The 140,284-nt window shown below is 39.6% G+C and overlaps 9 protein-coding genes, 3 long non-coding RNA genes and 2 pseudogenes across 24 annotated transcripts; 2 read left to right on the top strand and 12 right to left on the bottom strand.

Moving 5' to 3' along the window:
* Positions 1-994: 994 nt before the first annotated feature.
* LOC115754283 (rust resistance kinase Lr10-like) lies at positions 995-88,634 on the bottom strand. 3 transcript variants are annotated; one of them, XM_030693264.2, is made up of 4 exons: positions 88,627-88,634; positions 83,646-83,651; positions 2,279-2,324; positions 995-2,204 (listed from the first exon to the last, which is right to left on the bottom strand). In XM_030693264.2, exon 4 carries the CDS (start codon positions 2,170-2,172, stop codon positions 1,036-1,038), a length of 1,137 nt encoding a protein of 378 aa, XP_030549124.1. In that variant the 5' UTR covers positions 2,173-2,204; positions 2,279-2,324; positions 83,646-83,651; positions 88,627-88,634; the 3' UTR covers positions 995-1,035. The 3 variants fall into 3 exon arrangements, with proteins under 3 accessions (XP_030549124.1, XP_048138756.1, XP_048138757.1); XM_048282799.1 differs by lacking the exons at positions 2,279-2,324; positions 83,646-83,651; positions 88,627-88,634 and adding exons at positions 36,388-36,441; positions 37,102-37,924; XM_048282800.1 differs by lacking the exons at positions 995-2,204; positions 2,279-2,324; positions 83,646-83,651; positions 88,627-88,634 and adding exons at positions 35,102-36,314; positions 36,388-36,441; positions 37,102-37,924.
* LOC125316030 lies at positions 42,210-44,294 on the bottom strand (annotated as a pseudogene).
* LOC115730722 (rust resistance kinase Lr10-like) lies at positions 52,469-54,410 on the bottom strand. The gene is made up of 3 exons (XM_030661328.1): positions 54,261-54,410; positions 53,666-53,725; positions 52,469-53,535 (listed from the first exon to the last, which is right to left on the bottom strand). Exons 1-3 carry the CDS (start codon positions 54,376-54,378, stop codon positions 52,469-52,471), a joined length of 1,245 nt encoding a protein of 414 aa, XP_030517188.1. The 5' UTR covers positions 54,379-54,410.
* Positions 60,852-68,778, bottom strand: LOC115754296 (rust resistance kinase Lr10-like). Of its 2 annotated transcripts, none has more exons than XM_048282805.1 (2): positions 68,765-68,778; positions 60,852-62,024 (listed from the first exon to the last, which is right to left on the bottom strand). In XM_048282805.1, the coding sequence occupies exon 2, from the start codon at positions 61,994-61,996 to the stop codon at positions 60,929-60,931; it is 1,068 nt and encodes a 355-aa protein (XP_048138762.1). In that variant the 5' UTR covers positions 61,997-62,024; positions 68,765-68,778; the 3' UTR covers positions 60,852-60,928. The 2 variants fall into 2 exon arrangements, with proteins under 2 accessions (XP_048138762.1, XP_030549136.2); XM_030693276.2 differs by lacking the exon at positions 68,765-68,778 and adding an exon at positions 62,153-62,186 and having other exon boundaries at positions 60,852-62,082.
* On the bottom strand, positions 62,671-63,579 carry LOC125316028. The gene has a single exon (XM_048282806.1). It carries the CDS (start codon positions 63,487-63,489, stop codon positions 62,671-62,673), a length of 819 nt encoding a protein of 272 aa, XP_048138763.1. The 5' UTR covers positions 63,490-63,579.
* On the top strand, positions 67,342-73,481 carry LOC125316032. Its single transcript, XR_007199337.1, has 3 exons — positions 67,342-67,441; positions 71,597-71,598; positions 73,356-73,481. It is a non-coding gene; the product is annotated as an uncharacterized LOC125316032 (long non-coding RNA).
* LOC125316029 (rust resistance kinase Lr10-like) lies at positions 73,573-74,844 on the bottom strand. Its single transcript, XM_048282807.1, has one exon. It carries the CDS (start codon positions 74,346-74,348, stop codon positions 73,593-73,595), a length of 756 nt encoding a protein of 251 aa, XP_048138764.1. The 5' UTR covers positions 74,349-74,844; the 3' UTR covers positions 73,573-73,592.
* Positions 87,335-88,605, bottom strand: LOC115754295 (annotated as a pseudogene).
* Positions 88,635-89,265: 631 nt separating the features above from the next.
* On the bottom strand, positions 89,266-90,095 carry LOC115754284. Its single transcript, XM_030693265.2, has one exon. It carries the CDS (start codon positions 90,076-90,078, stop codon positions 89,266-89,268), a length of 813 nt encoding a protein of 270 aa, XP_030549125.1. The 5' UTR covers positions 90,079-90,095.
* Positions 90,096-94,001: 3,906 nt separating this feature from the next.
* Positions 94,002-98,026, bottom strand: LOC115754297 (zinc finger protein CONSTANS-LIKE 1-like). Its single transcript, XM_030693277.2, has 4 exons — positions 97,691-98,026; positions 95,452-95,964; positions 94,885-95,031; positions 94,002-94,439 (listed from the first exon to the last, which is right to left on the bottom strand). Exons 1-4 carry the CDS (start codon positions 97,793-97,795, stop codon positions 94,347-94,349), a joined length of 858 nt encoding a protein of 285 aa, XP_030549137.1. The 5' UTR covers positions 97,796-98,026; the 3' UTR covers positions 94,002-94,346.
* Positions 98,027-112,853: 14,827 nt separating this feature from the next.
* Positions 112,854-117,172, bottom strand: LOC115754273 (wax ester synthase/diacylglycerol acyltransferase 11-like). The gene is made up of 7 exons (XM_030693243.2): positions 116,305-117,172; positions 115,212-115,787; positions 114,698-114,764; positions 114,502-114,614; positions 113,841-114,050; positions 113,527-113,664; positions 112,854-113,387 (listed from the first exon to the last, which is right to left on the bottom strand). The coding sequence occupies exons 1-7, from the start codon at positions 116,563-116,565 to the stop codon at positions 113,214-113,216; spliced, it is 1,539 nt and encodes a 512-aa protein (XP_030549103.1). The 5' UTR covers positions 116,566-117,172; the 3' UTR covers positions 112,854-113,213.
* A 3,032-nt stretch (positions 117,173-120,204) lies between these two features.
* Positions 120,205-121,890, bottom strand: LOC115754285. Of its 2 annotated transcripts, XR_007199292.1 has the most exons (4): positions 121,754-121,890; positions 121,268-121,358; positions 121,021-121,118; positions 120,205-120,713 (listed from the first exon to the last, which is right to left on the bottom strand). It is a non-coding gene; the product is annotated as an uncharacterized LOC115754285 (long non-coding RNA). The 2 variants fall into 2 exon arrangements; XR_007199291.1 differs by lacking the exon at positions 120,205-120,713 and having other exon boundaries at positions 120,843-121,118.
* Positions 121,891-122,975: 1,085 nt separating this feature from the next.
* LOC115754276 lies at positions 122,976-124,379 on the bottom strand. 3 transcript variants are annotated; one of them, XR_007199290.1, is made up of 4 exons: positions 123,913-124,379; positions 123,785-123,826; positions 123,167-123,544; positions 122,976-123,086 (listed from the first exon to the last, which is right to left on the bottom strand). It is a non-coding gene; the product is annotated as an uncharacterized LOC115754276 (long non-coding RNA). The 3 variants fall into 3 exon arrangements; XR_007199288.1 differs by having other exon boundaries at positions 122,976-123,092; XR_007199289.1 differs by having other exon boundaries at positions 122,976-123,118.
* A 30-nt stretch (positions 124,380-124,409) lies between these two features.
* LOC115754274 (protein YELLOW LEAF 1, choloroplastic-like) lies at positions 124,410-129,554 on the top strand. 7 transcript variants are annotated; one of them, XM_048282541.1, is made up of 6 exons: positions 124,410-124,628; positions 125,971-126,047; positions 127,141-127,358; positions 127,989-128,064; positions 128,453-128,670; positions 129,328-129,554. In XM_048282541.1, the coding sequence occupies exons 2-5, from the start codon at positions 125,996-125,998 to the stop codon at positions 128,650-128,652; spliced, it is 546 nt and encodes a 181-aa protein (XP_048138498.1). In that variant the 5' UTR covers positions 124,410-124,628; positions 125,971-125,995; the 3' UTR covers positions 128,653-128,670; positions 129,328-129,554. The 7 variants fall into 7 exon arrangements, with proteins under 7 accessions (XP_048138498.1, XP_048138499.1, XP_030549108.1 ...); XM_048282542.1 differs by lacking the exon at positions 129,328-129,554 and adding an exon at positions 128,775-128,852; XM_030693248.2 differs by lacking the exon at positions 129,328-129,554 and having other exon boundaries at positions 124,411-124,632; positions 128,453-128,852.
* Positions 129,555-140,284: the final 10,730 nt, after the last annotated feature.

Here is a 140,284-nt window from a genome sequence, read left to right on the forward strand (position 1 = left end):
CGAAGCCAATCCAGACCATACAATCCTGGAATGCAATTGCACACCACGGAATTTGATTGGATGCAAGATCCAACCAATAGCTTCCTTTGGACAACCCCAACTGAGTACATCTCGTCATCATCAAAGTCCACTCAACCACATTCCACACGGCATTTCGTCGAACAACTTACGAGCTGAAACCAAATCAGCACTAACCTTTGCAGACGTGTCAATTGATGCACACCCAACACCCACATCGGAATCAAGATAGCGGTTTTGATTATAACCCTGAAACCCTATCATCAATTGATGCATTCTTCGTAACCGAACAAGCCCTGGGGGGGAAAAGAAACCATCTTCAAACATACGAACGAAAGTATCGACTGCTTTAAATGCGATGTGTTATTGGCATAGCAACAGATCATGGAACTCCAAGAAACCAAATCCCCTTTAGGACTCATGTCCCTAAAAGTCCTATCCGCCTCAGCCCAGTCGTTGGATTTTGAGTAGGGACTGATGCGCGAGTTGAGAATTCACCGAGTCGGCTTCAAGCGGGGATCGAGCAAGCACGCAATTGACGCACCTCCTGAGCGCGAACTTCGCAAGAGCGAATGCACGACTTGAGGAGGAGAGAGAAGGCAAGGAGGTCGGGATGGGACCCGTCACGGGACATGAGAGGTCGAGGTGAGAGATCACTCAGCCAAGGTGGCCGACATCAAGGTGGGTGATCAGGCGGCGGTCGAGGGGCGAGGGTGAGAGGTTTTGGCGGGAAGGGGAGAGCTTGATATTGGACGTTGGAGAGAGAGGGGAGAGAGAGAGAGAGAGAGAGAGAGAGAGAGAGAGAGAGAGAGAGCCGTTGCTCCATAGAAGTCGAGCTTGGTCGGCCATATTAGGAAACAAGGAATGTAAACAGAGAGGCGTATGAGGCAATTCTTCTGCAAAACACAGGATGTAATAAACGCTAAAATCATACATGTTCGCAAATTACATGGTTGGTGATGCTTCTACGGGAACTACTTTTATTTTGGATTCATTCGAACATGGAGAAGAGAAGAATCATACAATGGACTCGGTCGTAATTTCATTGCCATTCTGAAATTGGTACCCTTCACAAATTGTTGGAGCACTCGATGTGGTGGGGAATGATTCAAGTTCTATTTCAGTGTCCACGTCATCAACTGGCTTCTCGGATGGATACAGAAGCGGTTTTGGAGGCAGTTGCAGATTATCAATATCACCTTCAAGCATGTTTATGACCCTCCTCATCGATGGCCGGTCATCAGGGATTAACTGTATGCACCAGAGGGCAACTATTACCATCTTCCTCGTTATCTCCTTTTCCCCTTGTGCTTCTTCAATTTCCACCTCGTTCTCTTTGCTAAATTGATCATATACCCACAAAGGGAAATAAATTTGACTTGAATGTTCTGCATATGCATTTATATTTTTCCTTCTACCAGCCATTTCCATCAGCATCATCCCAAAACTATAAACATCAGCTTTATATGAAACACCACCAATGTCCTTGTAGAATAGCTCAGGAGCCATGTATCCCAAGGTACCTCTTGCAACGGTCAACGACACTATGCTACGGTCCACGGGGTAAAGTCTTGCAAGCCCGAAATCAGAAACTTTCGGAGTGAAATTTTCATCTAGAAGAATATTGTGAGGCTTGATGTCAAAATGTAGTATTTGCATGTCACACCCCCGATGCAAGTATTCAATTCCCTTCGCCACCCCAAGAGTGATCTCATATATTTTCTTGTGATCCAGAAACTTATCACCATCCTCGGTGAAAATGTGCTTATCTAAAGATCCATTTGGCATGAAATCATACACGAGTGCTTGTTTCGAGTCTTCAAAGCAAAAACCTGTGAGCTGCACCACATTAAAATGGTGAACTCTCCCAATAGTACCCACTTCACTAATGAAATCTTGGCCATGGCCCTTGGACTTTTTCAAAATTTTGACAGCCACTTCGTTGCCGCTTCTGAGCGTTCCTTTATACACAGAACCATAACCCCCTTCACCTAGCTTGTGCTTAAAGTTTCTGGTGATTTTCTTAATATTCGAGTAAGAGTACCTTATGGGCAAAAAGTTGTTATGAGCTTGCAAGAATTCCTCGATGTTATGGTCCATTGCTAAGTGCCTTCTTCTGTACTTGTAGATCAGAAATATCGCAACAAACGGCATCCCGATAACGAACTTCACTACACAGAAAAGCACTGAAAAAATTTTTGATAGGTTAGAGTAAAATTTTTTTTCATAATTATTGTACGAATAAATAATTGCGGCTTACCTAATAGTACTGTAATATCCCAAGCTGTCCAAAAGGCAATATCATCTTGGACACCTGTGGAAGAAAGGAATCAATAATGTGAAAAAGAAATTGAAGGAAAAGGATTTTGGAATGCAAAACTCACGAGGAAACAGAGAAGTAGCAAGCTACTCTGTCCAAAAGAATATGAGAAGTGTGCTGCGTGCATTTGTAAATAGATGGATATTAGATATTTCTTTCATATTCCAGTTTCGAAGAGAAAGTAGCAAGTGAAAGAGTATACAGAAATTATGGTAAAATTTGATTGCAAATCGATGCTTACCACCCAAATAGTACCGGGATCCGCAAACCTGACCACCCAAGGCGCTAATTGCCAAACGACGGGAACCAAAGTATCTATATAAAGGAAAGCGGTAATAGAGATCAATGTAGCAAAAGAAAGTTGTCTTCGCTATAGGATCATGATAACCACCATAGTCGAAAAGAAATCCATCGGCCATGATGTTATGGATACGCTCGTAGTTGTAGGAGCTGCTATTAATCTGCTCGTCACCCCCAAAGTTATATGACACCCACGTCCAATACTGAATGGTGCAAAAATCCCGGATATATGATGCTTTCGGATTGACTAAAGCATACGAGTTCCAATTTGATGACGTGTTGGAAGAGTACGGCCCCTTCACGCATGGACCGGTAGCGATGTAGACTGGAGAGTCAACCGGCTTTGAGCAATTCACAATGACCAATGTACTTACGTTAAAAGCAGTGCTATTGAACCCATCATACCCCAACACTGAATGACGGGGGAGAGACGAGCGGTTATCCCTTTGCAGTCCGTCATCAACGAATCTGATTCGGTGGTTGGAATAATCGATAGACTTTACATAGTATCGACCACCAAACCAATATTCAATAGTGCGATTATCTTCACAAGCTAGCTCCAAATTCGAGATACCACATCCTTTCGGATCACTTTTCAGTCGAAATGGGTCACTTATATTGCGAATGTCACCACAGGATGAAGGGAAGCACCGTCGTCTACTCTCGACGCCGCAAGTCATCATTAGAAATAGAGCGAGAATGAGGAGCAATACTTGACAGATATTCATGGAGGCGAGAGCATAAACCATGCCTCCGTCCATCTTCGGGCGAAGAGGAACTGGTAAAGAATTGCTGGGTATGTTTGGAGGAGGCGCAATAGAAAAAGATTGAGAAAAAAAGGTTGGACGATCCTTGTTTGATTGGAGACTGAGAGTCGTTTGGTCTTTATAGAGTAGCCCAAGTCAATCGAGGGAACAAGTGGAATGCAAAGTCAACAAATCAAAGAGGAGGACTCAAACCGAGGAGGTTTCGTCGTTAGAGGAATGGCCGGTGGCCGAGGACTCAACCTACACATACTCAGTGCAAATGTTGGCCATTCGTTTCCATCTTCTTTCTTCACCGCCGGGGTCAAAGGTAAAATTGTTGCATAGTTTTGAGGCAAAACATCAAAAATAAAAACTAGTGATGTCTCTCTTGATCCCCACTTCTGTTGAACTCTGATACATAACCTAAATCAATTTGTTGAGATAAGTGCATTGAAAGTCCTAAAATAAATCACAAAAGTGTAATTAAGTCCTAAAACTTACCAAAAAGTACAATTAAGTCGTAAAACTGGTCAAATTGGTGCAATTGAGTCCCGCCATTAATTCCGTCCAACTAGATTAATTGAAATTGCGGATGTGGCTTTTTGTATTGTTATTTTCTCTACCTATGGGGCCATAACGTGGCTAAAACGACGTTGTTTTGGATCAAATGTGATTTTCAATACAAATTTTGTTTAAATTAATTCAGAAAACAATCTAAATTAAACAAAAAGAGGGGGTATGAAACCCTCGGGTGGGCTGATTTGGACTAAAATAATCTTATTTTAACTTCATGTTTTATGTTTTAGCCACGCCACTGCCGTGTTGGATAGAGAAAATAATAGTTAAAAGAAAATTCTCCATTAGCATTTTCATTAGTCATATTCGATGGAGTTAATAGAAAGACTCGATTGCGCCAATTTAATTACACTTTTTGTAAGTGTTAGTACTAAATTACACTTTCGTAATAAATTTTAGGACTTTTAGTGCGAACAAAAAGTAAAAGTTATGGACAAAAACTTTGGGTTGTTTGTTAAAATAAGATTTGTTTGCGGTGTAAGGTTGATTAAGTTACTAAGTAAGAAGACTCGTTCTAGGGTGGCCTCTTTATTAAAGTGAACTTTGCGCGAAAAGAGATAGCGACGGTCTTAAGATATTGGCCGACAAAGAGAGGATCAGACGGGAGAGAGAGTTGAGGTATCCATGGTCAAAATGCAAAAGAGTGTTAAAAAAGTAAGGGGGGCAAAAAAGGAAGAATCTAAAGACTTGCTTTTCCGAAAGCCAACGAGAATCATGCTTTCCCGCGTTGGAATTGAAATAGTTGCAAGACTTTTGACGTGTCTTATGTTGAGCTAAGAAAAGTATTGCCAGAATCACATTAGCGCGTCTTCCGTGACACTTTACGTACAAAATACATTTTGTAAATTGAACAGAAAAATAAGTCTAATCTATGTTCCTATAAGCTCGTAACCCAAGTATTTCCATGACCGGACGAGATATTTTCTCATTTTCTAAAGATATTTACTCAATTCTAAATGATCCACTCTGACAAACTTTTTTAGATTTTATTGTATGAAACTGTACTAATATACTGACCCTTTGCCTAAATGATAGTTGGAGCATAAGTATATTGACCTTTTGAGTCTTGGGCATCTCTTTCATACTTTGAGGCATGGCGCCTCAAGAGATACATCTATTTCACATGTGATAAAGTGCGTTCATTCTCGTGAGCTTTATATTGATTTACCGACAATTAAGAGATGTTTATCACAATTTATGGGTGTTTATCGCTAGATATATTTTATAATTTTTTAATACTTTCATAAAGAAATATGAATTTTTTATATTTTTTCTATTTTTTCTTTTTTGGTTTCAAGGCTGGCGGCCTCTGCTGTTGCCAGATCCGGCCACCCACGACCGTCGCCTGGCCATGGCAAGGGCCGCGACGCCCTCACTAGTGGCCGCGAGGGCTTTGCGGCCCTTCCCGGGGCTTGGCTAGGGTCGCCGGCCCTCGTCGGCTCTCGCCTAGGGGTCGGCGACCCCCGCCGAACCTAATTCGGCGAGGCCGTCGGCCTTGAAGCCAAAAAAGGAAAAAAAAATCCAACTTTTTTTTATAAAATTTCTATAAAATAATTTTTTCAGATTAGCGTCGGTTGTGTCACGTAGGACGGTCGGCGTCCACGTCAATAATTTTTGGTGAATAGGACTGAATCGGCAAACATAAAAGATTTAGAACCGAATCGGTAAGCATAAAAGATTTAAGACTGAATTGGCAAAAGTGTGAAAGGTGTAAAATTTTTTTGATAATTTTCCCTCCACATTTATATCTACTGAAAAGAACAAAATCGGAGGCTCTCTCTGACAAGCAAAATAAATTGTTGCTCCATTTAACTTTTTAACTTCAAGGACTTGCTAGCACTGGCAAAGAACATGCAATTCCGTGAAGCACGTGATGACGCGAATAATTTTCGATATCCTTTGATTCGGCAGCACCACAACAAATAGAGGAGTGGGACATCACCTAAACATGAATTGTAATCGTTCTTTTCCAAAGACCGTGCGTGACCGAAAAAGCAAAATGGAAATTGTTGTATCTGGATTTGCAATTGGACCACGCGACCACGCGTGAAGAGGACAGAAGTCATCACGTACGACCATAATTGCAAGGAATCGTTTAACATCAAATATCAAATAGAAACCACTCGGAAGGTTAACTTTTAATTATTGTTATTGAAATTTGCGCAAAACAGAGAGTTTCAAAGTAAGAAAGCAAGCAGAATTCGGCAGATTTGCTTTTTGGAAGCCCACGAGAATCATGCTTTCTCCCTTTTAGATTTAATTACTTTCAGGACTTTTTGTCGTGTCTTAGGTGGCCCTTGCTTTTGAGCTAAGACAAGGATGTAACATTGATAAAACTACCATTAGCGCGTCCTCCACAACACTCGTTAAGAATATTGACAATAGCGACTATAACTTTTGTACATAACACATGCTGCAAATTGAATAGAAAAAAAGGACTTATATGCGTTCGTACCAGCACGCAACCGAGATATGACCTTAATCAAATGGGATTTTTTTCTCTCATTCTGGAGAGATAATTAATAAATCCTAACTGATTGATTATGAGAAATTTTTATTATTGTCCATAGACTAGATATTGGAGACTTTGGAGTCAATAAAGTTATCTGTTTAATGAGCTACATATAAAGCGCATCTTGGAAATTTACACCCATGGAAAATGCAAAAGTTTCTTCCACTCTCTTGCCGTGATTGTTGATTCCACATCCCGTCAAGTGAATAAAGATAATCACTTCCTTCTGATACGCAATCTTTCTTGTTCGTCTTTTCCCTCCTCCCTTCTTCTTCTCCATCTTCTTTCTTCGCCCCACGAGTCACGACCACGAGAAAATTGATGCATAGTCTTGAGAAAAAAGATCAAGAACAAAACGCAGACAATGCAGGATCACCAAACCTATAGTAGTACTAAAGGAATGTAGTGGAATGAAGCCTCATGCCAAGAATATCAATGTCCAATACGAAAAGTTTGCATAACTCAACGATCGTTGCGATCTCGCAGACCATATGAAAGCCCCATCAATTTTTTCCGAAAAGAGTGGTCAATTCCGTCCAAAGTAAATCTATTGCAAGAAAACAAAAATATGTTGTGATTGGGGAATAAAAAGTAGAATTTCGGCGAGCCAAATGCTGAGTGACTTCTGAAGGCAATAACCACAAATGAAAACTACTTGCGGACCGAATGTCTTGCGAGGAAAGCGGAGTGGTTCATACCGGAGTCAAAGAGGAAATCGCAAGTATATGGACCTACACATACGTCCCATCTAGTGTCCAAGCTTAGGAAGGGTTACAGTATGGACCACCCATGTACATGGATTTCTTAATGAGCTAGATAGTATATCAAATCTTAGTCAAGTTATGAGTAATCCACAGTAATTTATAAATCAAAAAACATTTTTTTTAATCAGACAGCGGAGATGAAAAAGTTTATCAAGTTAAACTAATAAAACATGGCCTAATATAAGAAGAAACAAAGAAACTTCATAGAATTACTCCTCAATAATTTCACGTTAACTTTAAAACGGAACATGAGTTCTTTCAAATATAGGCTTCATAGAATCGTTTCGTCTAGGATCTTCTTCCTTTTTTTTGGTAAGGAGGATCTTCTTCCTTTTCATGTTGATAAAAGCTGTTTCTCACATAGATAGATGTGTCTACTTTGTAAAATGTGTATATGACTATTTTCTTCGAAAATGAATTCATAAGTCGATGATTTCGAGAAATAACATGCCGTTAAGAGGACATTAAGTAGCAAGATCACATGTTGTCTTTAGCATTTTAATTGACATTACCCTAAATAGCGTAATGAGGGAGGGCAAATTCTCTATGTCCATCACCTGCCCCCACGGTTTTTGTTCTTGCTCTCTTGTCAATTTGTTTATCCTCGCGAAGGAGGATGCAAGAGAGTGATGTAAGCCATGATTAAAACGTTAGAACAACATCCAAGATCACCATAATTAGAATTGCAAAATACCATAACAGATTAAAAGAGTTTACACACCTGATTTGATATACATTGCTCTTGATGCGGAAAAACGGCGATCCAATATTCAAGAGCTTCTTCTCTATTACCATTGGTATCACTGGTTTCAATGAGATTGCGCCTCACGTATTTCGTTTTGTGACGGCTCCTTATGTGAGGTTATTTGTGCATTAGGGTTAAAGGAGGGACTTGAGCTCTATTTAAAGAGTTTTTAGCCAGACCCTCTCATCACGAACCATGCTCAACTCAACCTGCACTATCCAGCCCATAGTAGACTAGTTAAGAATCTTTGTATCTTGTTTTTATCATACTAATCCCGTAAAATGGTAATTACAATATTAATTAATGTACCCTCACGAAAAAACTATATATGAAGTACAATAACACAACAATAACCTAAGAGCTAGAAGATGACGAAATGTAATCACTGTGGCAAGCTAAACTAGCTCAACTCCCTCCCAAACATAATATCAATCGGCATACAAATGTAAGACAATGCAATTATTTTTTGCAATATGCCTTGCATCGAGTTTTATCAGCCTTTTGAGCTGCCTTTTCTGTCGAAAGAGATAGCTTATATCGGGGATCAAGACAAAAGTGAGGCACAAGTAATTATTCTTTGTATCGCAGCTAGTCTCTAGTAAAAATACATTCTACATTAGCGTAAAACATGGTATATAAAATTTGCACCAGGAAAACTAATCAAATCTATACTATTTGATATGATGTAATGAAATTTTTAATTAGTGATGCGATGGAGACATAATAACTAATAAGGGAATGCCTGATGGTGATAGGAACGAAAGGAGTTGGAGTCGTCGGTCATCTAAATGTCCAAGTCAACCAATAAACCAAAGTCAAGCGAATAGAACTTGAAATACGTGTGGACCAGCTAAGTTATATTTTATTGGTGGGAATTACGTAGAAATTGCTGCACTTGCGGTCAAGCTAACAGAAGATGGTGGCGGATTCATTTATGGACGGCTTTCCCGACAATAGGCAGGAAACTTCTCTCAACCGCGTCCAGAGTTGACGTATTATTGCGAGTTGATTTCTCTGTCGGAATCAATTTTAGTGTCGCAAAAATCAACAACTTGAATATTGTTCCCAAAATGGAACTAAAATCCTTCCTTTTAAGTGAGGCGTCCAAACCACTGGGAGATTGACCTAGTGGCCATCTTTCCAAATGCGAAAAGAAAAGTGTGAGGTTCGAATCCCCTCTAAGGTGAATTCTCCTCTCTTGGATCAGGGGGAGTGGGGTGGGACGCAACCTGCACATGACATATTGTGCACACAGTGTGACTGAGGTATCCAATATCAATTATACAAATATTGCAAACTGGTCTTACTAAACCTACCATTACTAATTATTAAGATGTATTGCCCATCCAAATAAATAACCTATCGTGATCGACACTATTGGGCTGATTCCATTAAGCCCGCTATAATTTCATGATTATCTTAGTCAACCCCCAAAAATTTAAAATTGTTTTACTCAGCATCCTATACTTCCGTTGAGAGTGGATGTTGTCGAGATGGTGGGAAAGAGAGAGACTCATTACTCAATGCAAACATTAACGTGAAGAAAAATTTACCTCGTTATAACAAGGAGATTCACTCGAAAGGGAAATTGAATGAATGCCATACAACACTCATTGTCATTAAACAAATATGGCAGTGAGAAGTTTACTAGAAAACACTAGTGCTATATGAGAATTATGTAAAAGCTTCATGGATTAGATAGTGAATGATGATATACGTTGATAGTACTATTTTTTTCATTTGGCATTTCACTTCTACAATAGGGGAATATTCACACAATACATGATTTCGTGAACTCATTATCATGCTCAAACCGGTAACTGTTGGAAACTATCAAAGAACTTGACGAAGATGAGACGGTTTTAAGTTCTATGTCGGTGTCAACATTGTCAAACGGCGTCTCCATTGGATACAGAAGCGGTTTTGGAGGCAGTTGTAGTTTATCCGGACCTCCTTCAAGCATATCTAGGACTCTGTTCATTGATGGCCTGTAGTTAGGGCTCAATTGTATACACCATAGTGCAACAATTATCATCTTCCTCGTGATTTCTCTTTCCTCTTCTATGACGTCATCCATTTCAACCTCCTTTTCTTTGTCAAGTTGATCATAAACCCACAATGGGAAGTAAATTTGGCTTGAACGTTTTGCATGTGCATCTATATTTCTCCTTCTACCGGCCATTTCCATCAACAACATCCCAAAACTATAAACATTAGCTTTATAAGAAAGACCACCAATGTCCTTATAGAACAACTTAGGTGCCATATACCCCAAGGTTCCTCTTGCCGCAGTCAATGATACTATGCTGTGACCGGCAGGATAAAGTCTTGCAAGTCCAAAGTCCGAAACTTTTAGAGTAAAACTTCGGTCTAGGAGAATGTTGTGAGGCTTGATGTCAAAGTGTAGAATTTGCATGTCGCAACCCCGATGAAGATGCTCTATTCCTCTACCAATGCAAAGAGAGATCTCATACATCTTCTTATAATCAAGAGAATTATCACCATCCTTATAAGAAATGTGCTTATCCAAAGATCCATTCGGCATGAAATCATAGACAAGAGCTTGTTTGGAGTAATCGAAACAAAAACCAACAAGTTGCACCACATTAACATGGTGGATCCTTCCAATTGTGCCCACTTCATTTATGAAGTCTTGGCCATCAAATTTCGATTTGTTCGGAATCTTATTCACAACTTCATTGCCACTTCTAAGTTTTCCTTTGTATACAGAACCATATCCCCCTTCACCTAACTTGTGTTTGAAATTATTTGTGATCTCCTTGATATCCGAGAAAGAGAACCTTATGGGAAAAAAGTTATTGTGAGCTCGTAGGAATTCTTCGATGTTTGTGGTGACCGCTTGGTGCCTCTTCATCCACTTGTTGATCAGTAGTATCAACACAAATGGAGTGCCGAATATAAATTTTGCTGCCAAGAAGTGGCCTGCGCAAAAATTTGGTCGTTGATTATTGTGTTGTTAGTATTTTTTAACACATGCCATTTTTTTTTCTCATAGTGCTGGTTGAGATCTTCGTAAGTGTGCGGAGAGAGGGACTAGTCATACCCAAGACAAAGGCGAGATTCGTAGATGCAGTTAGCACAACATTGACTGTGATCATCCATGTAGAATTAGCTGTAGAAAGCAAGAGAATTCGTTCAAGATGACTGGAAATGATAAATGAGAACTACCGACGAATGAAGGAAGAATTAAATCTATCGTTTTAGTAGTAATAGTTCACGCTAAGCTATAACCCAAGTCAAAGATGTATTCCTACAATCACTGCACAAGTGTAAAAGACACTTGTATTCGTCGGAAGTTGCAAGTGAAGTCTAGAATAAACTTATTTCACCGTGAAATCCATGTTATCGTGGCCTGATGATCTTTTCTCTCGAAGAAACATGATTTCACTTTTGTTCCCCTAGATGTATGCAATTTATTCACCCACATAACAGTAGCAACCATGCAAGCGACACGAGCTACTATCGATGTAAAACAAATATCAAAGGGATAGTGTCCAATCCATGAAAGCTCCATGGTTGTAAAACAAACATAAGCAATGCACGTCGAATATGCTAGAAATGGTACTGACTTCTTTTACTTTAAGTAACGTGGCAATTTTTGTGTTGGAACCATTTGAGACGTGCCACATCCCTCAATGGGTAAACTTTCATAAGATCCTTAGTAAAGCTAGCATTTAGAAAAAAAGAGGATGAAGAAGAAGAAGAAAGAAATGAAAAAAAAGCGTAAGTCGCTTACGGGAGTGATAGTGATGGCACTCCTTTCCGTATCTGAAACCTAAGAAGCAAAGTTTATGTCTTCTCTCAAACGACAAGGGGCCCGAATAGTAGAGAGTGAATCCTTCGGCCATCATGTTGTGGATGTCCTTGTACGATAATCTCACACGATAATATTGATCCCTTTGGCTTTCCCACCCATGCATATCGTTCGATGCGAATGCCATCATGGTTATAGTGCAAGAATCCTTGATGTCTGATGCTTTTAATCCATCAAACTTGTGAAGAGCGTATGAGTACGCCTTCATTTGGGAATAATTAGGAGGCGTGCCCGGCAGAGTATGCACGCTTGATACACAGTTTGGTATCAACATACAAAATAGAAGCAACGGGGCGTGAGCACTTCACAAAGGCCACTGGGCTTCCGGAACTAAGATAGTAGAGACCATTTCCACTTAAGTTGGATCTCGCCAAAGAGTAACGAGGGAGGGACCAGCATTTACTCTTTTGCAGACCATTGTCAACCACCGTGATCTGGCCGTAGAAATCTTTGTCAGAAGATCGATCATAATAGATCGACTTCACATAATATCGGCCAGTATGCATATATAGAACGGTGCGGTTATTTTGACAAGCTAGCTCATTCGTAGAGAGGCCGCAACCTTTTGGGTTGCCTTTAAATCGAAAGGGAAAACTTTTGTTACGGACCTCGCCGCAAGATAAAGCATCGCACAAGTGATTCCTTTTCACACCGCATCTCGTCCCTAATAGTAAAACAGGCAATACCAGCAGAAATGCATGGTACATCAGCATGGAGCGCAGAAAGTTAATCATTTCTCCTACGTTCGATGCAAGAATTGAAGTTTTAGCTTGGTAATTTTGGTGAATGACTCCATAAGGGGATGGATTCACAGAGAAATGATCGAAAAAATCAGTTGGGGTGTCATTTGTCATTGAGATGTCCATGTCAACAACTAACACATAATAGTCAAGTCCACAAATGTACATCGCGTGGAATAATTCATGGGTAGCTTTCACATGAATTAGGAAAGAAACTTCGCTGCATTCTTTCTCATTAGGCTCCGTTTATTTCACGAAAAATGAGTAATTCAAAAAATATTTTCCTAAAAATGATCGCATGTATCACTTGAAATAATTTATTAATAAAAAATATTGACATTACAAGAAATAATTTGTGTCTGAACATTTGCGTGGACGATAGAAATGGTTTCCATTCATTTGTATTTATCAATGATATAAGTGGTCATTTTGTTTTTAGAAAATACTTTTCAAAACTCCCATATTTCGTGAAATAAATGGGCCTTAATCTCTACTTTTCTTTCGATGTGTCCACGTGACTGTCGGGTTCACATCCCATCCACAAAGAAATCCATATCTCTCTCTCTCTCTCTCTCTCTCTCTCTCTCTCTCTCTCTCTCTCTCTCCATCACTTCCTTCATTCTTCCTAGTTTCTTCTTCATTCTTTCCTCCTCCCTTCTTCTCCATCTTCTTTCTTCACCATTCCACGGTCATGGCAAAACTGATGTATAGTTTTGAGGAAGAAGATCAAAAATGAAAACTGGAAAGACCAATGGCACAAGGTACATAGGCTTGGAATGGAGACGAAAACTCATGTCCCTCTCTCGGCCTGTGAGCAATGGAAATTAGGGGCATCATATGTGGTGGAGGATCAATGAGGGTATGTTCAACTGATAGAACACAATCAATCAAAGTCGAGAATGTCACGGGAGTAACGAGTAGGACCCAACATCATCGCCCTTTCTTTCTGGCAAGAAAACATCGTAATTTGTTTGTTCTCTGAGAAGGAGGATGCAGGGGAGCACAACCATATAAAAGAGGTACAATAACACTACATTAATAAAGAGCTAGAAAAAGCCAATCTAGAAAGTAGTCACTGTCGAGCTAAACTAGCCCAAGTCCCTCCCAACATAAGTACTAGATTGTGGGGACATATAACAAATACACAAAGCTTTTTTCGATCAAACTATGCATGGTACTCTAAGCATTATCGCTATCTCCAAAAGGAAAGGTAGCAGAAATTATGTGAGCGCTTGATGAAGTTGAGAATGTTGCTAGTTCCATCTCGGCTTTGTCATTGCTGACTGGCTCATCCTGTGGGTAAATAAGTGGTTTTGGAGGCATTTGAAGTTTACCAATATCTCCTTCAAGCATTTCTAGGACTTTTCTCATTGGAGGCCGATGCTCAGGATTTAATTGTATACACCAAAGTGCGACTATTATCATCTTTTTTATCACCATCCTTTCCTCTTCTACTACTTCTTCTTCCATTTCAACACTTTCTCCTTCACTGACTTGGTCATACACCCACAAGGGAAAATAAATTTGGCTTGAGCATTCGGCATTTGCATTTATGTTCTTCCTTCTACCTGCCATTTCCATGAGCAACATCCCGAAGCTATAGACGTCCGCTTTATAAGATACACCGCCTATGTTTTTGTAGAACAACTCGGGCGCCATATATCCCAAGGTTCCTCTTGCAGTGATCAATGAGACTATGCTATGATCGGTAGGATAAAGTCTCGCCAGTCCAAAGTCAGAGACTTTCGGAGTGAAATGCTGGTCTAAAAGAATGTTGTGAGGCTTTATATCAAAGTGTAGTATTTGCATGTCGCACCCTCGATGTAGATATTCAATCCCCCTGGCCACCCCAAGAGCGATCTCATATATTTTCCTATAATCGAGAAACTTATCACTTTCATCGGTGAAAATGTGCTTATCCAAAGATCCATTTGACATGAGATCGTAGACGAGAGCTTGTTTCGAGCCTTCGTAACAAAAACCGACAAGTTGTACTATATTAACATGGTGAATTCTTCCAATAGTGGCCACTTCACTGATAAAATCTTGGCCATCGGCCTTGGACTGCTTCAAAATCTTGATGGCCACTTCGTTGCCGCTTCGGAGTGTTCCTTTGTACACAGAACCATACCCTCCTTCACCCAGCTTATGCTTAAAATTCCTAGTGATCTTCTTGATATGAGAGTAAGAGTACCTTATGGGTGAAAAGTTGTTATGAGCTTGCAAAAATTCTTCAATGTTCTTGTCCATTGCTAAGTGCCTTCTTTTGCACTTGCAGATTAGAAATATCACAACGCACGGCATCCCGATTACGAATTTCGCTGTACTGAAATACACTGAGGAAAACTTTGATAGGTTAGAATTGAGTATTTCTGTTAATTACTATAAAAACTAATCATTGCGGCTCACCTAGTAGATATATAAAATTCGAAGCTGTCCCCATGGCAATCTCATCTAGGACACCTGTGGAAGGGACGACTGATGTCAAAAGGAATCGAAGGAAAAGTAGCATGGAAAACAAAACTCGCGAGGAAACAGAGTAGTAGCACTAGCAATAGCAAGCTACTTTGTACAAGCTGACTTTGTGTTCAAAAGAATGGAAATAATAGCCTATACAAGAAACTCCTTTTGCTTTGCTAGCAAACCGCGAAATATAGGGAAACAGTGATTTTCATTTTAAATAAGAATTTCTTCATTCTATTGATATATGACTTCAATTTTTTAAAGAATTTGTTAACGAGCGTCCCTTGAATTAGTGGAAAGGAATGATAATCTAGGCCCGGTAAACGTGCAACCGATGATGCATCTGTGTGGGGTGACTTCTACCGTCACTTCCTATATTGTTTTTCGGAATTCTACAACTCCTATAATTTGGTTTTAATATGTAAGACGAAGCTCTAAAAAAACTTTCAAATGCACAAATATTGACGTATATTAACATGTAAATTTTGCATTAATTTTCTTCAGTTTTTACTATTCTTTTTCATTTTCCAGTTTTGAAAAAGAAAGTAGCATACGAAAGAGTGTATAGAATCATGCCATATTGCAGTAAAATTTCATTTCCAACCGATGCTTACCTCCGTCGTACTCGTATGAGTTGGAACAAACTGTCCCGTAATAGATGTTGAAGACATCAAAAGAGCAAAAGAAAGTTGTCTTCCATGTATAACGATTAAAGTAGAGAACAAATCCATCCGCCATGATTTTATGGATTTGCTTGTAGTTGTAAGAGCTACTATTGATCTGCTCATAAGGGCCAAAATCAGGTGATAGTGATACCCCCGTCCACCAGCTAATGGTGCAAAAATCCCTAACATCCGATGCTGTGGGATCGACCAAAGCATACAAGTTCCAATACGATGAGGTGTTCGAAGAGTACAAGCCCTCAACGCATGAACTGGCAGCGATGTAGAACGGAGAATTAACCGGCTCTGAGCAGTTCACGATGACCACTACACGATCTCTGAGCATGTAGTACGGATTGTTTGGATCGGAACTATTTTGGAAGTTATATAGGGCCTCTAAGTGACGGGGTAAGCAATTATCCTTTTGTAGCCGGTCGTCGACCAATGTGATGTGGTTGGAGGAATAGTTGATAGACCGTACCTGGAATCGACCACCGTGGAAGTATAGAACGGTGTGATTATCTTCACAAGTCAGCTCGTTCTTCAAGTTACCGCATCCCCTCGGATCACTTTTCAGTCGAAACGGGTGGCTTATATTGCGGATGTCACCACAGGATGAAGGGACGCACCGTTGGTTACTCGGCCTGGCATTGCTAGTCATCGCTTGCAGTAGAGCAAGAATGAGTAGCAGCACCTGATAGATATTCATGGAGCTGAGAGCACTGATCATGTTTCTGTTCGTCTTTAGGAGAAGAGAAATTGATAAAGAATTGCTTGGTGTGAGCGTGTGTGTGGAGTAGGCACAATATAAAAGGATTGAAAGGGGTGGAATGGATGGTCCTGATTTGATTGGAGACTTTGGAGTCGCCTTGTACTGTAGAAAATCCCAAGTCAGTCAACGTAACAAATGCATGAAGTCCAGAAAATTGAAACATCAGTGGGTCTAAGACGTTTACAACCATAGAAAATTCAAAACATCTTCACATGGTCTTTGTTTGTCCTCTTCTCTCCACGTGATTGTGGGGTCCACATCGCATATTTTCTTCTTCCTTTTTTTTTCGCTTCTCCCTTCTTCTTCATCATCTTCTTTCTTCGCCGCACGAGTCCCGGTAATGGGCAAACCACCAGCACCGGCCGCGCATCCGCCACACTTAGCCACGCTGGCAACACGGCTTTGCCGACCTAGCTCGCCACCTGTTGCGAATTGAAAACTAACGGGACTTGTAATTTAAGTCCAATGCCAAAAAAAAAAAAAAAAGTTTACATGATTGGATCCGAATATTCGTATTTACTAAAAGAGAAGAGCTAATCCTCAAGCAATCTTTTATAATTGCTAAGATAACTCATAAAGATAAAATCCACTGGCATCTTAATAATAATGATTTGTGGAAGATAGTATCCTATCTGTTAATGTTGATACTTCCATCCATGCCATGCATGCATTGCACGAAATTGAACTAACAACACCCAATAGGCTTTTCGGAAATACAAAAAGGATTTGGATACAGTTGGGATTTACCTCATCCTATGTCAGAAAGTTTCAGTTTATAAGGACAAAAATGTCCAAAAAGTCTCAAATATATTGTACTTTTATCAATTCATTCATAAATATTTCAAATTGAGTCATAACCCATTTTATATTTTGTCAATTGAGTCCGTCAGGTTATATAAAAGCCAGCCGTCCTTCACGTGAGTTCTGATGTAGATAATTTTTAATAATCATTTAATATTTTTCTTCTTTGTTAACAACTTAATGTGAGGGATGAATAAGCAATTTCGAAGAGATTTGTAGTTTATCGATATCTCCCATCAATCATTTCTCAGGCTCTGTTCATGGAAGGTTGACGGTCAAGATCCCAGCGTCCATGCTCCAAATTGCAGCTCCTGTCATCTTCCTCGGGGTTTCCGTTTCCTCACCAATTTTATCCCGTCATTGACCTGGTCAAAGGCCACAACTGGAAACGAATTTGGCTCGAACCTTCTAAAATTGCATTTAGGTTATCATTCTTCCTGCCATTTTCATTAGCAACGTGGCAAAATCGTGGACGTTGGCTTTATAAGAGACACCACCAATACTCTCGAAGAGCAACTCACGGGTCGTAGATTGAAAAGTTTCTCAAGCTGCAGCCAAGTACGGTGTCGTGATTCGAGAGTTTAAGTTTTGCAGGTCCAAAGTCGGACGCTTTTGGAGTATAATTCTCTGTCTGGATGAATATTTTGTGAGGTTTAATATCAAAAATTAGAATTTCAATGTCGAATTAGTGAAATAAAGTTTTTATTTGACTTGGGCAAGGTTGGTGTTGATCTTGGATCGTCATGGGCCAAGCTTGCACAAATTTCATTTTGCGCCAGTCTGATCGATTTTCTGTTCTCTTTAATTTCCCATTTTCGCTTTGCAAATGCTAAGATTATTCGCTTCAAGCAAAATTGCACTTTTGCAACCCAACGTCAAACACGAGGATGTCGCCATATTTTTTTTTTTTTTTTTGGGGTCAGAAACTCGCTTTTCATTGATTAATTAAGAAAAGGATAACATAGAGTTTGTGCTTCTAAACACAAAAGATTTCAAAGAGGAACGGGTGGATTCAAAATCCAGTTCGATGGAAGGGCTTTCCTTCCAAATATTCCACAATACGCCTATGATGAGATCTGGAGAAGGTGAGTCAGCTCTGTTTCGCATATTTTCTAATATCCACTCTTCAATTCTTGAGATTCCTTGTTTGGGCATCCGAATTCTGAGCCGAGGATCTGACCATACAGATTCTCACGAGTAGGTAAGCTATTTTGACGCGCGCTCCATGCGAAAAATCTGATTTTTGGTATGGTTCTGAGATTCCATATCGCTTTCCATAAGGGTTGAGGCGGATGGTAGGAGGAGGAGGCGTGATTGTTGTTCTGGTGAGAAATTGTTGGCTGCATATTGTTGTAGGCATCCTTTACTGAGTACCGACCTACTTTGTTTCCTGTCCATACTAGTGTGTCCTCCTTAGGAATCAAGCTCAGTGGGGATACCCATTATTTCCTCGGCCAAGGGCTCCCCAAACAACGAAGTTACTTTCTGTTCATCCCATTGTTGTTCTCCCTGCACAAATAATTCTGCCACAACTTGGGGGTCGCCTTGATTAGCCGGTCCGCCAATTAATACCTGAGTCAGCCATCTATCTTCTCGAATTTTGATAGTTTTTCCATTACCAACGGCCCGTCTTACTTCTGGATAGATAGTGTCCCTTCCCATCAGCAAACTTTGCCAGCCCCACGAAGGTTGTGGGCTTCTATTTGCATTCTAGAAATTTCCCCTAGGCAAGTAAATTCCTTTAAATATTTGACTCCACAAGGCTGAAGGGGACTCTATTAATCTCCAGGCCTGCTTACCCAACATAGCCTTGTTGAAAGCGATAAGGTCTCTGAATCCAAGTCCTCCCTCCATTTTTCTCAACTTGAGTACCTCCCATTTTTTCCAATGTATGCCCGCCTTCGATTCTTTTTGTTTCCACTAAAAGGAAGCTATCCTTTGTTCTATTGCTTTACATATGGAAATCGGGATCTTGAATATAGACATGGCGTATTGGGGTAGTGCTTGCACAACAGTTTTTATCAGTATTTCCTTCCTGGCCCTGGACATAAGCTTCTATTTCCAACTTTCCAGCTTTATATTTACTCTAGCTAATATCCAAGCAAACATATCTTTTTTCGATTTGCCACAATCCAATGGAATGCCTAGATACTTCCCTGTTTTGTCAAGTATTGGTACCCTCAGCTCCTCCGCCATATTCCTTTTCAAGTCTGGTGGACAGCCACTACTGAAAAAGATTCCCGACTTATTCAAGTTGATGGCTTGTCCCATCGTGAAGCAATATTGATTTAATACCCCTGCTAAATTTTGGCATTTGCTAATTTTTCCATCCAGGAAGAAAATGGCGTCATCGGCGAATAGCAAAAGTGAGAGAGTAGGACAAAACCTATTCAACTTGATTCCCTTGATGCTACCATCTCCTATAGCTTTGTTCATGAGATGAGATAGAGCGTTGGCCATTAAGATGAAAAGATAGGGAGAGAGGGGATCATCTTGTCTAATGCCTCGAGTAGGTTGGAAGTATTGTAGGTGTTCCCCATTGTATTTCACACTGAAGGTGGCTGACGAAATGCATTTCATAACCAGAGCTACCCATTTCTTGCTAAATCCCATCTTAAGCAAATAAGCTCCCAAAAAGTCCCATTCCACCCAGTCGTGTGCCTTTTGCATATCAAGTTTCAGTATTGCCTGGAATTTTCTCTTTCGTTTCCTAACTCTCAACTGATGGAGTACCTCCTGGACTATCAATATGTTATCCTGTATTTGCCATCCACTAACAAAGGCACTTTGTTCCGTTGCAGTGAGTTCTGGCAACCAGGGTTTCAATCGATTTTCCATCACTTTTGAAATTATCTTGTAGCTAACATTGCAAAGACTGATTGGTCTATACTAGCTCAATTCTTTTGCGTTAGGAACTTTTGGAATTAGCGAAATTTGAGTCATGTTAAGCTTCGGGTTGAGTGTACCTGAGTCAAAGAAGCTCTTGACCATATGAAACACATTGAGCTGGATAGTCTCCCAGTGGTGGTGATAGAATTGGCCATTAAAGACGATCCGGACCCGGGGCTTTAGTCGGGGCTATTTGAAAAACAGCCTTTCTCGCTTCTTCCAACGTTATTGGTGCTACCAATTCTTCATTCATTGTTGCCCTAACAGTACTTGGACATTGGTCTAACACAGGTTGGAAATTCCTTGTCCCCTTAGTTGTATACAACCATTGATAGAATTCAGTTATGTGTTGTTTCAGCTCATTGTCCAACCAGCACCAATTCTGTTCATCCACCCTTAACATAGAAATGCTATTCTTCTGCCTTCTTTGAACCGTAGTAGCATGAAAGAATTTGGTGTTTCTATCTCCCCATTTCAGCCAGTTGACTCAAGAGCGCAAACCCCAGTACATCTCTTCCTGTCTCCATAAACTTTCAATTTTCTCCAACACAGCCTGAATGTCCTTTTAACTGAATCGCCTGCAGCCCTGTTTGGGAGTTCCGTTAGTTGTGTTTTTAGTGCTTCTATTTGACGGTATGCATTCGAGAATTTCCTTCGGCTCCAATTCTTTAATGGCTTAGCCACCCTGTCCACTCTACCCGCCACTTCCCCTTGCTGTAAATTCTGGGTACTCCGAGCTTTGGTTACAATCTCATCATATTCCTCATTTTCTAACCAGAAAGATTCAAATCTAAACTCTTTTTTCTGTGACTTGTGGTTTGGGAATAGTGAAACTAGGATTGGACTATGATCGGATCCAATGGCTGGTAGTGCATAAGCTTCTACATTAGAAAAAAGAATCCTCCACTCGAAATTGCTGAGTACCCTGTCTAGTCGTATTTTCACAAGTTCATTCCCATCTCTATTGCTCAACCATGTATAGGCACATTCTTTGCTCTCAATATTCATGAGTGAACAGTCATACAAAAAATCTCGAAAAGCTGCAAGCCTATACTGATCCACATCCCTTCTCCCCACCTTCTCCCAAGAATATAATATCTCATTGAAATCGCCCAAACACACCCAAGGCTGGTTGTTAACGGAATGAATGTTCTTGAGCTGCTGCCATAGTTGTAATCTCTCCCGAAAATTTGTTGATGCATGTAAGAAGGTGATTCTCATCTTCCTCCCACTCCTCGGCTGTTTGCAAACAATATCAATATACTCAGCTGTACTCGTCTCAATACTAAGCGAAGCCTCATCATTCCACAAAAGTGCCCCCAAAAACATTTCCCACTGGATTTACTGTCAACAGGTTCTGAAAGTTAAGACGCTTTCTAATTCGATCCACCGCTGCCTCTTTATTTTTGGTCTCCTTTAGAAATACCATAATGGGCCTTTCTTGAGTCACAATGACTCTCAATGCCTGAATTGTCAAGGGTGTGCCCAACCCTTGACAATTCCAACTTAAAAGCTTCATTTCGTGCCCGGTGGCTTATTTTGGCTAGCCACCATATCCCAATCAAGTCCGTCTTCCGCCATTTGATTGGGTTATCGAAGAGTGGCACTTCATCGAGAGGGTTAGAGGTGGTGCCCTTAGTCTCAAGTGAATTTAGCTTCTCCTTTTTTCTAGAAGTTGCTGAAATCTTCTGCCTATTTAACATCTTCTCATGTGACTCATCAGGAATTCGTGCCAGACTTGGCTCCCCTAGGAGTACAGGGGTTGAGGCAAGAATGGTAATCACACTGCTAATAAAACGCCAAAATCTCCAACAGCTATATACCAGGCAATAGAACAAACACTTGGTGTGCACTCACTCGGCATTCGAAAGGAGCCACTCGGTCACCGGCATCACCGACCACGTACAAGTCGCAACTAAGGAGCATCGCCTTCACTGAAACACAATCGGCAGAGATAGACGACGTGAACGGAACAGATAGTCCTCGTTGCAGTGGCGAGGGAGTTGGCACCTTGCATGAAAAATGGATGAAGAATGGAGGAAATACGTGAAGTTGATGAAATGGAGGAGAGAGCTCCAACAAAGTGGAGCAGTGGACCCCCACTGGGGGAGAGGAGAACTCCCAATGTGGAGATGTAAGCTCTCACGAAGGAGAGAGCGAATTCAAAATCCATAACCGTATGGCCATTATTTCTATAGATGAATTCGATCATGCGCATTATATGACTATTTGCACACACTAGCTCAATTCTTGAGTCACCACAGCCTTTCGGATCACTTTCCATTTGCAAGGGAAAGCTTATGTTCTGAATCTCGCAACAAGATGACACAGGGCAGGATCATCCGTGTATCCGTCCCTCGTAGCACAACAAAAAAGACCAATACATTAGATAGAGGTGTGGAATTGAGGGGAAAATCATGTCCCTCTCAGCCCGTGGGCAATTGAAATTTGGGGCCCGATATGTGGCGAAGGATCAACAAGGATCGAATGTACATTTAATATTGGCGAATGAGAGAGATCTTGAATACCAAGACTTGGGGTCGTCTATTGAAAAGCCCGCTGTCAACTGATTAAAACGAAACCAATCATGTCGAGAACGTTAGAGGAGTAGCGAGGAGGACCCAACATCATCACCATTTCTATATGGCAACAACGCATCACAATTGACAATCCATATATTTAGCCGCCCTACGACGTCATTTCATGTTTTTGGAGAGCTCTTATTAGATAAGTACGTTATCCCAATATTTTCTTGCATCGTTAATACGTTTTGTTTTTCTAAGATGACGCCAAAGCCACCTTAAGAAACAATGCAGACCTCGAATCGAATTGAATCGTGTAAATCAAGAATTGGTTGGATGCTGATATTTAAGGATTGCGAAAGTTCCAATGCGAAGGAAAGAAGAGATATCAAGAAATTGAAAGAATTGTCGACTCTATTCTATTGGTGTATAAGAAAATTCTCTATTACACGTTAGCAAAAAAAGTTGTGAAGTTTTATGGTTCTCTCACTGCCTTTAGGGGAGAATCATAGAACGTGTTCAAAAGTCTGACATATTAGAAGACTTTTCAAATCACCAAAAGACAAAACAAAGTTGTCCTATATAGATTTAGGTTCACTAGGAAAGGAGAATAGTCTTAATGACTCTTTTGGTTATAATTAGATAAAATTACAAAATTTATTTTTAACCTAGAACTTTTTCAATAAAGTATATAATTAATTAAGGTTGGCTTCATCCATATTTAGATTTTTTTTTAGATGAAAAGATACACCTAAAGAACATATATTTTGCGTGCGAGGAGTATAAGTATATATGCTGTCAATTAAAAGTTGCAATTTCTTACATGAAAAATAGTATCAGGAAAGAGATAATACAATAGAGTTGCCTATACATATGGATATTTTCTTTGGAAAACAAATGTAAAAGTCGATATCGAAAGTCCTTGATATCGAGTAATCACACACCGGTAGAACCACGTTCGGTTACTATTAATTGGCATTACTCCTAAATCAGGTACTTAGGGACGAAAATTATCAATCTCCGTCCCTTCCCCACCGTTTTATCCATGCTCTCTTACCAATTTGTTTATCCTTTCGAAGGAGGATGCAAAAGAGAAAAACTAAATGAAATTCAATGACACGACATCATCATAAGCTAGAAGAGGACAATCTCGAAAGTAATCACCGTCAAGCTAAACAAGCCCGAGTCCCTCCCAACATAATACTAGATTGTTGGGAAATATAACAAAAAAGACAAGGCTTTTCCAATTAAACTGTGCTTGATTCTCTAAACATTGTTGGTATCTGGAAAAGGAAAACTAGTGGAGATCATCTCGGCGCTCGATGAAGTTGAGAGTTTTTCTAGTTCCATCTCGAATTTGTCGTTGTTGACTGGCTCATCCCGTGGGTAAATAAGTGGTTTTGGAGGCATTTGAAGTTTACTAATGTCTCCTTCAAGCATTTCTAGGACTTTACTCATTGAAGGTCGATGGTCGGGGTTTAATTGAATACACCAAAGTGTAACTATTAGCATCTTTTTCATCACCTTCCTTTCCTCTTATGCAACTTCCTCCAATTCAACACTTTCTCCTTCGTTGACTTGTTCATAAGCCCACAGGGGAAAATAAATTTGGCTTGAGTGTTCCGCATTTGCATTTATATTCTTCCTTCTACCTGCCATTTCCATGAGCAACATCCCGAAGCTATAGACATCCGCTTTACAAGATACGCCGCCAATGTTTTATATAACAACTCAAGTGCCATATATCCTAAGGTTCCTCTTGCAACATTCAATGATACTGTGCCATGACCAGCAGGATAAAGTCTCGTGAGTCCAAAGCCAGAAACTTTCGAAGTGAAATTCTTGTCTAAAAGAGCGTTGTGAGGTGTTGCGGAAAACGCCAAGGGATGCACAAATTCAAGAGCGAAACAGCTAAGGATGGAAGTAAAATAAGAACGCATGAGACACAATACGTGGAAAATCCAAAACGGGAAAAATCACGAGGAGAAAGGGGGGTTTCACTATCTTCAATACCGTATACAAGTGTACAATCAAAGATCCAAAGATCCGATAAGAAGAAGTGAAAAACAAAGAGTTTCGGGGCAGAAGTAAATGGCTTTGAGGCAGAAGTAAAAACAAGCGTTATAATATGCTATTTGAGATATCTTTTTTATAGCCCCATCTAAGAAACCCTAAAACAAAGTGAATGGTCCAAAATAACCTTATCACTAATTTAAAAGTCAAAAATATAACAAATCTCCACCTTGGCTTCAAATTTTCAGAAGTACGTTTTACCAAACGTCACAAAACCTCTCTCCCTCACCATCAAGAGTGACCACACAAGGCCACTCGGGGAACGATGGAATCGACAACGCACACCCCTAAGCCTACGTGAGCGTACTCGATGTACGAAACAAGGGATGAATGCCACCAACTCCGCCTAAGTAACTCAAACACCGAGAACGCCAACTAAGTCCAAACAATGCTTGAACTTAGTCAAAGGAATTGGTTTGGTCAATATATCTGCCGGATTATCTGTTGTAGGTACTTTCTTTATTGTAACTGTACCCTTAGCAACCTCATAACGCACAAAAAGATAACGAATGTCGATGTGTTTTGTTCTCTAATGATACATCTTGTTCTTGGTCAACTGGATTGCACTTTGGTTATCGCAAAAGATAACAGAGGCTTCCTCCCGCATTATCCCAAGTTATGTAACTAAACGCTTCAACCAAAGAGCTTGCTTTGCTGCTTCTGTTGCTGCCATGTACTCTGCTTCGGTAGTAGATAAATCAACCGTATCCCGCAAAGTTGCTCTCCAACTAACCACAGAGCCACCAAGCGTAAAAACATAACCCGTCAAAAATCTCCTTTTATCGAGATCACCTACATAGTTAGAATCAACGAAGCAAATGTGTATCATGTTTCAAACGAAAAGACGGCTCAATAGGAGAGACCGAACCCCTCGGCCATCATGTTGTGGAGCTCCTTGTATGACAAATTCACAGGATAATACCGATCCCCTTCCCAACTGTGGATGAATGCCATCATGGTTATAGTGCAAGATTTCTTGATGGCTGATGCTCTTGGGTAGGGTAAGCCATAATAAGACCCAAGAAGAGTGTACGAGTACGCCTTCGTTTGCGAAAATTTGGGAGGCATGTCGGCAGGGTGTGCTCCCTCGATAGATGGTTTGGTATCAACATACGAAGAAGAAGCAACGGGCTGTGAGCACTTCACAAAGACCACTAAGTTGTAGGGAGAAGAATGGTAAGGAGTATCACCAAAGTTGGAGCTTGCCAATGAATAACGAGGGAGGGACGAGCAATTACTTTTTTGCAGACCATCGTCAACCACCGTTATGTTGCCTTCAAAGTTATCTTTGTTAACATAGTAACGGTATTTGATAGACTTCACATAATATCGGCCGCTATTGAGATATAGAACTGTGCGGTTATTTTGACAAGTTAGCTCGTACATAGCGAGGCCACAGCCTTTTGGGTCACCTTTCAATCGAAAGAGAAAGCTTATGTTACGGACCTCACCGCAAGATGAAGCAATGTACAAGTGATTCTTCTTTGCACTGCAACTCGTCCCTAGTAATAAAACATGCAATACGAGCAGAAATGCACGATACATCGATATGGAGCAGGGAGAATTAGTCATCTCTCCACTGTTTGATACAAGAATTGAAGTATTAACTTGGCAATTGTGGTGGAGGGCCGGAGGCTCAATAAAGGGATGGGTTATATGATTGACAAAAGAAGTTTTGGGTGGTGGGTGGGTGGGTGTCATCTGTCACTGAATTGTCCATTTCAACGACTAACGCAAAAGTCAAGTCAAGAAATATAAATCGTGAGGACTAAATTATGGATAGCTTTCACATTGATTGGGAAGGAAACTTCTCTGGAGCCACTAAAGTTGATACATTTGGCAAATTGGTTCTCTTAAGGAATCAGCTTTAGTAAGGAAAAATGAAGCATCTCTGTTGGTGTCGTCTTTTGAGAAGCCCAAGTCAAGCAAGGACATCGAAGATGAGAATGTTTTCAGATCTATTTGATTCTCAAAATCATCAATTGGTGTCTCAATCGGGTACAAAAGCGGCTTTGGAGGCAATTGTACTTTATCTGCACCCCTTGTAGCATATGGACGGTGAATCATTAGGGTTCAATTGAATACACCAAGGAGCAACAAGTATCATCTTCATGTTGTCTCTCCATCCTCTTCTGCTACATCCACCGTTTCAACTGTAAGAAAGTCCAATCCAAAAACTTAAAATATTATAATAAAGAGCATATAAGACTCGTTGTTAGGCGATGTGGGACACAACAACATCAACGTCAACTTCCTTTTATTTATAGAGTTTGTCATAAAACCATAAAAAAAAAAAAGAGTAAATTTTGCCCTGAATTTGAATTTAGATTTCTCACTCTACCGGCCACTTGCATCAACCACATTTCAAAACTATAAGCATCAACAACCAATGTTCTTATAAAATACTTCGGTTGTCATATCTCATAGGTTCCTCTTACTGCAGTCAATAACACAACGCCATGATCAATGGGATATAGTTTTGCAAGCCAAAGTGAGAACTTATGGAGTGAAATTTTGATATAGAAGAATGTTGTGAGGCTTGATGTCAAAGCGTAAATTTCGCTTATTGCATCCTCTATTTAGAGACTCTATTTCTAATCACGAGAAGAGAGAATCTCATAATTTTTTCAGCCAAATGAAAAAATATTCATGACTTATAAAATCTTACACAAGATCTTGTTTGGAGTGATCGGAGCAAAAACCAACAAGACGCACCACATTTACTTGTGGATCTTTCCTAGCCATTTCACATTTGAAATCTTGGCCGTAACTTCACTGGCACTTCTAAGTTATTTCTCTATATGCAAAGTCATATCCTCCTTGACTTAGCTTGTGTTTGAAATTTTTTGTTGTCGTTTGAATATCCGAGTAAGAGTATTTTATTCGCAAAAAGTTGTTATGACCTTATGGAAACTCTGAGAGCTAATATTGTTGCGCTGCGATGAGCTGCAAAGCGTATTCCAAATAAATTAACATATATAAAATATCTGTTTAATTGAATGTATTGTTGCATGTTTCGCAGCCCATCCCGTAGAAACACGTGTAGAAAGCAAGGAACTGATTTCGTTAAAGCATGGCTTTACCGAATTGGTTAGAATTCGCATAGAACGATCCAAGGAGAATACGTTCTCCAAACACCAAGAATAGTAAGAAAGGACTAAACAAATCAATCGTCGAGAAGGAGCTAGTTGAATTGCGGTGGAGCTCCAATCACTATCGATTCTAATACCGATTGTCAGGAGTGCCTAACCAGTAGAGGTGTTAAATGAGTGAGTCGAGTCGAGTTTGAGTTAGATCGAATATGGTCTGACCCACATTGACCCATTTAACTTGTTTTGACCCATTTTCATGTAATACAAATTATATTATCCATATCCGACTCGACCTAATCCAAACCCGACCCATACCCGACCTATATAATTTAAATAATTATATAATTAATCACATCATGAAATATTTGTTTCCTAAACCAGACCCATCGTGGCCCGCCCACCACCGCCACTCATCCATCGCCTCCATCGCCCGGCCCCCGCCGCTGCTACCCGACCAGACGTACGTAGACGGTGAACAAATCCTTCACTGACTCATCAGCGTAAAATGATCGTGGAGATTGGATTTCACAAGCACCACAAAATCAATCACGCACACCCCATCCCCTCGTCATGAACGAATTCATGTTGACTGGCGGTTGCGGCAAACTTTCATGCAGTCTCGATTCCAATCACGAACGGAAAGAGCCAGTTGATTCCAATCACAAAAGCAAAAAGCGTGCGTTGACCACAAGTATTCCAGTTCATAAGTCTAGACGAACACGACAACGATCAACATCAAGTCGAAAACAACAATAAACTCCCGACACAACTGCATAAATGCAAAATCATAGCAAAGAAGAGCACCACCAGTGTCGCCAAATCGAGCAGCAACTACGAAGATCAAAGGGAGACCGAACTTACAGTGAACATTGACCAATTATCGATGGCTTGGATATATCAATTACTTCACACCACACTACTTTTTCGAACGTGGGACTTTTCTAACACCACTTCTATGTGCATCTCAACAATGAGTAGATTTCAAGTTAGAAATTTTACAAAACCTTGTTTCTTGATTTGTAAAAGAAATAATGAATAGTACGACTCAACAATAAATTCATACAAATTCATCAATAAATTACGTTTCTAAATTGAGAGGTTCAAGTCCTTTTAATTTATTTGAATCTTAGGCTCCATTTGTTTCACAAAAAATAAGACATTTCTGGAAATATTTTTCAAAAAGTCATTTTCACGGAATGAAAATATTTTCCAATGTTCTGCTAAAGCTTGAAAGTGAATAGGAAAATTTCGCTGTTTGGTATGGAAAATCAAATTTTTCTAGAGAAAATTTACAATTTTTTATTTTCGATTTCCTTTTTTTTTCCTTCCTCTACTGGTCGTCCATCACAGTGACAGTTGGCGATTGGCCACAAACAATGGAGGAGCTTGCCCAAGGCCGGTGAGGTCGAGCCTTATCGGCCTCGGGCAAGATCGAACGAGGTGAAGCCTCGCCCATGGTCGGCGATCGGAGGAAGAAGGAAAAAAAAAATAAAAAAAAAAGAGCAAAGAGAAAAGAGGAGGAAAAATAATTTCATATTTTCAAAAAGAAAAAGATCATTTTCTCCATTTTTGAAGGTATATATTTTATTGATGAAAATTATTTTTTGACTAGTTTATTTTTTATGAACCGAACGTTAGGAAATTCGAAAAAAAAATTCTTGAAATTTGATGAAAAAATCGAAGATTTGGCTTTGGTAATTGTGGCAGAAAAGATCAGTTGGGCCTCATCTGTCTCATTGACATGTCCAAGTCAACAAGTCAGACAAAGTCAAGTCAAGAATACCAAATTACGTGGGACCAACTAAGGGTCTGCATCAGCGGAAATTATGCAGGAATTGGTGTACCCGCAGTCAAGCTTAGCATAACACGGTGGTGGATTAATTTATGGACATATTTCGCATTGATTACGAAGGCAATTTCTCCGCAGTTTCAGAACTCGATTATTGCACGTATAAATTACACGGTATTAGTCTTGTCTAACCTTGTCATTAACTCATCATTTTTTTTTTCTATCAACGAGCATCTTAATAACTTAATGCACTAATTTTTTTTAGTGGTAATTATGTAGAAATTGTTGTACTTGCAATCAAGCTAACATAAGACTGTGGCGGATTAATTCATCAATGGCTTTCACAACAATAGGATGGAAACTTCTCTGCCGTTTCTAGATTTGACGTATTATGGCAAATTGATTCTCTCTCGAAATCAATTTTAAGGTCGCAAAAATTAATTCATTTGAAATTGAACCAAGATCTTTTGGGCTTTCTAGTGTAACAGTCTTAGGACGATTACGGGAATAACAATACATTGTGAGCCACAAATTCTTAAAAAGTATACCCCACAATTTTTTTAAATTATTTGTTATTCTTTTGTGGCTCAAAACAAGTTAATCTAGTAATTATGCTTTTCTAGAATATTGTTCTTACCACTAGCGGCCATTAGGAATTGTTAAAATGTGTCGCACATTCAAATAAATCACCTATCGTGATCAACACTATTGGGCTGATTCCATTCACCCTAAACCGAATCAAAATCCTTTTAAGTGAGGCATCGGGATAGTGTATTTTATTTCAGGCCAATATTCTGTTTATGAAAATAATTATATTCTATTCCATTATCCTCGATTTCTTGTGTCCGTTGTATGTGTACATGAAGATCGATTTCTTGTGTCCATTGTATGCGTATAGAAAGATTCCAAACTTGTCCTTCCAGTTTCAGTTTGGGACAGATTGGACGAGTTAAATCATGACTGTTTTCGAAATTGCTGCTAAGGACTAAGTTGAAATGGTAGATCTTCAAGCAGTTCCTGATTCATGGTGAGATGCAGAAGGAAGAAGTAACGGAGGGGAAAGAAGGGGAGGAAAAAATCTGAAAGGTGGGCCCAATTTGGACACGTGGCAATCAATGAGTGGAGTGTTATTTTGCCTCCATGGCATATCTAACTCACCCAATATTTTCTCCCACGTCCACACAAGGAAACTTGAAGGAGGAGGCAGAGAAGTGCTATAAAAAGGAGGAGAACGCAGAGACAGAGGGCAGGAGAGAGTTCGGAGGGCAACAGACAAGGGGCCTTTTGATGGTTGGTTCTTGAGAGCAAAAAGAAAGAAAAAGTCCTTCAATCGGGAGACAAGGCAGAACCGAGAGAGAGCGCTTTGGGGCTTCTTCGGTCGCCAAGAAAAGAAGAGCAGGAGAGCCAAAGAGAGAGTTCAGTTCGGGAGGAGAGACCAGAGAGAGCTCCTGGTCAGACAAGGCGCAGGGGCCTCGGACAACTGAACCGCCTTGAGGCGGTCGCCGCCATCGCAGCCCGAGGAGACGGTCTCGGGGTGGGCGACGACGGCGACGTGACCAACTTGGAAGATAGCAGCTGCGGAGGACGACCAAGAGAGCTCGATTCCGGAGCTCGTTGATGTCAGAGCGACCTCAAAGAGAGAGAGACCAGCCGGTCCCCGATCAGCGTCCGGCGACGTTCGTTCCTCCTGGTCCGCCGAGTCATCTGACTACCACCCATCCGGGATCAGCCTTTTTTGACCTTGCCGCCCCATGCATCTCGAGGCCGCGTGACGATGGGAGGATCAGTAGTCCTCGCCTCTAATCCGAGTCGAGCTAGTCCAGCAAGGTAGTTTGGGATGAGATGGCGCCATCATGGAGACGGCCTGACCTGTTCGGCGTCGGAATCATTACTGCGGTCAGCGTTGGGGTTGGTGGCTGTAGTTGGCGTCCGTGATGGCCGTTGGTGGTCGACGTTGGCAGTCGGCATCACTGCAGGTGCTCGCGTGACGTCTTTGCGGAGGTGGTGTTGTTCGTGTTACTCCGGTGGAGGCCGTTGACGGTGGCCGGTGATCGAGAATGGTCCCAGCAGTGTCGCTTGGCCCGGAAGAAGACGGAGGCACCCTCAGGTCAGGCCGGCACCAGCGGGAGCTTCATCCATTGAGTCTGCACGCGCGGTGCCTCGTTGACAGGGGACGTCGCGAGGTAGAAGGTGAACAGTAGAGGAGCTGGGTTTGGTCTCTTAAGCTTGGGTTAGTGGGCCTGTGTTAGTATAAATGTAGAGTTTGGGCCGAACGAAGGCCAGGTATGGGTTTGGTCTCCTTGTTGGACCTCTCCTGCTTATTGCCTCTTGAGTTCGGACTGGGCTTGTGTTTCAAGCCCAGTCCGAGCGTGGAACCCTGCCGTGGGCTTGAAGGCCCAGTCCGTGGAGGCCTGGGTTCTGTCTCATCCGGGTCGGGTCGGAGAACCCGACCCGGACCCGGTCCCTTTTAATTTAAAAAATTATTATAAAAAAGTAATAAATAATAAAATAATAAAAAATAGAAAAAAAATTCGAAAATTAAAAAAATTGCAAAAAAATCAGAAAATTTTCAGAAAATTAGAAAATTGTTTTTCATGATCTTTTTACTCCTAATGTGAATTTTAAGCCTTAAATTAGCGTTGATTGAAGATCGATGTCCAATCTAGTCCGATATTGTTGTAATTCGACCTTCGAGTCGGAGTTGTTTGTTTAAATATCGCCGTCATAGATTTGTTCTGCATGTGCTTATCCTGATCTTTATTTGGCATATTTACCTGATTGAGTATTTATTATAACACTGTCTTTTGAAAAATTGCATGTTAATCGCTTTTCCTATCTATTAGGTTAAGGATAAATAGGTAATTGCACGAAATGACAGAAAAACATTAGGCATGACCATTTAGTACTGGTTAGATACCTGATAAGTTTAAAATGATATGCAGAATATATAGTCACCTTAGGGAATATCGATCGGTTATGGACCGAAAGGGCGTTAATTATCTAGTTAGCATAAACAAGTCACCGAATCTAGGAGTTCTGATTATGTGGGAATGGAGATAACACTCCCATGTCTCGATTGATTTCTAGCCGACCCCAATAGGCTAGTGGCGACTCTTAATAGCATTTTAATTTGCTAATCGGTAAAAAGAAATCCAAAGTCATGTGAGGTAGGACTTGGGAGAGTCCAAGCCATTGACCGTTGGTAATACCTCTAAACCCGTCGGACCCTCGGAGGAGCCCGAAGGCGGGTCGCGTCATATACGCTTGAGGGATTATGTGATGAATGATGATGCTGGTGTTTCGCTACTTTTATTTTAAATTTCAGTTCTACGAGAGGAAAGTTCTCGCAGTAAGTGATAAGCTCGTTATAATATTCCAATAAATATCTAGGAACAATTACCAAAAAAAGTTATAAACATATTACAATTGTGTTAATTCAGTCATAATTTTCTTTTTGTTTTTTGCCAATTGAGTCCTAAACCTTTTGTCATTGTGTCAATTCGGTTCATTTGACCGACCAGGTCTGCGAAGACAATTTTTATTAAGATTTCAACATTTTTAAAAAATTTCAATTGTTCTTTTCTATCTTTTCTTTGTTAGGGCCGGCGGGAGGCCGCCGACCACTAGGCGAGGGTTCGCGAGCCTCATGAGGGTCGTGAGCCCTCCCTTGCAGCTTAGAAAAGAAATTTTCCATCAACCAAACCTACTTCTGATCTTTATTGGCGTTCAAGCCTAAACCACCAAAATAGGCGTAGTCACACCACCCAGAGGAAAATAACGTGTTCTCTAGTTTCACACTCATTTTAGAAGGGAAAAAGAAAAAAGAAAATAAACAAAGAAATCAGAAGAAAAAAAGTTCGAAAAAAATAATATACATCGGCGTCGGTTATGCCACATAGAATGTCCAATGTCTACGTTAGTAATTTCGAGCCAAAATTGACCGGATGCACTCAATTGACAAAATATGAAAAAGTTTATGATTCAATTGACAAAATTTAAAAATTTGAGATTGAATTAGTAAAAATGCAACAGGTTTAAGGTTATTTGGATAATTTTTCCCAACTACACACCATCTTACATCTAACTCAACAGAGTAATAAGAGATTCGAAAACAAAGCTCGTAGAGGCACGGAAACTTTTGTGAGTCGACTAGAGGATTTTGGCATTGTAGGCTTTTTTCATTTTTCTTTAATGATCGCAACATGGGTGCTAAAACTTATAAAGATAATGTATTTGAAATCCTAAAATTTTCCGTTTTGTCCATTTAAGTCCCGAGACTCGCCACAAGCATTCTCTTTAATCCTCCCATTAGCACTTTAGGTTATAGTGGATGTACAATTTAAGATTTACTTTTTCATTAATAGGCACGAATGATTGGAAAAAGAAAGCAAAAAACTATGTGTTATTTTTTTTTTTTGGTAAGGTAAGTATGTATATAACTTTTCAAGGCACCAAGTACAAAGAGAGGCCGAACACCAAAACCTCACACCCAACTATACACAGAGGGTGTTGTAGTGGGTGCAAAGGTGTAGCAGCCAACAAAATACAACCAGAATTAGGATAGGACCGAATGGCCAACAATACCGACCAACAGCAACGTATCAAAACGGCTAAACAACAGCCAAAGTAGAAAAGAAGCTTAAGAACAAAAGTCAGCCATTGAAGATGGGAGGTGACAGCCCCCGGTTTATTTGGACACGCCTATTACAAGGGAGATCGAGGACACAATCAAATGAGAGACTCTTGTCTCTTACCGACTTATCAAGGTGCTTGATGATCGCCGGGACAAAAAGAATTTTTTCTCCGAAAAGAATATTATTTCTCTCGATCCGGATGATATGGCAAAGTGCACCAAGAGAGAATCTAACAATAAAACTATGTGTTATTTCAGCCTCTTAGAGCTGACAAAATTGTGAAAGGACACAAGTACATTAAATTTGCAAGTTTCAAGACTTAAATGCACAAAATAAAAGTTTTAAAATTCAAGTGTATTATGGCGACAAGTTTTAAAACTTGTCCCGTAATTTGCCCATTTTCTTTTCATAGTTTAGATTAGGTCTAACTTAACCTCGAAGAACATATGATAGACCCTTCAATATTTTCTCAGAAAATTGATCAATTTTCTGTCAGAGTAAATCTAGCACAAGAAAATGAAAATATGTTGCGGTTGGGGTGTAAAGTAACTACTTGCAAACTGAGTGTCATGCGAGGAAAGATGACTGATTCACACCAAAGTCAAAAAGAAAACTCTCAAGCATAGAGAAGGCAGTGTACGCTGAACTGGATTAGCTAGAATTCACATAAGCGGAACATAATAGCGTATGCTTCCCAAAGAATGTCCGAGCTTAAGAAGGGTTACAACACGAAGGAAGATGTAAGAAAGTGAAAAAATATATGAAGTACAATAACACAACACTAACCTAAGAGCTAGACCAAGACAAAATGTAATCACTTGATAAGCTAAACTGGCTTACCTCCCTCCCAAATATAATACTATATTTTGGGGAACAAACCTTTTCCAATCAAACTGTGCATGGTCCTCTAAACATCATTGCTATCTCCAAATGGGAAACTAGCGGAAATTATGGGAGCGCTTGATGAAGTCGAGAATGTTTCTAATTCCATCTCAGCTTTGTCATCATCAACTAGCTCATTTGGTGGGTAAAAAAGCGGTTTTGGAGGCATTTGAATATTACCAATATCTCCTTCAAGCATTTCTAAGACTTTGTTCATCGGGGGCCGATGGTCGGGGATCAATTGTATACACCAAAGTGCAACCATTATCATCTTTTTCCTCAACTTCCTTTCCTCTTCCACAGCCTCTTCCATTTCAATACTTTCTCCTTCATTGACTTTGTCATACACCCACATTGGAAAATAAATTTGGCTCGAGTGTTCCGCATTTGCATTTACATTTTTCCTTCTACCTGCCATTTCCATGAGCAACATCCCGAAGCTATAGACATCCGCTTTATAAGATACACCACCGATGTTTTTGTAGAACAACTCGGGCGCCATATATCCCAAAGTTCCTCTTGCAGCAAGAAGAGAGACTATGCTATGATCAGTGGGGTAAAGTTTCGCGAGTCCAAAATCAGAAACTTTCGGAGTGAAATTCTTGTCTAAAAGAATGTTGTGCGGTTTAATATCAAAGTGTAGTATTTGCATGTCACACCCCCGATGCAAGTATTCAATCCCATTCGCCACCCCAAGAGCGATCTCATATATTTTCTTGTAATCCAGAAACTTATCACCATCCTCGGTGAAAATGTGCTTATCTAAAGATCCATTTGACATGAAATCATACACGAGTGCTTGTTTTGAGCCTTCAAAGCAAAAACCAGTGAGCTGCACCACATTAAAATGGTGAATTCTCCCAATAGTAGCCACTTCACCGATGAAATCTTGGCCATACGTCTTGGACTTCTTCAAAATTTTGATAGCCACTTCGTTGCCGCTTCTGAGCGTTCCTTTGTACACAGAACCATAACCCCCTTCACCTAGCTTGTGCTTAAAGTTTCTGGTGATTTTCTTAATATTCGAGTAAGAGTACCTTATGGGCAAAAAGTTGTTATGAGCTTGCAAGAATTCTTCGATGTTATGGTCCATTGCTAAGTGCCTTCTTCTGTACTTGTAGATTAGAAATATCGCGACAAACGGCATCCCAATAATGAACTTCGCTACACATAAAAGCACTGAAGAAAATTCTGAGAGGTTAGAGATAAAAAAAAATCATAATTATTGCAGGAATAAATAATTGCGGGGTACCTAATAGTATTGTAATATCCCAAGCTGTCCAAAAGGCAATATCGTCTAGGACACCTGTGGAAGGAAGGAATCAATAATGTGAAAAAGAAATTGAAGGAAAAGGATTTTGGAATGCAAAACTCACGAGGAAACAGAGAAGTAGCAGGCTACTCAGTCCAAAAGAATATGAGAAGTGTGATGCGTGCATTTGCAAATAGATGGAAGGAATAAGCTTCAAAGGAAAGAAGGAATGATTTGATATAAGAAACTCATTTTGCATGATTAGCGGTCAACAAATCTAGAGAAACGGTGCTTTTTATTTTTAATGAAAATAATTTTGCTCATCCTATCAACACGTGGATACAATCTTTCAAGGATTGGTAACGAGTGTGTCTTGGATTATTAGTTATGTGACTAATTAAAGAACTAATTAAGAAAATAAAAAAAATGTAAAATCTATGCCAACAAAAAAACTAGTCATGTGGTTGGCCGCACAAGAATCATCTTTTTTTTTTTTCTTTTTACAGTGGGAGATTTAGTCCTTTTGTGGAAAAAAAAAAAGAATAATCTAGACACATGTATACATTGACGTACACTATCATCTATATTTTGACATCATTTTCTTGGATATTAGATATTTCTTTCATTTTCCAGTTTTGAAGAGAAAGTAGCAAGTGAAAGAGTGTCCAGAATCATGCAAAATTACGGTGAAATTTGATGCCATTCGATGCTTACCACCATAATAGAAGTTGGGTCCGCAAACCTGACCTCTGGAGTAGCTATTTGCCAAGCGACGGGAAAGAAAGTATCTACATAAATGAAAGCGGTAATAGAGATCAATGTAGAAAAAGAAAGTTGTCTTCGTCATAGTATAATCATAACCATAGTGGAGAACAAATCCATCGGCCATGATGTTATGGATACGCTCGTAGTTGTAGGAGCTTCTATTAATCTGCTCTTCACCCCCAAAATTATGTGACACCCACGTCCAATACTGAATGGTGCAAAAATCCAGGATATATGATGCTTTCGGATTGACTAAAGCGTACAAGTTCCAATTCGATGACGTGTTGGAAGAGTACGGCCCCTTCACGCATGGACTGGTAGCAATATAGACTGGAGAATCAACCGGCTTTGAGCAATTCACAATGACCAATGTACTTACGTTAAAAGCAGTGCTATTGAACCCATCATACCCCAACACCGAACGATGGGGGAGAGACGAGCGATTATCCCTTTGCAGTCCGTCATCGACGAATTTCACTAGGTGGTTGGAATAATCGATAGATTGCATATAGTATCGGTCGGCCTCAACATATTGAACAAGACGATTATCTTCACAAGCCAACTCAAAATTTGAGATACCACATCTTTTCGGGTCACTCTTCAGTCGAAACGGGAAGCTTATATTGCGAATGTCACCACAGGATGAAGGGAAGCACTGCCGACTACTCTCGACTCCGGAAGTCATGGCTACAAATAGAGCAAGAATGAGGAGCAACACTCGATGAATATTCATGGAGGCGAGAGCATTAATCATGCCTCCGTCTGTCTTTGGGCGAAGAGAAACTGGCAAAGAATTGCTGGGTATGTTTGGAGGAGGTGCAATGGAAAAAGATTGAGAAAAAAAGATTGGACGATCCTTGTTTGAATGGAGACTGAGAGTCGCCTGGTCTTATAGAGAAGCGCAAGTCAATCGAGGGAACAAATGGAATGCAAAGTCAAGAAATCAAAGAGGAGGACCCAAACCGAGGAGGTTTCGTCATTAGAGGAATGGCCGGTGGCCATTCCTATTAGAGACCCCTTTAATCACCTACACATACTCAATGCAAATGTTGGCCATTCCTTTCCATCTTCTTTCTTCACCTGACGTGGATATTTTTTTTATTATAATTTTTTAATACTTTCATAAAGAAATATGATTTTTTTTAATTTTTTTTATATTTTTTCTTTTCTGGTTTCAAGGTTGACAACCCCTACTGTTGCCAGATCTAGCCACCCATGGCCCTCGCCTGGCCATTGTGAGGGCCGTGATGCCCTCACTAGCGGCCATGAGGGCTTCGCAACCCTTCCCGGGGCTCGGCTAGGGTTGCCGGCCCTCGTTAGCTCTCGCCTAGGGGTCAACGACCCATGTCGAACCTAATTCGGCAAATTTGGCGGGACCGTAGGCCTTGAAGCCAAAAAAGGAAAAAAAATTGTCCGGATCGGCGTCGGTTGTGCCACGTAGGACGGTCGGCGTCTACGTCAATGATTTTTGGTGAATGGGACTGAATCGGCAAACATAAAAGGTTTAGGACTGAATTGGAAAAAATGTGAAAGGTTTATAAATTTTTTGATAATTTTGCCTCCACATTTATATCTACCAAAAAGAACAAAATCGGAGGCTCTCTCTCACAAGCAAACGGAATTGTTGCTCCATCTGACTTTTCAACTTCAAGAACTTGCTAGCACTAGCAAAGAACATGCAATTCCGTGACGCACGTGATGACGTGAATAATTTTCGACGTCCTTTGATTCGGCAGCACCACAACAAATAGAGGAGTGGGACATCACCTAAACATGAATCGTAATCGTTCTTTTCAAAGCCCGTGCGTGACCGAAAAAGCACAATGAAAATTGGAGTCTCTGGATTTCCAATTGGACCACGTGGCCACGCGCGATGAGGATATCGAGAAATGATGAGGACAGAAGTCATCACGTGCGTCCATAATTGCAAGGGAATCGTTGAACATCAAATATCAAATACGAACCACTCGATGCACAAAACGAAAATTTTATTACTCAAGTCCAATCGGGTATATAGAGAAGCCCAAGTCAATCAACGGGACAAATGGATGCAAAGTCAAGAAATTAAAGATACGGGGGATATCTGAAGGGATGCATACTGTTAGAATTGTTGAAGCAAAAAAGCAACCCCAAATTAATGGCCATTTTTTTTAATTTTTTTTCTTTTCTTTCTTTTTTTCCCTCCTCCATGGCGCTAGTTAAGAATGCTGCCAATAGAGACAATAACTTTTGTACTTAATGCGTCCTCCATTGTCAAACAACTAACACAAAGTCAAGTCAAGAAATGTAACACGAAGTCTTGTTTCCAACATTTGACAAGTCAGCCATTGTAAAAGCGCGACTCAAAGTCGGGTCGAGGGATCGAAAGTCGGAAATGGCGTGCCATTCCACAGTCCCATGCTTGAAATTTTGCAAAACTTGCGGAAATTCAGGTAGCTACCCATCGACGAAAGCGACGACAGTAAGAGTGCCCTTGAAGTTTGAAAAAATTACATCTATGCCTTTGAATAAAACAGCCACGAGGAATTCTACTGGAAAGCGCCAGTGTTACTACGGAAAATGACGTGCAAGTTCAAGGGATTATGTGGTGAATGACGATGCTGATATTTTCACTACTTGTATTTTGCATTTCGTTTCTACAAGAGGAAAGATCTCTGCAGTAAGTTATAAAATACTCCAACAGATATCTGGGAAAAATTATCAAAAAAATCCTAAACTTATTCCAAGCGTACCAATTTAATCCTAAAAAATTAAAATATAATTAAAAATTGTCCACATCTATGTCAATCGTGCCACGTAAGATTGTCAACGTCCTTGTCGGCGATTTCCGCCCAAAAGCGTCTAGATCGACTCAATTGACAAAATGTTAAAATGTTTATGACTCAATTGGCAATATTAAAAAATTTGTGACTGAATTGGTAAAAGTGCAATAAATTTAAGACTATTTGGACAAATTTTCCCAACTAAATACCATGTCACATCTAACTCAACAGAGTAAAAAAATAAGAAATCCAAAAACAAAGCTCGTGGAGGCACGAGAACTTTTGTGAGTGAGCTAGTGGGTTTTATCATTTTAGTGTTTTTTTTTTTTTTTGCTCTTTTTCATTTAACAATCACAACATGGGTCCTGAAACTTATAAAGGTAAAGTATTTGAAATCCTAAATTTTTTCGTTTTGTCCATTTAACTCCTGAAACTTGGCACAATCAGTCTCTTTAATCCTTCCATTAGCTCTGTTAGGATATAGTGGACGTACAATTTAAGATGTACTTGTGTCCTTTCACAATTTTGTCAGTTCTAACTTCTAAGAGGCTGAAATAACACACAGTTTTTTGTCTTATTAATTTGCAAGTTCAAGACTTAAATGCACAAAATAAGAGTTTTAAAATTCAAGTGCATTATGGTGACAAGTTTTGGAATTTGCCCCGTAATTTTCCCATTTTCTTTTCATATTTTAGATTAGAGCTAACTTAACCTTGAAGAACATATGATAGCCCCTCCAATATTTTCTCAGAAAATTGATCAATTTCCAGTCAAAGTAAATCTAGTGCAAGAAAATGAAATTTGTTGTGTTTGGGGTGTAAAAAGATTAATTTCGGCGAGCCCTACAATAACTACAGATAAAAACTACTTGCGAACCGAGTGTCATGCAAGGAAAGATGACTGATTCACACCGGAGTCAAAAAGGAAACTCTCAAGTATAGATAAGGTAGCGTACGCTTAACTGGATTAGCTATAATTCACATAGGCAAAAGATAATATAAGAAGAAACAAAGAAGGCTTCAACTATTTTCTTGTCAATAATTTCATGCTAACTTTAAAAAGGAATATGACTTCTTTCAAATATTGACTTTGTAGAATTGTTTCATCTATGATCTCCTTCCTTTCCACTTTTATGAAAGTAATTTCTCGCATAGATGGATGTGTCTACTTTGTAAAACGTATGCATATATATTTTCTCTGAAAATGAAATCATAAATCATTGATTTCGAGAAATAATATGCCGGTAGTAGCACATTAAGTAGACAAGCAGGTTATTATTAGCTTTTTAATTAGCATAACCCTAAATAGCGTAATGAGGGAGGAAAATTCTTTATGTCCTTCACCTGCCCCCACCGTTTTTGTCCTTCCTGTTTTATCAATCTTTTTATACTATTGAAGGAGGATGTAAGAAAGTGAAACCATATATGAAGTACAATAAGAGAACAGTAACCTAAGAGCTAGACCAAGACGAAATGTAATCACTCGACAAGCTAAACTAGCTCACCTCCCTCTCAAACATAATACTATATTGTGGGGAACAAACCTTTTCCAATCAAACTGTGCATGATCCTCTAAACATCATTGCTATCTCCAAATGGGAAACTAGCAAAAATTATGGGAGCGCTTGATGAAGTCGAGAATTGTAACAGCCTGGGCCCCACGCGCTTCCGCTGCGCCACTTTGCAAGATATTGTCCGCTTTGGACACACAGTCCTCACGGTTTTATTCTTCCGAGCGTCGCCAATACAACGCCCGGAAAACGGGTCTTGCAAGTTAAGAGGGCCCATTGCCATATAAACAAGCCCAAGACTCCCCTCCTAAGCAATGTGGGACAAGGGGATGTCACAAGAATGTTTCTAATTCCATCTCGGCTTTGTCATCGTCAACTAGCTCATCTAGTGGGGGAAAAAAGTGATTTTGGAGGCATTTGAATATTACCAAAATCTCTTTCAAGCATTTCTAAGACTTTGTTTATTGGGGGCCGAAGGTTAGGGATCAGTTGTATACACCAAAGTGCAATCATTATCATCTTTTTCATCAACTCCCTTTCCTCTTCGACAACTTCTTCCATTTCAATACTTCCTCCTTCATTGACTTTGTCGTACACCCACATCGGAAAATAAATTTGGCTCGAGTGTTCCGCATTTGCATTTACATTTTTCCTTCTACATTCCATTTCTATAAGCAACATCCTGAAGCTATAGACATCCTCTTTATATGATACACCACCGATGTTTTTGTAGAACAACTCGGGCACCATATATCCCAAAGTTCCTCTTGCAGTAGTAACAGAGACTATGCTATGATCAGTGAGGTAAAGTTTCGCGAGTCCAAAATCAGAAACTTTTGGAGTGAAATTCTTGTTTAAAAGAATGTTGTGCAGTTTGATATCAAAGTGTGGTATTTGCATGTCACACCCCCGATGTAAGTATTCAATCGCCTTCGCCACCCCAAGAGCGATCTCATATATTTTCTTGTAATCTAGAAACTTATCACCATCCTCGGTGAAAATGTGCTTATCTAAAGATCCATTTGACATGAAGTCATACACGAGTGCTTGTTTCGAGCCTTTAAAGCAAAAACTAGTAGCTGCACCACATTAAAATGGTGAATTCTCCCAATAGTAGCCACTTCACTAATGAAATCTTGGCCATGGGCTTTGGACTTCTTCAAAATTTTGACAGCCACTTTGTTGCTGCTTCTGAGCATTCCTTTGTACATAGAACCATACTCCCCTTCACCTAGCTTGTGCTTAAAGTTTTTGGTGATTTTCTTAATATTTGAGTAAGAGTACCTTATGGGCAAAAAGTTGTTATGAGCTTGCAAAAATTCTTCGATGTTCTGGTCGATTGCTAAGTGCCTTCTTCTATATTTGTAGATCAGAAATATCGCGACAAACGGCATCCCGATAACGAACTTTGCTACACAGAAAAGCACTGAAGAAAATTTTGATAGGTTAGAGATAAAAAAAAAATTCATAATTATTGCGGGGTACCTAATAGTATTGTAATATCCCAAGCTGTCCAAAAGGCAATATCGTCTAGGACACTTGTGGAAGGAAGGAATAAATAATGTGAAAAAGAAATTGAAGGAAAAGGATTTTGGAATGGAAAACTCACGAGGAAACAGAGAAGTAGCAGGCTACTCTGTCCAAAAGAATATGAGAAGTGTGATGCGTGCATTTGCAAATAGATGGAAGGAATAAGCGTCAAAGGAAAGAAGGAATGATTTTATATAAGAAACTCATTTTGCATGATTGGCGGTCAACAAATCTAGAGAAACGGTGTGTTTTATTTTAATGAAAATAATTTTTTTCATCCTATCGACACGTGGATACATTCTTTCAAGGATTGTTAACGAGTGTCTCTTGGATTATTAGTTAAGTGACTAATTAAAGAACTAATTAAGAAAATAAAAAAATGTAAAATCTATGCCAACAAAAAATTATGGTGATAGTTCATTACCAATCGATGCTTACCACCAAAATAGTACTTGGATCCGCAAACCTGACTTCCCGAGTAGCTCATTACCAAGCGACGGGAACGAAAGTATCTATTGAAATGAAAGCGGAAATAGAGATCAAAGTAGCAAAAGAAAGTTGTCTTCCATGTACCATTACCAAAACCAAAGTGGATAACAAATCCATCGGCCATGATGTTATGGATACGCTCGTAGTTGTAGGAGCTGCTATAATCTGCTCTTTACTCCCAAAATTATATGACACCCACGTCCAACACTGAATGGTGCAAAAATCCCGGATATATGATGCTTTTGGATTGACTAAAGCGTACAAGTTCCAATTCGATGATGTGTTGGAAGAGTATGGCCCCTTCACGCATGGACTGGTAGTTATATAGAATGGAGAATCGACCGGCTTTGAGCAATTCACAATGACCAATGTACGAACATTATAGACAGTGCTATTGAACTTATATCCCAGCATTGAAAGACTGGGGAGAGACGAGCAGTTATCCCTTTGCAATCCGTCGTCAACGAATTTGATTTGATAGTTGGGATAATCGATAGATTGCTCATAGTATCGGTCGGCCTCATCATATTGAGCAATGCGATTATCTTCACAAGCCAGCTCAAAATTTGAGATACCACATCCTTTCGGATCACTTTTCAGTCAAAATGGGTTGCTTATATTGTGAATGTCACCATAGGATGAAGGGAAGCACCTCCGTCTACTCTTGACGCCGCAAGTCATCGCTACAAATGGAGCAAGAATGAGGAGCAACACTCGACGGATATTCATGGAGGCGAGAGCATTAAGCATGCCTCTGTTTGACTTTGGGCGAAGAGAAATTGGTAAAGAATTGCTGGGTATGTTTGGAGGAGGCGCAATAGAAAAAGATTGAGAAAAAAAGATTGGACGATCCTTGTTTGATCATTATAATATGTGATTGGTTAGGTGGACGAATATAGTGGTTCTCCAAAAGGCCCTACGATTGTTCTACGATAAATTTTTTCACGCCTCAAAATCTGCCAGGCCTCACATTCCTTAACAACCCATCAGCCTTTTTTTTTTTTTTCAAATTAAAGAACTTGATATAATGATTTTACAACACCGAGGTTAGCAAAAACCTTTGATTACCCAAACATTTTAAAATAAAGATAAAAAAAGTCAGTGAAAACTTGTTGTCAAAGGAAGAGACCGCGTTTGATACGATATGGGGAGAGATGCGATGATTTTGTTGTGTATTGGCAGGTATTTTTTCAGATTTAACTATGAAATTTGGAACATCCGATCTTTGAGACTTAACGGCAGCACATGAGACAGTCAAATTGTTGTATAGTTTTGAGGCAAAACATCAAAAATAAAAACTAGTGATGTCTCTCTTGATCCCCACTTCTATTGAACTCTGGTACATACCCTAAATCAATTTCTTGAGATAAATACATTCAAAGTCCTAAAATAAATTACGAAAGTATAATTGAGTTCTAAAACTTATAAAAAGTACAATTAAGTCCTAAACCTTCTCAAATTAGTGGAATGAACTCCTGCTATTAACTCCCTCCAACTAGATTAATGGAAATTGCTGACGTGATGTCACGACCCGAACCCCGCGAGCCATCGACATCCCACCTGGCCATGACTGTGTACAGCTCTCCAGGATCCAAAAGGCCAACAAAAACAACACGTGCGGAAGCAGAAACAACTCTTCGTACAGAAACCAATAACAATACGATAACTTGGGATGGTAAAAACAAACTTATGTACATATATATATATATATATATATATATAAAATTGTTACCGCTCTCAAACCTAGGGCTTCGGAGGCCACCGTACAAGCCTGTGACCACCTATAACAAAAAGATTACGTGGTCGAAGCCCACTACACTTCCAAAAGAAAATACTCTACAAAAGTCAAGAGGCCAACTATCCTAGGCCTCATCCCCGTCTTTAGCTACTATCTCATCCTTAAGCTGCCAACTGGTCCTCGTCCACTTCCGATGGTTGTTCCGCATCCGATGGCTCCACAACTTTCCCATCTTCTCCTGGTACCATGGCTTCTGGTTCGGGCTCTAGGACTTCTGGTCCAACATCGGGATTCACTATCATGCCATCCGGAGGTGCAACATTAACGGGGTCATACTCCCCAACTCCATTGAAGGGAACATCGAAACCACTCAGCGGCCCATGGTCAAATTCCCGTGGCGGTACGTCCATACCACATATGTTTGGGGCTTCCAGTAGAGCTCTCCAGTGTCCACCCAAACCGTTGTCGTGTGCCTATAATACACTTTGTCCTCCCCAACCGGATGCTTCGGTCACCAATGTATCCATATCCCGGGGAATGCCAAACCTCGAGGGCAGAACACTCATGGTTGAGGCGGAGGTTATGAAAAAAAAAGACGAGCCCACGACGGGGTGAGAATAAATCTCAGTAAGCCAGTCCCTAATCCTAGGTTAGGGCGCTAGTGCCTCCAGACACGTCCTAGGTGAGCAATTTCCAACAATTCTTCCTTCAATAAAAAAAATTCCACAAATAAATTCCTGAAAATTTCATTCTTTCTCAAAAAATTGTCACATCTTCACAAATATTCCACGTTACTCCTATATTGGCATTCCATGCCTCGGATCGTCAATAAAATATTCCACGTTGCTCTAGAGCCCGCATTTAACGCCCGAGGCTATAATATAAATATTCCACGTGGATCCAAAGCCCGCATTTAACGCATCAGACTATCATATAAAATTCCACATTGGTCCAAAGCCCGCGTTTAACGCATCATGCTATATTATAGCTAGATAGACTCACGTAATAACGCCTCGGGCCATTATATAGTCCGGACCCGCGTAATAACGCCTCAGGTCACTATCCCGCGTTTAACGCCTCAAGATAATATAATAAGCACAACCCCGCGTTTAACACCTCATGGTAAAATAATAATAACAGAGTTCGCGTCATAACGCATCGGGTAATTTATGGTCTTATAAAATACGAACCCCGCGTCATAACGCTTCAGGGTAAAATTCCGCATTTCCTCTCAATTATTCCACATAAAGACCATATAACAACAATAATTCCTCGATTGCTCGTCCGATACCACACGATCACTTAAATCCTTCTGATCGATCGGTCTTCGCCACGTGATCTTGGTAAATTTCCTGATTAGCAGATCGAGACCATCCGGTCTCACCAATTTTTCTCCAAAAAAAGATTGGGACCACATGATCTTTCTAATTTTCCTCAACTGCCCAATCGAGACCACTCGATTTAAATATACTGAATAAATACTCGATCGGGACCACGTGATTCACTCACGTTGAATAAATAATAAATTGGGACCACCCAATTAGATTGCACTCAAGCCGTCCGCCAATTGGGCCACACAATTAATTTATGCTACCACAAAAATTAATCTATGCCACACGATATTAATTATACCAACGTAGCAATTAATAATCACCGTCCGATTGAAATTTCACTAACATACATTTAATACGTACCATAGAAATAAACTACAGTAACGTGGCAATTAATCTGGGCCATACGATTAAAATATCCCCATGTGAAATAAATCTCCACCACTCGATTAATCTACACTAAGCAAGAATTAATCTTGGCCGTCCGATCAATCTTCCTAAGCAAGATTCAATATAAGCCATTGGATTAAAGCATGAAAGGCAAGATTAAATCCTAGCCCTCCATTAACAATCATGCATAATCACTATTCACTCAAGAACACACTTTTCTCTCTCCTCCATCACCATTTTCGGCCAAGCTCTATTCTAGAGCAAATCTCACAAATTTTTCATCCAAACTACACAATCTAATGTCTATTAGCAACCTAGATATCTAATCCAAGGTTAGAAACCAACTTACCACAAATTTAGCAAATTTTCCGGCAAGAAGTCGAGAGAAGTTTTGACCTCAACCGGCGGCTCCGGTGACTCCTCTTGATCGGCTAAAACCCTCAAACATCCGGCGGTCCCGGGCGATTCACGGTGGAGGTTAAGCTCCAGCGGTTCAAGGCGACAACGGCGGTGGCTTGGAAAATTTTCGGCAATGGAGGATGGGGGAGAGGGATTTTCGGCCAAGAGAGAGAGGGTGTGGTAGAGAGAGAAAGTGGTCTTGAAATTTATGAGGAAGAAGACTAAAAATTAATTAATAAGGGTTAGGATAAATTTTGGACATAGATATTTTGGGTCTTGAATGCAAGAAGGGAAAAAAGGTAATTTCCCCCACAAAGACTAGTCAAATTTCGGCCAATGGGTGTTTTGACCGAAATGCCCTTTGATCCAAGTGAAAAATTGGGTATTCTCCAAGGGTAAATGAGTTTTTTCCCATTTTCAATCCAAATTTTATTTTTCCTGAACCCTTTTGGGCGAACCGCGAAGAAATCGTACACTGGATGAGGAAATGTTCAAAATTTAATTATTGAAACCCCCGAAGGTCCGAAGTCAAATTATGAAGCTCGATTCGTGATCAATCTCGATCAATTGAAATTTCAGCGTATCTCTCACTAACGGGTGGTTTTTAAGAGTTACGCGTATCGACCCGTAATTAATATCACGTTTAAGAGTTTCTCGAGCCATTGCGACTTTGGTTGTCATTCAATTGCGAGGGTCAATCACTAGTCCCGATGGACACGATCGTTAGAAAAAAATTTAGGGATATTTGGAACCCATACGAGGTCAAACGGAATCACCCGTGATCCAAGCGTAGGGTATTATCCAAATCGTTCCTTAATCATCCTAGGATCGGCCTATATTGGTCTAAAATATTCCCCCGACAATTTTCATGGCCAAAGAGTCAGCCTATGATCAAGTTCTTAGGTCCACGTACTTGATTTTCCTGGCTAGCCATTCCCATTTGGTTAGTTTACTCGAAAGGGATCAGGCCCGAGTGAGATTATACTGAAATACATTGATGAGACTTTTCATTTATTCAAGGCTTCAAAACGAGTCAAAATACATGATGTCACACGTGATTTTTTTTAATTATTATTTTCTCTATCCTATGTGGCCATGACGTGGCTAAAACGATATTGTTTTGGACCAAATGTGATTTTTAATATAATTTTTGTTTAAATTAATTCAGAAAACAACCTAAATTAAGCAAAAGGGGGGAGGGGGGTTATGAAACTAGGCAGCGACAGCTGATTTGGACTAAAATGATGTTATTTTAACTTTATGTTTCATGTTTTAGACACGTCATCGCCGTGTTGGAGAGAGAAAATAGTACATAAAAAAAATTTCCCAATCAGCATTTCCGTTAGTCAAGTTTAACGGGGTTAACAAAAATACTCGATTGTGTCAATTTGATAAGACTAAGATTTAAAATTCGATTACACCGTCTACACGTTTTAGTACTCAAATGCACTTTCATAACAAATTTTAGGACTTCCAATGCAAAAAAAAAAGAAAAAAAGTTATAGGTATGGACAAAAATTTGGGTTTATTTATTAAAATTAGATTTGTTTGCGGTGTAAGGTTGATTAAATTACTAAGTAAGAAGATTTGTTCTAGGGTGACCTCTTTATTTACGTGAACTTTGCACAAAAGAGTATTCTTTGTTTTTTTTTTTTTTTGGTCGGATGCAAAGGAGATAGCGACTGTCTTGAGGTATTGGCCGACAAAGCGAGGATCAAACGAGGGAGAAAGTTGACGTATCGATGGTCAAAATGCAAAAGAGAGTTCAAAATGTAAGTAAAAAAAAATAGGAAGAATCTAAAGACTTGCTTTTCCGGAAGCCAACGAGAATCATGCTTTCCCGCGTTGGAATTGAAATAGTTGCATGACTTTTGACGTGTCTTATGTTGAGCTAAGAAAAGTATTTATAGAATCACATTAGCACGTCCTCTGTAACACTCGTGGAGAATGTTGAACGTATCGACATTGGCAAGAAAATGCAATATTGGTGCTAAAAAGGCCTAGGCTGGTTCGTACTTCGATCTTCGCATGCTACTTTTTTCAACGAGAATAACTATATTTGATCATGTTATCCCCAGTTTCTTGTGTCTGTTGTATGTGTATATGAAGATTCCAAGCTTGTCCTTCCAACTTCAGTTTGGGACAGATTGGAAGAGTTGAATCATGACTACTTTCGAAATTACTACATAAGGACTAAGTTGAAAGGGTAGATCCTCAGCCAGTAGTTTGGGACACATTGGAAGAGTTGAATCACGAAAACTGTCGGAAAAGTTTGATCGCTGATGAAGATACAACAGTACATTACGGTTCTTCAGTGTGGTGATGTGTGACGACAATCACTTTGGTTAAGTATTATTTAACTCCACCTCTTTTTGCTTCCTGGTTTAAAAGAAATATACCTCCAGAATATTTACCAAAGTCACAGAGAAACATGTTCAACAATTACTCAGTTTCCCTCCCGGATATTTTCCCACTATTGTTGTTGTTATTAGTAATGTGTGATTTTGTCCTGTGCATAGACATTCAAACGATGCATCTCTTGGGAACAAGTTGAAGTTGTATCAGAATCATCACCACTTTTCATGATCAACCTTCACTTCTTCACGTTGATAACATATCTTGATAAGTATTTCATCATAACCATTGCTACTTTTTATATCCAACAATCACTTCTTTTCGTGCCCAATTCAATCTCCACTCTTAACTATTTATCCATAGCAAAGTATTTCAGCAATGTAGACGTGGATGAACTTCCCGAACAAGAAAAAAAACGAAAGACAGTTGCTCCGAAGAATGGACCAGAAAAATTGGGTCTTACCCGGTGCTCTTCTAAGCGAGGCCATCTGTCTATGATTTTGCTTCTTGGAAGTCCGTTTATGTAGACCTTGAAGTTCAGCCTACGAAATCTGCGGTCCATTCAACAAGTCGGGTTGTCATAGTTTTGAACTCTTAGTTATGTGAGCTTTTAGTTGTTCTCGTCCTCCTTTCGTGGTGCTGCGGAGCGACAAATACTTGCAAATGGAAAAGACAATTATGCAGCCTCCCGTCAAAATTAATGGTCTTTCTCATCAGGATGATTCATCAACGAGCGTCACAAATTATGTGAACAATTAAGAAACTCGATCGATGTTTCCGGATCTCGTTTCCATGAGAGAATTGGTTTATTTCATACATTTTTTTTTCCCAATTGGGTTGAACCTAGTACTTACTCTGGTGAGATTAGCTTAACTCTTCATCTCAATCTGAAATTTACTTACCTGCTGTACAGAATTCGTAATTCAAATTTCCTGCTTGTGCGCATTACTTAACTTCCGTGAATTCTTTTATTTGCGCTAGTTTAAATACATGCATCGTCCAAGAACGCAAATTGCTTTGTCGGCTTAAGGCATAAGGTGTGGCATAACTCTGTTTGCCTTGTGAACTCTCGCTTCAGAGGACATGACAATTCTTTCCATAGTACTGGTATGTTGGGAAGATCATAATTGCCGAAACTGATAAACCATATTGCCTGAAACAACATGATAGTCATGCGCATTCGAGTCCAACGCCTTAAATTTCAATATTAGTTTTGTGAGGCTGACTCGTGCTCACGCTTGCAGGCTTGTGGTTAAAAGGCTGGCAAATTAAAATAACTTGTCCAATTCCTTAATCATCATTCTCATGTAATAGTTCAAAGGCTTCATCAGACTCCATGTATTATCACAAATACTTCCACTTGCCTTGAGGACACTAGCAAATGTGAAATGGTGTGGCCCCACTGGATCTTTTATTATTCCCCAAAAGAGTTTGATGGCCACCTCATTCTTCTTTAGTTTGCGCATGTCCCACGATTATTGGTGTCTAGACATCACGTTACGATCTTGCATGCGATTAAACACCTTTCTCGAATCATGAGGCGATCCACTAACTACACACTTCACGTCCATGTCCACCAAGTTGCATCCAACACAGACATCTGAAGCCATCCCAGACCATACAATCCATGAATGCAATTGCACACCAAGGAATTTGATTGGATGCAAGATCGAATCAATAGCTTCCTTTGGACAACCCCAACTGAGTACATCTCGTCATCATCAAAGTCCACTCAACCACATTCCACACGGGCATTTTCTCGAACAACTTACGAGCTGAAACCAAATCAGCACTACCCTTTGCAAACGTGTCAATTGATGCACACCCAACACACATATCAGAATCAAGATAGCCGCTTTTGATTGTAAACCCGAAACTCTATCAACATTTGATGCATTCTTCGGAACCGAACAAGCCCGAGGGACACAAAAACCATCTTCAAACATACGAAAGAAAGTATCGACTGCTTTAAATGCGGTGTGTTATTGGCATAGCAAGAGATCATGGAACTCCAAGAAACCAAATCCCTTTTATTACTCATGTCCCTAAAAGTCCTATCCGCCTCAGCCCAGTCATTGGATTTTGAGTAGAGACTGATGCGCGAGTTGAGATTTCACCGAGACGGGCTCAAGTTGGGATCGAGCGAGTGCACATTTGAACGCGCCTCAGCCCAGTCATTGGATTTTGACTAGAGACTGATACGCGAGTTGAGAATCCACCGGGTCGGGCTCAAGCTGGGAACGAGCGAGCGCGCAATGGACGCGCCTCCCAAGTGAAGTTCTTCGCAGGAGCAAATGCACGACTTGAGGAGGAGAGAGAACGAGAGGAGGTTGGGACGGGACCCGTCACGGGACAGGAGAGGCCGAGGTGAGACATCGCTCCGCTGAGTTGGGTGATCTTGATCAGGCGGCGGTCAAGAGGAGAGGGGGAGAGGTTTTGGCGAGAAGGGGAGAGCTTGACATTGGACGTTGGAGAGAGAGAGAGAGAGAGAGAGAGAGAGAGAGAGAGAGTCGTTGCTCCATAGAAGTCGAGCTTGGTCTGTCATATCAGGAAACAAGGAATGTAAACAGAGAGGCATATGAGGCAATTCTTCCGCAAAACACAGGATGTAACAAACACTAAAATCATACACGTTCGCGAATTACATGTTCAACTATGCTTCTGCTGAGGCTACTTTTATTTTGCATTCATTCGAACATGGAGAAAAGAAAAATCATACAATGCACGCTGCCGTAATTTCATTGCCATTCTGAAATTGGTACCCTTCACAAATTGTGGGGGGCACTCGATGTGGTTGGGAATGATTCAAGTTCTATTCAGCGTCCACGTCATCAACTGGCTTCTCGGACGGATACAAACGCAGTTTCGGAGGTAGTTGCAGATTATCAATATCACCTTCAAGCAAGTTTAGCACCCTCCTCATCGATGGCCAGTCATCAGGGATAAACTGTATGCACCAGAGGCCAACTATTATCATCTTCCTCGTTATCTCCTTTTCCCCTTCTACTTCCTCGATTTCCACCTCGTTCCCTTTGCTGAGTTGATCATACACCCACAAAAGGAAATAAATTTGACTTGAATGTTCTGCATGTGCATTTATATTTCTCCTTCTACCAGCCATTTCCATCAGCAACATCCCAAAACTATAAACATCAGCTTTATATGAGACACCACCAATGTCCCTGTAGAATAGCTCAGGCGCCATGTATCCCAAGCTTCCTCTTGCAGCGGTCAATGACACTATGTTGTAGTCCGTAGGATAAAGTCTTGCAAGCCCGAAGTTAGAAACTTTCGGAATGAAATTTTGATCTAGAAGAATATTGTGAGGCTTGATGTCAAAGTGTAGAATTTGCATGTCGCATCCCCGATGTAAATATTCTATCCCCCTAGCCACACGAAAAGATATCTCATATCTTTTCTTATAGTCAAGAGAATCATTTCCATCTTTCGAGAAAAGGTGTTTATCCAAAGATCTGTTCGACATGAAATCGTACACGAGAGCTTGCTTAGAGTTGTTAAAGCAAAAACCAACAAGTTGCACCACGTTAACATGGTGGATCCTTCCAACAATAGCCACTTCACTTATAAAATCTTGGCCGTTAGATTTTGGTTTGTTCAAAATCTTAACGGCAACTTCATTGCCACTTCTAAGTACTCCTTTGTACACAGAGCCATATCCTCCACCTAATTTGTGTCTGAAATTTCTGGTGATTTTCTTGATGTCCGAGTAAGAGTACCTTATGGGCAAAAAGTTGTTATGAGCTTGAAGGAACTCTTCGATGTTTCCGTCTGCTGCAAGGTGCCTTCTCATCCACTTATAGATTAGAAATATCAATACACATGGAGCTCCAAGTATGAATTTTGCTGCGACGAAATGGGCTGTGGAGAAATTCGTCCCGGGATTAGAGTACTGCAATGATTCTAATTAGATGTAGAAATTTCTTTCTTCTTTTGGGCATAGTGCTGCTTGAGATATTCATAGTTGTGAGGAGAAAAGGCTTAGTCATACCTAAGAAAAAGGAGAGATGAGGAAGTGCATATAGCGCAAGTGCCGCTTCCATGGAACTATCTGCAGAAAGCAAGAGAATTTGTTCGAGATGACTGAAAATGATTAACAAGCGTTAATGACCAATCAAGGAAAACCTAAACTTATCATTTCCGTGGTAAATGATTCACGATTAAGCTATAACCCAAGTCAAAGGTAAGCTCGCACAATCATTGCGAGTAATTCTGATTAGCAAACATCATCCAATAGATGAAGAATTCATTCTCCCGCATAATAACAACAACCATGTAAGGGACATGAACTACTATCAAATCAAACATTTTCGCCCAAGTCATATATGAATTCATCAAACCCAGAAGTTTTATAAAACGTTTTCAATTAAGTGACGTGGCAATTTTTTCCACGAGTAATTTGAAGAAATTAATGACGCAATGTGTAGGTCCTACGTGTTATCAGTATCCACTTGAAACTTTCTATGTATCTCGATGAATAAAAATTTGGTAAGATCTCTTAATAGAGCTAGCATCTAAGAAAAGGAGGAGGAACAAGAAGAAGAAAGAAAGAAAGAAAAAGAAAAGCTTGAGGGAAAGTCGCTTACTGGATTTATAGTAACTGCACCTCCGCGGACCATATATTAAACTCAAGAAGCAAAATCGAGATGTTCCATCTGCCCAACTGTGTTCTTCATAGAAGAGAGTGAATCCCTCGGCCATCATGTCGTGGAGGTCCTTGTACGGTAAGCCCACACGATAATTAGGGGTGTCAACGGGTCGGGTCTCGGCCTGGCCCGATCTCGCCCAAAACTGAACAGTGCCAAGCCCGACCCGGCCCGAACCCTCTTTGAGTCAGGTCGGGTCGGTTTCTTTTTTTTTTCTTTTTTTTTTTGAATCAAAATCACTTGACATGTCCGTCGAATGAACGAATATAAATAATAAAAATGAAAATAAGATAAATTAAAAAGAAAACGTGGGTGAAAAAAAAAAGCCGAAACCGGGCAGGCCCGACCCGGCCGGATCCTAACAGTACCAAGCTGGCCAGAAAGGCCTGAAAATTAGGGTGAACTTTTGGGCCGGGCCGGGTCGGACTAGCACGAGCTTTTTTGACACCTCTAACAATAATACTGATCCCTTTTCCACTCCCATATATAGTACGACGCGAATGCCATCATGGTTACGGCACAAGAATCCTGGATGTCCGATGCTCTTAATCCATCATATGACCCAAGAACAGCGTATGAGCACGCCTTCTTTTGGAAAAGATTAGGAGGCGTGCAAGTAGAATGCGCTCCCTCAATGCATGGTTTGGTATCAACATACAAAGTAGAAGCAACGAGGCTGCGAGCACTTCACTAAGACCACTAAGCTTTCGAAAGAAGGAAAGTAGGGAGTATCACTGAAGTGGGGTATTAGCTTCGAGTTACGAGGGAGGGACAAGCAATTATCCTTTTGCAAACCATCGGCAATCACCATTATGTGGCCATTGAATTGATCTTTGTTATCATAGGAAAGGTAATCGATTGACTTCACATAATATCGCGCTGCGTAAAAATACAGAACAGTGCGGTTATTTTCACAAGCTAGCTCATACTTAGAGCGGCCACAGCCTTTCGGATCACCTTTCAATCCGAAAGGATAGCTTATGTTGCGGACCTCGCCGCAAGATGAAGCAGTGCACAAGTGATTCTTCTTCGCACTGCAACTTGTCCCTAGTAGTAAAACAGGCAATACGAGTAGAATTACATGGTGCATCAATACGGAGCCGAGAGAACTAATCATCTCTCCACTGTTTGATGCAAGAATATTAGCTTGATAATTGTGGTGGAGGCTCAATAAAGGGATGGTTTGTGTAATGGAATAGATCGATTCCAGGTCATCCGTCATTGTAACGTCCAAGTCAACCTGCAACACAAAGTCAAGTGAAGAAAGTAACTTGTGGGGACGTACCAACCGTTCCATCAGGGAAACTTAGGCAGAGATTGTAGTCCGCGCAGTCAAGCAAACCCGACAGCGGGGTGGATTACTTGTATAGATAGCTTTCACATTAATTAGGAAGGAAACTTCTTTGCGATTTCTAAATTTGACAGATTCCGCAAATTTATTCTCTCTAGGAATCAGCTTTAGTGTGTGAAAACGAAGCATCTGTGCTGGAGTCGCCTCTTGAGATGCCCAAGTCAAGCAAAGACAAGAGCCATTCAAAGTGAAGAACGTGGAGCTTCCGATGTAATGGAACGTCTTTGGCCCGAAGGAGAAACAATTTTCTTGGACGATACGGCAAGTGAATCAATCATATCAACTATTAATTATGTGGGTTTCATTGTGATGCCCACATCGTCATTGATCGAGATGGCCTTGATCCATATAATCTAAGATTATACGATGTTTTCCTCCGATTTATTCATACAATCTAGTAAGTTTATGGTATTTAAAGAATAATAGCAAGGGTTATGTTTTCCTCTCGCTGTTGTATTACTGGGTTTTGAATATGGATATCAGTTGGTATCCATAACTTGTGACTTACCATTCATAAACGTGACAGGAGGAAGCTTGCTTCGGAGGAAAATAAGAATCTAACTATAATCGTGCATTTTGAAAAAAATATATGCTGAGAATTACACATAAAATCAAAATAGACAGCTGAAATTATGCAAAGTCAAGAAATTAAAGGTACGGGGGATATCTGAAGGGATGCATACTGTCAGAATTATTGAAGAGAAAAAGCAACCACAAATTAATGGCCATTTTTTTTTATTTTTTTTCCTTTCTTTCTTTTTTTTCCCTTCTCCCTCCGCGAGTCACCAAACCTCAACAACGGCCATAGACACGAGCCGTCAAGCTCAAGGCTCACTCGTGGCCATCGATGGCCAGTCGCTAAGTATGAAGAAGGAAAAAGAAAAATAAATAAAATAAATAAATAAATAAAGTAATAAAAATATCTAAAATATCGAATTTCCTTTTCTTTTCTTTTTTTGCGTGAGATAAAGTGATGACATTGAAATTATTTTTCAAATGAGATCCAAAAACCAGAAAATTATTTCCTATCACATATGAACAAACAAAACACAAATTTTTACTGAAAAATTATTTCCCGAAAAGTATTTTTCTTTAACATAAAGTTTTCACCCAATAAACACAACCTAAATTAAGAAGATTTGTTGTTGCCTGGCCTCTTTATGTTATTGAAAATTGCGCAAAAGAAAGAGTTTCAAAGTTAATAAAAGGAAGAATCAGCCGATTTGCTTTTTGGAAGCCCACGAGAATCATGCTTCCTCCCTTTTAGATTTAATTAGTTACACGACTTTTTGTCATGCCTTAGGTAGCCCTTGCTTTTGGGCTAAGACAAGGATGTAACATTGATACAATTATAATAGTGCGTCCTCCATGGCACTCGTTAAGAATGTTGACAATAGCGACAATAATTTTGTACTTAATACGTCCTCCATTGTCAAACAACTAACACAAAGTCAAGTCAAGAAATGTAACACGAAGTCTTGTTTCCAACATTTGACAAGTCAGCCATTGTAAAAGCGCGACTCAAAGTCGGGTCGAGTGATCGAAAGTCGGAAACGGCGTGCCATTCCCCGGTCCCATGCTTGGAATTTTGCAGAACTTGGGGAAATTCAGGTAGCTATCCATCGACGAAAGTGACGACAGTAAGAGTGCCCTTGAAGTTTGAAAAAATTACATCTATGCCTTTGAATAAAACAGCCACGATGAATTCTACTGGAAAGCGCCAGTGTTACTGCGGAAAATAATGTGCAAGTTCAAGGGATTATGTGGTGAATGACGATGCTGATATTTTCACTACTTTTATTTTGCATTTCGTTTCTACACGAGGAAAGATCTCGCAGTAAGTTATAAAATCCAACAGATATCTGGGAAAAATTATCAAAAAAGTCTTAAACTTATTGCAATCGTATCAATTTAGTCCTAAAAAATTAAAATATAATTAAAAATTATCCACATCTGTGTCAATCGTGCCACGTAAGATGGCTGACGTCCTTGTCGGCGATTTCTGGCCAAAATCCCCTGGATCGACTCAATTGGTAAAATGTTAAAATGTCGATGACTCAATTGGCAATATTAAAAAATTTGTGATCGAACTGGTAAAAGTACAATAAATTTAAGACTATTTGGATAATTTTTCCCGACTAAACACCATGTCACGTCTAACTCAAAAGAGTAAAAAAAATAAGAGATCCAAAAACGGGGGATACCTGAAGGGATGCATACTGTTAGAATTATTGAAGCAAAAAAGCAACCCCAAATTGATGGCCATTTTTTTTCTTTTCTTTCTTTTTTTCCCTTCTCCCTCCGCCAGTCACCGAACCTCGGCAACGGCCATAGACATGAGCCGGCAAGCTCGAAGCTCACTCGTGGCCACTGACGGCCAGTCGCTGAGTATGAAGAAGGAAATAGAAAAGAAATAAAATAAATAAATAAAGTAATAAAAATATCTAAAAAATTGAATTTCCTTTTGTTTTTTTACGTGAGATAAAGTGATGACATTGAAATTATTTTTCAAATGAGATCCAAAAATCAGAAAAATATTTCCAATCACATATGAACAAACAAAACAAAATTAATTATTTTACTGAAAAATTATTTCCCCGAAAGTTTTTTTCTTTAACATAAAGTTTTCGCCCAATAAACACAACCTAAATTAAGAAGATTTGTTGTCTTGTGGCCTCTTTATATTATTGAAAATTGTACAAAACAACGAGTTTCAAAGTAACAAAGAAAAAAAAAAAGGAAGAATCAGCCGATTTGGTTTTTGGAAGCCCACGAGAATCATCCTTTCTCCCTTTTATATTTAATTAGTTACAAGACTTTTTACCGTGCCTTAGGTAGTCCTTGCTTTTGATCTAAGACAAGGATGTAACCTTGATACAATTATAATTAGTGCGTCCTCCATGGCACTAGTTAAGAATGTTGACAATAGCAACAATAACTTTTGTACTTAATACATGTTGTAAATTGAATAGAAAAAAGGACTTATATACGTTCGCATTAGCACACAACCGACATATGGCCTTAATCAAACGGGATTTTTTTTTTTTTTGGCTCATTCTCGAAAGAAAATTAATAAATCCTGACTGATCCATTCTGAGAAATTTTAATTATTATCCATAGACTAAGTGTTGGAGACTTTGGAGTCAATGAAGCTATCCATTTAATGAGCTGCATATAAAGCGCATCTTGGAAATTTACACCCATGGAAAATGCAAAAGTTTCTTCTTCTCTCTTGCCGTGATTGTTGGTTCCACATCCCGTCAAGTCGACAAAGAACACCACCTCCTTCTTATACGCAATCTTTTCTTCTTCGTCTTTTTCCTCCTCCCTTCTTCTTCTCCATCTTCTTTCTTCGCCCCACGAGTCACGACCACGGGAATTTTTTTTTTTTTTGGTAAGTGGACCACGGGAAAATTGATTCATAGTTATGAGGAAAAATATCAAAAACAAAAACTAGCTTGCCTAGATGGACGCAATTTATTCACCCACATAACAATAGCAGCCATGCAAGCGACACGAGCTACTATCAATGTAAAACAAATATCAGAGGGATAGTGTCCAATCCATGAAAGTTCCATGGTTGTAAAACAAAAATAAGCAATGCACGTCGAATCTACTAAGAAATGTTACTGAATTCTTTTACTTTAAGTAACGTGGCAATTTTTGTGTTGGAACCATTTGAGACGTGCCACATCCCTCAATGGGTAAACTTTCATAAGATCCTTAGTAAAGCTAGCATTTAGAAAAAAGGAGGATGAAGAAGAAGAAGAAATAAATAAAAGAAAAGCTTTAGGAAAGATCGCTTACAGGGGTGATAGTGATCGCACCCCTTCTTTCCGTATCTGAAACCTAAGAAGCAAAAGTTATATCTTCTCTCAAACGAAAAGTGGCCGAATAGTAGAGAGTGAATCCTTCGGTCATCATGTTGTGGAGGTCCTTGTATGATAATCTCACACGGACCTCACTGCAAGATAAAGCATCGCACAAGTGATTCTTTTTCACACCGCATCTCGTCCCTAATAGTAAAACATGCAATACCAGCAGAAATGCACGGTACATCAGCCTGGAGCCGAGAGAGTTAATCATTTCTCCACCGTTTGATGCAAGACTTGAAGTTTTAGATTGGTAATTTTGGTGATGACTCCATAAGGGGATGGATTCATGGAGAAATGATCGAAAAATCAGTTGGGGTGTCATCTATCATTGAGATGTCCGTGTCAACAACTAACACATACTGGTCAAGTCCACAAGTATACATCGTGTGGAATAATTCATGGATAGCTTCCCCATTAATTAGGAAGGAAACTGATCGAAAAATCAGTTGGGGTGCATTCTTTCTCCTCAAGCTCCGTTTATTTCGAGAAAAATAAGTAACTTGAAAAACATTTTTCTAAAAATGATCGCATGTATCACTTGAATAATTGATTAATGAAGAATATCGACATTACTGGCAACAATTTGTGTCTAAACATCTATGTAGACGATAAAAATATTTTTCGTTTATTCATTTTTTAAAACGATATAAGTGATCATTTTGTTTTTGAAAAATAATTTTCAAATATCTCATATTTCGTGAAATAAACAGGGCCTTAGTCTATACTTTTCTTCCAATGTGTCCACGTGATTGTTGGGTTCACATCCCATCCACAAAGAACTCTCTCTCTCTCTCTCTCTCTCTCTCCATCAGTTCCTTCATTCTTCCTAGTTTCTCCTTCGTTCTTTCCTCCTCCCTTCTTCTTCTCCATCTTCTTTCTTCACCATCCCACGGGCATGGAAAAACTGATGTATAGTTTTGAGGAAGAAGATCAAAAATGAAAACTAGAAAGACTAATGGCACAAGGTACATAGGTGTGGAATGGAGACGAAAACTTGTGTCCCTCTCTCGGCCTGTGAGCAATGGAAACTTGGGGTGTCATATGTGGTGGAGGATCAACGAGGATATGTACAACCGAGAGAACACAATCAATCAAGGTTGAGAATGTTACGGGAGTAGCGAGTAGGACCCAACATCATTGCCCTTTCTTTCTGGCAAGAGAACATCGTAATTTGTTTGTTCTCTGAGAAGGAGGATGCAAGAGAGCACAACCATATGAAAGAGATACAATAACACCACATTAACAAAGAGAAAGAAAAAGACAATCTTGAAAGTAATCACTGTCAAGCTAAACTAGCCCAAGTCCCTCCTAACATAAATACTATATTGTGGGGACATAAAAAAAATACACAAAGCTTTTTCGATCAAACTATGCATGATTCTCTAAACAAAATCGCTATCTCCAAAAGGAAAACTAGCAGAAATTATTTGAGCGCTTGATGAAGTTGAGAATGTTTCTAATTCCATCTCCGCTTTGTCATTGTTGACTGGCTCATCCCGTGGGTAAATAAGTGGTTTTGGAGGCATTTGAAGTTTATGAATATCTCCTTCAAGCAGTTCTAGGACTTTTCTCATTGGAGGCCGATGATCAGGATTTAATTGTATACACCAAAGTGCAACTACTATCATCTGTTTTATCACCATCCTTTCCTCTTCTACTACTTCTTCCATTTCAACACTTTCTAATTCACTGACCTGGTCATACACCCACAAGGGAAAATAAATTTGGCTTGAGCGTTCCGCATTTGCATTTATGTTCCTCCTTCTTCCTGCCATTTCCATGAGCAACATTCCAAAGCTATAGACGTCCGCTTTATAAGATACACTGCCAATGTTTTTGTAGAACAACTCAGGCGCCATATATCCCAAGGTTCCTCTTGCAGCGATCAATGAGACTATGCTATGATCAGTGGGATAAAGTCTCGCTAGTCCAAAGTCAGAAATTTTTGGTATGAAATTCTGATCTAAAAGAATGTTGTGAGGTTTGATATCAAAGTGAAGTATTTGCATGTCGCACCCACGATGTAGATATTCAATTCCCCTCGCTACCCCAAGAGCGATCTCATAGAGTCTCTTGTAATCGAGAAATTTATCAACTTCATCGGTGAATATGTGCTTATCCAAAGATCCATTTGACATGAGATTGTACACAAGAGCTTGTTTCGAACCTTCAAAGCAAAAACCGAGGAGTTGCACTACATTAACATGGTGAATTCTTCCTATAGTAGCAACTTCACTTATAAAATCTTGGCCATTGGCCTTGGACTGCTTCAAAATCTTGATGGCCACTTCATTGCCGCTTCTGAGCGTTCCTTTGTACACAGAACCATATCCCCCTTCACCTAATTTCTGCTTAAAATTTCTGGTGATCTTCTTAATATTTGAGTAAGAGTACCTTATGGGCAAAAAGTTATTATGAGCTCGCAAAAATTCTTCGACATTCTTGTCCATTGCTAAGTGCCTTCTTCGGTACTTGTAGATCAGAAATATCACAACAAATGGCAATCCAATTATGAATTTCACTGCACAGAAATACACTGAGGAAAATTTTGATTGGTTAGATGAAATTTTTAAAAGTTATTTTAGGAACAAATCATTTAGGCTTACCTAGTAATGATGGAAATTCAACACTTGCCCACAATGCAAACTCCGCGACACCTATGGAAGGAATGAATGATTGAAAAGGAGTTGACTCAGAAGAAGTACGGAAAACAAAACTCACGATAAAAGAGAGTAGTAGCAAGCTACTTTGTACAAGTTGAATTTTGTCCAAAGGGAATACGAGAAGTGGGATGAGTGCATTTGCAAAGAAATGAAAAATAATAAGCTTCGATTCACATAGATGATAGACGACACAACAAACTCCTTTTGCTTTGTTAGCGGTCAATAAATATAGAGATACAGTGACTTCCATTTTTTAAAAAATTGATTGGCAAGCGTCTCTTGAATTATTAGTTAAGTGACTAATTAAGGAACTAACTAAGAAAATCCAAACTCCATTCCAACAAAAAACTAGTCATGTGGTGCTTAGCCCTCTTGTGGAAAGAAATTATAATCTATGCACATTAAACATTTCTTTAAATTTCCAGTTTTGAAGAGAAAGTAGTAAGTGAGAGAGTACAGAATCATGCAAAATTGCGGTAAAATCTCATTGCCAGCCAATGCTTACCGTAAAAGTAAACGGATCCGCAACCCGCACCACCCATGTAGATGCTATAGAAATCAAAGAAGCACAAGAAAGTTTTCTTCAGTGACGTTTCATAAAAGCTTAGATCGAATCCATCGGCCATGATGTCATGGATTAGCTTGTAGTTGTAGGAGCTGCTAGTAATCTGCTGTTCACCCCCAAAATAAGTCCAACCGCTAATGTTGCAAAACTCCTTAACATCTGATGCTTTTGGATCCACCAAAGCATACAAGTTCCAATTCAATGATGCATTGGAAGAATACGACCCTGCAGTACATGGACCGGTAGTGATGTAGGATGAAGAACTAACCTGCTTTGAGCAGTTCACAATGACCAATGTCCTACTATCGTAGATGTTGTATGGTCTGTTTGGAATGACACGATTTTCGAGGTTATACTTTTCGAGGTTATACAGTGCCCACGAATGACTGGGGAGAGACGAGCAGTTATCCTTTTGCAGCCCGTCATCAACCAATCTGATTAGTCCATCAATGTAATTGATAGACTGCACGTAGTATCGGCCACCCTCAAGGCGTAGAACAGTGTGATTATCTTCACATGTCAGCTCATGCTTCGAGTCACCACATCCATTCGGATCACTTTTCAATCGAAACGGGTAGCTTATATTGTGTATGTCACCACAGGATGAAGCATAGCACCGCCGTCGACCCTCAACACAACAAGTGATCGCTTGCAATAGAACGAGAATGAGCAGCAGCACTTGATGGATATTCATGGAGCTGAGAGCATTGATCATGTCTCTTTTTGGTCTTTGGGCGAAGAGAAATTGATAAAGAATTGCTTGGGTGGTGTGTGTGTGTGTGTGTGGAGGAGGCGCAATATAAAGAGATTGGACGATCCTCCGTGTTTGATTCGAGACTTAGCAATCACCAACAAATGAATGCAAGTCAAGAAATAAAAGAGGTGGACCCAAACTGAGTGGAGGTTCCATCATCAGTGAAGGCTTGCCTTGGGCATGGCCGGTGGCCATCCCTATTGATCCTTCTTTCTCCTCTATCTCCACATTTCTTCTACTCTCTCCACGTGATCGTTGGGTCCACATTCCATCGACAAAGAAATCTCTCTCTCTCTCTCTCTCTCTCTCTCTCTCCATCTTTCTTCCTAGATTCTTCTTCGTTCTTTCCTCCTCCCTTCTTCTTCTCCATCTTCTTTCTTCACCGCCCCACGATCACAGTCCAATTGATGTATAGTTTTGAGGAGGAAGGTCAAAAATGAAAACTGGAAAGACCAATGGTGTGAAATGGAGAGGAAAACTCATGCCCTCTCAGCCCGTGAGCAACGGAAACCTGGGGCCTCATATGTGTGATGGAGGATTAACAAAGATCGATATGTACAACCGATAAAACAAATTTGACCACCCATATATGTTTATGGAGAACTTTTCTTAGTTAAGTAAGATTCTCATATTTTCGGAGATATCTACGATGTTAATGGGTGTTCTTCTTTTCGACATAGCACGGACGCCATCTTAAGAATCGGTGCAGCTCTTGAATCGGAGCGAACGCCTGTGTCTAAAGAATCGAATGGATTGTGATGATTAATGGTTTGCACACATTCAATTTGAAGAAAAAGCCAATATTAAGAAATCCAAGGAATAATCCGCTATTTCTGAAGAAACTCCGCAATCGGTCGTCAGAGTAAAGATTTGAACTTTCTAATTGATTTTCACATATTTGGGGGAGAATCTGAGGAGTCTTCAAAGTCGACAAAAACAAAAGTTGGTAGGGCTCCCCAGGAAAGGATCATACTTTAATAGATGCGACCCTTGCTTGTCGATGGAAGCAATGACAGAGCCAAGATTTAGATGGAGCACGAGTGAAACTTTTGGCAAAATATGGCGTCTCCTTTTTTTTTTTTTTTTAACTTGATAATTTTGAGGAAAGTTATACTGTATAGACGGAAAAAAATTACAAAATCAATCGTAAGCTTATTGTACAGATTCCAATTTAATTCTAAACATTTTTCAATTTTGTTAATGTGGTCCTAAATTTTTATGTGAAATTTCACTGTATTTTTTTTTTCAGTGCTGATTCGTGCATGCAATGCGTGCTTTGTGTGTTCCAGAATCACACCATATCTCGACATCATTTGCTGAAGCTCAGTTTTGCAACTGATCGGGGCTGATCGGAGGGCAATTACTTTGTCACAATAATCATCCGGTCCGTCGTCTGCATGGATTTTGTTGCCGCTTCGGAGTTTGGCTTGATTTAGGTTTGGAGTTCCTTGCGGTTCTGGTCACGAATTTGGAGCAGAGATGTTGTGGAGTGGTCTTCTTAGTGATAAAAAGGGTTCTCTGGCGCTCCAGATATTTTAACACGGCAAAACGTAAGGTCTCTTTAACGACGTAATGAAGAAGAACACACAAGGAAGAAGATGAAAAAAAAAAAAAAAAAAATAAGTATATCATAAAACTTATTAAAATCTGCAAAAAAAAAAAATGTCATTTGGTGATACTTCTTCCACGTCAAATGCCCCGATGTACCCTGTGAGATCATTGAACCGCCATGTCAGCAATTTTTAGGCGTATTGATCAAAAGGACTATATTGAAATTTCAATCGAATGTTTATAATTACATTAGCAAAATCAAAAAATTTATTATCGAATTGATGTCCGTAGAATAGGTTTAGGCCTGGATTTGTAACTTTCCCTAAATAGAGAGCTTGAGAAAATATCAGTTCTATTCAAAATTTTATAAATTTTGTTCTTGATTCTTTATTAGAACCTAAACAAGGATGGGGACAAGAGAATACTTTTTTCTTGGTGATAGTTATGTAAAATTTTGGAATAAAATGTTAAGCTAGAACTTTTCCATTAAAACAATCAATTAAATAAGGTCGGGTTCATCCCTATTTGTGTATTGCTTCTAAATGAAAAATAGAGCTAAAAGATGACATATTTGGCATATGAAACCTATATATAGTGTAAATGGAAAATCCCAAATTTCTTAGATTAAAATAATACGAAGAAAAATGTAATAAAATAGAATTGTCCATACATATGAGGTAAGATGAGACTATGTCATCAAATTACATCTTTGAAATTTTACATATTTCCCCCATTGAATACAACTTGTTTCCTAAAGCAAACAGTATATGAGGTCTTTCAAACCTACATAGGCTTGTTTCATCCAAGATCTTCATTTCCATTTTTTATAAAAGTTTCCTCTGCACAGACAGATGATGTCTACTTTGTGAAACGTATGCATAGATGTCTTCTCTGAAAATTATTACCATAGTTGAAATCAACAAGAAGATCTGATGCTTGTCGAATCCACCAAATATAATTCCTACTCTCCAAATTGCAAATAAATTGTACTTAGGGTGAGCAGAGTCGAATCCACGTAGACCGACAAATTGTTAATTCTTTGAAGACCAAGTAAATAATAAAAGTAAAATTAAAAAGGGGGGTTTATGCAGAATATACTTAAATAAAATAAGCAAACAGAAATAAATAAATAAAAATCAGACTATGCAACATCTAGCAAAAGTAATCTCATTCAAGTTCGGAAGTTGATCATTGAGTCAAATGAATAATTTCAAACACTGCAATAGACTGGTTATGGTTGTTGAAACGCTTCTAACAACCTAATCTTTCCTTAATATTAGATTAACCGGACACGCGCCTATGATTAATCCTTTATTAACGAATAACCCCGACATGCGCCAAAGATTCAATTTGCTAATAGCATGAAAAACGAGAAAAACCCAACCCTAGCCAATAAATCACATGCGTAACCTATTCAAGCTAGACCATATATTCTCATAATACAACCTGAAAATCTGGTTTTAATCAAGTTATATTATGTGCCACGATCATTAAAACACCTAAACAATTACGGGTTTGGGCATTTCAATTGGCAACTATCACCTTGTCAATTGCACAACGAGCTCTTATTGTAACAATTAACCAAGCAAAGGTAAACAATAAAACAGAGAATATATAAATACTGCAGAAATTAAGAAGGAGAATTAAGTTTAGATCTCACAACTTGAATGAACTTGAACCTTGATAAACCTTTGCTAGATTAAAGAGGAGTTAGCCACGCATGGCAAAAGAGAAAAACAATATGCTTCTAAATTTTCTGGAGTCAAATCTCCCCTCTCCTCTTGCGTTCAATCTCTTAAATAATAAAAAAGAAAGCTTAGAAAAAAGAAATTCTATCCAACATGGAAAGAGAAAAAAGTAGGCAAAAACTTCTTCCTAATATCCCTAATTAAGAGTTCTATTTAAGTACAAAAAATCCTCCGCAATCGGATCTCGAAAATATGGAAATAAATAGCCAAATCACATCTGCAAATTCTGCACCAGCTTTGCATCCGCGCGACCTTAAGACGTGGGCATGGCTCTTTGCACAAAATCTGGAAAATGAATCTTTTATACGCAGAATCCCAACCAACAGCTCAAAATCACATCAAAAGCGTCCAAAATCTTCATGATTGCATCATTCACCATTACCTAATCACAATGCATATAAACAAATAAATTCCACTCTATTTATTCGAATATTTATCCAAAATACCATCAAATATAATCAAAATATAAGTCAAATATACGCATCATCAAGATCACAGGCCGGTAGTAGTACTCCAATTATCAAGATCATAGGTTATCATTAGCATTTTACTTGGGATCACCCTAAATCATGTAACGCCAGAGGAAAATTCTCAATGTCAGTGACCTTTCCCCCGTTTTCGTCCTTACAATTTGTTTTTTCTCGGATAAGGGGGATGCGAGAGAGCCCTACCATATGAAAGAAATACAATAACACAATATTAGCCAAGAGCTAGAAAAAAATAATCTAGAAAGTAATCACGGTCGAGCTAAACTAGCCCCAAATCTCTCCCAACATATTACTAGATCGTGGGGACATATACAAATACACGAAGCTTTTCTAATCAAAGTATGCATGATTCTCTAAACATTATTGCTATCTCCAAAAGGAAAACTAGCGGAAATTGTCGGAGCGCTTGATGAAGCTGAGAGTATTTCTAGTTCCATCTCATTTGTGTCATTGTTCACTGGCTCATCTGGTGGGTGAAAAAATGGTTTTGGAGGCATTTGAAGTTTACGAATATCTCCTTCAAGCATTTTTGGGACTTTCTCATTCGAGGCTGATTATCAGGATTTAATTGTGTACACCAAAGTGCGACTATTATCATCTTTTTTTTATCATTGTCCTTTCCTCTTCAACAACATCTTCCATTTCATCTCTTTCTCCTTCATTGACTTGATGGTACACGCACAAGGGAAAATAAAATTGGCTTGAGCATTCTGCATTTGCATTTATACTATTCCTTCTACCTGCCATTTCCATGAGCAACCTCCCAAAGCTATAGACGTCCACTTTATAAGATACATCGCCAATGTTTTTGTAGAACAACTTAGGTCCCATATATCCCAAGGTTCCTCTTGCAATAGTCAATGAGACTATGCTATGATTAGCAGGATAAAGTCTCGCTAGTCCAAAGTTAGAAAATTTTGGTGTGAAATTGTGATCTAAAAGAATGTTGTGAGGCTTGATATCAAAGTGAAGTATTTGCATGTCGCACCCACGATGTAGATATTCAATCCCTGTCGCCACCCCAAGAGCAATCTCATATAGTCTCTTGCAATCGAGAAACTTATCACCTTCATTAGCGAAAATGTGCTTATCCAAAGATCCATTTGACATGAAATCGTACACGGGAGCTTGTTTCAAGCCTTCAAAGCAACAACCGAGGAGCTGCACTACATTAACATGTGAATTCTTCCAATAGTAGCAACTTCACTAATAAAATCTTGGCCATTAGCCTTGGACTGCTTCAAAATCTTGATGGCCATTTCGTTGCCACTTATGAGTGTTCCTTTGTACATAGAACCATATCCCCCTTCATTTAATTTGTGCTTAAAATTGCCGGTGATCTTCTTAATATTCGAGTAAAAGTACCGTATGGGTAAAAAGTTGTTATGAGCTAGCAAAAACACTTCGACGTTCTTGTCCATTGCTAAGTGCATCCTTCTATATTTGAAGATTAGAAATATCGTGACAAAGTGGCTTTCCAATTTTGAATTTCGCTGCATAGAAGTACATTGAGGAAAATTTTGATAGGTTAGATTAATTTTCTAAAATTATTTTAGGAACAAATAATTGAGGCTTACCTAGTAATGATGTAAAATAAAATCTACAGTTGCCCAAAATGGAAAGAAAAAAAAAACTCGAAACCTGTGATAGCAACGAATGATGTCAAAAGCAATTGAAGGAAATGAAGTATGGAAAACAAACCTCATAAGAGAAGAGAGTAGTAGCAAGCGTCTTTGTACAAGTTGTATTTTGTCCAAAAGGAATATAAGAAGTGGGATGAGTTGCATTTGAAGGTAAATGGAAATAATAAGCTTCGATTCACATAGATGATGGACAATACAAGATACTCCGTTTGCTTTGTTAGCAGTCAATAAATATAGAGAAAGAATTATTTTTCATTTTTGACAAATTTGTTAAACAAGCGTGTCTTGAATTATTAGTTAAGTGACTAATTAAGGAACTAATTAAGAAAATCCAAACTCCATGCCAACAAAAAACTAGTCATGCGGTCCTTAGCCCTCTTGTGGACAGGAATTATAATCTAGGCATATGCATATTTGGAGCTGATGATAAGTCTGTCTGGGGTGATTTCTACCGTTTCTCTTTTTTTTTTTTTTTTTTTTTGCCCCGAAGCCTTCAACTCCTACATTGTGATTTTAATATGTAGCCGCGAAGCTCCCAAAACCATTTAAATAGATAAATACTGACGCAAATAAACATCTATATTTTGTGATTATTTTCTTGAATATTAAATATTTCTTTCGATTTTCAGTTTTGAAGAGGAAGTAGTAAGTGAGGGAGTGCAGAATCATCCAAAATTGCGGTAAAATCTCATTGCCATCCCATGCTTACCGGAATCGTAAACGGATCCGCAACACACCACTCGCATAGATGCCATAGAAATCAAAGAAGCGGAAGAAAGTAATCTTCCCTCGAAATCAAACGAATTTCTATTATCAGAAATCAATTTCTGAAGCGAAAGTAGAAAAAACAACTTCTACTTCTGAGTAGAACTAGAAAAATCAACTTATGGTCAGAAGTTGATTTATAAAGCAGAAATGTTGGCATGTGCACCCTAAATTACCCATTTGATTTCTACTCTAGAAATAGTTTTAGAGCAGAAATTTACTTCCAGAAGTATTACCATGCGCACCCTTAGCAGTCGCCTTGTCCAGTAGGAAAGCCCAAGTCAGTCAATGTAACAAGTGGACGCAAGTCAAGAAATTAAAGAGGTGGACCCAAACTGAGGTTCGTTCCATTGATCACCTACAAGTACAGTGTCATCTAGAAAATTTACCCCCAAGATTTCAGACTGATGTTCTCTCACATTTGATCCTTCTTTCTCCTCAATCTCTACTTTTCTTCCAGTGTCCACGTGATTGTTGGGTTCAAATCACATCGGCGAAGAAATCTCTCTCTCTCTCTCTCTCTCTCTCTCTAGTTTCTTCTTCGTTCTTTCCTCCTCCCTTCTTCTTCTCCATCTTCTTTCTATGTATAGATTTGAGGAAGAAGATCAAAAGAGAAAACTAGAAAGACCAATGGCACAATGTGCATAGGTGTGGAATGGAGACGAAAACTTGTGTCCCTCTCTCAGCCTGTGAGCAATGGAAACTTGGGGCTTCATATGTGGTGGAGGATCAACGACGATTTGTACAACCGAAAGGACAAAATCAATCAAAGTCGAGAATGTTACGGGAGTAGCGATTAGGACCCAACATCATCGCCCTTTCTTTCTGGCAAGAAAACACCGTAATTTGACAACCCATATATGTTTATGGAGAACTTTTCTTAGCCAAGTAAGGTTTGCATATTTTCGGAGATATTTAAGATGTTAATGGGTTTTCTTCTTCTTTTCAAGATGACACGGATGCCATCTTAAGAATCAGTGCAGATCTTGAATCGAAATGAACTCATATGTATTAAGAATCAAACGGATTTAAAGGAAAAACTAATGTTATGAAATCGAAGGAACAATCCGTTATTATTGGAGAAACTTCTCGAGAGGTCGTCATGGATTCGAACTATGTAATTGACTTTAATATGTTTGGGGGAGAATTTTAGGAGTCTCCAAAGTCACCAAAAACAAAAGTTGGTAGGGCTCACCGGGAAAGGATCATACTTAAATTGAAGCGACCCTTCCTCGTTTTATTGATGTAAGCAATGGCATCATTTCTGAACCTATTTTATAGATTCTAATTCACTAGTAAACCTTTCGGATTTTGTTAGAATAGTCCTAAACTTTTATGTGAAATCTCAATGTAAATCTTCCGCGTAATTTATGCCTGAAAATATTGACATGATAGTTCAATCATCAGTATGGCCATCGTACATAGTATGATTAGCCACCGATTAAGAAGAACTTAACGGGAGAACAGTGTTTTGAATTGTTTTTTTTTTTCGTTCTCTTTTCTTTCCATCTCCCTGCTACTGTTCTTCTCTCTGGGTTTTCATCCAATTCTGCCATTAATTGTCTTGCTCTACCACTTTTGGCTTTCGGTCAACCGTGTCAGCTTAAATCTTGCTCTGTTGATTCCGTAAGAGTCCACTAATTTTTTTTTTTTTTCCATGTTGATTCGGGCCTGCGATGCGTGCTTCGTGTGTTCATTCGCTGAAGCTCAGTTTTGCGATGATCGGGGCAGATCGGAGGGCAATTACTTCGTCAAAATAATCATCTGGTTCGTCACCCGCACGGATTTTGTCATTGATTCGGAGTTTGACTTGATTTAGGTTTGGAGTGCCTTGCGGTTCTGGTCACGAATTTGGAGCATAGATGTTGTGGAGTGGTTTAAGTAGCACCGACACCGATACCGATACCGATGTGCAATACGACATGATAAGACACGCCGACACGTCATTTCTCAAAAAATAGAGAATTTCGACATGTTGGGACAAATTTGATATTAAATGTATAGCACATGTATATATAAAAATATCATTGTTCTTCTTCTTATATTAGGAATTTACGATTATTATGTTTTTTGCTGGCTGGGTATATTAATATTGGGGTGACTGGGTATATGATTAAAGTATATATATATATTTTTATAAAAATACAATTTGACCCATAATTTATTAAAAATGCTTAAAATTGACCCCACGTATGTCGAAATAAGGCACTGGGAAGCTGGAATCGCGTGTCGTTGGTGTGTCTAGAGCACCGACCACGTGTAAGTCACATGTCGGAGAGTGTCGAAGTGTTGAAGAGTGTGATGCCCGATATATCATATAAGATGATCGACGATGATTGAATGACGTCAGCAATTTCTCGGTGCAACCGATCAAAAAGACTCCATTAAAATTTCGCTCAAATGTTTCTAACTACATTAGCGAAATTGAAAATTTATTATCGGATTGACATCCTTATAATAGGTTTAGGCCTAGACTTATAATATTCCATAAATAGAGATTTTGAGAAAATATTAGTTCATTTCGAAATTTTGTGAATTCTGTTCTTGATTCTTTATTAGAACCTAAAAACGGGGCCCCTCTAAGCTGACCGCACTATTTGTAACGGTGCTTTTATAGCCACATATCTGAAATTATGCTAATGGGACTCATTTGGGCAAAAGGAAGACAAAATTTCCTGAATTAATCATAAAAAATGGCCCAAATGTTGCAAAACCACAAAAGCTAACCCTTTGAAAGAATAATAAAAATGAAACCCTTATCATTTAGCATAATATTAAGCACACATAAAGGAGCGACAGTAGCAAAATTTAGCATTTCATATTTATTGTACACGATTGTTCTGCTTTTATGCGTTATTACGATTTAACAATGATGATATCGAATTGGAAATTTTAATCTAACAATTATTAAGCAGAATAATATTTCTGACCACATGATCTTCCAATCAATAAGTGTTTTATGCAAAATACATGGAGATAGTGTGTGAAATAAAAATTATTTTTTTTCTTATAATTTTTTTTAAATTTTAGCTCACAATTTAAAAAAGAAAAAATAAAATTGACAGTCAAAAGAGTGAAACCGAATCAGCAAGTGATCCGGTTTCACCAAAACAAGTTTGTGGCTACAATTTGACCGTCCCACCGTCATAATTGGTGGGACAGTCATGGTAGCCTTTTCCAAACAAGAATGGGGACAAGAGAATACTTATTTCTTGGTGATAATTATGTAAAATTTTTAAATGTAATGTTAAGCCAGAACTGTGCCATTAGAACAATGAATTAATTAACGTCGGCTTCATCCCTATTTAAATTGCTTCTAAGATTGAAAAATACACAAACAATTTAAGAAGTTTCAATACATTTGAGGTAAGATGAGACTATGTCATCAAATTACATCTTTGAAATTTTACATTTTTGCCCATTGAATATAACATATTGCAATTTACCTAAAGCAAACTGACATGGACTTTGATAGAGTTTTTTTCCACAAAAAAAAAAGGGGGTTTGAACATGAAACCCAATTGTTGTAAATATTTATTATTATCGTATCTATGTAGTACATATGAAAGAATGACATTGGGATGGCAGATGTCGAGTATATAAGCCAGGTTGATGAAGTCCCACTAACCCAGTCTTTGTCCTTGCTCTCTTCTCAATTTGTTTGTTCTCTGAGGAGGAGGATGCAAGAGAGCACAACCATATGAAAGTAATACAATAACACCACATTAACAAAGAGCTAGAAAAAGAAAATCTCGAAAGTAATCACTGTCAAGCTAAACTAGCCCAAGTCCCTCCCGACATGAATACTAGATTGTGGGGACATATAAAAAATACAAAAAGCTTTTGTCGATCAAACTATGAATGATTCTCTAAACATTATCTCTATCTCCAAAAGGAAAACTAGCGGAAATTATTTGAGCACTTGATGAAGTTGAGAATGTTTCTAATTCCATCTTCGCTTTGTCATTGCTCACTGGCTCATTCTGTGGGTAAATAAGTGGTTTTGGAGGCATTTGAAGTTTACGAATATCTCCTTCAAGCATTTCTAGGACTTTTCTCATTGAAGGCCGATGATCAAGATTTAATTGTATACACCAAAGTGCAACCATTATCATCTTTTTTATCACCATCATGTCCTCTTCTACTACTTCTTCCATTTCAACACTTTCTTCTTCACTGACATGGTCATACACCTGCAAGGGAAAATAAATTTGGCTTGAGCGTTCTACATTTGCATTTGTATTCTTCCTTCTACCTGCCATTTCCATGAGCAACATCCCAAAGCTATAGACGTCCGCTTTATAAGATACACCGCCAATGTTTTTGTAGAACAACTCGGGCGCCATATATCCCAAGGTTCCTCTTGCAATGATCAATGAAACTATGCTATGATCAGTAGGATAAAGCCTCGCTAGTCGGAAATCAGAGACTTTCGGAGTGAAATATTGGTCTAAAAGAATGTTATGAGGCTTGATATCAAAGTGTAGTATTTGCATGTCGCACCCTCGATGTAGATATTCAATGCCCCTCGCCACTCCAATTGCAATCTCATCTATTTTTCCATAATCAAGAAACTTATCTCCTTGATCGGTGAAAATGTGCTTGTTCAAAGATCCATTTGACATGAGATCATAGACAAGAGCTTGTTTCGAGCCTTCAAAGCAAAAACCAATGAGTTGTACTACATTAACATAGTGAATTCTTCCGATAGTAGTAACTTCACCGATAAAATCTTGGCCATCAGTCTTGGACTACTTCAAAATCTTTATGGCCACTTCATTGCCGCTTCTGAGCGTTCCTTTGTACACGGAACCATACCCTCCTTTACCCAGTTTATGCTTAAAATTTTTGGTGATCTTCTTAATATTCGAGTAAGAGTATCTTATGCGCAAAAAGTTGTTATGAGCTTCCAAAAATTCTTCAATGTTCTTGTCCATTGCTAAGTGCCTTCTTCTGCACTTGCAGATTAGAAATATCGCGACACACAGCATCCCGATTACGAATTTTGCTGTGCAGAAGTACGCTGAGAAAAAATTTGATAGGTTAGAATGAGTATTTGTGTTAATTACTATAAAAACTAATCATTGCGGCTCACCTAGTAGAACTATAAAATCTCAAGCTTTCCAAATGGCAATATCGTCTAGGACACCTGTGGAAGGGACAACTGATGTCAAGAGGAATCGAAGGAAATGTAGCATGGAAAACAAAACTCGCGAGGAAACAGAGTAGTAGCAAATTAGCAATAGCAAGCTACTTTGTCATGTGGCTAATTCTAGGCACAGGTATACGTGCAACTGATGATGGATCTGTGCGGGGGTGACTTGTGACTTCTTTTATTGTTTTTCGGAATTCTACAACTCCTACGATTTGATTTTAATATGTAAGACGAAACTCCAGAAACCTTTCAAATACACAATCGGTGAAGTATATTAACAGGGAAATTTTGCATAATTTTATTTAGCTTTAAGTATTCTTTTCCATATGCCGGTTTTTGAAAAGAAAGTAACCGTTGAAAGAGTGTATAGAAATAGAATCACGCAATATTGCAGTAAAATTTCATTGCCAACCGATGCTTACCTCCGTCGTACTCGTAGGATCTGCAAACCCCACCCAAGTAGATGCTGAAGAAATCCAACGAGCAAAAGGAAGTTGTCTTCCATGTATATCTATCAAAGTAGAGAACAAATCCATCCGCCATCATTTTATGGATTTGCTTGTAGTTGTAAGAGCTACTATTGATCTGCTCATAAGGGCCAAAATCAGGTGATAGTGATACCCCCGTCCACCAGCTAATGGTGCAAAAATCCCTAACATCCGATGCCCTTGGATTGACCAAAGCATGCAAGTTCCAATACGATGAGGTGTTCGAAAAGTACAAGCTCTCAACGCATGGACCGGCAGCGATGTAGAATGAAGAATTAACCGGCTCTGAGTAGTTCACGATGACCACCGTATCACGGACGAAAATGTACGGGTTGTCCGGATCGGAATTGTTATGGAAGTTATATAGCGCCTCTAAGTGATGAGGTAACGACGAGCAGTTATCCTTTTGCAGCCCGTCGTCGACCAATGTGATGTGGTTGGAGGAATAGTTGATAGATCGTACCTGGAATCGACCACCATGGAAGTATAGAACTGTGTGATTATCTTCATAAGCCAGCTCGTTCTTCGAGTTTCCGCATCCCTTCGGATCATCTTTCAGTCGAAACGGGTGGCTTATGTTGCAGATGTCACCATAGGATAAAGGGACGCCCCGCCAATTACTTGGCTTGGCATTGCTAGTTGTCGCTTGCAGTCCAAGAAGAATGAGTGGCAGCACCTGATAGATATTCATGGAGCTGAGAGCATTGATTATGTTTCTGTTCGTCTTTAGAAGAAGAGAAATTGATAGAGAATTGCTTGGTGTGTGTGTGTGTGTGTGTGTGTGTGTGTGGGGTAAGCACAATATAAAAGGATTGAAAGGGGTGGAATGGACGGTCCTGATTTGATTGGAGACTTTGGAGTTGCCTTGTACTGTAGAAAATCCCAAGTCAGTCAACGTAAGAAATGCATGAAGTCGAGAAAATTGAAACATCAGTGGGTCTAAGACATTTACAACCACAGAAAATTCAAAACATCTTCTCATGATCTTCCTCTGTCCCCTTCTCTCCACTTGATTGTTGGGTCCACATCGCATATTTTCTTCTTCCATTTTTTTTTTCGCTTCTCCCTTCTCCTTCAACATCTTCTTTCTTCACCGCACGAGTCACGGTAATGGGCAAACCACCAGCACCGGCCGCGCATCCGCCACACTTAGCCACGCCGGCGATGCCGCTAAGGGGACTTGTAATTTAAGTCCAACGCCAAAAAGAAAAAAGAAGAAGAAAGTTTCAGTTCAAGGGGACAAAAATATCCAAAAAGTCTCAAACATATTGCACATTTGCCAATTCATACTTAAAACCTTTTAATTTTGTCAATTAAATCCTAAACTTTTCACATTTTGCTAATTAAGTCCATCCAGCTACATGAATGCAGGCTGTCATTCGTGGCACAATCGATACCGACGTGGATAATTTTTAATAATTATTTAATATTTTTCTTCTTTGTTAAGAACTTAATGTGAGGGATAAATAAGGAATTTCGAAGAGATTTGTGGTTTATCCATATCTCCCATCAATCATTCCTAAGGCTTTGTTCATGGAAGGTTGATGGTCAAGATCCCAGCGTACATGCTCCAAATTGGCACCTCCCATCATCGTCCTCGGGGTTTCCATTTCCTCACCAATTTTCTCCCAGTCATTGACCTGGTCAAAGGCCACAACTGGAAACGAATTTGGCTCGAACCTTCCAAAATTGCATTTAGGCTATCATTCTTCCTGCCATTTTCATTAGCAACGTGGCAAAACCGTAGACGTTGGCTTTATAAGAGACGCGACCAATGCTCTTGAAGAGCAACTCACGCGTCGTAGATGGAAAAGTTTCTCAAGCTGCAGCCAAGGACGGTGCCGTGACTCGAGAGTTGAAGTTTTGCAGGTCGAAAGTCGGATGCTTTTGGAGTATAATTCTCTGTCTGGATGGATATTTTGTGAGGTTTAATATCAAAAAGTAGAATTTGGAAGTCGAATTAGTGAAATAAAGTTTTTGTTTGACTTGGGCAAGGTTGGTGTTGATCTTGGATCGTCATGGGCCAGGCTTGCACAAAATTAGTTTTGCCCCAATCTCATCGATTTTCCGTTCTCTTTAATTTCCCTTTTTCGCTTTGCAAATGCTAAGATTATTCGCTTCAAGCAAATTGCACTTTTGCAACCCAACGTCAAACACGAGGATGTCGCCATAATTATTTTTTTTTTTGTCAGAAACTCGCCTTTCATTGATTAATCAAGAAAAGGATAACATAGAGTTTGAGCTTCTAAACATAAAAGATTTCAAAGAGGAACGGGTGGATTCGAAATCCTCGATGGACGGGCTTTCCTTCGATGGGTCTTCGCGATCCAGTCTGCAACTTGATTTGTTTCACGTGGATTATAAACCAGAGCAGTGGAAAACGAACCGAGCCAGCCTATCTTCGCATTCATCAACAATCGACCGTAACTCTCATGGGCTTGGGTTAAGGCCCGGCACCATATTGACCGCGGATAAGCTATCAGTGCATATGAGTACTCTTGGATCCTGTCCCCTGTGCAGGTAGCCTTTGGCTTCCAAGTACAGGAGTGTCGCCTCAGCGCTAACATCTCCGTCTCCAAGGCCGAAGAAGTTCTAACTCTCTCTGCGAATCCATCGTCGACACATGCCAGCACCATCACGACAAATGCCAGCGACAGCTCCCTCCCGATCTCCTTCCAAATGCAATCCATCGATATTGAACTTCAAGGAGCCCTGCTTCGGCGGTGTCCATGCATCCGATAAGTTAGCCAAGTTTTCTACTTTCTTTGTCGCTTTGGGGTTCCAGCGTTTGTAATTTCTCTCGATTGCGCTAGCTTCGTCAGCAATAGAATCTGGGTTCGGTCTGAGATTTCGGAAGACATAGGCATTACGCGCCTTCCAAATATTCCACAATACGCCTATGATGAGATCTGGAGAAGGTGAGTCAGCTCTGTTTCGCATATTTTCCAATATCCACTCTTCAATTCTTGAGATTTCTTGTTTGGGCATCCGAATTCTGAGCCGAGGATCTGACCATACTTCTTCTGCCCATTCACACACAAGCAGAAGGTGCTCTGTGGTTTCTGGTCGCCGGTGACATAGTGGACAAAGTGGATCTGGCACAAATGTCCTCCTAAACAGATTCTCACGAGTAGGTAAGCTATTTTGACACGCGCTCCATGCGAAAAATCTGATTTTTGGTATGGTTCTGAGATTCCATATCGCTTTCCATGAGGGTTGAGGCGGATGGTAGGAGGAGGAGGCGTGATTGTTGTTCTGGTGTGAAATTGTTGGCTGCATATTGTTGTAGGCATCCTTTACTGAGTACCGACCTACTTTGTTTCCTGTCCGTACTAGTGTGTCCTCCTTAGGAATCAAGCTCAGTGGGGATACCCATTATTTCCTCGGCCAAGGGCTCCCCAAACAACGAAGTTACTTTCTGTTCATACCATTGTTGTTCTCCCTGCACAAATAATTCTGCCACAACTTGGGGGTCGCCTTGATTAGCCGGTTCGCCAATTAATCCCTGAGTCAGCCTTCTATCTTCTCGAATTATGATAGTTTTTCCATTACCAACGGCCCATCTTACTTCTGGATAGATAGTGTCCCTTCCCTTCAGCAAACTTTTCCAGCCCCACGAAGGTTGTGGGCTTCTATTTGCATTCTAGAAATTTCCTCTAGGCAAGTAAATTCTTTAAAATATTTGACTCCACAAGGCTGAAGGGGACTGTATTAATCTCCAGGCCTGCTTAACCAACATAGCCTTGTTGAAAGCGATAAGGTCTCTGAATCCGAGTCCTCCTCCATTTTTCTCAATTTGAGTACCTCCCATTTTTTCCAATGTATGCCCTCCTTCGATTCTTTTTGTTTCCACCAAAAGGAAGCTATCCTTTGTTCTATTGCTTTACATATGGAAATTGAGATCTTGAATATAGACATGGCGTATTGGGTTAGTGCTTGCACAACTGTTTTTATGAGTATTTCCTTCCTGGCCCTGGACATAAGCTTCTATTTCCAACTTTCCAGCTTTATATTTACTCTAGGTAATATCCAAGCAAACATATCTTTTTTCGATTTGCCCCAATGCGATGAATGCCTAGATACTTCCCTGTTTTGTCTAATATTGGTACCCTCAGCTCTTCCGCTATATTCTTTTTCAAGTCTGGTGGACAGCCTTTACTGAAAAAGATTCCCGACTTATTCAAGTTGATGGCTTGTCCTGTCGTGAAGCAATATTGATTTAATACCCCTGCTAAATTTTGGCATTCACTAATTTTTCCATCCAGGAAGAAAATGGCGTCATCGGCGAATAGCAAATGTGAGAGAGTAGGACAAAACCTACTCAACTTGATTCCCTTGATGCTACCATCTCCTATAGCTTTGTTCATGAGATGAGATAGAGCGTTAGCCATTAAGATGAAAAGATAGGGAGAGAGGGGATCACCTTGTCTAATACCTCAAGTAGCTTGGAAGTATTGTAGGTGTTCCCCATTGTATTTCACACTGAAGGTGGCTGACAAAATGCATTTCATAACCAGAGCTACCCATTTCTCGCTAAATCCCATCTTAAGCAAATAAGCTCCCAAAAAGTCCCATTCCACCTGGTTGTGTGCCTTTTGCATATCAAGTTTCAGTATTGCCTGGAATTTTCTCTTTTGTTTCCTAATTCTCAACTGGTGGAGTACTTCCTGGACTATCAATATGTTATCCTGTATTTGCCATCCGCTAACAAAGGCACTTTGTTCGGTTGCACTGAGTTCAGGCAACCAGGGTTTCAATCGGTTTGCCATCACTTTTGAAATTATCTTGTAGCTAACATTGCAAAGACTGATTGGTCTATACTGGCTCAATTCTTTTGGGTTAGGAACTTTTGGAATTAGAGAAATTTGAGTCATGTTGAGCTTCGGGTCGAGTGTACCTGAGTCAAAGAAGCTCTTGACCATATGAAACACATTGAGCTGGATAGTCTCCCAGTGGTGGTGATAGAACTGGCCATTAAGACCATCCGGACCCGGGGCTTTAGCCAGGGCTATTTGAAAAACAGCCTTTCTCACCTCTTCCAACGTTATTGGTGCTACCAATTCTTCATTCATTGTCGCCCTAACAGTACTTGGACATTGGTCTAACACAGGTTGGAAATTCCTTGTCCCCTTAGTTGTATAAAACGACTGATAGAATTCAGTTATGTGTTGTTTCAGCTCATTGTCCGACCAGCACCAATTCTGTTCATCCACCCTTAACATAGAAATCCTATTCCCCTGCCTTCTTTGAACCGTAGTAGCATGAAAGAATTTGGTGTTTCTATCTCCCCATTTCAGCCAGTTGACTCGAGAGCCCAAACCCCAGTACATCTCCTCCTGTCTCCATAAACTTTCAATTTTCTCCAACACAACCTGAATGTCCTTTTTAACTGAATTGCCTGCAGCCCTGTTTGGGAGTTCCGTTAGTTGTGTTTTTAGTGCTTCTATTTGACAGTATGCATTCGAGAATTTCCTTCAGCTCCAATTCTTTAATGCCTTAGCCACCCTGTCCACTCTACCCGCCACTTCCCCTTGCTGTAAATTCTGGGTACTCCAAGCTTCGGTTACAATCTCATCATATTCCTCATTTTCTAACCAGAAAGATTCAAATCTAAACTCCTTTTTCCGTGACTTGTGGTTTGGGAATAGTGAAACTAGGATTGGACTATGATCGGATGCAATGGCTGGTAGTGCATAAGCTTCTACATTGGAAAAAAGAATCCTCCACTCGAAATTGCTGAGTACCCTGTCTAGTCGTATTTTCACAAGGTCATTCCATCTCTATTGTTCGACCATGTATAGGCACATTCTTTACTCTCAATATCCATGAGTGAACAGTCATACAAAAATCTCGAAAAGCTGCAAGCCTATACTGATCCGCATCCCTTCTCCCCACTTTCTCCCAAGAATATAATATCTCATTGAAATCGCCCAAACACACCCAAGGCTGGTTGTTAACAGAATGAATGTTCTTGAGCTGCTGCCATAGTTGTAATCTCTCCTGAAAATTTGTTGATGCATGTAAGAAGGTGATTCTCATCTTCCTCCCACTCCTCGGCTGTTTGCAAACAATATCAATATACTCAGCTGTACTCGTCTCAATACTAAGCGAAGCCTCATCATTCCACAAAAGTGCTTAACCAGCGGCCCGCCCCCCCCCCCCCCACACACACACACACACACACACACCAAACCCCCAAACAATTCCCACTGGATTTACTGTCAACAGGTTCTGAAAGTTAAGACGCTTTCTAATTCGATCCACCGCTGCCTCTTTAGTTTTGGTCTCCCTTAGAAATACCATAACGGGCCTTTCTTGAGTCACAATGACTCTCAATGCCTGAATTGTCAAGGGTGTGCCCAACCCTTGACAATTCCAACTTAAAAGCTTCATTTCGTGCCTGGTGGCTTATTTTGGCTAGCCTCCATATCCCAATCAAGTCCGTCTTCCGCCATTTGATTGGGGTTATCGAAGAGTGGCGCTTCATCGAGAGGGTTAGAGCTGGTACCCTTTGTCTCAAGTGAATTTAGCTTCTCCATTTTTCTAGAAGTTGCTGAAATCTTCTGCCTATTTAACATCTTCTTATGTGACTCATCAGGAATTGGTGCCAGACTGGCTCCCCTAGTAGTACAGGGGTTGAGGCAAGAGTGGTAATCACACTGCCAATGAAATGCCAAAATCTCCAACAGCTATATACCAGGCAATAGAACAAACACTTGGTGTGCACGCACTCAGCATTCGAAAGGAGCCACTCAATCACCGGCATCACCGACCACGCACAAGTCGCAACTAAGGAGCATCGCCTTCACTGAAACACAATCAGCAGAGATAGACGGTGTGAACAGAACAGATAGTCCTCGTTGCGGTGGTGAGGGAGTTGGCACCTCGCATGAAAAATGGATGAAGAAGGGAGGAAATACGTGAAGTTGATGAAATGAAGGAGAGGGCTCCATCGAAGTGGAGCAGTAGACCCCCACTGGGGGAGAGGAGAACTCCCAATGTGGAGATGTAAGCTCTCACGAAGGAGAGAGCGAATTCAAAATCCATAACCGTATGGCCATTATTTCTATAGATGAATTCGATCGTGCGCATTATATGACTATTTTCACACGCTAGCTCAATTCTTGAGTCACCACAGCCTTTCGGATCACTTTCCATTTGCAAGGGAAAGCTTATGTTCTGAATCTCGCAGCAAGATGACACAGGGCATGATCGTCCGTGTATCCGTCCCTTGTAGCACAACCAAAAAGACCAATACATAAGATAGAGGTGTGGAATTGAGGGGAAAATCTATAAATTTATCACCTTCATCAATGAAAATATGCTTGTCCAAAGATCCATTTGACATGAGATCATAAACAAGAGCTTGTTTCGAGCCTTCAAAGCAAAAGCCAATGAGTTGCAATACATTAACATGGTGAATTCTTCCAATAGTAGCCATTTCACTGATAAAATCTTGGCTATGGGCCTTGGACTGCTTTAAAATCTTGATGGCTACTTCATTATCGCTTCTAAGTGTTCCTTTGTAGACAATGCCATACCCCCCCTTCACCCAGTTTATGCTTAAAATTCCCAGTGATCTTCTTAATATTCAAGTAAGAATACCTTATGGGCAAGAAGTTGTTATGAGCTTGCAAAAATTCTTCAATGTTCTTGTCCATTGCCAAGTGCCTTGTTCTATATGTGTAGATTAGAAACATCGCAACAAATGGCGTTCCGATAGCGAACTTCGCTGCACAAAAGTACACCGAGGGAATTTTGACAGGTTAGAATGATTCTTTTTTAATTGTTATAAAGAACAAATCATTGCCGCTTACCTAGTGTGTCGTCTCCGCAAATCCCTTTATGGCCTCAAGCAAGAGTTCGACAAGTGGTATGCAAAATTTACCAACACGCTTACGGATGCCGGTTTTAAACAATCCAAACATGATTATGCTCTATTTACATGGACAAAAGGTATGTCATCTGTTTATCTAATAATTTATGTTGATGACATACTTATCATGGGAAGTAATGAATCTGCTGTGAAGAATTTTAAAGAGTATCTACATTCCACTTTTCACATCAAAGATTTGGGGTCACCTAAATATTTTCTTGGAATCGAGATAGCTCGTTCGGATCAAGGAATCTCTCTCGACCAACGGAAGTTTGTACTGGAGATTATATCAGAAGCGGGTCTATCGGGGTGCAAGCCAGTTGTTGTTCTAATGGAGCAAAATATCAAATTAACCACGGCGGATTATGATGCGGGAATATCTCAATATGACGATCCCATGCTTAGAGACCTATCAAGTTATCAAAAACTTGTTGGAAAACTCATATATCTAACCATGACTAGACCGGATATATGTTATGCTATGCAGACACTTAGTCGGTTTATGCATAAACTAAAGCAATCCCATATGAATGCTGCCTTGAAGGTCATGAAGTACTTGAAGAAATGCCCCAGGACTCGGGATACTTCTTTCCAGGAAATGCAACATTGAAATGATAGCTTATTGCGATCCCGATTATGCGACTTGTCCGATGAGCAGAAGGTCCATAACAGGTTTCTGTATTAAACTAGGAGAATCTCTACTCTCATGGAAGACGAAGAAGCAACCAACTGTCTCGTTGTCTTCAGCAGAGGCAGAATACCGAGCTATGGCAAAAACCACTTGCGAGATCATATGGTTACGAGGCTTACTTCAAGACCTTGGGTTACAAATAAAGGGACCAAGCAAGTTGTTTTGTGATAATGATGCAGCTCTCAAACTTGCATCCAATCCCCGTAATGCATGAAAAAATAAAGCATATAGAAGTGAATTGTCATTTTACGATAGAGAAGATTCAAGAAGGAGCAATTGAGACAAGGAATTGGGACCATAGAACAACCTGCGGACATGTTCACTAAGCCTCTTGGTCAAAGGCAACATGCATATCTATTAAGCAAGCTAGGCGTCTTGGACATCTACAAGCCACTAACTTGAGGGGGAGTGTTGGAAGATATGCTCGAGATTTGGGGGATTTGTCCCGATCATAATTGATACACTTAATTAGGGATTGTGATCAATTTAGGATAAGTTTTGATACACCTAGATTAGAGAATATATACTTGCTCTTATTAATCATTCTTTGTACTATATTTAAGCTCTTTTGTACAAGCAGAAGGAGTATGAATGAGAAGTGCACAAAACACAATTTCTCTTCCCATTTCCTCCTTTTCGTCCTTCTTTCCATCTGAAATTGTGACAGCTTGCAACAGAAGAAGAAGGAGCTGCAACACTTGATAGATATTCTGGGAGCTGAGGGCACCAATCATGTCTCTGATTGTCTTTGGGCAAAAGAGAAGTCTGGCGAAGAATTGCTTGGTGGATGTGGAGAAGGCAAGCATATGCAAAGAAGGAAAGATGGATCAACCTTGTTTGATTGGAGACTCGGAATCGTATTGTCCTATAGAAATCTGTCATTCGACGGAACAAATGCAGTCAAAGTCACAATATTAATGGGGTGTGTTGAGGTTTCCATTTGGCCAACCCTGCTTACCTTAAAACAACTTCCCCTTGTCACGACTGAGCACATCAGTTTTGACGCAGCCATGAAACCGTGTTACATAAGTCCACTCTTCCGTCCTCTTGAATGCAACAACCACCCCGTTGCTTGTTAAAAAAAGTCCAACACTTTGTCCTTGCCTGCAATGATTTTCTTATGTGTTTTTCGACGCTCAAATAGATTAAAATCACGATACAAATAATATGTATAAATATAAATATCATACGCTGAAATCCAATAAGAACTCATACACAATTAGAGTACAAAATAAGAAAAAAAAACACAAATAGCCCATGAATTTTGACTCAATGTGCAATGTGATCTATGAGCTTTTAATTTATTCAATGTGGACTGTGAGCTTTAGCCCAATATACAATGTGGTCTCTAAATTTTTAATTTGTATAATTTGATCCCTAAACTTTTGGTACATGTTCAATTTAGTCCATGAACTATATGAAAAAGTTCAATTTTGTCTTGATCTTGAAATATCAGAGTCCCTTGGCACTTCGACAATATGTAGTGATCTACAATGATCTTAGAGTTACAACAGTAAAACTGATATGAGGATCAACATACGCCAGACTTTTTAGTTAGTGGAAGCACCATTGTGGCTGCCAATTAGATGAGGTTTAAGTGATGTCTAATCTAGATTTAATACTGTCATGGTATGTTTAGCTTCCTAATTGCTTGATCATCAAGTTGGTCCCATTGCCTTAACTCGTGGGATCCTTTGATGAGTCATCCAAACACTCCTCCATCGGTTTAGGCAAAAGAAAATGGTCGCCAATCCAGTGATGGGAGGAGGAGCCAACCCGAAAACACAGCCCTTATTTTAAAGACTATACCATCAACGTTAATTGAAGTTCATGTCGATTCCGCGCTCTTTCGTTCGTTGAAGCAACGGGCCTTGAGCACTTCACAACGACCACTGCTTAAGCAAAAAACATGATGACCCTTGTAACTGAAGTTAGAGTTCTTCGACCCAAAAAAAAAAAAAGTTAAAAGAGTCCGTCGATGAATAACCAGGCCGGGAAAAGCAATTCCACTTTTGCAATCCCAGGTTGAATACGAGGATATTGCCCAAGAATTGCCAGTGTCATTATTTGGCAAAAGGACATCTCAAGTGTCAATATTTGTGTGCGACGCTCTCTTTAGTGCCAAAAAAAATTTTGGATCACTTAAGTGTCAATTTTCTTTTAAAAAAAGAGTATTTAAGTGCCAACTCTAGTGAGATCGCCGGAATTTCTCACCCAATTGATCAGAAAAAACTGTCCCCAAAAAATCATAAACCTATTGTATGACGATTAATTCAATACTAAACGTTTCAATTGTGCCAATTTAATCCTAAATTTTTAAATTGGTGAATAAACAATTTGAATTCGGGCAAGGCAAATGCTGAGTGACTTTTAAATGCAACAACCACAAATGAAACATTCTGGGGCCTGAGAGTCAATCGACGGAAGAAGAGGGATTCATACCGGAGTCAAAGAGGATGCTTGCAATTATACGTAAGGCAAAGCGAAAACATGATCGAGCAAAACACTGAAAAGAGACGGAAAAAAAAATACGACAAGTTGATGATAAGTATGCGAATTGGGCTCTGAGTTTCGAAATACCTGTCCAAATAGATTCCGACCAGTCTTAAGTCGATAGGGTTTAAAATGGCCCCAAAAACCGGCTCCGATGCTTGCATTACGTCTTCTGGCAAGTCCTAACATTGATGGTGATCGATTCAATCGGGGAAGCATTTCAGAAGTTGTGCATTACCCATCGAGGATCCAAGCTCAAGAAAATTTGTTATGCAGACAACACACGGTCGTCGGTCACGGCTTTCTTAGTCAAATGAAGTTTTTGTTAATCAGACATGGGAGATGAAAAGGTTTAACAAGTTAAACTAATGAAACATGACCTAATATCGAAAGAAACAAAGAAAAGTTCGTAGAATTTTGAGAACACTCAATGGAATTCCTTGTCGGTAAATACCATGTTTTATTTAAGAAAAGGAATATGAGTTCTTTTCGAACATAAACTTCACAGAATTGTTTCTCTTAAGATCGTCTTTTCCATTTTGATCAAAGTCATCTCTCGCGTAAATAAATGGTGTTTACCTTGTAATGTATGCATGGATATTTTCTCTGAAAAAATTCATAAGCCGAAAAAAATTAGCAGGTCTTGGTATTGAGAAACCATGCGCCAGCAGTAGCACGTTAAGTAGCAAGATGGCAAGTTAATATAACAATAATGCATCATTAACTTAAGAGCTACTAGGGTTTATCCTTTCGAAGGAGGATGCAAGACGGTAAAACTATGTAAATTACAATAATACAGCATTAACTAAAGAGCTAGAAGTAATCCCTGTCGACCTAAACTAGATCAAGTGCCTCCCATCAGAAGACTACATTATGAGGACATATAACAAGTATACAAACCTTTTCCAATCAAACCATGCATGATTCTCTAAACATCATCGCTATCTCCAAAAGGAAAACTAGTGGAAACTATATGAGCACTTGATGAAGTTGAGAATGTTTCTAGTTCCCTCTCTGCTTCGTCATTATTAACCGGCTCATCCGGTGGGTAAAAAAGCGGTTTGGGAGGCACTTGAAGTTTACCAATGTCTCCTTCAAGCATTTCTAGGACTTTGTACATTGGAGGCCGATGGTCGGGGTTTAATTGGATACACCAAAGTGCCACTATTATCATCTTTTTCACCACCTCACTTTCCTCTTCTACTACTTCTTCCATTTCAACACTTTCTCCTTTACTAATTTGGTCATACACCCACAAGGGAAAATAGATTTGGCTTGAGTGTTCCGCATTTGCATTTATGTTCTTCCTTCTCCCTGCCATTTCCATGAGCAACATCCCAAAACTATAGACATCCGCTTTATAAGATACACTGCCAATGTTTTTCTAGAACAACTCAGGCGCCATATATCCCAAGGTTCCTCTTGGAATAGTCAATGAGACTATGCTATGATTAGTGGGATAAAGTCTCGCTAGTCCAAAGTCAGAAACTTTTGGTGTGAAATTCTGATCTAAAAGAATGTTGTGAGGCTTGATATCAAAGTGAAGTATTTGCATGTCGCACCCTCGATGTAGATATTCAATTCCCCTCGCTACCCCAAGAGTGATCTCATATAGGCTCTTGTAATTGAGAATCTTATTGCTTTCATCGGTGAAAACGTGCTTATCCAAAGATCCATTTAACATGAGATCGTACACAAGACCTTGTTTCGAGCCTTCAAAGCAAAAACCGAGAAGTTGCACTATATTAACATGGTGAATTCTCCCAATAGTAGCAACTTCACTAATAAAATCTTCACCATTGGCCTTGGACTGCTTCAGAATCTTGATGGCCACTTCATTGCCACTTCTAAGCGTTCCTTTATACACAGAACCATATCCCCCTTCACCTAATTTGTGCTTAAAATTTCCGGTGATCTTCTTAATATTCGAGTATGAGTACCTTATGGGCAAAAAGTTGTTATGAGCTTGCAAAAATTCTTCGACGTTCTTGTCCATTGCCAAGTGCCTTCTTCTGTACTTATAGATCAGAAATATCGCCACAAGCGGCGTCCCAATTATGAATTTCGCTGCACAGAAATACACTGTGGAAAATTTTGATAGGTCAAATTAAATTTTTAAATTTATTTTAGGAACAAATCATTGAAGCTTACCTAGTAATGATGTAAATTCAATAGTTGCCCAAAATCCATAAAGCCTGACACCTGTGGAAGGAACGAATGATGTCAAAAGCAACTAAAGGAAATGAAGTATGGAAAACAAACATCACGAGAAAATAGAGTAGTAACGAGCGTCTTAGTACAAGTTGAATCTTGTTCGAAAGGAATATGAGAAGTGACATGCGTACATTTGCAAATAAATGGAAATTATCAAGCTCCGATTCCCATCGATAATAAACGATACAAGAAACTCCTTTTGCTTTGCTTGTGGTCAACAATTATAGAGAAACAATGACTTATATTTGACAAATCTGCTAATCAGGTGTCTCTTGAATTATTAGTTAAGTGACTAATTAAGGAACAAATTGTCAAAATCGAAACCCCGTGCCAACAAAAAGAACAAGCGTATCTTGAATTTTTTTTTTTTTTTTTTTTAGTGTTCTTGAATTCTTTTCTGCACAAAAAAAATTACCCTTTTTTTGGGTTACATAGGGAGTTTTAGCCGTCATGTGGAAAGGAACTATATTCTAGGCACATCTATATATGCAGATGACTGATGAGTCTTTTTTTGGGGAAAATTGACGCATGGTAACATCTATATTTTGCCACAATTTTCTTAGATATTCAATAGTTCTTTCAATTCCAGTTTTGAAGAGAAAGTAAAAAGTGAAAGAGTACAGAATCATGCTGAATTGCGGTAAAATTTCATTGCCAACCGTTGCTTACCGTTGCCAGGAAAGGATCTGCATCCGGTACGACCATAGTAGACGCTACCGAAATCAAAGAAGCACAAGAAAGTATTCTTCCCTGAAAATACATAAAAGTTGCGATCGAATCCATCGGCCATGATGTTATGAATTAGCTTGTAGTTGCAGGAGCTACTATTAATCTGCTCTTCATCTCCAAAATCATATGATACCCACGCCCATCCGTGAATGGTGCAAAAGTCCCTAACATCCGATGCTTTTGGATGGACCAAAGCATACAAGTTCCAATACGATGATGTGTTGGAAGAATATGACCCGTCAATGCATGGACTCGTGGTGATGTAGGATGGAGAACTAACCGGTTTTGAGCAGTTCACAATGACCAATGAATCTAAGTTGCTCATGAAGTATGGATTCCTTCGATTGTAATAGTACTCATGCCCCAACAATGAATGACTAGGGAGAGACGAGCAGTTATCCTTTTGCAGCCCATCGTCAACCAATCTAATTTTGTTGGTGGAATAATCGATGTGCTGCACATAGAATCGGTCATCCTCTAAGTACATAACAGTGCGATTCTCTTCACAGACCAACTCATGCTCCCAGTCACCGCATTCCTTCGGGTCACTCTTCAATCGAAATGGGTAGCTGATATTGCGAATGTCACCGCAAGATGAGACGACACATCGCGGATTACTCGAAGTGGCATTGCTAATCATCGCTTGCAACAGAAGAAGAAGGAGCTGCAACACTTGATAGACAATCGTGGAGTTGAGAGCATCAATCATGTCTCTATGTCTCTTTGGGCAAAGGGAATCGGTAAAGAATTGCTTGGTGAATGTGGAGAAGGCACCATATGAAGATTGGATCAACCCTGTTGGATTGGAAACTTGGGGCGGCCTTGTCTTATAGAAAAGACCAAGTCACTCGACGGTACAAATGCAGTCAAAGTCAAGAAATTAAGAAATTCGGAACATGGTTTTGTACATTTGATCTTTCTTTCTCCGCGTAGTTGTTGGGTTCACATCCATTAACAAACAAATCCCTCTCTCTCTCCCCCCGTCACTCCATCATTTTACTTTTTCTTCTTCGTTTGTTTCTTCCTTCCTTCTTCTTCTCCAACTTGCCTCTTCACCGCACGAGTCACGATCATAGGAAAATTTGACGTATAGTTTTGAGGAACAAGATCAAAAATAAATACTAGCTTGCCTTAAAACTTCTTCTCCTCCGTGTCGTGACTTAGCACATCAATTTCGACGAAGTACCATGAAACCGTGTCACATAAGTCCTACTCTTTTGTTCTTTCGAATGCAACAACAACTCCGTCGCTTGTTAGATAAATCCAACAATATATTCTTGTCTGCAATGATTTATGATGTTTTTCCAACACTCAAATGGATAAAAATAACAATACAATAGTCTGCAAAAACATAACTTATCATAGACTGAAATCCAATGAGGCTTGCTACACAATTAGAGTAGAAAATAAGCAGGATCTGGAAATATCAGAAAGTTACACGGTTATTTTACAAACGTTTACACAGGAAGGGGGGACATGATCTTTTGATACTATTTTATTGCATTGTCCGGGAGAGGGAGGAAAGAGAAAAAGGAGGTGGAAAAAAAAAATCACGCTGGGCTTTTTAGTTAGTGGAATGATCCACAATGATCTTACAGTTACAGTAGTAAAACTGATTTGAGGATTAATGCACGCTGGACTTTTTAGTTAGTGGAAGCACCACTATGGCCGCCAATTAGACGAGGTTTAAGTGATGTCAAATTTAGATTTAATACTGTCAAGGTATGTTCAGCTTCTATGGCATCCAATGATGAATGTATAATTTGGAGCCAAATAAATTTTTAGGTTCTAGGTTCAAAAAATGAAAAATATACTCTAACAGGTTGGTTTCGGTTTCTAAATGTAACGTGTACGGAACACGAAAATGCTTACCTCTACTTTCCTTTAGCAGTTGTAGCGTTCACTCTCATTTTTCTTAACTAAAAATGAAAAAATAAAAGAAATTAGCAGGTTTCCGGGTATCCTGGAATCGACCCTAAAACTTGAGACGGGATAGATGCTAGGTTTCAAGGTATGACAGGTAGGTTTCGACTTCCAAAAAATGAGGAACCCGATCCGACGGATAGGTTCCAGATTCCAGGTGAAACCCGTAAGGAACCCAAAACTGCTCACCCCTACCAAAAACATGATAACCCCCATGATTGAAGTTAGAGTTCGTCAATGAATAACTAGGCAGGGAAGAGCAATTAACCTTTTCCAATCCCACATCAAGCCGGAATTGACGGTGTCATTGTTTCTATAAATGGATTTGACAATATAGTTCGCATGATTATTTTCACCCGCTACCTCAAGTCTTGAGCCATCACATCCCTTCAAATCGCTCTTTCGACGAAAGAGAGAGCTTATTTTGTGAACTTCGCGGTAAGAGAAGTAGGATCGTTTATTCTTAGATAAGTTAATTCGTATTTTTTTAGATATTTACAATGACGATGGGGTTCCTTTTCCTGAATTGATGCAGACTTTACTTTTAATTGAATCCATGTGAAGTAAAATCGATAGATTCTGATAATTAAGGATTGCATAAACTCAATTCGAAGGAAAAAAGAAACGTCAGGAAATCAAAAGAATTACCCACTCTATTTTGCTATCATTTGAAGAAAACTCTTTAGAGAGAGTCCAATAGAGTTGTAGATTAGATTGAGTGGGTCAAAGCCCAAAGAACAAAAATAGCTTGCCACGAAACTGGATCTGCTACCCTCCCCCGGCCCTAACGAGAACTTCTTTGTTCTGAAATTGCACAAATATAAGTTACTGGTTTCCTGGCCCAAAAGAACTTAATAATTTTCGTTTGATCAGCAGCCCACTAGGAGTTAAACTATTAATTATAGAAAACAAGTTCAATTTAATCCTGAACTTTTAATTTAATTTAGTCCAAAATATTTTGACAACTTGCTAATATAATCCTTTTCGTCAATTTTGGACCAAAAATTGCTGATGTGGATATCAATATGCAGCACTGCCAACCGACGTAGACAATTTTGTGCAATTTCCTTTTTCTGTTTGTTTTTCTCTAAAAAGAAAATCTCATAGAGATACAAGAAAAAGATATTTACGTCGGCATTGTTGATGGCCAATTCTCGAAATAAAGACTGCATTGGCCAATTGTCAAATGGTTTAGGGCGAATGCATGTATGTTATTGGTTTTCTGGCCCATTTGATCTCTTTTTTTCTTTTTTTTTTGGGGGAGCAGCCCATTAAGAGTTAAACTAGTAAGAGTTTCTCTCTCTCTCTCTCTCTCATTAAGAGCCAAATTATTAATTACAGAAAAACTTACCGCATCAAAATGTCAAAGATCAAGTCATAATATAGCTTCTCAATGTTCCCATATCAAGTGCAACATCCTTGACAAAATATCATACATTAGACAAAAGCACTGCTCTCTATGGAGATATCAATTCTAAATTTCTCAATTTAGCTTAGTCCTAGATTATTTGACAACAAGTCGATGTAGTCCTTCCGGTGAATTTTGGCCGGAAATCACTGAAGTAGACGTTAGTCGTCCTACGTGACATGAATGACATTGATATAGATAATTTGTGCAATTTTCTTTCTTTTTCCATTTTTCTTTTGTTCTTTTTTAAAAAGAAAAATTCATAAAAATGAAAATTATTTACATCAACAACGATCTACGTCCATGTTAGTATTTTAGGCCAATTTTGGCCGGAATGAGTACATTGGAAAATCATCAAATTGTTTAAGGCTAAATTGACCGTATTGAAAAATTTAATAGTGAAAGGGCATTCGTACAATAAGTTTAGAACTTTTTTAGTAGTTCCGTCGCTATAGATGTGATTGCATTCAATCGAAAAGGCAAAATCACGCTATCCCCAAAATCTCAAACTAATGATATTCAAATCACAAAATTAAATCTCAAGAAACTTTAGTGAAAAGTTGGTTTTTCTTAAATATTTATTTATCAAATATTGATATGCACATGTGAGTTTTGTTTGAGAAGTCTCACATGAGAAAATTGGTGTGGTGTAAAGCTGTTAATATATTCAGACCGGCCCACGACTCAATGGCTTAAACTTTTAAGTTAATATGGATCCAATTGAATATGTTAATAGGCTAGAACTTAGGCTCCACTATTGGCGATCTCCCTAAATGAAGGTATTAGATTTCTATTGCGCACTCCTAACATCATCGAAATTCAAGTAAAGTAATTTATATTTAATTTATATTTCGGGTATATTAGTGCATCAATGCTTTAGGGGGAACGCATTAAACAAGGACGAAGCCATGGAGATAGAGAATCTATTTGCTTGAGCATCTGAGGAAATGTGCATAATGGGAAACGATGAACCTCTGCTATGCTACTGTAGCAACATGAAACTTCTACTGCACAAGCAAGTGATTGTAGAGTTGTTTTGGTGTCTACAAACATGATCGACCCACACCCAAGATCTGAGAAATTCTTAAGTTTGATAAGAGTCTTGGATAGATCGTGAAGACAAAACCTCTGATTCTCTGTGCTGGAGTCTTTTAGTGCCCGAATATACGTATCATTTTGAGAGTTGAACCGCTTGTTCTTTTGCGCATAAGCGTCATCTTTGTGTGAATGGCCTTAGGAGCAAAATTCATCATTTGGTTCAGACTGTTACTGAAGGCTCATGGAAGAATCCATGCATCTGATGGAAGGACTCACAAAGTAGCAGCACCGATGCACTCGATACATAAACGACATAAGATATATAATGCGAGAGCATCTACATCTTTTTCTCGACCACCCTTTTATTGTCCAACAAACCTATGTACAGATCTTGCCGGCACCTTCTGGTCTATATAGGAGTGTTACTACGGTGGATCTTAGAGAGCAACTAGTTTGCACGGAGTTGGGGATTTCGTTTACAGAGTCATAACCTCAACAAGCCTTCTTCATCGACTTCCCCGGCTCTCTTTTGTGAGGCTAAACTCTCTCTGGTGTTCCTCTGGAACGGCTATTGCGGCCTAGTTTATTGGTAGTCAATGCCCGATATTTTACTGTCCCTTGGGCGTGTCGTATTCCTCGGTCTTTGCAAATCTTCCACGAATCCTGGGTTGACTGTCCGCGAGCGCCTTCCTGCATGCATACTGAGAACAAAACGATCCATTAATGTACTGGGGAAGCCAAGGCACAGTTCTTGAAGGAAATGAGGACAAACGATGCAAATAAGAAATGTGTATGAAACATTTATGCAAAATCTTAGGGAGTTGATTCTCTCTTTTGTGGGCATTCACTTACTGAACTTCTGAAGAACTTCTCATATGATTCTACAAAATGTCCAAAAGGTTCTCTGCATGAGGGATCACTAGTAAGGCAGTGATGGAGTGACGACATATCGGACTTTGCATAAGTCAAGGAAATTACGTAGTATGAGTGTCAGCTATTCAACAATGTCTTCAGTTTTTCCATATTGATACACGGCAATGAATTATGTAGCAACACGATGTTCGGGGGAAACAAGAACAGCCATACTTAAGCCAACATCACATGCAACATTAAAAGCCATGTCAGCAAATTGGTTAATTAATATACCTTGATCTTCCTCCCAAAGTTCCTCTTTGTTTTCTTGTTTCTGTATCTTGAGAGCTTCTCCCGGCGTTCTTCGCTGGTGCAGTTGCTGATCATGATCGGCTGCTCACGTGGAGAATGGATAAGGCTCACATTACCACTACCAAGAGTCTGCCATAAAAACTCAGTATCAATGACCCAGCCCTATCCTGTGGAGATAACCAGAAACATCTAAAAGTTTCTCAGTCCATAGACTTTGTCACATAGCCAATCAATCTCAAATGAGGAAAACGAGTTACCAAAATTTGGTGTCTTCTTCAGGCACAGGCAAACATACATATGCATACAATAGATGACAGCAATCAGAAATAACTAGTGAAACGGCAATAGGCATGAAACAAAGGCAAAATAACTGAGTTTCAGGCCAAAAAAGGATGCATAGAGAAAAAATAGAGTTGAGATAAACCCACACATTTTCAATCTGAGATTTTGAGCCCAAAGTCAAGTGCAGTATACTAGATACAAAACAAAAACTAACTAATGCTGCGAACAGCTAAACTGAGAACATCATGCAAGGTGAATAACTTTGACCTTTATGTCTCCTTCACTGAATGCCCTCCTCATCCCGTAAACAGCTCCAAGATCGAGTCCGGAAAAATCCAGGAAACTTGGTTTCACTGCAGCACCGTGCATCCATTCCATTGAGGTCAGGCTTCCCGAGCTCACACTCTTCTGAAACGGCACATCAAAAGACAACTCATCCTTTAGGAATCCGTTTTCATCTATCCTCACAGGAGGTATCTTTTCATCGAAAATTCCGGCTAGCGGCGCATCGATCCCTGCTTTCTCCAGGAGATCCTTCTTACAGTCATAGAAGACCTCGCTGAACAGCGGGTCATTCTGAAGCGACATAAAATCTGCAACCTTCAATCCTTGAGCCAACACGATGTCTTCCCCACTGGACATCATCGAAATTGCCGCTGTTATCGGATCGAGGCCCACAACCGGTTGTGGCTCTTCTATTATGGGCTCTGGAGCTTTGAAAAGATCCCCTTCTCCACCGAGGTCATATTCCGATATGGCAGAGGCCTGAATTAGGTTGCCCTTCAATGGAAAAGAAATTGGAAAAAGAAACAAAACGTAGGATTAGGAAATTCAAAGAAATGAACATAATAGAAATACAAGACAAGCCCATGACTCGAAAAGATTACCATAGAAAGGAACTTCTCTAGTATGTGCAGAACATGATAAAAAGTATGGCAGATAATAGTTTTTTCTTTTTCTTTTTTGGTCGGGCAGACAATAGTTCTAGGGTACCTACTACTTGAGAAATCTTACTCTTGCACGATTGAGCATGACTCTAAAGCATAAAAAACAGACATCGACAACATTTTGGATCTTCGATGATCAAGCTGCAACGGATGATGGCGATACTTATGGAGATCCTATGCCAATCATCATAATCAAAACTTGGCTAGGCATCATCCTCTTCTACCAACTCCTCATCAGCCTTTCAAGTTGAAAGGCAACTACAAATCTGAAAATTAGTGATTCATTTTTCCTAAATTACAGCCTTAAAAAGCTTCACACGATAAAGGAAGCAATTTACAGTTCTAGATTATCTTGTCATCAGATGCCTCCCTAGCTTCAAGAGGAAATAACTAGAAGAAAAGTTCTGCATGTTTCATCGGTCTCTGTATGTAATTCTGTGCTTATCCATATGTAGCTTAATTTTTTGGGCAGGAGCTGACAGTTGAATGAACTGATTCAAAAGCTAATTTCTGAATCTCGAAAACATATCCATTTGCGAAAAAAATCGCCAAAAACACCACGTGGCAGGAAACAGAGACTGTGCATGTGGTTTTTGTCAAAATCTAATTACTTAACGAGTACCAGATATAGTTCGCTCACTGGAAAGAGCACTCCACTTTAGGCAAAAGCAGAGACCCATTGCAACTCTTTAAATGACTATCAGCTTTCCTTTATATTTCTTTCCATATATGGCGTTTAGAAATTATAATCTCACAGGATATAAACAATCAAGTGGGAAGTTAGCTTTTGCTTTTCTCCAAAAACCATTACTTCCTGTTTTATTGTTCGCTAAGTAAGTGCCTTTCCTTTTTTTCCGTGTACACACAAAGTGCCTTAGAAAGCCAGAGAACCCACCAATTGGGGCCGGAACCCACATCGAAACTTCGAAGCAAATGGAAACAAGCTTATCGAACACGGAACTCTGATACCAAGATTTTTTCCTATCTATATCATTTGTTTCTTATCCTTTTTAAGGTCCAGCATGTAAAGTGAAGTCCAATGGTTTCCACTAATCTCTTTCGTAAACAACCTTTTGCTGGAAAAGGTAAAGAGACGCTTTCGATTACAATAAGTCCAAATACCCTCATGAACAAGAACAGAAAACAGCCATCACATTGCAACATTTTTCTTTACATTTTCATATTACAAGAAAATCGATCAAGTTCCAGACTGAGAAGAGAAGATCAGAAAGGCAAGAGAACACACAATTTCAGTTCTTCTTCAAGCCAATATGAGCAAATAAATCAATGATCAAATGAGTAAGAACTTCTATGCTTCAAACAAGTTCTTCGAGAACAAAACAAATCGAAAGTTACTTTAAGCAAATACCCATTTGATCAACCGAGGCAAGAAGAACAAGTACCAGAAAACCAGCAATATGATTGTAAATTCACACAATCCAAAAACAGAACAGTGTAATAAGAGTAATCATGAAGTACGTATACGCATTCACAGATGTGGAAGAAGCAGCGAGCTGATCACAAGGAGGGAGCGAGAGAGAGAGAGAGAGAGAGAGTACCAAAGAGGCATTTGACTTGTGGGATTTCCAAAACTCCTCAAGCTGCTGAACTTCCTGTGACAAGTTCTGGAAGCAAGGGAACATCAGCCCTGTCTCTGCATACATTTCTGGAAAACCCAAGAAAACCCCCAAAACCTTCACACACACACACACACACAAAAAGATCTTGTTTTTCCAGCACAGAGCTTCAAGTTCTCAGAAGACCAGGACAGAGCAGACAGCAGACACCGCTCACTCGATCGCTTCTGTTTTCGAGGGTGTTGAATAAAAGGACTTCAAGGAGGAAAGAGGGTCTCTTATATAGAGAGAGAGGGAGAGAGATGCAAAAAGGCGACAACTTTGTAATGATGCAATGCAAATTGGGGGGTGGTTTGATCACCCGATGACAAATGATGCAAAAGGACACCCCATTCCCCCTAAGTCGTGTTCATGCTGTTTCTCTACAAAAATTCCCTCTTTTTTTTTCTTCCTCTCTAATTCTTTTTCCAATTTTGAAAAATGGGTATTTTCCTGGATTATCAAATTTGCAAATTGCAGGGGGTGAATGAACGTAGCCGAAAATCGTGGACGTGTTTGGGGTTGGGGTTGGGGCTGGGACAGTGCTCGACTGCTCATCAATCGTCTGACGCGCAGAGCTGGGGCCACCCACCAGCCTTTCGCTTCGCGTGGACACGGAGAGACATTATCGCATGCGCCTCTGATAACCAAGATTCCGATCGTTCTGTGCTTTTGTCATGTTCTGTTTAAATTGGGTGAAATACGCCAAGTCGTATCGATTTCGTCTTAATTGTTCTCGTGACCTGTCGGATTCAAAGAAAAATCTACAAATTAGGAGGGAAAAAAAAAACCTCTCGTTCATCTCGAATTCGATGTGAATCCGTTTAATCGAAAATGAGTATGACGCCTTTTGAAAGATCGAGTATAAAAACCCGATCTTTTATTGGTTAAGTCGATCATACCGCACAAACAATTCCAGATCCAAAATTGTTTGCTAATGTCTTAATCGTTGATCTAATATGAAGGTGAAGAGGCTAATTGTGTGAATTAGTTTAACAGACGATGAGTACTATTATGGTTTTAATTGTATCATATATGTACGAGATTTTAACACCTAACACGAATTGAGACGCGACAATTGAAGAAACAGAGAGGGTCTCTGTCTGAGGGTCCAAAGCAAATTTGCGGTTTCCCAAGTCTGAGCCTAGCAGCTTCTGGACAGGTCCTAAAGGAAGAGACGATCCTCACTATTTAGGCTTACACAAGTCAGGAAGAGTGTATCATCGTGTACCTCTATTCGTAAATAGTAAAAAATAAACATGATGGGCCATGCTCCACTTCGCATGTGCGGGGAAAAAAAAAACAAAACCTATGTACTTATCGTGACATAACTGGATGCCATCGTGTCAGAACACAGGGAATTATTTAATCAACCATAATTCTATCATATACAGATATTGATTTAGCCCGAAACATTTTAACTTTGTCAATTTGATCCTAAATATTTCGGCGAAACTCTAATATAGTCGTTTTAGCCAATTTTCTCCAAAAAATTCTGACATGACAATGTGCCACGTAAGATAGCCGATGATCACTGGATGACAACGTCGCCGATTTCCGGTAAAAATTGGCCGGAAGGATTACGTTGGAATTTCAAATAAAAAGTTAAAATTAAATAAGCTGGTAAATTTGAGAAGATTGGGATTAAACTAATAGTCGTAAAATAAGTTTAGAAATGACTAGTGTAAGTCTCCCCAATATATAGGACTTCCATGTGATGGAGTTGTAATTAATTTAGTTTGGACATTCAACTATTCAGATAATTATTTTCAACCCTCAACCATGTAGGGCATCAAAAGCTCAAATGGTTGAAGCCCTCTTATGTTTCTCACTTTCCATTCTCCTTAACTAGAGTATAACAACAGATTCACCTTCTGCACGGCATGTGCTTTTCAATAAGATGCGTTTGTTTCGTGAAAAAATAATAATTCGAAAAATAATTTCTAAACATAATTGCTTATATCCTTTAATAAACCTCTTGGCCTAAAAAAAGTAATCTTTCTCTATACTAGTCAACGAAATTTTTTTTTCATCGTCAACGAAAATGTTGATTCATAAATAATTGTTGATTAAGAAAAATCCCATTGACTATGACATTTTTTAAGGAAAAAAAATCAAATCAATAACATTCACTTTCTTTTTTTATAATTTTCGTCACTGGAATCTACCCCTTGTTCGCAAGCAGCTTCGGCGACATGATTACTTCATTGTCATAAGTAATTAACTCATGAAAGCCTCGACTATTATTAGCTCAGTGAAATTTGAAGTGTGCAACACACATTCGGTCCAGCGGCCGTGATGGACCCCGCCCCTAGTGGAAATAGCCAAGGGGTCGCTGTCGATCAAGATGGACGAGATGAACTCAAGTGCATTTTTTTTATTCAGCAGCTTGCATTACGACGACTTTTCTTAAAGCAGGGCGCATTCGATTCCCGAACATCACGTAACGAGTCGACCTTCGTAGAAGCAAATCTTGGGAGGAATGACTTGGGCGGCTGTTCAGCAACTCTAAGCTAATTACGACCTCGACATCATGGTTTTCTTTTAACATACATAATGCTGAATGAACGCAATGGTACGCGATGCGAATTGACTTGTCGTGATTCGAGCGAAGGCTCCTCTTATGAGGTGAGCAGACGCGACTATCGAGCTTGCTCGATGAAAATCGTCATCGAGTCAAACAAAAACAATACATCCCGTTGAAACGCGGCGGTGTTCAAGCATTTAAGCAAACTTCTTCGCTCGATTAGAAAATGTTGATAGGTTGTTTCGTGAAACGAATAAAGAGATGTATTGTCCCAATCAAAAGGATAAGAGCATATGGGCCAATATATAAGTAGAAGGCTTCTAGCCTTATTGCGAATGGGCTAAATCATACTGCGGATGCGCGATTAGTAGGCGCACTTGGTGGACCAAAATACATCATAATTAATGTTTATTTTTTTTTAATTCGAATTTTTATAGATTTTTTTAATCTGAAAGGTTGTGTTCTTTTGGAGTGGTATGTTTGTCACTGTTATAAATTCAAAGTTTCTGGTCAAATGTTTTCACTTCTCACTTGTTTCTTTTTTTTCATAAAATACATCATTTATTTTCTAATTAGTTTCTTTTGAGAGTTCTTAAAGAAATACCAATACCCTATCTGAAACTTTACTGTATCTCGAAAGATTTTTATCAATAGTCATTAGCAACTTTGTGGAGTAAATAATTTCTTAAAGATATTACTCACGCCTAATCATTCTCTCAATCACTTTTCATTAAGAGAAAAAGAAAAAAGATTAAAAAAGAAGAAGAAGGGAATAATTGGCAAAGCCGGTCAAGATCAAAAAGTTTTGATTTGACAGACACTCACGTGCCGGTCACCATCATAATCCCATTAGTGTGTAATTTTTCTGTTTACGCTGTTTGTGCACGAAATAAATATCTTTTACTATTCATACATACCCACGATTCCAATAGGCTGGCCATGTAAAATGAGCTATCATGCTATTGCTACGCCACTGACGAGGAAACCCTAAATCATGATCACCGATCAATAATTGGTGCCCAAGGACCTTAATTGGCCGCAGCAGCATCGAACCACCTCATGTAAAATGTCTCCTCTCCAATGGAAGAAAGGGTCGTTTAAAGAAAACCCCGTTCGACCCATTAAGGCTATCAAAATTTAGCAGTTGCTTTGCTACTGCTGACGATCCACCTAATTCCAAAATTGAATAATTAGGGCTTGAAATTCCAAAGGGAAAAGCATGTTTAAGCCGATATTTTCAGCGTTAATCAAGGAGGAAATAATACCCCACTTTGAAAAGATTAACGAAACAGGACAAAAATGGCCGTGTCCCTTGGGGAAAGTAGAGAGAGAGAGAGAGAGAGAGAGAGAGCAAAAATGAAAAGAAAATGGTATTTATTTGATATAGAAAAGCTCTATCCTTTTATTTGATATATTAAAAAGAGAGAATTATTGGAGTGTGATTCATACTGTCTATCGACAAGAAAGCACGGGGATTCCTAATTTAAGAATGAATCGGGATAAAAACCTCATATCTCGATTTTTTTTTTTTCTTATTTTTACGCTTTACCTTGTTGTGATTGTGTGTCGAATCCCGATAAAGCAAACAAACAGTAAATTCTCTTATTATTAACTTCTACAAAGGTTTGGTGCATCAAGGGTTAGATTTACTGAATAAACTTCATTTGACTAATTAACGAAAAAGGAAAAGAAAATTTCATTTGGCCAGTCAAATAAGCCGAACGGAATTATTCGCGTGGAAATACACAGAAATAATTATTTTTCGTGGCCTGTATGCCTTGGAAACTTCTGCTTTGAAGTGGACTTGAGTTTTCTTTTTCTAAGGCTTCGTTATGAAGCTGAAGAATTCGATCGCGGATCGAAGCAGAGTCCATCATCATCATCGACCATTATTTTTCCCTTTAATAATACCAAAAGGAAGGAAAAGGAAATGAATTTTATGAGCTGTGTTGTGTAGATGTGTACCCATTTAAGATTCTTCCTTCCTTCCAATTTGATAAATATATATATATATATATATATATATATATATATATATATATATATATTCAAATTCTCTTCCGATGTGGAAAGGCCTGCTCCCACCATACTGCAAATTGGCATTTTAAAAAACGTTTTTCCAAAAGTTGTCGAGCCTGCTTTTGTCCCTATTAACCCGTCATATCAAAGAAGGGCACAACATTGATTAGCCTAATAGAATTGACGGTACCATCATTCGGAGGAGAAACTAGTCTCAGATTTTATCGACCGACACGCTTTTAAACTTCTTGGCAATGGCTACTTAGGTGTGATTCATACTCAATATCAATAGAAAAGCACGAGAATCCCTCTCCTTATGAGCGAGCAGAGGTCTGGAGTCTCAAGGGCAGCACCTCCCTTTTTGCTCGTAATTAAGTGATATTATAATATATGCGATGTGCTAATTATAGTGCATTGGGTTATATGGAGGTTACAATGATCCGCCCATATAGAAAATCGCACCACATGTCCATTCAAGATAAGCGCTAGGCGGTTTCTTTTTGAAACGTAATAACATCGCGTTTAAGAGTTTGATAGTTTCCTCCAACAAGACTAATTGTCAATTTTACGTAACGACAGAAAACTCTCGTAAAAAACTCTCTCTCAAGAACAATAGTATCTCCTCTCGCACTTGTTCGGACGTCTGATTCTCGTCAAGCCGTTCATCAAAGGCTCTTAATTTGTGGACAGCGGGTATGTTCCTCGTGTGATCGTACTTCGATCAGTGATATAAATTAGTGAATCTTGGGCATATTACATTATGATTTTCCATATGTTTATCATTTAGAATAGGAATTCGTTTCCATCATAGTAGAATCTTCTGCTGGATGAACTAGAATAAAAACTTATGTCTTGATTTCTATTTCTCACTTTTTCTCTTTACTTCATTGTGATTATGCGTTGAATCCTAACAATGTCATGGACATCCTTCAAACAAACTCTAAAATTAGACTCGAACCTTCACCATCCATCGCCCTTTTTTTTCCTCTTTCATATGCCAAGATCCTATGAGGTAACTTTAGTCATTCAATTTATACTTTGATCGAGCAAAGCTGTGTCCGAAATAAGAGGCGATGGGTCAATGGAAGATCACGAAGAGACCCTCTTTACATTTCTCCGACGGTGCTGTAATATAGTTAATAAAAATAAAAATAAAAAGCATCAAGACGTCATATCGTATCACGTAATATACCCTAGAAACATTTTTCTTGTTGACAGATGAAAACTCAAAGACAGAGAAAAGTACTAGCTTTAATTACTGCTTATCCTCTTCTACAACCTATTTTTGATTGGCAAACGACAGAAGAGATTCTCAAGGGGGAAAGTTCCAAGAAGTTTTCTTTCTGTAAGGTAGGATTGAATGATAATTGGCGTAGCTTAGCCTTTTAGTTTGAAAGAAAGTTGATGGGAATAACTCATAGTTGGGCTGTAAAGTGAGGGAATTTCAACCATAAAGGAAGAAAAAGGAGATGTATATGCTCCAATTTTGGCAATGAAGAGTGACGAAACGTGCACTTAGGGGCGACTCTTGGGGCAGTACGATAGAACCTCAAATTCCCACATTTGGAAAAAGAGATTGTAAAGGGGAAGCTCCATAAGGGCTTCAGGTACGCAACACTTGTCGACAGCAAGAGGAAGCGGGTTCCGACCAATGGAATACGTCCGGGTGTCGCAGCCACGTCGCGACGCTTGGCGGCCATAGGGCAGCCTTGATGTCTTGTTGACTTTAGCCGACAAAGAATGGGCAAATAGACAAAAGAAGATGCCTTGGGGTTTCAACAAGGTTATTGGGAAATTAAAAGCCAAGGGAGCCACATGATTCGACGTTGGCAAATAGAATACATTGCACCATCTCATCTTTTTGGTCAAATTATTGTAGCAGTTCTTTTGTTCCATTTTGTTATATTCATAATGATAATTGTCGAATATTATGCGCTTTTGGCTAGAAGACACAAAGAGAGGACAAGGCGAAGGAAGGAGAACGCCAGCCGAGCGAGGAAACACCAAAGGCGGATACTAAATTTCATGCACTATATGATATTCGTGAAATACAAACTTTTCTCGTCATTGCTTAAAGCAATTCTACATGTGAATTCACCCGATTCAGTAATTAAAAACCTGTGCGTTGCATCTCTAATCATAAAGACTATATGTTTGTCATCTTTTCAAAAAAAAAAAAAAAGTGGAAACTTAATCCTTGGTGGTGAAGAATCAACATGGCTGTCCCAGCTTTAGGTGAAGGGACTTTTCCTTTTGTCTGTTTTGTGGCAAACTAGACGAAGAGATTGAAACCCTAATTCTTTTTCTTGGTTGGCCAACAAGCATTAGGAGTGAATGAACTTGGGCATGGTGATAGATGGACGAAGATGAAAGAGATGGGCCTTAAAGGAAAATAACACACAGCTGGAGAGGATTGTCTGGTAGTGCCCTTTTGTTTTATCTTTGAGATGATGAATTGCAATTGGAATTGCCTTTGGTTTTTTCAATTGGGACCCTCCTGTATCCCTCAATGTGGCCCAAAAACTTGAAGACCCTTTTTGGATTCTTTTGGGGATGGGAGCATATATGAAGTGAATGAAAACTTGAAAACGAGGGTTTTGGAGAGTGGCTTCTAACTAGTTGAGGTTGACATTTGACAAAAGAAGCGTCTTATTTTAGTGCCCCTACAATGCCACAAGACGTGCATTTGCAAGCTTTGATTCCATATTTGGTAGCTCCATTATGACCTTTATTAAAGTTGTTGGGTGGACTCAAATTTATGCTTTTCGACTTCCGAATGCGTGCACATACATCGTAAGACAAATGTGTGAGAGCTCATCGAAATTTCAAGTTATCTAAAATAGCCAAAACCCTTGCATTTGTTTAGGAAAATCGATATCATTCAGCGGCCGGACTACAACAAGAGAATTCGCAATAACTCAATAACTAGAGCCATTTGGGGCATGAATTGTCAGATTAGGGTTTGTAACATCTTTGTCGATGTTGACAATGCAACATCCTTGTTTTTTTTAATGTATACAAAATGAAGATGCAAAATCAGAAAAGAGAAAACAAAAAAGAAAAAATGAGAACGGTTAATGCTAGAGATTCTTGACATAATACATATGTTCTGGCGAAGAAAAGGACATGATATATACGTATCGATATTCCCAAATACATGCCTTCGGAAGAGCAATTAGGGTTCAACATCTCATACATTTGTTCACACATAATTGGTTTTTGGTAGTACATGCTGCAAAAATATAAAAAGAAAATGGTATTGTCAAAACGATACGATAAATTTGAGAACTGTACATTTTATTTTAGGGATAAGTGCACTAGAAGTCCTAAAACTTGTCACAAAAATGCAATTGAGTCATTAAACAATCGATTCAATCAAGTTCTTCCGTTAACTCGATACAATTTGGCCATTGAAAAATTTTAGACGTAGCTTTTTTTAATGTTTTCCCTCTCCTACGTGGCATTGACGGGGCAAAATCGTGAATCAATGAGTATGATTGTTAATATAAGTTTTATTTAAACTAAATTCAAAAAATAACATTAAAAAAATGAGAAAGGAGAAATCAAGTGATGAAGGCTACAATCTCTCGCAGCTGCCGCTACGCCAACCATCCCTAACAAGGGTCGACGAGGGTGGGGGACAACCGATGGGGGTCACCGGGCCTCGGCCAAGGGCGAGCGACCTCGCCGACCGCAAGCGAGGGCCTAAAAGGGCGAAGGTAGCTAGCCCATCGCTCACTCGATAATAGCGGCCCCTCCCCAACTGGGACCCTCGCCTAGGCTGGGGAAGGGCCTACAAGCCCTAGCCTACAATCCCTGCTGACCATCCCCTACCCTTGTCGGCCCTTCGTAATGATGGTGGGGTGGCGATAGTGAGGGCATTTGTTTTCTTTGTTTAACTTATTTTTAAATTAAATTTAGATTAAATTTATATTAAAAATTAGATTTGGTCCAAAAAGAGGTTTTTGTAACCACGTAGGGTAACGAAAAAAAAATCACGCCAACATGAAATGACTCAATTAAATCAATTTGATAAGTTTTATAATTTGATTGCACTTTTTATAAGCTTTAAGATTCAATTGTACTCTCTTAATAAGTTTTAGGACTTTTAGTGTATTTATTCCTTTATTTGTTTGTTTTTCCGTGAATTTACCCAAAAAGCTAAATGAATGTAAAAGTGACCAATTGAAATCCTCAAGATGAAAACCAGAAGTTACACCCGAATCCATCATGGAGATCTGATGAGATCCAGCAAGGTCAGATTGAGTAAATTTTCCCTTATAGCGAGTCTTTCCGAACACTTACATAAACATGTAATCACATCTTCTTCGAACAATTTGTCCACATCAGTCACTCGAAACCTATAGTACGAATACGTGTATGAACAACAACAGTAGTAAAATCACATTACGATGGGCTCGGTGGAGGGGAAGATGATTAGTGGATGTGACCCCTCATGATATTGCTGGGACCCCATTTCATGCGTCATCTTGATAATTAATCTCTTTTTGTTTTCTTCCGGCTTAATATATATCCACGTACAAATATAAGTAAGTCGTTAAACTGCTTCGTTTGAGGAAAATAAATAAAAGGTATTCCCTAGGGGTGTAGGGCGTGCAGGTAATAACATGTTTAAAATAAAAAACACATTCAGGCAGCCCATTGAGTTACTAGACAGGCATTGGAAGCCCTGTAGGAGAGAAATCTCCATTCTTTTTGTTTTCTTCTTGCTTAATATACATACATATATGCATATTTATATACATTCATATATATATATTCTCATAAATTATTGTAGTATATAGTTAGGAGCAAAGAACTATCCATTAAGATAACTCTACATTATTCACATTTCACTTTCAAGATTGCTCCACAAAAAGTTTTCCGTGAGATCAAGTCCGTGTCCATATTGCACAACATGGTGAACTTAAATTATGTCATGGGACTTATACCGCCCGAAACGACTTGGAGATTATTAACCGTCGCACATTAAATAACATCCGTACACCACTTAAAAACTAAAGCTATTGATCGATAATATAGTGTTAAGTTCATCTCTTTTTTTTCTATTTGAAAAGTTACTATCTCGAAGAGAATTATGGGGTCTAATTTACTCTGTAATTGTTGAGAAAATTACTCGTACTCTTTTTTTTTTGTGGTGAGGGGGTGGGGTTGGGGGGGAAGGAGGAGGCTATTCTAGACGTATCTATCAACGGTGGTATCGTCTTCAGAGTTCTGAGTGTGGCCAAATCTGCGAGGTGACATGTCGTACGGTGTGCCAAATCACGCGAGATTAGATGTCAGTTTCCAACTTTAAGCCAATTTGGACATTCTTGCAGTTTGACAAGTAGTTCATATGTGCACTCTTGACAATGTACTGTGCCTCTGACCATGCTAGTCAAGCAATGCTATATATGTAAACATTGATTTATTAAATTGATATATCAAGTTATGTGGGATGTTGAATATGTTTTAGGGACAAATACACCGAAACTCCTAAAATTTATCGATTATCATGAAAGTGTAATTGAATTTTAAAACTTACAAAAAGTATAATCAAATTTTAAAACTTGTCATACTGGTGCAATCAAGTCTTTTTGTTAACTCCGTTCAATTTGATTGACAAAAAACGCTGAAGTGACTTTTTTGTTACTTTTTTTTTTAATTCTATGTGACTAAAACAACGTCGTTTTGGTCCAAATCTAATTTTTAATTCATATTTTGTTTAATTGTATAAAAAAGCGAAATTTAAGAAAATGCAAAAAAAAAAAAAAAAGGAACAAGCAAGTGAGGGTTGCCGCTGCCACCATCCCGCCATTGCTAGGAAGGGACGGCGAGGGTGGGGGAATGGTCGGTGAGGGCCTCCAAGCTTGAGCGAGGGTCATGGCGCTCCCCTAGATCAAGCAATGCTTGCTCGGCCTCGCCCAAATCTAGTCGAGGGCTGCTAGTAGAGGTGGTCGGCTACCATTAGCAGCCCTCATCCAAACCTGGATGAGGACCAGGTATTGCCTCGCCATCATTGGGAAGGGTTGGCGAGGGTGGGGCAATGGTCGGCGGGGGCCTACAAGCCTAGGCAAGGGTAACAACCCTCCCCCGGATCAGGTGAGGGTCGCTAGCTCGGCCAAACTTGGGTGAGGGTTGTCCGGCGCGACCATTCCCTCACCCTCTTTGGCCTTTCCTAACAATGGTGGGGCTTCGGCGGTAGCGAGAGAGCTCTTCAAGCCCTCGGATGTAATCTTCTTCTTATATTTCATTTTTTTCCTTTCTTGATTTTTTTGAAATTTTACTTATTTCCAATATGACTTAAAGAAAATTTGTTTGAAAAAAAAAATCATATTCAAACCAAAACGACGTCGTTTTGGCCACATCAGCACACGTATGATAGAGAAAATAATAAAAAGTCATTTCGGCATTTTTCGTTAGTTAAATTGGACAAAGTTAACGGAAGACTTCGATTGGAACAATCTGACAAGTTTTAGAACTTTATTGCTCACTTTGCAAGTTTAAGGACTCAATTGCACTTTCGTGGCAAATTTTAGGATTTTCAATACACTTATCCCTGTGTTTTACTTGTTAAATAACTCATTTGTAGTTGTTTACAAAAAAAAATGATACATGTTTTGTTATTATTGACAAGTGAGAAACATAATCGATGAGAACAGAATTTGCTGAAAGATATCAATGAAAGAAAAGTTAACAATTATCTGGGGATGAAGTCATCGACATCGACGTGTAATTGCGTAGTATCATTATTATCGGACATGTAAGCTCTTTTAAATAAGTGTTAACAACTTGAAAATCATCAATAAGTTATCAATAGCAAATACCAGTTATCCGGAGATGAAATCATTGACATCGACGTGTAATTGTCAAGTAGAAATATTCTTTCGGATGTTTAAACTCTTTTACATGGAGTGAATTTTCGTGTATAATGTACCTTCTTGTTAACGTCATAGCCACCGAACCACATCATACTCTTTGTAAAGCCCTCAATCAATCAACAAAAAGCCGGTTTATCTTTTAATTATCTTTTGATTCTCGTACTTTAGTCATAGTTTCATATATCTCATCGTCAATTAAATTCCGGCATGTATCTTAATTGTAGTTTTCAAATTTTTTTGTCATCGATTGAATTCCAACAGTGTATCTTTAGGTCATCACACTTTGTCGTTGATTAAATTTCAATAAAGCTTTTCATATCATCGGATTTCATAGTTGATCAAATTTTGTTGAATTATATATGTTCCTTCTCTTATCCAAAATAGCCACAGATCGGTCTCCTCTTAATGAAAATCAAAGAATGGATTTCGGTAAAAGATAATTCATTGCCGATTCAAGTCCGACGAAACATCTTTTTGGCATACCCGATGGGACCACTTGTGGTTCTATTTGAGGAAATTCAATACTGAGAACGTAGAATGACTTAGAGTTTGACAATGCCGTGATTAACGATCCCATTGGCAATGACAAAATGACATACCCCGAATCTTTAGCCATTAATCGTGCAGCAAACGAAGGCCAACATGAAGGGGCAGGCTTTTCCCGAAGTCTCGTCGAAGAATAGTTGAGAGAAGTTGCACCAAATCCCCATATGTTGGCAACCATGAAAAGATTGCTCGAAGAGCAGCGAAACAATATGGCTAATCACATTGTGAGTCGCATGGCAGACATGATCAAGCCGATCGTCATCATTGCATGACTGGTATTTTCTTGAGGCATGGATGGTCCAATCAACCACCACTATCCAATCTAGGGGTAAATTAGTATCTTCCTAGTCCCTTTTTCATTTATTGATGCCGATAATGTTGGTCAGAGTAGCCTATCCCCCATAAGAACTATGCAAAGTCTTAAAATCTTCCAATTAAGGTCACATGATTAACTTTAAAGAAATGCAATTGCATTTCCAAAGGCCTCTAAAGACTTTTAGCCCAAGGAAGTTCTGGAGGTCCTTTGGAAAGTAGCATTCTTGGAATGCGAATCTTGGCATTGTTCACCGTTAATCGGCACGGTTCATCTTCCTTGCGGCTTGCACAAAGGAGTTGGATGGAGGCTAGCAACCGCCGCCTGGGGTCGGGGCAACCAGGTGGTGTTGTCTGGGGTCGAGCAACCTTAGGCAAGGATGGTCGGCAGCTGAGTGTCGCCGTTTGCGATTTTTTTTTTTTAAATTAGTAAGAAGTTATTTATGAAATGTAAATTTTACCAAACCACATTTTAAGTTAAAGTTGTTTTCCAAAGTGTTTTTCAAATGCACTTTATCAAAGACTACTTGTATTTTTGTAATCTATTTAGCCCAAATTTTTTTGCATTTTTCTAAAGACATTCCTTAAAATTGAACCAAACCCACTTAGTCCTGACAGAATAGGAAGAGTACTATTTGTTTAATCCCAAAGAAGAAAAGAGTTCTCTTTCCCATGGAATATGGTACCGTTGCGACAAGTGAGACGAAGGGAATGTACTATTCTTGAAACTACTAGAGACAGGCCTTATAATCTTGACCTCACGTGACCAAGTGACTTACAGGATCTCCCGAGGAATGTGGACCGAAAGATTTTGGGGTTCGTACATGCAGCGTCTTCACTCGAACGTGCATCTCCGTGGCGTTTTCAGCTCTCTTTGTACATGGACCCTGCCATCGATCAAAGCCAATGGATGGCCACGAAGTGGCCAAATTCCACGGACTCGGTTGTTCTGGTCCGACGGTTTTGGCCCCTTTCGTTTTTAACCGCGAGCATATTCAGACCATATTCCAAGCATCTCCCCTGCAAAATCATGTCCTTTTGCCCGGACGAACTGTAGCTTCAACACGTACAATCTGTCTCCATCATTCCCTAACCACACCTTCTTTTAGTATTAGGTTAAGAAGAACAAAACCTAGTTTTATTGGACAAGACCAATCGTTATTGGACCCTGTACATGTCCACAGGCACAAGCAATCCAGACATTTAAAGATTTGGGAACTGTTCTTCCTTCTTCTTGATCCTGATTAATGACCAAGAAGTTAATTTATTAGCGCAATTTGTTTCTAGTCATCGATCTTGTGGACAACAACTTTCGATCGGTATTGCGTAGACAGAATGACGATCTTTTTCATGTGTTAGTTTAGCCAGGTTGCTACCCAGATTTCGTCACCCATCGGATTATGAGAAATCATATTCAACTCTAGATATTTTCTCCCTAAGAGGATGCTGCTATAAGCTGCATGATAAGGTCTGGTCCCCTGAACAAGTCGAGAAGAGCATTAATTCTTGGGGGTGATTACAAAAGCCAAAACACAAAGTACAGATTCAATATTTCACGAAAAATAAAAGGGGTAAAAAAAAATAAAGATTTTTTTTTTTGGTCATAAAAAAAAATTTATATATATATATATATATATATATATATATATAAAGATAAAAAAAAATAGATATCAATCAGATTCTGGAAAGGGCTGAGAAGAGAAAGAAACAGAGAGTCAATTCAGTATGAGCTCAACCGCATGGCACTGCCTGGGAATAGGACAAGGGGTGGTGGAGCTCACCACCTTTTTGTGGAAAATGGCTTGTGAAGATGACTTGTGTGGCGTGTTCAAAGGGTCGATTGAAGAGTAACATCCAATAGGGCAAGAACAAAGAAGAAAACCCAATCGTGTATCTGCCGAAATTCCAAGAAGCGATGCCGTAATACAAGCGATTATGTGCTGCATGACCAGGATTTAAGCTGAGAGGCTACAGTAAACTCGCATGCTAACTATCCGTTCGTGCATGGTGCGACCACATGCCTCCACGTGAACTTCTGTTGTTACCATAAGGATTGTTACGAAGCAAATGAATCCTGAGACCATCCGATTATAGCGAGGCCGTCCCATCCAAAGTTTGACATGTGAATGGGAAATGGGTGAGTTTGGATTGAGATCTGCATAATCATTAGTTAGTTAGGCAAATATCAAGGTTCAGGTGAAGAAGTTACTATAATTGGCTTTGTCTGTTGACGACCTAACGTTCCTCATTACTATGGTTGGTTTGGCTGTTGGATGTTGCAGTTCCTTCGGTCGACTGAGCTGGTCGTGGGCCTCAAAGGACATAAATGCTTTTGACACAGAAGGTCAGGCTCCGGTGCAGATCCATTTAATTGAGATCAATGAAAAGGAAAGAGTAAGGCATGAAGAAAAGAACGACTTGGGCTTCATGATCACAAATGTTTTAAGCCGGAAATTCATAATCTTTCATTGGATGAACAGGCCCATGCGCGAATCATATGTTTCACTGAAGAGCGCATGAATTATAACAGTGTGCAGTGTAATGGAAGCTTGAGTCTGAACAAGTCACATCTTTAATCTACATAACAACCATAGACTTCCCTAAATTGTCACTTTGCGCTAGCACTTCTGTGTTGTGTCGTCGTACTGGTACCAGTCATTCCATTCATGCCTCTGTCTTTCCATAGGACATTGCCGACGTTCACGATGGACAGTTCGTCAGATTCGATATTGTAAATCAGACTTAAGCATTAGTGGTTAGAACTGGAAACTCACAATGACAGGGTTTAGCATGTGAAGTATCCCCATCTTCACCAGTAGTATTAATCGAGGAAAAAATGGATGAATACATATTACATATCATGGTTCACTTTGCATGGTATCATGTCATTTCTCAGAGAAATACAGTGAAGAACATGTTGGTACGTGCCCAAAAACAATATGTGGCAAGTGTTTGCAACAGTCAAGACCTAGCAATACCAATCTCCGGTACTTCCTTGCCTGTCTCACCTCTGCCTGCTGCTCTTTCAGGCAAAGAAAGAATATGTAGCTAAAATCAAAGAATTCACTCAGTTCCTCCCTACCTTTTTTCACCTCTCTTTCTCGCTCCTCTCGCACCTGAAGGATAAATCCTTGGCCAAATATTAGTGGACAAAATGAATACTCTTCATAGAACAAGGTGTTCATACTATGGGAACAACAGTGGCAAGCTCTTTTTCTGAGACAGCAGCCTTCATGGTCTTCAAAGACTCTTCTAGATCGTCGCAGAGCTGGTGAGGATCGGGAATCACCTCTGGGTCAACTGCTATTACAATGGTCATCTTGTTGACATAGCTTTGGAAGTGTATTGTCAATGCCTGCACCAGAAATTAGCTTCCACAACATATTAGAACGAGACGTTCAAAAGATAGTGCTGATTTGGAGATGGGCTCCTAATAATACGAATACCGGATACAAGAGAAGGGAACAAAGAGTAAGTTTTCAAACTTCCCATACATGTGGATGGCCGTAAACACTTGGAGCAAGGTAGGCCATTGGATGGCCATAGAAGCTGATCTCTTCTTGTGGACCGACCACGTTAGAGAAGGCCAGAGTAGCATGGGAAAGGATTCTGTGTGCAATTGCAGACGCCATCTGTTCATGTCAAGGGAATTGACAGACAAGACCAGCATTAGAGACTAATAGTTTTTCCTTCCACATACCATTCACTTTCTACGACTAACACTACAGTTGCATGGGAGATACACAGAAGCACACTGAAATGCAGGACAAAAAGGAAAAACTACAAAGGCGCTCAGATTCATATGTACCTTGACACCAAATAGCTTTAGTACAAGTTCCGCACATCCGAATGTTATTATAGCTTCCAGTGAGAGCTTCTTGCGATCTATCGTTGCTTTAGCTTTGCGAACATACTCTAATGGATCATCTTCTATACCAATGTTGAAGGGAATGAGAATGTATCCAATCCAATTTCCCCACTTTGCCTTGGACTTTCTGGCCATCATATCGCTCAAAGCCTGTTACACGTTAACACAGAATACGGGCATTCAAATGAAAAAGTTCACGCAGGGAAACTCATAGAAATACTCTTCCACTTTGGAACACGTGTCTTCTAGCAAGTGTTGAACTATAAGCACATTTATGCTTATTATCAGTCATCTATTTACTTAAAGAAGATGACACACAAGGCGATTTGTCTACATGAAAGAAAAAAATTAAAGGCCGGAGATAAAAGTTGGCAGTGCCAACAACTACTTGATAAGAAGAGCGAATCTTGTGAATTATATTGCGCAAAAAGAAGAAACAACCGTTTAGAACTCAAAAACATAATCTGTTTGACTTAGTTTTGTCTAAGTAGTCCGCCAATTCATCTATAGGAGTTAAACAGAAAGATGAATTTCAAATGCTGCAAAAATTTCCCTTTCCTTCTCCTTCGAATCACAGACACGTTCTGGAAAGATTATTTACCTGGATTCCCGCAGTTGGTCTTATGTTTATGAGAACAGTAGCCCTAAGGTGCATCTTTTTTGGAATATTTGATTTCTTCTTCTTGGATTTTTGGTCTTTTCCACTCACACCTTCTGAATAAAGCAACTGACCTTGTTAGGCAGGATTTTCATTTTCCTATAATAGGAGCATGCAAGCTGAGCAAGAATCAACTCACCATATCTTCGATTCAGATACCGAGATAGTCCAGCTTCTGTCACTCCCAGCACAACATCATTGATGGTCTAAAGCATATACAAGAGAGAAGATTTATACTCAGAATCTGAAAAAATATGCCCAATACAACTATGAAATCGAGTTGGGGAGAACATAAATCTCAATGTTCTTCCAGTGTCATAAACACTGCAGTACAATGGAAAGTCCAAAACTTTAGGCCGGGAATAGTGTTTGCTACAAATGAAAAGAACAAGGAACTATTACATAATTCTCGAAAATTAAATATGCCGATAATGTGATGCATTGTACGTACGCCAGCTATACGTCTAGTCTTTGTGAACAGTATAAGTTGATGACAAATTTATCAGTAATTTAATGATAAATTTACACAGCAAACACAAAGCAACTGCTGCTGTTGTATGCATATAACAGGCACTCTCTTATCTAAGTATATATAGTATGATGATGAAATTGAGTCAAAATGAAGCAGCAGCAGAAGCTTGATTAAAACTAACCATATTCAGTGCATTTTTTATGAGTTTTATGTCATCCAAACTGACTGTCCGGTGCACAAATCTCTTAGTAGCTTTCGCAACCCCGGGTCCACCTTTAACCAGGCTCTCCGTATCTTTCAGGAAAAAAAATGTTGCCACAAAAACCATGAAGTCTACAAATGTGTTCCACATCAACCGGAACATTGACCACAAGGCCAAGAAGAACCACCAGAACCCGCCCGAATTATCTGTTCCCGCACGTTTCTTTCCAGGAATAGTAGGTAGTGCTTCTGGGTCAGCCGTTTTCCGGGTACAAGCCAGGAGCAGAGACATTAGCGAGGCGCCGTCACCCATCGAGTGGTGGATCCGGAAAATCCCAACAGCCTCAGCATCTGAAGTCTTCACATTCAGGAGATGAAGCTCCCACAGCGGTCTGGACATGTCCAGAGGTGTCTTGGTTAGATAGGAAATGTAGTCCTCCACAAATCGGTCCGGCGAGTCCATGTCCGGGTCCACATCGGGAACAATAACATGCTCATCTAAGTTCACCTTCGTCTGAACCCACTTCATCTTTCCACTTCTCTTTACATCTCCCACCTTCCTTCCCACGACCAACAAAACAGCAGAGATACATATTAGAAAGACAGCATTTTAATCACGAGATCAATACATTAAAGCTCCGGTTCGCAGAAACAAACAATTAAAGAGCATTCTCAGTTACATTTCATTGGAATGGATTGCCAAACTGCGGCAAGTTAAGAACTTGGAAAACTATATGGGGATAGTACACTATAGTTTCCATAGAAGTATTGAAAAAACTCATATAAGCAAAAAAATCTCAATGCCGCTGATACTGTAGTGGCCTAGACAGCATAGAGCAGAAAAAGGACAAGGAGGGGGGAAAGTCGTCCGTCAAACTCCACAAACTTGCTTACCCAGAATGTGAAAATACAAAAGAAATATATCCTAAGTATTCGAAGAGAACCAACAGACTTAACCACAAAGAAAAAGGCATCAAGAACAAGAACAGCTTTTTCCCATTTGGGTTCATGAGCAAAGAACATGGAAGAACAAAAGCTTTTTAAAATGAAGAAAATAAAGGAACTTGACGCACCATTTTACTGGAGAAACGAGGGAACTTGAGCAGAGTCTCCTCAAGCCCTGCTTTGACCACGCCCGGATTGATCCTCGTCTTGCAACCCATGATCGCGAGTATGTAACAGTTGAACCTCGGGGCGTGGAACAGACGGGCCGCAGGGCTCATCTTCTCCGCGCCGACGCCGCCACCGCCGCCTGCCTCCACGCGGCCGTTGACCGCGGCCTCTCCCCCTCCTCCACCACCACCTGCTCCAGCTTCTGTCAATTCAATAGCCATGAGAACAACCTACTCCCTAAACCAACTCCGTCAAGCCACGGACTTTTAAAGCGCCCATACTTTTCTTTTTCCTTTTCCTTTTTCTTTCCTGGCTTTATAATAATGTACAAGTCCAAGAAGGCGAGCTGGGAAGTTTCTTCAATTCGAAGACGGCGCTTTGATCTTCGGAAGGAATCGACCTCGCGAGTCAAAGTAGCCGGTCTTGGAAGCTGAGGTTTCCTAATTATACGGTGATCTCGGGTGTCTTCAACAGCTGACGCGAGTTCGTTACAAAAAAAGACCCATCAATCCAAGAAGCTCAACTCGCTTTCGTCCCCGGCATGGAACGAATCGCTCGCTCGCTCCGCGGCGTCGCTCCAGGGAACTGGGAGAAGGGGAATCAAGAAAGACGACGACGACGAGGCAAAGGAGAAACGACGTCGTCGGTCCGGATGGCGGGACAGCGTCAACCTCGCGTGCCCGCGAAGGAAACGCCAGATGGGGGCTGCTCGGGCAATGAAATTCTTCTGACCACGGTGAACGAATCGACTCCCTCCTTTCTTGGTGGGATTTTTATAGGGGAGCGAGCGTGTCGTCTTGTGCTTGTTGGGCCATCTTTCTCTCTTCTGCTTAACTAGGAGGACTTCGTGGAAATCTACCGTCGTCCATCTTTCTTTCTTCTGTAATAATGACTCTCTTTTTCAAATTTTGTTAAAAAAGGAATCAATTTCTAAATGTAAATTAGACCAAACTTCGCCGAGAAAAGTTGTTTCCTGTGGCATTTATTCTCGCCATCACACTTTTGACACGACCATATCTGGAATCACTTTTGAAGTTTTTGTTATCGGAAAACTTTACAAACCACCGATTTGGATCCCGAGTTCGATTGTCGAGGCCCCTGAATTTGACGCGAAGGAGTTGTCCAACCGTCGAGGAATCCGAGTGCGGTCAAGGGCTCGAACCCAAATATCGGCAGTCAGATTTATTGGTTGACCTAAGGAGATCTGCAATTTCTTTTGTAATTATCGGGAAAGAAAGTTATGCGGATGCATATTTGATTGAAACTTCCCATCCTATCCTCCCTAACGCGAAATTCTCCGTCTGTCATTGCTTAGACCAATCGTCGGTCTTCATTTAAAAGCATAAGTAGATTTGGCAAATTTAAGCAGGTAATTATGTCTTTGATGTTGAGGTTAAAGACGAGTTGAGGGGGGTGGCGGGGTCGAGGATTTGACCGATAGTTGCCGGGAAAGACAAGACCAACGGTCGCTACCCTAACGCGGCGGCTCTCACGTTGGTGTCTGATCTTTGGGCGTTGTCTATTAGATCCGCTTCTAACATTTATGATTCGGGCCTTGGTCTTAGAGGAATTATATTGAATTGAAATCCGATTCGTGGCCAGGTGAAGTGCTGTCAGTCTCGTGCATTAATGATAGAAGAACTAGCTAATTAATTTCCAAATTCCTTTCTCAAAACACTTAAAATCATCTAAGATGAGTAAGTATTAACGTATGAGTAAAGGATAGAAGCAAAAGGGGAGCCCTTGCTCTCTCACTTAAAAAAAAAAATGAATGAACTAAATATATTTCGTCTTTTCACAAAAATATCTAAACATCAATTTTATATTTTTATTTGAGAAAATGAAGTTATTTAGCACTTCTTCTTCTTCTTTTTGAAATTTTCCCGTCACATTTGAAAAGCCGCAGTCGCATAGTCACCACTACGGTCACGGCTCCCAGCCTTCATCATCTTCATTCTTCCCCACAGATCTTCACCACGTAAATAGGCAGTTGACGTTCCAGAGATGGCAGGGTAGGGTTTTCCAACGCGACCGAGTTGGAGGACCGAGAACAGAGCAGACTGACAGAAAGTAATAACAATGTCCTTCGTTTGTGGTCATACGTCCCACTATCTGGCACAATGAATGAATCTGCTGCAATTCAATGGAGGTTCTTGTCCCTCTCCCCTCCCCACCCACCCTCTGCTATTTTCCACAAAAGCACAGATATGAAAACCAAAGCATTTGCCCCTTTCGATCCGGTGTGTAATGGGGTTCCTCTTAAAGGGCAATGCACTCCAAACGAGGTCGAGTCCCAGCCCGCTTTCAGCCCTGTGGTCACCAGTCTTCCAGGCCCATTGATATGTTCCGACCCAGTCAGGAATTGAATGAGAGCACCAGATCTCAGAAAAGTTGTTTCCTGTGGCATTTATTCTCGCCATCACACTTTTCGTCAGGACCATGTTCGGAATCACTTTTTAAGTCTTTGTTATCGGAAAACTCTGCAAACCATCTATTTGGATCCCCAGTTCGATTGTCGAGGCTCCTCGATTTGACGCGAGGGAGTTGTCCAACAGTCGGGAAATCCGAGTGCTGTCAAGGGCTCGAACCCGAATATCGGGCGGTCAGATCTATTGGCCGACCTAAGGAGGTCTGCAATTTCTTTTGCAATTGTCCGGAAAGAAAGTCATGTGTATGCATATTGATTGAAACCTACCGTCCTGTCCTCCCTAACGCGAAATTCTCCGATCTGTCATTGCTTAGACCAATAGTCAGTCTCCCTTTAAAAGCAAAAATAGATTTGGCAAATTTAAGAACGTAGTTATGTCTTTGATGTTGAATTTAAAGACGAGTTGAGGTCAAGGATTTGGCCGGTAGTTGTCGGGTAAGACAAGACCAACCGTCGCTACCCGCGTCGCAAAAGGCGGCCATTTTCACGTTGGTGTCTGGTCTTTGGGCCTTCGTCATTAGATTTGTTTGTAACATTTATGATTCAGGCCTCGGTATCGGAGGAATTCTATTAAATTTAAATTCCGAGTTGTGGCGAGGTGATGTACTCAGTCTCGTGCACTAATGATAGAAGAACTAACTAATTAATTTCAAAACTCTTTTCGAAACGCTTAAAATCATCTAAAATGAGCAAGTATTAGCATGTAAGTTGAGGACAGAAGCTAAAGTGAACGCTTGCTCACCTACAAAATCGAATGAACCAAATATATTTCATCTTTCTACAAAAATAGTTTTCCAATGCGACCGAGTTGGAGGACCAGGAACAGAACAGACTGACAGGAAGTAATAACAATGGCGTTCGTTTGTGGCCATGCGTTCGCAATATCTCCCACAGTGAATGAATCTGCTGCAATTCAATGGAGGTTCTTGTCCCTCTCCCCTCTCACCCACCCTCTAGTATTTTCAATGAAAGCACAGATATGACAACGAAAGCATTTGCTCCTTTTCGATCCGGTGTTTATGGCGCTCTTCTAAAAGGGCAATGCAATCCAAACAAGGTGGAGTCCGAAGCCACACCCACTTGCTTTTCGAGCCATTTAAAGCTGTGTTCCTAGTGCTCCGATGGCGGGGTTTGTGAACAGGACAAGACGCATGAGGCTGAAAGTGAACCGTTTTCAGCCCTATGGTCACCAGTCTTCCAGAGCGATTGATATGTTTCGACCCAGTCAGGAATTGAATGAGAGCACCAGGTTTCAGCAGATGGCTCTGTTCCTGATGCAGTAAATTTGTGGATTGACCATTTCATTCCTTTGCTCTGTTTTTAATGGGGGGGAAAAAGGTGCACCATAACATATTGCAGATGGCTCTATTCTTGATATCGTAAATTTGTGGATTGAATCACCCTATCGCTGAATTAAGCACATCTGACCATCTTATTCCTTACTCTGTTTTAAGAAAAAAAGAAACTCAGATAATATGGGGGTAAAGGGTGCACCATTACTCTGTTTAGGAAAAGCTCAGTTAAAAACTCAAATGGCTCTGTCTTGACGCAGTAAATTGACATGTTCTTCTGATTTTTCCAAATTTTCCTCCGCCACTTCAATTTTTCGCAATTTGCCCCGAATTTTGGAAATCGATGGCAGTGTGACTGATTATATGTGGCAAATTCATCACATAAGTATATACGTATAAAAAGCAGAAGAATGTACTACAAGTGAGAGCATGTTGCTAAATGTCCCAGCGAGAATCTGACAGGAGTCAACACCGAACACAAATCGATATAGGGTTCCGAAATATCTTTTTAGAGTAACCCCTGCATTTTTGTCACATTTCTCACATATGCAAATGATATACGACGAGTCCATAACTAGTCACGAGCAGTCATGTTATGTGATCAAATTTGTTGAGAAGAATTTGGCCAGAGTCAATACTAGAGGGCACACTGCGGCCAATTTCAAAAGGCGAGGGAGCAAATTGCAAAAATGAAACTTCACGTATAATTCGCCACAATCCTCATTTTGAGGGGTGGGGGACCAAAAAAAAAAAAGAGGAGGACAAAAAGGGACTATAATTTTAGAAATTTGGGGACTGCACAGAAACAATAACATTGCACATCTGGATCATTATACACCTTAGTCAAACTCAGCGATCTCAAAGACCCTGGCAGTTTTATCAAGCGAAACGGAAGCTAGGAATTCCTCATTAGCAGACACCGAAACCGACTGAATTGCATCAGAGTGCGTTCTTACACAATCACCGGAAAGGTTATCCCCCACCCTTTGCCATTGAGAGAACCTGCAGCCAGGAATCGCGACGTACCGACCCATGTCAAGCAAGTCACTCTGCCCTAAAAACAATAGGGAAAATACGGTCCTTGAGTCCCATCACCAAACGAAGCAACACAAATTTCAAGGGCCGAGGAGTACAATGTCAATCAAATCTGGATCAACTAATTTGATCTATGAAGTTGAGGTAAAGCGAAGCATAAGCAATCACCTCATGATTACAGGTGGCACGGGGAGAAGAATGCTAGAGATCCCATATAATAAGCTTATGATCCAAGCCTCCAGTTTCAGCCAACGGAGAGCTACCACAGGAAATCTGAATGAGTATATGAAATTGCTGATCCTAATAGAATCAAAAAATTTTCGTTTGAATTGACTTAAATTAGAATTTGCACACTGATGGGAGGAATATCAGCAAATTTTTTCTTTGAGAACTCAAAAAGACACCATTCAGCTCTCGATATTATTATGAAGGTTATCTTGCAGATTATGTCTGCCGTTATCCTCCTACACTATGTTTCAAACCATTTCTTTGAGCATTGTGTAACTGGAATACCCTCAACAAATTCCCGGGGACATTACTCCCATTGACAAGTAGGCCAAGAACCAGATTTAACTTGACCTTGAATAACCCACACACAAATCAAGAGAACATGTTCACACAGTACTTCAAAAAAGATGTTGGAACAGGTAATACCTTGGTGCCGGTCCCACATATTCGACGGAATCTGAGTGAGCATCCAGAGAACTTACGACCCGTAGGAAACGGTTGTGTGTGTCATCGACTCGTAAATGCGCTAAGTAATTCATCCAACAGCATAGCTATATATCCAACTCATAATGTTCGCAAGGGCAAAGACATTACTCATGAATATAACTAGCTGAGTAACAGGTTATTTTCATCATAAGACCAAACAAAAATTGTCTGATATGACCGATAATACCCAAGAGTTTTTTTACAAGACTGAATTAATTCATCTAAAACAGCAATATCAAATTTGAATTAGTCAAGAGTTTAGCCTCACTTCCACTACACCACATCTTGATTAAATCAATCCTACGAGAAGCGGTTCCCGGTTAATGATTTTTTTTTCTCTCCTGCATTTCCATTGACACAAATGGATTCTTCAAGATAGTATGTCGTGAATGGAGAGGGAAAAGGTTAAAAAAACAAACGGACGAAAAGAAGAAGAAGAAGAGAACAGGAAACAAGATCCAACCCTAGCACTCGATATATTGAGAAGGCGAACAGAACCATCTCTTGCACCAGTAATAGCAAGACTTGAATCATAGCTTATTGTCATGCATGTCAATCCTTCAGCATAATATGTATAGCCTAAGTAGAACACATGAGATGTCTAGTATTTTGGAAGGAACAACAAAGGCTACATACACAAACTCTGACGTCAAATACCCCATCTTTAGTCATTTCTTTTTCTAACGCTTTTTTATTCCAGTACAGACACAATTGTGGACATTATGTAAGGAGGAATGTGATAATCCTGCAAAAATGGAGAGGAAAAGAAACGAATTGATTGAACTTTTCCTAGTATTCACTTTCATATAAGTGGAATAAAAAACTAAGTCCAGTTTTGACTAGTACTTACAAGCATGTTTGGATCAGTGAAAAGACATCCCAGCTAAATAAATAAATGACAACAACAAACTAAGCCTTTTGCCACTAGGCGCGATCTGCTGCATTCCAGATAAATAAACAAAAAGAAATGAATGGCTTAGATGTGATCATCTTGAATTGGCTTCTTTCACAAAGATCTAATGACAGGCCACAGTCAAATAATCCATACTATGCCACAAAGCTTATAGGAACAGCCACGGAAGCTTATAGGAAATGCCGCAGTGTCGATAATGACCAAAAACATGTTTCACAGTAGAAGATATCAAAGTATAGACTAAATAGGTACCATCACGAGTGAAATTTCCACAAGTTACATTGCTGCCATGTTCGGAGAACATATTCAAGTATAAAATCTTGTCAGCATTCCACATCCAAGCTGTCAAATCCTCAGAAACTGCCACTATTAAGTGTCCCTTTGAATGCCACCTGTTCTTCGCAAAAATCAAATATCAAGGCATGACATAATTAGTTTACATTTTCACCTCTATGCCCCCTCCAGGTCCTTCAAGAGTTCCTTTATGATTTCCAGATGAGACATCCCATATCTGAATGAGTCCATCCAGGCTTTCAGATGCAAGAAACTGCCCATGCATACACAACACTAAGCTAGAGACAGAACCCTTATGACCTGCAGGAGCTCTAAAGGATTAGAGCCATAAAGCCTTATACAGAATGAGGGTTACATAAACAAATTAGCGCCTGCTCTAACGTAGAGCAATAGGACGTGGCTTCATTTACATGCCTTGAAGCTCTGATGCCCAATCCACATGACCTATCCTCCAAAGAAATGCTTTTTCACCACCCCCACCAGTGTTGCATCCATGGGACTGCAAGCAACTGTATATAGTTCACCTGTGAATAGGCAAGTCAGCAAAGACATCATAACTTTAGACTAGGATGATGATTGGGTCCAGCAGGGTAGTTGCACATTCAAAACGATGAAAGACATCAAACATGGGGGCAAAAACACAAACAGAAATTTCACGACCCATCTAAAGACACAAACAGGATAAACAAAAGCTGAAGTTCAGAGCCAAGGTTTTAAGTTTGGAACATTTCTGTTTGTAAACAAGCAAGAACGGAAAAAGTTACCATTATGACCAGTGAATGTGTGCAAAGAACCGTCAGCTTCCTCTGGAATGTAAAACAGAGGCAAGAATCTATCAAAAGTACGATAATTGTTAACAACAGCAACGAGAATATTAAAACTTCCAACTTACTACTTGCACAAAGGTCGCTGAATTGGCAGGATGGTATCAACTAAACGAAAAAAACGAACATCCTCGACACTCCTACACAAGAAGCTACGCCAAACGAGCTGCGCGTGAATAGCTTGTATTGTGCTAGCGAGGTGGTCATCAGAAGAAACGAGAGAGATGGGGTCGAACCTTCGCCATCAACGGTGACTTCATGGATGATGTTGGACTCGTCGAGGAAGACCTCACCTTCGTCGTCTTCGTCGTGGACTTGCGAGCTGCTCGTCCTCCGGCTTGGTTGCCACCGACGGCGGTGCTTGAGCTGAAGGAAGTGGACTGAACTCCGGTAACTCGGCCAGCGGGAGCTGGGCGTGACTCGGTAAACGGGAAAAGAGGGAAAACGGGTTGGGCTTCCTGTTGAGCTATAAGCCCAACCCGTTTTTCAAAGGGAACCACAAACCCGATAACTGCTCGACCCGGCCACCTTCGAACTTGAGTACCGGTAACATTGTCTGCATTCTTTCTCTCTCTCCGCCTTCTGCTCAGTATTGTGGCTCCTTGGGGTTGTATCTAGGTGGTGTGGACCTCGGAGTGAAAAGCTCAATCTCGCACCGCCCCCCGACATTCAGGTCCGATTCAAGCTCTTTCGTCTTCCACCTCTGCCTCTCTCTCCCTGGCCCGCTTCATTCGTTCCTCCCAGAGGCCAAGCTCTCTCTTTCGCGGCCACGGGCATCTCAAGAGTAGGTAGGCATTTTCCGTCGGTCGTGCTTGCTTTGATTTTGGCGGTGGATAGATAAAAATCTCCGCTTTGCGTCCTTTTGCTTCGCTTTCTGCGTTCAGGACGAATTGGGCAGGGCAACAAATAAGATCTTTTGATGATAATTGACGACTGTAGAGGTTTCTGTTTGATTGTTGAGCTTTTATTTTGTATGAATTGCAGAATTAGATTTTTTTTTTGTATAAATGTGATACTCAGCCAAAAAAAATTGCAAAAATTTGTGGTATTTCTTGAAAAATCGGATGGAATTGTGATTATTGTCATTAGTTGCTCCGGTTTGATGTTCGTAATTACTCTGCAATTCTGTTATATTAGGTTAGGCTTTCATGGAGTACGGTACACGGCACACGCTCATGGTAACTTGTCTGTGTATTTAGGCAATTAGCGACAATAGGTTGTTGACTGAAGCTTAAGATTCTTGTCTGTTGTGGTGGAGAGAGAAGTTACTGGAGACCAACGATTTTGAGTTATCAGTAGATTAGAATTAAAAAAGGTCCCAAGTTACGCAATGGATGTCCCGAAGTGTAGTTAGCTTCTTCAGGTGAATGTGGGATATCGGAATATTATGCTGTTACCTTCTGGGGATGTTCTTATTTATGTGTCAGTCTAATCGCTCCAGCTTAAAATGAATGACAAGGCCATGCTGCGATCTGCGAAATGGGCAACTGAACGATTCCCCCATTTATATTTAAGACATGATATTCCATTACCTATTCCACTTTTCGGTCTGAAATTTCCTTAAGGTACTTATATTGTTCCAAGGATACGCCCTCAGAAGGGGTCGACCAGTGCATACGTAGCCATTGTTCATTGGAAGAAGGCTCTATAAATATCGTACTTATCGTTAACAGTTGTATAGCACAAATAGCTGAGGGAAGGACTAATCCAGGCTGTGGAGTGTGGACAACGACTTCTGGATACATGCTATTTCCGTTTATTCTTGTTATTGAGCTTGTTCGTTGTCCTGGTTTTGAGAATTGGGTTCTAATGTGACTTAAATCTCCTTAATTCTCTCAAGTCTCAAATGCATTTATTTTGCTTATACATGCATGTGATATTTCCGATCAAAAGGCCAGAGCCTTATATAGTTCAGAAATCAGTCTTCGCATGTGTGATTCTTCTGTATTGGAATGACATTCGACAGTTGTATGGGTAATGGCGTAGAGATTTATCATGTTTTCATTAAATCTTATATGCATCTGCCTTTTGGATCATGCACTTTCACGTAGTTACTGCTTAAATCCACTTTTTTTCTTATTCGCTGTTGTTTAATTCAGCTCTAACATCAGCGCCCACATGTGCAGGTTACATTGATCCATTGCTGTGAAGATGTCTATGTTTGTTTCAAGCACTATCTGCTCCACTTCTCAACTACCAATAGGTAATTAACATTGATTGCAGAAATCACTGTGGACGTTGGAACGATGACATGCTGTTCTGTCTGTGTTTGTGCTGGTCCATTAAATTGATTCTGACTTGGAAAAATGTAATGATATGTCATGTATTTCATTGATTGACACTACATGGATGAGAAGTGCCCTCTTCTTGGCAAATACATATGTAAATGGAAAACTGCACTTCTTGTTGACTTCTAGATAACCAGTTGATTGAGGGGTGGCAACTGAATGTCAGGGAACTGAAAGGCCTGCTGTGATCGATGAAAGGAAAGGATATATTTAAGCAAGTTGGAGACGAACATCATATCCCATACCCCCTTGTATAGATATAGAACCCCAGCACATTGTGAAACAAAATATCCACTTCTGCATGTCGTTAGGATATGTTGACTGATATGGACGGGATAGACCTATGGGAATTTTGGTGGCACTAGGTGCTGTTTTGAGATGAAGCTTTTCAAAAATGAATTATAGCATTTAATATTAAGCAGTTGCTTGTGGTGTTGCTGACAGTTTTTTCTCCCAAAATTTTAAGATTCAGTTATCCTTCTGCTTATCAAATTGAAATTGCAGGTCTACAAAATATCCACCAAGGTCTATTTCACACGCTTTTTAATAGAAATAGATAACAATCTATTTTTCTTTATATTCTCCTATCATTTTCAAATTTGAGGGTATACATTGTATAGCATATACTGGTAGGTTCAATATCCTGGGCATGTATTGAGGTAGATGATACAAAGTAGCATCGACAAGATCATATTTTAGAGCTTCTACATGTACCCATATTATTTTACACTTCCACCTCTTTTATTAATCCACTTTCAGAAAGAGGCATGTTCTTATTGATGCTGAATCATCTTAAGGTTATCTTTCCTCATATCCACCCAAAAGTTCTATTTGTATTTTTTTTTTTTCATTAAGAAAACGTCATCTATCACCCAGACGTGCTCCCTAGACATTTGACATGCCATGATTCGATTTAAGCATGGACTTTCTTTTGCTGTTGGAAAATTAGAAGTAGCATGTTTTGATCTTTATTTATTTTAGTTTATCTTTTAACACTACTTGCAATACGAACAGATGCTAGGTTACTGGAGCGAACTAAGAACATGAAACACTCCCCTGTGGAGCTTGGTTTGCAATCTAAACATATTTCTTCCCTAGAAGGAAAAGTTAAGATCATTGCTTCAAGTCCAGCAGGATTGGGGATACAAATACAACCTATAAATAGAAGGAGATATGCTATGCATTCAATTGGAAGATCCACTTCAGCGATATGTTTTGCAGCTTTGGTTAGTATTAAGTACTTCTTTGGTTTGTCTGCTTTATTTTCTTAATTCAATTCCACTATATTATGCTGTTTTGCTTAGTACTTGCGAAGTAATATAAGGAATATGATCTATAGTCAACATGAACAAAATTATATCGGGTGCCATCTTATTTTTTTTGTTGTTTTTCTGCTACGTTGTTCATTAAGCATGAAATTTTCAAGTTTTGGTTAGCTTTTTTTGGTCGGCACCATTAAGCATGATATTGAGAGCTAGATCTTTCTCAATTTTCTCATGCTGGCATGAGAATTTTACAAACCAAGTAGCTAATTTTTGCCAGCCTATTAAGATCAAGCTGTTGTGCACATTGGATAATGTCAACACACATGCAAGTGGTTCTGACTTTTTGGCAGAACAAAACAGTCAGATGACCTCATGATATAAGTGCCTAAAAATGCCTGGAGCGGCCTGGTGCAGTAAATGCATGTACATATGTGCTGTCTAAAACTCTCTCTTTCTGTCTCTCATGCATCAATGCATGGCATGCCCTTTTGTGCGAATGGTCTGGCACAACAGAACAGATTGTTTATAGAGTATTCAAACTAGTATTGGAATCAAGTCCTTCATTGACATTTTTCTGTCAACTGCCTGCAGAATGCAAGATGTGGCGCAGAGCAAACCCAGACTATTACGCACAAAGCTCCGACAATTACCCAAGCGCCTACTCACAGTAATAGCTCTATCAATCCATACTTATGCAGTATCAGCGTAGAATGCATAATATAAAGAGGCATTGCTAGGCTACTTAACTAATAATATCTCACCTCAGGTCATATTGCGTAATCTCATTTTATAAAGATATGGAGCTGCTAAACATTCCAGATTTCATGTGCTGTTCTTTTGGAAATAGTTCATCTTGTCCCGTCCAGTTAAATGACCATGGGCTTATTTCTAGAGACCATGCTGGTGTGAGCCGTGCTTGTGTTACGTGCTCGTATTCTAATGCTTCAATGGCAATTTGAAAGCTGACCATCTGTGGAATGTTTGATATGTCCGCACGTGTTTGGAGAATCTCTCTCATCCTAAATGTGGCTGACAAGTATATATTTGATTTGCAGTTCAGGAAAAGTCGCCACAACTCGATGACGGTGGAACAGGTCTCCCGCCCCGCGATGACGGTGATGGTGGAGGTGGTGGGGGCGGCGGCGGCGGCAACTGGTCTGGTGGATTCTTCTTTTTCGGCTTCCTTGCATTCTTAGGCTTTTTGAAGGATAAAGAAAGTGAAGGGGACTACAGGGATAGCAGTAGGAGAAGATAAAACGAGTGCCATGGGACTGTAAGTCAAAAGTTTGATACCCAATACAATTTTCAATTTTTTTTTTTTCAGTGTAGCTCTTATTTGTAGGGTTTACTTTCTCATTGGTTTAGAATACTAAGGAGAGCATGGTTCCCTGTACTGTGTATTAATGCGGAAATAATACAAAACGACATGTACTTGTTTTGCTGGTTCTCTCTAAATTCTGTGGGAAATTTTGCCCACGGAAATGCAAACCATAGCCAAAAAGGAATTGGTGCCTCAATGGGAATGGTGATTGCTACAACTCCTGGCAACGAAATTGTTCAATGCTTGCGGTATTCGTATCTGATTGGTGAGATATCGACCCAACCCGCTCGAACTACACAATACTGGGTTGAGGATCAGTTGAGGAGGGAGTAAATGTCAGGTTTGCTGGAACTTTTATCATGTTTTAATACCTCAGATAGCGTCTCCCATGCCATCCCTTTGGCAAAAATGTTACTTTATGAGGTGCGCATCAGTTGTGTCCTTTTTTTTATATGAGGATAAATGTTGGAATGAAGTATTAATCATCTGCTGCTCAAAGATTAAGCCCTTGAAGATTGTCAATCCTTGCTTTTCGATATTTAAGAGCACTTTCTCTGGTGGAAATTGGTGCGTCTAATCTGACGTTATCTGATCTGAACGTGTTGACAGGAGGACATCTTATAGTTGAAACATTCACCAGCAAAACTAGAAATGAGTCACTGCATGGAAACCTTCCTGAGGAGCCCAGTGAACTGCAGCGTGCTCAATTTAGAAGGATTATGTTCTTTCCCATATGGGTAGGAATGTGACTATTAACTGCATTGGTTTGGTCTTTTTATGTCGTTCTCAATGTCGGTTACGGTTCTTTTCTGAAATTACCCTGATGTACTCCATGATCAATGAGGCTAAAGCTCTCGACCTAACAAGAAAAATGGACGACGGCATCGCATTCATACGTTACCATCTATCTCCTCTTCGATGTACGGAAAAAGGCGACATTATTTGACGGGGCCGGGGGGATGAGCTCCTGTCCTATGAAGACAAACTCGTCAACTCTGCTCAATAAATGTAGGAGCTGGTTGGTCCCTGGTCTCGGTCATGAACCCTGGTGGGGCTCTCCTCCCTCCCCTCGAGTAGCGATGGCTCTTGGACAGTAGCACCCACAAACAGGACAGAGCTAAGACATGGGTAGAAAGGAGCTAAAAGTTGGGTTGGCCCAGTGCAATTCCTCTATGATCAAACGATGATAATGAAAGAAGAGTATGGAGACTCGAATCACGGCACCCACCGTCAAGATGAATCAGCCGGAGCATCGTCCTAAACCCGTCAACCCTTCTTCGAGCTGTTGAGCGAATCGCACCGGACAAACAAGCTGGAATCATCTAAGTTCTCTTTCTGATTGATATTCCTATGAATATGGTAATTGCCATGAAAGGAGGGGATGAAAAGCTCCAACAACGATGCAAGAATTAGAAAAGATGATTACAAGCGCTGCTCCCACCGACATGAGGAGCTTTCGGATTCATAAGTCATGCCAATCAAATCCAAATCGAAATCAACATCCTTGTCCGTCGGCATCGGTCCTTTCTACACTTCCCTTTTCCTTCCTTTCTCCTGATATTATATCTTCCCCACGAACACGACCCTGTTAACCCCGTTCACTGTAAGAAGAACGCGTAGGGGATGATGATTGATTTGATCGTGGTTGATTGTTTGCTTTTTCTCATGATGGTTTTCTTGACCGAATCAGCCTAACCTTTCCCCGTTTAACCATAGAGTCAAAAGAGAAATCAAGAACTTGCAACCAACCCCATTCATCTCGGTCTTGGTCTTTGCGTGGTTTAACCGAAACCACCAACTTTCGGGCGTAGAATTCCACGACACGTTATCGTTATCATTCCGTTGGCTGTCAGAAATCCCAAAAGCAGACGACGATGTCCGACCACGGGGGAGAAAAGTTGTCAACCTAGCTCTTATGGAGGACTTTGCTTCCGTTTTTAGTCAATCCTATTTAGTTTAGGGTTCCAAAAGATACCGATCCCGCACTGGGTCTAGCGTTTTTAATTGTTTCAGTTCAACTTAAACCGATGATTCGTTATTGGAGCAGATAGCAATAATCATTTCATCCGATATGCGTAGTTTTTATTTTTCAATGGATTTACATCTTTTATCAACGGAAATTTTTGGATGTAGTGAATAATAGCTCTGGTTATTTGCTGTTCAAAAATTATTATTTAGGCAGTTCATACCATCCATACATAGTATTTTGATCTAAGATTTCGATATTTTTCCGTGGAGCTAAGGTCCAAAATAGTGAAGAAAGAGGTGTTTCCACGAATCTACCACTCAGTCAATTCTGTTCCACTTAATCCTTATTTCTACTGTTACATGAATCCGATTTTCATTTCATCCGGGAAATGCCATTTTTTTCTCAACAATATCTTTGTCATTTGATCCGATAGCTTTCCGTTAGATAGGAACAGATCTGATAAATACTAATAACTCTTGGATGGAGTATTAGAACGGAAAAATTCATTAGATAATGAGCTATTAGTTCTAAGCCATCTTTGGCGATGAATTAACAAGTTAAAGTGCTTTTCTTGCATATTCTTGATAAACCAGTGTTTGTATATAGATGTAGAGGGATCCGTCTGGGAAGTAAGAAGCATCTTTGACATCTCTTCATCTGCAAAGAATTCTCATTGTGAAATCACAATGACAAAGGGCTGATCTTTGAATAGGAAAAAGAGTGGTTCTACAGAATCTCAAATAAATTGGCTTATTCGAAGAAAAGCCTTATTCTTTGAAAGATCTATCTCGTGTATGGTACTGCATGGTTCCACTCTGCAAGAACTCCGAATCACATCAAAACACCAGACCATCCAATGTAAAGACGGTTTTCAATGCTAGTTACCTCATGGGGAGCTAGCCGTACATACAAATAATATAAATGTTGCCGTTTGAGTTTGAAATTCAACAAACTCTCCAAGGTAAGAGAAAGATATGGCCCCTCGATTTTATCGTTGCCAATCTAAAAGCTTAAGCTAATAGATAGAGGAAGGCACATGAATATAAAGAGCATTTAGGACTTACAGTCGAGTGATGTAGGAAAGTAATTCAACTTCAACACGCCTCTCACGCGCAAGCCATATTAAGAGTCACGCGAAATTTGACTAATAGAGGTGGACCGACTAGTGATAAATGACATTACTAGTCACTCCAGGCCACGTGCAATGATCAATGACAATACGGCGGTTGGTGAAAGTAGTGAAGCTCTATTGCAGCTTAGAGCCGATGAGAAGAGGGGAAAAAAAGCTGCTTTTTCTATGGCATATCGTAGCTGATAGTTGCATGGAGCGTCATGTGACGACGCGACGTAATGGTCATTACCGAAAGAAATTATGCTTATCCAAAATGAATGGATTTTTCTAAGGTTTTACTAAGTAGGCGAAGTGGAATATCACTTGAATTCGTTAGTAAATCAAGCTCCAATCAGGAAATGAATCCGAGAAGTTTAGTCATATTTTCCAACCCTTTTCGCCTTTCTGTTGTTGCAGAGTGGTGGAAAATTGGAGGTACTTGGCGGTGAGATTACGTGATCCGTTGTACATTCCGATTGCTCTATAGTCAGTCCTTCGCTTTTGCCCCTAACCTTGTGGATGAGGGCCGGCACTTGTTAGAGGTGTCAAACGGGTGGCTCGGGTCTGGTTTAGATCGAGTCGGGTATAATCCGACTCATATTAACTCATTTAACCTATTTTTATATAATACAAGTCTAACGACCCATATCCAACCCAACTCATATCCGACCCATATTACTAAAACACTTCTATATTTATCTAATTTGAAGAAATTTATGAATTATTTAAAAATTTCTATTACTAAAACATTGTGGACAATTTTTATAATTAAAAGATAAAAATAAAAAATAAAACAATGAAGGGAAAATTCCAAATGAAGTGAACATTGTTTCAAATAAGGGCTCGAAATGGATCTTATTTCAAATAAGGGCCCGAAGTGCTCTATTTGTTTCAAAAAATGGCATAGACCAAGGGTGTTTTTGTCATTACATATTCTGAATATTTTTTCCTTTTTTCTTTCTTTTTCCCTTTTTTTGCCTTGTTCAGCTATTGGTGAGGGTTCACCTTCCCCAGGCAGCCGTCGAAGAGGCCGCCCTCAACTAGGCAATCGTCGGCCTCGCCCGGGCGAGGCGAGCCCTCGCCCGACCTAGCGAGGGATAGCCTTGCTCGGTCGACCTTGCTTGAGCAAGGTGAGCCCTTGCCCACAACCGGCAAGGACACTCCCCAGTGGCCATTCTCTTCAAGGGAAAAAAAAAAGGAAAAAAGGAAAAATATTCAAAGTATGTAATGATGAAAATATCCTTGGTTTAAGCCTCTATTTGAAACAAAAAGAGCATTTTAGTCTCTTATTTGAAACAAAGTGCACTTCATGTCCTTATTTGAATTTTTTTCAAAAAAAAAAAAATTGACTCACTTGAGATAGTTAGCTAATTCATTTGTGATTCATTTAAAATCCATGTAAAACTCATTAAGTTACTAAGTGACATATTTATAATATACTTAAATTTGTTAAGCGCCATATTTATGATTCACACTTTTGATTATGGATTAGAATATGAATTCTTGACGTATTTTGCTACCTCTAGCGCTCGCTCTTGCCGGTCATGGTCTATATCAACGGCCAGCGGCAAAAAAACAACGAGGGAGAAAACCCAAATTACAAGTGCAGTAATTTCAGTACGTCTGTGACTTTTTTGTCCATGCTTTTCCCGAGGATGAACCGACGCCAAAGCCAAGCTACAAGTGCTGCAATTATTCAGAGGCGATGTGACAGGGAGGATCAGCATGGGGAATCGAAACGTGATCCACAAAATCATGTGATTTTGCTACCGCGTTCTCGTGCGAACATCTGACCCCACAACCCACCACCTCTACGCCCCGATGCACCAATCCGATCTTTGGCGTTTCACCATTCCTTTCCAAATTTTGTCGCCGCTCGACCGGTGGACGACTCCTTCCCGTTTTGGTCCCTCCTTCCTCCTTTCCTCGCTCTCGTTTTGTGGCTGTCTTCTAACAATTTCCTCCAGAGCGATCGGACAGAGAAAAAGATGTTCATTTGAGTTGAGAAAACGTTCGTTTTTCTCCCCCCCGCCAATTATCTGATTCGGAGTATGAAAGGAAGAATTAGGCACGCAAGGATCTCTAACGGTTTGACTCGGGTGTGATGAAAGTGATTTTGATCAGCTAATCATCCCGAGACATAAGTCGTCATTACATCCCAAGTGTACTTGTACATCAACAGACGGGGACCTGAGCATTTGACCCGACGGATACACTTAGTCACTTGGCTAACTGAACTTGACAAGATATCGCTTTATTGTTATCTCATTGAGCCGGTGACAGTTCTCCTGCTATTTAAAAGGGTAGACATCACATTGATCTCTGAAAATGACATGAATATCGTTCGTCACGCTCTTTCGCCTCTTGCTCTCTATAGACTTCCACCTATTCAATAAGACCCGTCTACCCACCCCGATAGTTCAGTTTACTCCTGTGCACTTCTTGCTAAAGATACCACTCTTCAATTTAAGCTCATTAGCTCTCTCTCCTCTACATTTCCTTTGTTTTGAGTGTTTTGAGTGTTGGCTTAAGAATCAGAAGCTTCAACATGGTGAGCCATAATCCCATACTTCTCCGTGATTGTATGTGCGATACTCAGAATTTGTCCACAAAGAATGAAGGCAATAACAAGTATGTTCACGAAAACCCTAATTTCGAGTTGAGTTGCATCGTAATAATAACACAAACAATTACATCACAGTCCATTCTAAAAGAAAAAAGGTATCATTTCACTAAGCATCGAGAAATTTAGATTACTAATAAGAAGTTTTAGAACGAGTGATTCGGATGTACTCAAAAAAAATTATCATCCTTTTTTAAAATAAATTCACGAGCTATGGCATTAAAAGTTAAAACTCAGTTTTCTGGCCTCATCTCTTGCACATGCAATTTCAAGTTTTTTTATTTTTTTGGAAACTTTTGAATTCTTTTATTTTCTTTTCATGCCAGGTGTCAATATAATAACCGGGACCCGTCTCAACCCCATGAAATTGAATAAGACCGGTGGCGGTCCAATCACAGACTACATAGCTCGACACTTCTTCATTTAATACTCACCCAAAGATGACGTGGCAGCATATATTGTAGCTAAGAAAATCACATTAGCATTCCGACAGAAATTGAGTTTTCTGAGTGACGCAGCAAAATTTGGAAACATCTTTAGTATATGTCTTAATTCTATTGACCTAAATCCGAAAACCCAACCTTTTTTGTTTCATAAAAAATCCCCAATTCATCATTAACCTTCAAACTATAATCACCGATAGTTAATCTCACGTGGTATTTCCACATGGTTAATAAATTACATCTCAATAAAATTGATATGGAAAAAAACCCCTCAACTTCTTTTTTGTTGTCTACTTCCCCTCCACATTGCCTGGAGATGTAGAGCCACTTAGGATGAAACATTTTGGATTCTCCCCAATACTCAATAGCCCAAAGAACAGTTAGATGTGGAAATCTAACTATTTGGATGGATGATCTCAAATCCAGTCGTCCATTAACCTTGTTTCCTAATTTCAAATATTCATTGGTAAGTTCCGGGAAAAAATTCGAGCCGCGTAAGATTAACAAACGGTGATTATGGACAGAAGGTCGACGATGGTAAACTTAGGACAAAAGTTATAGTTTGAGATTTTTTATGAGACAAAAGGAAAATATTTGAATAATATTGAGACAAATGCTAAAGTTGGGGATTTTTTTAGTATTAGGTCAGTAAAATTAAGATAAAAGTAAAAGTTTGAGATTTGCTATGAAACAAAAAAGTTTTGAATATAATTGGAATAAATGTCAAAGTTGGCGATTTTTTAAGCCTATTTTCTACGATAAAAAATAGGGTATTTTTTTAGTTTAAGTGTCTTGGCTATATATAATAAAAAAATGCTTTTGAAACATTTGTTAGTAAGACTAAGACTCAGACATACACGTGTCGATTTCGACAACCCTCTAAAGTGATCAACTTTTCCGATCGTCACTGAGAAAAAAAGTGCAAATGCTTCTGTGCGCGCTTTCCCTGCCGTCTGAGAATATGGATTTTATTGCTGGTCCGGGGAAGTGACATGACACCACAACCAACTCAATGACGAGTGTCCATCAAAGCTATACATGAACAGGTGCTACACTATACTAACAATAATTATTCAAAAACTCCCAAGTCTTATTAATAAAACTCACTTCCGTACCCAAAAAGACCGGCATTCACATCAATAATTTCTAATATACTGGCAAATAATCAAAATACATAGAACTAAATTGACATAATTAAAATGTTTATGACTGACGATAAGTTTGAGGTTTTTTGGATAATTTTTTCTCCTTTTTAACCCAAGAAAAGATTTTGAAAGTGTATTAAAGATGAGAGGCAATAAACTGGACAAGCGAAAAAAGAAAAACAGAAAGAAAGGAAAAAAAATGCCTTTTCAACCATGCTTGATCATCCATTGCAAGGTTGGAAAGTTCTCTATGCAGCACCCCACAGTTATTCGTTCGGGCATTTTGAAAAGTGATTCCTCATGCTTTCGTTTGGACAGTTTTATCTTCTATGCTTTCTGAGATGCTTGTGCACTCTGCTTTTCGAGCTTCCTTAAGGTGATCAAGAAGAGCACGTACTTGAAGATTCCGATCTTTTAGGCTCCTTTCATTTCGCGAAAAATGAATAATTTGGAACTCGTCGTTCTCAAAAATATTTATGTATACAAGGCATGAAAAAAAGGCTCATTAGTTAATTATTTTAAACGTCCGGCCAAAAAAAAATTATTTTAAGCGATCATTTCTTGGAAAACGTTTTCGAAATTATTCATTTTTAGCAAAATAAATGGAGAGTAAAATTGAAAAGATGGGGATGAATCCTACTTTACCGGAGGCCGGTAAAAATAGGACAGCTTTGATCAAAGGGGCATGACAAATGTGGAAGGACAATCCTTTTTTCTTTTGGACGGTGAAGGAAAGGCAGAGTCACTAGTCTTCGACGATAAATGTTGGTGTCCATGTTGGCCACCCATGTTCTTGTTCTTACTCTTTCAGTACTGCCGAAAGAAAGTGACCTAGCTTCAGCACTTCTTCCAATTATATCCAAAAAATATTTTTTTCTCATAATAAAATCTCAACTTTTATCTTTATCCCAATTCTATTGGTCTAATACCCAAAAAATTTCAACTTTAGCATTTGTCCTAATCATGTACAAAACTATTTTGTCTCATAAAAAATCTCAAATTTTTACTTTTGTTTTAATTCTATCGTCATTGGCCTTCCGTCCGTAATCATCGTTAATTAATCCTACGTGGCTCGAATTTCCTCGCTGAACTTATCAATGAATCTTCAAAATTTGAAAATAGTGGGTTCCGGAAATGACAAGATTTGAGATCGTTCGTCCAAATAATCAGATCTCCGCTTTTGACGATTCTCTAGGTTGTTGAGTGCCAGGGAGAATTCAAAACGAGCCATCTTAAGTGGCGCTATATCTTCTGCCAATGTGTAGAGGAAGCAGGCAATAGAAGAGAAGTCGGAGGGTTTTTTCATGTTAGCTTTGTTGAAGTGTAATTCATTGACGACGTGGAAGTGTCACGTAGGATTAACTAACAGTGATTATGAATGGAAGGCTAACGGTGGTAGATTGAGATAAAAGTAAAAGTTTAGGACTTTTTATGAGGCAAATTTTTTTTTTTATATAATTGGAACAAATTATTTTTTGGGTATTAAGCCGATGAATTGGGACAAAAGTAAAAGTTAAAGGTTTTTTATGAGACAAAAAAAAATTTGGATATAATTGGGACAGATGCTGAAGTTAAGTATTTTTTTTCGTATTGGGCGGTTTGGATTATGCAAGTGAATTGAATGTTTTCAAGGCTCTGTTCGTTTTGTGAAAAACAAATGATTTGATAAATATTTTCCTAAAAATAATCAATTTCATTGCCCGAGTTAATTAGTTAATAATAAACATACACTAATTTTTATCTAAATATTTTTGTAAACGAAGAAATATACATTTTTCTAATATTATTTAAATAACTTATTTTTCGCAAAATAAAAGTAGACAGCTCTCTCTTTCTCTCTGCTGTCTCTCCCCCATGGTCTGTCTTTTTTAACCTTTCTGCGGTAGGTCATATAATTCAATGTTTCCATGTTTTTGTTGTCCTCCCAACATAAAGCACATGGTCATGTCTTGGCCAAGCTGTTGACTAGGTAAACGGGGCAATAATGCCTTTGGACACACGAACGAAGTTATAAAAAAAAAAAAAAGAGGCATCTGTCGAGCTGAGGCCAAATACTTTTGTTGGCTCTAACTACTAACTAGATGCTCTAAAAGCTACTAGGACATTGTGTAGCATCTTCCCATGAAGGATAACTATAAAAACTGTCAAATGTTGCCTCGTCATTAATCTTTTTTCTCCTTTTGGGATGAGCTCGATTTGTCAAAGTAATCGACTAATCTTTACTGGATTTACGTGCCCATTAAGGGATTAATCCCCCCCAAAACGGGTTTTCAAGTCCGTGAACGCACGAACATCTCTCACTGTCGTTCAAGACCAGTGAACAGGGAAAGATAGGGGACAAAGACAATGTTGAATCGGACATAACGAGAATCTGTGAATTGTTTAGCGTGAATTCCGCATTCAATTTTGTCCGATCGCGGTCCCCGTTCTTTATGTTCCCTAACAACGATTGTGTGGAAGAGGCTCTATTGTTTTCTTTTGTTTTTCGTGAAACACGACAATGGAGTACTCTCGGATGGAAAAATTACCAAGAAAGTTATAAATTTATTATAAGTGTGTGAATTCGGTCTTAAATATTTTTTTTGTCAATTCAGTTTTAAATTTTTTACATTCGTGTCAATTCAATCTTAAACATTTTATATTTATGCAAATTCATCTTTCCGGCCAATATCAGCCGAAAATTGCTAAGTGAGGGCGCCGGCGCTGACATAACTAATTTTTAACAATATTTAAATATATTTTCGATGTTTTTATATTTTTTTCTCCTCTTCTTCTTCCTCCTCCGGCCTGCCGCCGAGCTCGGCGATCGGCTAGAGGTGAGGGCTGGCCCCGCTAAGGGCTGGCGAGGGTGAGCTTCGTCGGCTAGAGGAGAAAAAAAAAAGAAAGAAAATAAATAAAAATAAAAATTTTGAAAATAATAAAATATTATTTTAAATTGGCCACGTCAAGTCCGGATCGCACCATGCCGGAGATTTTTGGTCAAAATTGGCCAGAAGGGATAAATTGGTGTAAATGCAAAAAGTTTAGAATTGAATTGGTAAAAAAATAAAAAAAACAAAAGCTGCAGGACTGAATTGACATAATCGATAGGTTTATGACTTTTTTGGTAATTTTCCCCTATCGGATTGCTTTGTTTCTTCCTTTCAGCGTTACGGTAAGATGGTTTCTTTTGAGAAAGCTTTCATATGCTAGGTACACCTTCGAGATTAAGTTTCATGAGAAGCAAAGCTCATGTGGATTTACTTTCCCCGCGAATGGACTGCGCTAAGCAAGAAAAATCGAGGTTGCTTCTGTTAAGTTAGGAGCAAAGAGACAAGTGAGGACCTCATGTTTGCCGATTGAACAACTCCACCATGTGCATAAAAGACCAACAACACTCGTGGCCTAGGCTAAGGTAAACGATGTAAAGTAGAAAAAAGACCATACAGATGTACCTAGGCAAGTACCAAGAACGCTTCCAAGGTCAAGCTCGAGGCGGTGGGAAAGAACATCTACCGAAAGAATCACATGATGTAGCATGTCAACATTCCGTATTCACCATAATTGTGTTTTTTTTTTTCTAGTTAAGATAATTATGAATCTTGACATGTCAAGAAGAGGTTGATTAAGCCATTGGATAAAATACCCTTTTAGCTATGTGTTGTCTCTTAATTAGGAGGGGAGGTGAGTGCCATAATGCATTGCTATCTTGTTCGCTTAAATATGTTTACCCTTTCAAGTCCTTACCCTCATTCTCTAGGCCCCATCACTAGAGGAGAGATCTTCTTGTTCATTATTTGCCCTAGAAAGCATGGGATTGCATTGTTTGTTGATTGTTGTTTCCATCTATGTAGCATCTCATTATTGATGGTTGCTAGTTCGTTTCTATGGTCAAAGCCAGAGTTTGTTTGAGAGGAGAATTTAGTAATGTATGACACTTAAAAAAGAACATTATATTTCTATTCCTCCGCCTAGGTTATTGGGGGCACTCGCGAGCTCGTGCCGTTTCTCTAAAAAGACAATGGAGGCGTGAAAATCACATGGGCATGGTCTTTCCGAACGTGGAGGCATCGACGCGATGGCGAGGATTGATTTGGAAATTCCTCTAGGCAAAAGGAGCGAGTCCACAAAAGTTTTGTTCCGATTTAGCGTCGATTCCTTAGGTCATCCGAAACCAAACCCCGTTTCTTAAAGTGAATTAAGAACCAAGAGACAGGAGCCTCGAGCTCAAATCAATTTCGGAATCGAGAGTAAGGTGCATCGGGGCAGTTTCAATCGTAGGGATACACCCCGAGG

This window comes from Rhodamnia argentea, chromosome 7 (genome assembly GCF_020921035.1).
Source record: "Rhodamnia argentea isolate NSW1041297 chromosome 7, ASM2092103v1, whole genome shotgun sequence".
Lineage (NCBI taxonomy): Eukaryota > Viridiplantae > Streptophyta > Magnoliopsida > Myrtales > Myrtaceae > Rhodamnia > Rhodamnia argentea.

What these genes read in the sequence shown, in the direction of transcription:
- LOC115730722 (XM_030661328.1), bottom strand. Translation starts at nt 54,378, where the DNA reads ATGATGGCCGAGGGATTCACTCTCTTCTATGAAGAACACAGTTGGGCA. An exon ending in GTGCAGTTACTATAAATCCA is followed by an intron (nt 53,726 to 54,260) that starts GTAAGCGACTTT and finishes TGCTTTCTGCAG; the next exon opens with ATAGTTCCATGGAAGCGGCA. An exon ending in TCATCTCTCCTTTTTCTTAG is followed by an intron (nt 53,536 to 53,665) that starts GTATGACTAAGC and finishes ATTTCTCCACAG; the next exon opens with CCCATTTCGTCGCAGCAAAA.
- LOC115754296 (XM_048282805.1), bottom strand. Translation starts at nt 61,996, where the DNA reads ATGGACAAGAATGTCGAAGAATTTTTGCGAGCTCATAATAACTTTTTG.
- LOC115754283 (XM_048282799.1), bottom strand. Translation starts at nt 37,906, where the DNA reads ATGATTAATGCTCTCGCCTCCATGAATATTCATCGAGTGTTGCTCCTC. An exon ending in ACCCAACTTCTATTATGGTG is followed by an intron (nt 36,442 to 37,101) that starts GTAAGCATCGAA and finishes TTCCTTCCACAG; the next exon opens with GTGTCCTAGACGATATTGCC. An exon ending in GGATATTACAATACTATTAG is followed by an intron (nt 2,205 to 36,387) that starts GTACCCCGCAAT and finishes AAATTTTTTCAG; the next exon opens with TGCTTTTCTGTGTAGTGAAG.
- LOC115754297 (XM_030693277.2), bottom strand. Translation starts at nt 97,795, where the DNA reads ATGTATGCAGAGACAGGGCTGATGTTCCCTTGCTTCCAGAACTTGTCA. An exon ending in ACAAGTCAAATGCCTCTTTG is followed by an intron (nt 95,965 to 97,690) that starts GTACTCTCTCTC and finishes TTTCCATTGAAG; the next exon opens with GGCAACCTAATTCAGGCCTC. An exon ending in ACTTTGGGAGGAAGATCAAG is followed by an intron (nt 94,440 to 94,884) that starts GTATATTAATTA and finishes TTTTGTTCTCAG; the next exon opens with TATGCATGCAGGAAGGCGCT.
- LOC115754273 (XM_030693243.2), bottom strand. Translation starts at nt 116,565, where the DNA reads ATGGCTATTGAATTGACAGAAGCTGGAGCAGGTGGTGGTGGAGGAGGG. An exon ending in CTCGTTTCTCCAGTAAAATG is followed by an intron (nt 115,788 to 116,304) that starts GTGCGTCAAGTT and finishes GTGGGAAGGAAG; the next exon opens with GTGGGAGATGTAAAGAGAAG. An exon ending in GTGTTTACGGCCATCCACAT is followed by an intron (nt 113,388 to 113,526) that starts GTATGGGAAGTT and finishes TTTCTGGTGCAG; the next exon opens with GCATTGACAATACACTTCCA.
- LOC115754274 (XM_048282541.1), top strand. Translation starts at nt 125,996, where the DNA reads ATGTCTATGTTTGTTTCAAGCACTATCTGCTCCACTTCTCAACTACCA. An exon ending in CGATATGTTTTGCAGCTTTG is followed by an intron (nt 127,359 to 127,988) that starts GTTAGTATTAAG and finishes AACTGCCTGCAG; the next exon opens with AATGCAAGATGTGGCGCAGA. An exon ending in TACCCAAGCGCCTACTCACA is followed by an intron (nt 128,065 to 128,452) that starts GTAATAGCTCTA and finishes TTTGATTTGCAG; the next exon opens with TTCAGGAAAAGTCGCCACAA.
- LOC115754284 (XM_030693265.2), bottom strand. Translation starts at nt 90,078, where the DNA reads ATGATTGATGCTCTCAACTCCACGATTGTCTATCAAGTGTTGCAGCTC.
- LOC125316029 (XM_048282807.1), bottom strand. Translation starts at nt 74,348, where the DNA reads ATGTCAAATGGATCTTTGAACAAGCACATTTTCACCGATCAAGGAGAT.
- LOC125316028 (XM_048282806.1), bottom strand. Translation starts at nt 63,489, where the DNA reads ATGATCAATGCTCTCAGCTCCATGAATATCCATCAAGTGCTGCTGCTC.